Raw genomic sequence first — 144,179 nt, 5'->3', positions numbered from 1 at the left:
AAGTTTCATAAAGAGCCGGTACGATGCTGGCAATGGGTGACGTTCGTGAGGAGGACAGGGATTGGGATGCTAAGCCCAACAGCAGCTGCATCTGCAGCACCCACTTTACAGAAGACAGCTTTATTAATTTAATGATGTTCAAGATGGGTGCTGTTAAAAAAGTTACATTAAATAAGGATGCAGTACCATCCATTTATCCGGATGGTACCTGCAGGACAGCAGCATCGTCGTCTTCTAGTAAAAAAAGTAAAATCACCAGGACTCGAGCGGCTGCCAAGAAAAGAGAGGTGCAGAGGGTAAGGGCATGAGCCTATGATTTCATTATAATTATCTTTTACTGTTTGATGAAAATATGTATAAAAGTGACACGATTATACAGCCAACAACCTCCCATGTACATAAATAATCTGATAAAATGATCAGGTTATGTCCCGTTCTCGTATGCATTGCTGATTTCATCGGGACACTCCCGCGTAAGATCTTGCCATGGAGATCCGACACACTCTGTATCTATTGCTCGGCTTTTAAAAAGCCTACTGTGAAGAAACAAGTGACTCGCTATTTTGTACGGAGTTCCTGAGCTAGGAGTACGCACCTTTCTTTTTGTACTTTCTGTCTCGAAACAAAGACGGTAGAGTCTGTATTATTTTTTGTTTATTTGTTTATGTTTAAAGGGTGTCAGCCGACCGAGTGACTAAGAACCTTTGCAGCAAGGCCTAGCCTATCATAGACAGTGAAGATTATCGGTGTGTGTGTGTGTGTGTGACGCTGTGTAATTGACTGTACTATTATGTAAAGTCAGGTGTTACCTCAACTAAATCCTATCACTATTGAACATCTTATTATAAAAAAAAAATGTAACAATAACTAAAACTTTCAGAATACTTCAGGGTCTCTGTCTTGTTTTTACTGTGAACCTGAACAATAAACGCTCAATTCTTTTGCAATCTGCCTCCTTGTTGTATTGTATACTTCCTATCAGTCACTGGTGTTCTGCCCAGTTAAATACGTGTGCGGGAGATAATTAGAGGTCCCTCACCTTTATTGAGGGTGCCGTAGTCAAAACATACAATTGATCATTTAACCTCTTGTTTGATTAATAACTAAATTCCAGTAACGCGCTACAGCAAGGATGCATAGATGCAACAATCAAGTGATATTCTTCAAAATAAACTCACCGTCTGAATAAGGATGCTTGGCACAAGCTTTTCACTAACAGCAGGCGTGAAAATACTGCCAAGAAACAAATTCAAATTAAAAAACCTGAAACTCTGACACAAAAAAATCATGTGCTACTCTACCATCAAGACTACAACAAACCATGGAAGAGAGAGAAGTAAGTGCAAATGTAAACAAGCTTCTTTTTTGTTTTTATGGGTAGGAGATCTCAAAGGTTTCTGAAAACGGTCTAACCACAAATTTGCCTTTTTTTCCACTTTCTAATTAATGAATGTGAATGAAACTTTCAAGATATGTATAGAAAGTCTGGCTGCACTCAACAATGATTTTTATGTCCTTTACCATGACTACTTATAATGTCAACTGAATAAACTAAACCCTACTTTTTCTCTTAAGGAAAAGCTAGTCTTGTGTACTGTACTGTAGCTAAAGCCCCAATCAATTTCAGTGTAGCCATTCAAATGCAATGCACTCCTTTTCAATTCATGTGTTTTTTTATAGTCTGCAAAGCAGAATTCTAATACTTAGAATGCAGTTTCAAGAAAACAAATTCACAGACAAAAATGGCGTAAGTACAGAAAAAGGGAAACAGTAGCCTACAGTACAGTACATCCCTGGCCGATTTGCTTTCACATGTTCTTAGTTTGCAGCGCACATTCCTGCTCTTATTTTGCCTGTTTTTTTGTGAGTCAAGTTTTCAAGAGGACATCATCACCATCATCATCATCATCATCATCATCACCACATATTAAATAGGAATGAAATGACTTTGGTCAAGGTGGATTACAAAATGAAGGGCCGCTTGAGGAAGAGTGATTTAATGATCCATTTTAAAACAGACTCATGCTTGTTTGAATTATCAGTGTAAAAAGGTTCACAATAACTTACGAACAACTATTACACCTCAACTATTTTATTTCGGGTTAGTGCTGAAGCGTTAATGATCTCTATGACTAAACCTTTCTCGCAGCTAAGGACCTGCAGAGGTACAGTAGGTCAGCCCACAGCCACAGCCCACAGCTGCCATGCTGAGGGTGCTCAACAATCCCTGCCAGTTAAAAAGTGCTGGCAATGGACTGGCACTAGGTCATCAACTGCATTAGAAATGGTATTGTTTCGGTACTAAAGTATATCAAAATAATTAGGAACGTATTCAGAATAATGGATTAAATAAAACAGCAGTGTATTTCTTTAAATATTAACCTTTTTGTTTTTGATATTGATGAGTCTTGTTAATTAAATGTTAATATTTAGTCTTATGTAAGCCTCAGTCAACAGCAGCATGAACACACGCACACACTCTGCTGAGCAAAGAAATCGGCATCTACTAAGGTCAAAACTCACTATAGAGCTACCATTTGGCACACCTCCAGTACTGGATGTACTACAGTCAGCACTCTAAAATTAAAAATTAAGCACAGATAATGGAAAAGAAATATAGCAGCTTTAAAAAAAAAAAAAAAATAGACTGAATCACCTAACATTAAACATCCTATCCAACTTTTTGAGGGGAGAAAAAAAATTAATACTTCAAGATTTAAGAGTAATTCAGAATTCAGGCTGTATTACGGAGAATTACAGTAATTAAAAACAGTTTTACCCACTGACATTTATGCATACAGTAAACATGTGACCTCCAGGAAATATGTCCGATTATTCAAAAGAAATAATCATATTACTACTGAATGAAATCTGATGCAGTAATTGTGCATGTAAATAACACTTCCAAATTTCTTTTTTTCAAAGCTTTCTTTTTTTATAATGTAGGTATTGAAGAACCATTAACCTTTAAAAAATACAGCTTATGCAGTAGGAAAAGTGTAAACGGATAGACAGTATTTCAAAATAAGAAGTGTGCAAACATAGCAATGGCTGCACTCTAATCTCGGCTGCATTCCACCTATTCATAGCAGTGTTTAGGAGCACCTGTTAATATGGTAACAATAGAGAAGACAGGGCATTCAGTCGTATTGGTGGGTCATTTCACAAGCAGACAAACTCAGTTCTTTGTTTTTGAATGAAGCACCAATATGTACAGTACTGGCAGGGGATTATTCATTCGGTCTGCATGTTAAGTTACAGCAACGAACACATAGGAAAAGAAAAGCTATGACACCTTTGCAAAGTTAAGTGGTATTTTTTTTTTATAAAAACCAAAAAAAAAGTACTATTTTTTTAGTACAGTACATAGAAACATAAATCCCTACACAAGTGACCTCACTATCTTAAAACTCGAAGAGATGGCAACATCTTTACAACACCGTTTAAAATAAAAAATAATAAAAATGCAGAAAAGTTATGTTATAGTAGTACGTGGACATTTTTATAACTGCATTGGTGTGTGCTTCCTGTGTTTCTCTTTGATCATAGATAATACTGTGCGTGAGTGCGATATGTTATTTCTTTGGTTTGGTAATTAATAGGAAGGCGCTGCAAGAATGGAAAGTGTGGTCGGGCGATGTTAAAACCTATTTAAAATCTTGAACATTTATAGTGCCTTGTTCTTGCTGATATTTTCGAGTTTATTTGTTGCGTGTGTTGCATTTACTGACAATCACGTTTGCTGGTGATCATTGTTTAGTAACTAAACTTATTTAGTCACTTATTTAGTATTGAACTAAGCTGCCCATTGACAGAAAAGTAATGCTCAGAGAAGTCTGTAGTCTGCTCAGTACAAAAAAAAATTAGAGGGAACATTGCGAGTAACCCAGACAAACAGTTATTAAAATCAGCCTGCAAACATCACTTCTGAAAATTGGTATTGTGCACTATTTCTATAGAGGCCAGACAGGTTTGCTGTAGAAGGTGGTAAAGATAGACCTGGTTGAGTCTGGTTATAGCCACTTCCTATTTTCAAGAATAAGACCAAAGTGAATCACAACCTTGCAGCGAACCAAAAGAGATTATACAGCAGAAGTAACAAAGTCATAAACAACAGGAATTAGTTCTCAGGCGTCCCACAGAGCTAACAAGGCCTTAACACATAAAACACATAAACACCATTGTTCAGCACCAGGGACCCTGCAAGAAAGGACTTCTACAACACATCTGCAAAGAACTTTCAGAACACAGGAAGCGAGGGTGAGCTAACTTCCTGCTTCTGCCAAAAAAACTCCTACCCACATGAAAAAACCGTGAGCGAGGCCTGTTTCAACTGTGGCCGCGGTTTCCATGGCATGAGCCCAACTTTGTGTTCAACTTCCTGTCAACTCGAGAGTTCTTGTAGCTGACAGCAAACCTGTATTTCATAACTACAGACAGCTGCCCAAATGAAATAAATAGGCAAAAACTATTACACATAGCTAAGGTAATGAAATAACCTAACCCAATTCCATTTTCTCTCTACTGTTATGGTGTTTTCCCTTTAGGGGCTAATTTTGGCATCTCCAGTCTAACGAACTTTCACACATCATCCTGCTGCTCCTGCCTGTTTTTAAATGTTTTTGTTTTTTTTCTGCAGTCTAAGTGATGAATACAAATAGTAAGTTGCTATGGAAACGTGCAACAGTTTGTCATGATATGACTGAACCTAGTGTATAGATAGTTTTCTTAATGTCTTTGAAGGATTTTGTGTAACCTGATCCTTCTGAGCACCATACAACTTTATAGGCACTTCTTTCAAGTTAATTCACTGTATAAACAGACAAAACTTTTTATATTTTTATGTATAAGCTATTTTAGCATTGTTTTATAACAGTTTAATATCACATGCTCTTTTGATAATAATACTAACACTAATCATCACCATCAAAAGATACATGTAAAAATGTAAATATGACATGCAGACCGAGACACCTCCATATATCCCGAAAATATGATACTACCAATAACTTATTATTTTAATATCAAGTTTGATTACAATAAGTGGTTTTGCAGATATATGCAAAAATGTGTGACATACAGATAAACAAATAAACGGACAGACAGACTCCACCATGCACCACCAGAATCTTAGATTCTCAACAATTTATGCTAAATAATGTAAATGAAGTTTATCCAGATAGATTATATGGATATTGTAAATGCATTTCTCCAGATACAGTATATGGATATTGTATGTGCAAACGCTGCCAATACAGTATACTGTATCCCCATTGTCTGGGATTTCATCCCGTCCAGAGAACAGAGATCTTGCAACAATCGTCTACAGGTGTATTCACAGGTATTTGTTTGAGTGGAAGAATGTAGCGTCTATGATGGCTATATAATGCTTTATTCCACTGGAAACTTGCTGTGTACAGTATTACTTGCATAGCATTAAGACATTGTATTATGCTGCGAATCTGCCTTTTCTTTGATGATTTTTCTGTTACAAATTCTTAAAAAAGACAGCAATTGTCCTCTTCAGTGCTCTTACTCTGTATACCCATTTGCAACACAGGTGATTCTCCTTTTGTTCAAGTGAACTCAGTTCAGTTGGTTTGGAAACTAAGCACATGTGAAAAGGCCCTTCAACCGAGAGGAGCTGGGCTGTAGTATAGGAATTCTACATCCCAGCTTCCCAAACAGCGGTGAAGCTGTGCCGTGTGATGATAGCAAACCAATAGCAACTACAAGCTGCAAGCAACTTTATGGCTTCCAAAGAGTTATTTCATTTTAAGCAACTTTTAAGGTTTTGTTGGCAGAAAGAAAAAAAAAAAAAGAAAAAATAATAATAATAATAATAATAATAATAATAATAATAATAATAATAATAATAATAATAATCTTAACAACAACACTAGGCTTCCCAGTCATGGGCTTGGAAGCCTAATAAACAGAATTCCTGGCAGTGGGTAATCATTGTTGCGCACTCCTAGGGCGATCAGTGTCCCCTGCCATCTTCCCGCCACTTACTCTTTCATTATGCACCAATCATACATTATGTACTGGCTTTACACCTTTAAACTACAGTTATATTGTAGCGCTATTTCAAGGCTCATATTCCTGCTGGGGAAAGTATAATGTAGAGCAGGGGTATTCCATTATTTAGTGAAGGTCCAAAAGTCTTGGTTACAGCAAGGTCAAGGTCCGGAGCACACTCACTCCCATCCCCACACCGACAAACAAAGAGCTACACAAATATAGTTTTTACACATGGTGTTGGTTTGAGGGTTTGTCACTAGGTTTAAAGGTGTTTTTTTAGGGGGAATCTCATTTTTACTAGTCTGCCTTCTTTGCTGATTTGTTACTGCATGTGTTCTTTCCCTGCCATAATCACAGAATTGTAGAACTACTATATTGTTATGTGTCTGTGTTAGCAGAGCCAAACACTGTGTTTCACCATTGAAAAAACAAAGCAAACTGCAGCAAACAAAACTGAAGCACAAGAAGAAAAAATAAACTGAAATCACTGTGCTTTCTCTTTCAAGTGAATGAAAAACAAAAACACCTTACAAATAATACAAAATTCAGTCATTTTACATTCAGTACATTTATAATCGGCTAATACTCACAGTACGTGGGAGAAGTGGCAGGTCCTCAAGGGTCTTGAGTTACAGGTGAGCTCAGCTAGAGCAATACAGAGACGCAAAGATTTGCATCAGTCAGAACAGAACGCTGGTATTAATATTAATAATGTTTACCTTGGAGAACGAATACCCGCACACATAATGTGAACTGCAGATACTTAAGACAGGAAACATTTTAACTGCATGTGTTGTAAGCCTGACTTGGATCGCAGAATTTGACCATTTTAAATCACCAATACAATCAGCATACTCATTGCTAAGCTTTGCACACACAGCACATTTTGGTGGATCGTGGAATGATGTCATATCTGTCGTGGCCGGGGTCCAGTCCGTTGCGCTACTATTGCTTGTCAAGTGAAGTTTCGTACACACGAGTAGTACAGTACGATATATTGTGTACTTTCCCTGAGTCAGGAGTACCAACAGCAACACAAATTCACACCGACTCGTATGCGTTTTTAAAAAGAGAATTATATTGTATGTTTTACCGGTAATGTATATATTTTTTAAATAGACTTTGAAAAGCTACTTAACAAAAATGGGCTTTGTAGCACCGGTACTTGTCAATTTATTTCTTGGTCTTTGTGAAGTGCAATTTTCTGAATTCGTACCACACGGTATGAAAATTGTCTCTTTCTTGTGTACTTTCAAAAAAATTACCAATGACGGTCATCAGCCATACAGAAGGGATATGTTGACGCTTACAAAACAGGCCACAGCAGCCAAGGCACTTTCACTTCATTTGAGCTACTCATACAGTTGACTTGTTGTACATTTTGTTTCATTCATAGCTCGCACTGAATATCTGCTATGTACTATCACAGCAACACCTACTGTACCCTCGCGTACCACAGTCTGAAAAATTCACAGCATTTCCAAGGTGAATGCAAGTAAAAACATAGACTGGCATATGACTTGGCAGTCCGGTCAAAATGTACTTTTGGTCCGGATTCGGACTGGAGTCCACATATTGAGTAACCATGGTGTAGAGTCAACGGAACATGACCTATCAGTTCAGCGGGTCAACACACCGCTCAGCTGGTGGGGGGAGAGGAGGGGAGGTGGGAGTCTCTGAAGTGGAACACATTTAGTTTTCTGTAGGTTCCTGCTCTGGCCATCAATGTAAAATTGCAAGTGAAGCAGCTTTTTAACAAATGAAAGGTGACAGAAAGGGTGGGTGTGGGAATATAAAGTTGGCAAGGATGGGATTACATTTGTCCCTGCCAGCAATCACAGGTGTGGCCATTCCCCAATAAATTAGGTGTTTAGTGCTAACTGGGGAGTGGCCACATGTATAAAAGGAACCAGAAATCCTGGAGGAGTTTGGGGGTGGTGTTTGTGTTGCGATTTTTGTAGTGAAGGTTAATGCCCAGCCTGCATGCAGTTATTCTTTTCTTTAAACCTTTTATTTAAACTGCATCTTTCTGTCTCTGGGTCTCTTTCTTGCCTGTAACAGCTTGGGCAGTGACGCTGCCCTGTCACACACCTCTTTAGAAATCTGTCTGAATAAATCTGTTTTTCCCCAAACATTGCTATAATTAGCCCGAGAAGGCAATTTCTTGTCTATATTCCAGCAATCTCTATTAATCTTGCTGGGACAGCCTTTCTTGGCTCTGTATGAAATATGCGTCTCATCTTGGCTCACAGTCAAAATACCACATTCCATTACTGCCAAAAGTGAATGAATATAAATATGAATAAATAAACACAAAAACCTGTGCACAGCCTGTTCTGTGAAGCATACACACACACATTGCCAGAAGCTACAGTACCTTGCTCCCTCATGATATACAGCAGATATCCACATGTTACGTGTCTAGAATTTATACGTTTAAATGTTACTCAATTGTTAAATATTTAGAATTCTGTCTGAACTTTCTTATCAAGAATATGCTTGTGAAATATATTGGAAAAAACAGGCAGAAGCTATTTTTACATTTGAAGAACTCCAAGTATTGCTTATTATACTTGTACTCATAGTATGTTACTTAAAATTTACTAGCAAATGTGTTCCAAACTGCACTAAAAGGAACATTTCCTTAAAGTATGTTATAAATTTGTTTAGGTGAGGTGGGGTCACAGGGAACCTTTTGTGGATCTTGAAGAATTTAGTAAACCCATCAAGCTACAACGCTAGATCCGTCCCTGTTAATCACCAATTGATTGATTGTGTTCACTGTTAAATAAAACCACAATCCTACAAGTTATATTCTTCCTTTTTGTGTGTGGTTTCGTGCGACGGGGAGGTCTGTCTGCATTTTGTCCCTTGGACAAAAAGTTTTTTTTTAAAACATTGCACACCAACTCATTTTTGTTTTCAGGTTTGCTTCGGTTCGTTTCACACCAGAAAAAATGAAAGTGAATTGGAGTTTATTTTAAAGTGCATTCACGTGTGTTTGTTTGGTTCACTTGCAGCTTCATCCACGCTAGAGTTCTATTGGTTTCACACTGAACCTTTCCAAAACGCATTTTTGGTTTATTTGGTGCTCACAACAACAAATCATTGCCAAAAAAAAAAAAAAAGCAGCATGCCTAAAAGAGTATTTGTCGGAAAAACACTGTTCTTTTAGAGGAAATACCAGAGACAATCGTGATTACTGATGATATTATTATTATTATTATTATTATTATTATTATTATTATTATTATTATTATTATTATTATTATTATTATTAATAATAATAATAATAGCTTGTTGTAAATGTTGTATACGTGACAGGGTGGTGAGATACAGAAGCAACAGGAGCTGGTTTACTAAACTCAGGCGGAGCAGCTCAAATGCAACAGTGACTAATGTATGTACAGACAGTACCGCTTTGTCTTGGCACAATGAGTGTATATGGCAAAATTATAATAAAGCCAGACGCAATGCATGTGCTAAATCATTATTCAGTTGTCATTTCATATTTTTCATATGCCTTTTTTTGCCTTGTGACAGTTTTGCTGTTATGCTTAAAGAACGTGCATGGTGCAATAGTAAATCTCAAACATTGGTATATTGGCATAATGTCATTGAATAGTGCCGGTTGCGCCAGTTAATAAATCAGCCCCATAGTACTTTTTTTGTGATGTGCTGACATGTACATGTGTTTTTTTTTATTATTTTTTTTACTTTCCTTGGTGCTTGCTGAAGTAGTACGTCACTTCCTCGATTTGCTTCGCTATTTGGAGCAGTTTGTTCACACGTGAACTGGAATACGTTTGGTTTCCCATTGCAAAAAGTTGAAACAACCGAGAGGACCATTTCAAGTGATCTCGGTTCACTTGATTTGATGCGCATCCTGGTGTGAATACGTGGTTCTGAGGTTTCACATATCACTCCAAGCAAACCGAACCGCACTTAAATCCGCATCAAACGGTCAAACGAACTAGGTGTAAAAGTGCTCTCAGATCACCGGTGGTTTATTGCTGTATCTTCCATTCTTCTCAATGCACTTGCAGATGCAAGGGATGTTTGTGCGAAATGTGATTGGATAAAAATGTCACCAGACACACCCCCTTCCCCTGACTGCAAAACAAACATTCCACAGCATCAACACAGCACGCACACTGACAGAGCAGACTGAAAGAAGCCCCATAGAATAGAGGGCAAACCTTGGCATACACAGGTACGGCATGGTATTGCAAATGCTCTGTCTTTTGACATACCTGCATAAGTCCTTGAGCTGAAGTGATAAGCACATCTAAATTGCATTAAGAAAACTAGCAATAAAACAGTTTGAATGCCCCAGGATGCAGTATGTTAACATAAATATGAAAATGATTATATATAGACATATATACACACACACACACACACACACACACACTTTCTGTTTTAAATTCAGAAGTGTCTATTTGTCTGGAGTTGTGAAAATAGTCACATTGGAGAAAATTCCTTGAAAAGGGAACCCATTCTGTCAAGTTACATTTAAAAAAAAGGACATTCTCTTAGCAAATACTGTATGTTTATTTCCAGACAGTGGTAATACATTTTTGGTCTTCAGTTACTACAGAATTACATAATTCTTAAGAGTTTTATTAACACTACAGTACATGCGAATGACAAGTAACAATGTAGTTTTAAAGATGTTTTTGAAGTGTTTTAAAGGGTGTGAGACTAATGCAACACAAATAAGAAATCACAATACCCTGAAATTGCTTGACTGCAGGCTGTTGTGCCTCAACAAGGCCGAGCTAATGCTTCGGGTTTCACACACAATGGAACACTGGGAACCAAATCCTGCCAAGCTTTCCAAAACAAGTGGCAGTGGTTAAACTCAAACAACACATTTTTAAGGCCTGCAACCTTTGTTGTCTTTGGCAGTAAGTGAATGAATGTTCCTCACTCAATAGTTGTGATGCCCAACCTTTTTTGAGGCTTGAGCTTCAAGTTTCAGCATCAACTTGTAGCGATTCATGTATAATAAAAAAAGGAATACTCACTAAATGGATCTTTATTTACAATGAACAGTACTGTAATTGGTCAACTGCATACTATTTATCATATTAAATGTAGTGTCTCCCTTACAGCTACAGTATTACCTACAGTGCTGCCACAGAGACTTCCTGCTATTATTGCTGAAAAGTATAGGACTGGCCTCATTCAATCAAATTCCTTGACAGCAGAGTATGTCTAAAAGATAAAGCCACAAATGCCCTAGAGTGCTTTTTGGCTGCCCTTGGCAACCATGTCAATGGAATTCCTCCAGCCTTTTATCATAAATCTATTTACTTTGCTAACACTGAAAACAAGGCTTGTATGATTTATGTAATCTTCCCTCCTCGGTAGCATTATAGGGTTTCACTTGATTTAATACAGTTACAAAACCCTGGTCCTCAATTGTACTTAAGAGTATCACTTCAGACCTGGATACCATGCAGTGTTTGTTGTAATCCATGGATAGGTTAGGCTGACAATGTAATGGTTACCTACAACCACTCAGGACTGGTAGAAAGTTGGTATAACGGATTATGCATAAGAACAGTGAAAAAGGATCTGAAAAAGACATATTTGTAGAAACAGGCCTATTGCTTGAGTGCGTATGTCCGACAGTAGCTGATCCCATTAGAGAAGACTGTATACTGTATGCTGCAATAGGCCTGTTTTTGTTGGTCTGTCTGTAGTCATCAGTTATATTTTTGCAGTTAGCAACAACACTTTGATTATTATTTACTGCTCTTAGGGATGTGTACAGTCTGTCAAAAATAAAAACTGTTACAGTATACATGTCCTGGTCTGTTGTGCACACATTATCATACCGTAACACTTGCATTTATGGGATGTTTTTTTAAGCAACCTAAAAATGATAAATCATTTCCAATACAAACGGTGCTGTCAGCAGTATGAGTTTTTGAGTACAAAGTGTAAAATGCCTAAGTGGTGTAGCAATATAATAATAACATAATAATAATGTAGCAGTCTGTGTGATCACTGTATATAATACTGTGCAAGTCTTTTTTTTGTTGTTTTTTACTTTAGCGTTTGAGATTTGAAAGCACAACGGGGACTATGACATGGCATGGCAGTGCCACAGTGTTGGACTCTCTGTGGCTGCTGCCGGTTTACAGGAATACCCAATCCTTGCAGATTAAAAGCAGCTTTTAGAAAGAGGAAGAAGAAGCTGTCAGAAGGGTGCACCCTGGCCTTTGACATTCAAATGTTTTTGTGCTTAGTAAAATAACCACAGTATTTTCCTTCAGCAGTTACCTCACCGCTCAGTTCAGCACTGCTTCCTGTATGCTACAGTATGTAGGCCGCAGGCCATAGTATTTTTCTGAAGCAGGCACACAAATGTACTTTTATTTGGTGTCAAGCCTACTTATTCTTAAACTCAGTTGTATCTCATTGTCTTTTTTTCTGTTGAAAAGCTTTTTTGTTTGTGAATTAACGTTGAATTTTAACCCTTAAAGGTACAAAGGACATGTGTGTCCTACAAATAAAATTATGCTAACTCTCTCATTTTTGCAATGAGGTGCACGGAACAGATTTAAAATGTACTGACAGATTAGATCTGGTCATCCAAATTGTCAGTCCCTCTCAAATGTATTTTAATCCTTTCCTGCCTAAATAAAATGACCATATACAGGCATGAATATGACCCCTTTGTGTTTTAGCGCATGTAATTTGGCAACCTTAAATCAGAAGTGAAAACCTAATATATCCACAGAAAGGCATTACATAGCTGTTTCCAATGATATCATGTCTTTTGTTGTGGATTGTATTAATCTTTATATATATATATATATATATATATATATATATATATATATATATATATATATATTATAAGCCTTTGTCATGTAAGCATACTGGAATGGGAAATTGGTCTGATAGTTGTAATGTGAATAAAAGCTTTCAGTTTCTTCAGCTTCTAATAACCCATACCACATTTTTAAAAGTTACTCTGCCATTACAGTACTTAAAAGTCTTAAATGATTGTACACAACAAGTGTTCAAAGATTTAGTGGTGAAGAACTTTAATATTTAATGCTAATGCATGAATACATTTTTTTACATTTGGGTGAATCACACTCTTCCAAACTGTGCCACATTGCAAAGCAGATGCAGAGATTCCTATTAGGAAAGTGGTTCCCTGATTAGATTTGAACACATGAACGTACTGTGTTTATTTCACTCATGAGGGTGGCTGTGATGAACAGAACACCCCTCTTCAGAAGGTTACTGATGTGGTTATTCAGTCCTTCTCACTTGTAAAATAACCACAGCGCTCAATGAACGGGACTCTCTTCATTTCAGTTCAGTTCAGTTCGATATGAAAGAAAGAACTGACACATTTCCAAATCTTCAAATACTATAAAACACACACACCTGCCAGCCAGGGGACTGCATTCACTTGCCACCTTTAAATTATTATTATTATTATTTTTAAAATAATAAAAAGAAAGAAAGAAAGAAAGAAAGAAAGAAAGTTTAAAGGAGGAAGCCCTGCTGCATACATTTTATAATGATCTTTATTGAGAAGCTTAAAGTCAGGTATTAGTTCCGTACCATACAATATAATGCAGAAATCCAAAGTGCAATATTTTCAAAAAGGAAGCAGGCAATGCCATTGTACAATGAATGATACAGCAAATGACCGATCATGTGCAGAGTTGTGTGTGCACACTGCGTGAAACCTTAGTGTTTGGAGAAAAAGAAGAATGAAGTCGCTTTGCTGCCAACTAAAGAGCATGCAGAAAAGATGTGCACCTCGGATACAGTATAAATCATTAGCTGTGATGACGCATACCGTTCAGTATGAGCATACTGCAGCAGGCAGCCTGTTTTATTTATGATGAGTGCTGTGAATATGCCTGCTGCAAGTCTCATACCTGCCAGCCTGTCTGCCAGCCCTCTGCTGCGGGCCAGAATTGACAGCCCTATAGTAGATCCTGCTGCCCTGCATTATACAGTAGCCAGGTGAAAGTTGTGCTTGCTTCATAACCACTCTTCAACTGAACCTACAAGTTTCACCTTTCACATATTTACACTTTGCAGAAAAAAAAAAAAAAAGACTGGAATGTGCCAAGCTGAAGTGATAATTACACCCTAGTATTTTGTACTGTTTCAAATGACTGTACAGTACAGGCAATGTGTAACCTTTATACACAGAGGATACTCCACAAACGTTCATGGATTACTGGTAATTAAACAGATGAGGACGAGGACAAGGGTTGTTTACAGCCATCCTCATGAAATAAAACATGGCACTCTGCTGCGCGTACAGTATGTTCATGTGCTGTAGTATTCTGTGTTTCTGTATACAGTATGTAACCCTAAATGAAACAGCTGGTCTGGGAAATGACTATCAACTGTGTCATTTACTCAATCAGTCTGCTGTTGGATTTGAATACATGAAAAGGTTATAAAGAACCACTGCATTTTGTTTTTAGCAGGAAAAACAAAATTGGCTGAGAAAAGTGATTTTTAGTCTTAATGCAAAGCCATCACATTTAACTAATGACAACAGGACTGTATCTTGTATTATTATTCCTACTATTTAGACGATGCACCACTGCTACTGTGCCTCATCAATTACAAGAGGGAAAGCCAATTGTATTTAACTATTCACAAAGCAGAAACATTAATTAAAAAAGGCTGCCTCTGTCTGTTTACAACCAGCGCCTTCACAGATCATTACGCAATGACCAGGGCTCTTCTAAAGGTAGGTCCACACAGCTGCTACAACAGGGCTCCAATACATGTTTGCAGTCTAATTATCTTTATCTGGCAATTGAAAAGCCAGCATGCTCTGTACTGAGCCTCGAGCTTTGGTAAGTTAAACATTGCAGGCATTCCACGCTACTCTATAGAACTGAAAACCTACCATTTAGATTTGTATGTCAATAATCATACTGCAGCAGTATAACTTTAAGCCTGCTGAAAAAGAGACAACTGTTGCTGGTATTTAGAAATCAAGTCATCAAAAGAGGTACAATTCTGAATACAACGCTGAATACTAAGGCAATGGGAGACTTGGTTGATAAACTGAGCAGCACAATCAATGACACATTCAGGCCAGAACACCACAAGATGGCACAGCATCAATGCACGTCCTTTCAGCTGCTGCATGCTGGCAGGATAGCGTGCAGTTCACTGCGAGTTTGAATGTACATTTGTGGTCATGGCAAGGGCAGGACACTCAAAACAAAGCTGAAACCTAGGCTAAATGGAGTGTAAATGTCATTCTGTGTTGTCAGTGGAGCCAGTAATCCAGCTGCATCTTGTAGTCTAACTTTTGGGATGTATATATGTTTTACTTTAATACAGTGTTACATATAATAGCTTTTATTAAGTTTTGCAAATGACTGAATATTCAAATACTTGTCTGAATTTTGATACGGATATTCAAATATGAAAATGCCACGTCCGTCTCAACACAAAATCTAAACGTATCTTGGAGAGTCTAAGGTATGCATAAATAATTAAAGCATAAATTTTAAATGGAAGCAACAGTCTTACTGTAATAACCCAACAACTACTTAAGATGTGATTGAATTCAATTTATTTGGTTATTGTTCAGTAGTCAGTAATGCATATCTTAATGTTCATCAAGTTTCCACATTTGTGTCCTTTATTTTATGTGGCAAGTGTAGTGTGTATTTTACTGTGTGTAATACACAGCAGAAAGGTGCTACTGTACTGCAGACACAGTAATCAATGGCTTCAGTTGGAACACCATTCTACTCTGTTAATACCCATCTACTTTAAAATATTTAACATGTTGAGTAGCTAATTGGGACTACAGTACCTGCAGTAGCTCCAATACACTGGGGAGCTCATTAACAGCACTAGTGTAGCAACAGCTTTTAAGGCTGTAAACCTTAGCAGAAAAGCATGAGGATAAGCGGAGCTGTTTAAGGGCTGAAATGCGTGAGGACAGGAGGGTCCTAACACCTGCTCTAGGTGACAACCCCGCCGGTATATCAACTTGTGAACTACACCCCTGGTCATTCATATGTGAACTGTGGCCTGTGTGGTCCAGTGGTTAAAGAAAAGGGCTTGTAACCAGGAGGTCCCCGGTTCAAATCCCACCTCAGCCACTTATTCATTAGAACATAAGAACATAAGAAAGTTTACAAACGAGAGGAGGCCATTCAGCCCATCTTGCTCGTTTGGTTGTTAGTAGCTTATTGATCCCAGAATCTCATCAAGCAGCTTCTTGAAGGATCCCAGTGTGTCAGCTTCAACAACATTACTGGGGAGTTAGTGTGACCCTGAGCAAGTCACTTAACCTCCTTGTGCTCTGTCTTTCGGGTGAGACGTTGTTGTAAGTGACTCTGCAGCTGATGCATAGTTCACACACCCTAGTCTCTGTAAGTCGCCCTGGATAAAGGCATCTGCTAAATAAACAAATAATAACTGAGGGAGCCTACTATTGTAATGTCTAGTTCAATAACAAAAAAAAAATTACAATATCAACTCAGATGTGTAAATGCTATTGGGGGGGGGGGACTTTTCTGAAACAGAAGGGAAGCTACTGCATGTGACTGTGTCTTTTTGATCATGCTTTTCTTAACTTGGGGAAAATATAAATGAATCACAAACCAAAACAATTAGCTTTCATATAGCAAAGTCATAACATCTGAATTTGTCCACCGAGTTCCATATTACAAATACTGCCTCTACAGACCATGTGGATTGTAAGTGTAATAATAATAATAATAATAATAATAATAATAATAATAATAATAATAATAATAATAATAATAATAATAAGTGAGGCAGCTTTGAACTGTTGAGGACATTCTTTTATCCTTTTTTTTTTTTTTTTTGCAGAACGAAGGCTTTGACACAGTCATTTCGCAGAAGCAGGGCCTGTAGCTCTTCAGAGTTTCCACTCAGGATATAATTATACGATATAAACTTGGCTCTGGTCCGCTGGCCCACTGAAAGGTCACAAAAGAAAGAAGCAGAACTAAAACACTGCAAGAAAAACAACCTACAGCACGCAATGGTCTTTAACATTTTTTGTCTTCCTTTAGAAAAACTCTACAGATAGAAATCTTCTCAAACATTCTACATTTAAATGTGCCTGTTGTCGTATTGGCACTGAACGTGTCACTGGTTTAGTTTTGTTTTTTCCCTGTTGGACGATTTTTTTAGTTTTGTTTCCAACCTCCATCTGCTGCACTGCATCACAAAGATTAGAAAATATCAGGTTGCACACAAAGCTTTAGGTAAAATGTAAATGTATTTTGCATAATACTGTAAGCGCTAAACCAGCACACTTGACTTACTATATGGTTAGTGCCACCTTATTAGCGAACAGTGTAAAATATGACAGAAAGCTTTAAAAGAGCCACCCTTTTCATTCCAGCAGAACAGCAAAGCAATGATAAAGCTACTGAGTGTAATACAAAGAAGAACATCTGAAATTTAATCATAGTAAATATTATTGTAATTATTAAGCACTAATTAAGAAACACATGTTAACCCACATCTTTATCTTTAATGGATATTACAGTACATCAGCAAGGGGTGAATCTCTTGTGGTTTTAACAGTTCCTATCACACATTAAAGCAATAGAACAATACACACTTTCTAAAATAAAAAAAAATAATAATAAAAAAATGAATGTTGAGTAAAATCGAATAAAACAGAATCCTACTTGAATTTCAAAGCTTATTACTGTATATCCTTGGAAGTTTTCACAATATCAGTGTTTTTCTTTTCTTGTCTTAAGAAATGTTGTTCAGCCGCAAGCAGAATTACTCCCACTCACTCGTTAATCATGCATGGGGCACCCTGTACTTACATCTACTAAAGCACTGTATGCCCATGTTGTTAATGGAACCACAGTTTCACTCAACCGAGATCAGTGCAGATCCTACCAAAGTTGCTAAGCAATCATACTCCGATTGCTACAGTAGCCTCAGGACAAGAATGCAATACAACACTCTAAAAGGTGCATGAAACAATGCCTGGGGCAAGTACTAAAAACAGACAATGCTGAGTAATACTGTGCACCATCATCTCTCCGTAACAGGACTTCCAGTACAGCATGTCGGTTAACTGAAGCAACAAACAAGAGATAGATATAGTGTATGGTTTAAAAAAATAACAATACAAACAAAGAAATAAAGAGAAAATCTGAAAATACAAATAGTACAACATTAAAACATATTTCACAATGTATTTATTATTTTAATTCACAGTAAGTCTACTTAAACCAAAGCACAGCCCTCATGTCGACAGGGAATGCTGCATCCCAGACACTGACTTACTTGACCTTAGCTGGGTTATATGATGTCACTCTACCTTTTTTGTGTCTCAGTCAGTTAACTCGTCAGTGATCTGTAAATTCACTGATTATATTTGACACTGGAAACTGATCTTCAGTACGACTTTCCTAAACAATACATTTACTATGGTCAGTAGATCACGGGCAGAAAGTCCCACCAGGAAAGGAGATCAATTTAAATGTTTTGACAGCGACAAGTCAAACTCCTGTAATAATGCACTTTTTGTTTGGCTTTTCAGCTCCTAGCAACCTTGGAATGAATATAGATCCGGTCTCTAATTAAACAAGTTGGGTTGTCTCCATTCAGAAAAGTAGAAGCTGTATAAAAGCTTATGGGACAGGCTGTGTGGTCCAGTGGTTAAAGAAATGGGCTTGTAACCAGGAGGTCCCCGGTTCAAATCCCACCTCAGCCACTGACTCATTGTGTGACCCTGAGCAAGTCACTTAACCTCCTTGTGCTCCGTCTTTCGGGTGAGACGTAATTGTAAGTGACTCTGATGCATAGTTCACACACCCTAGTCTCTGTAAGTCGCCTTGGATAAAGGCTGACCGACCCTGTCACAGTGGAGATTACAAAGCACTGCACACTGCTTCTCTAATCCACCAGGAGCACTCCAGAGAACACATGTTTGGATGCCCAATGTCCCAACCAAGGTCATCCACTAACAACATTAACCATGACCTTCAAAATGTAAAGGGCAGGTCTAGATTTTTTTTTTTTCTTGAAGTAAAGCTTTCTTTTTATACACTGCCACTTCCTTTATCCCCGCAAGATATGGCTTTTACATTTTGTACAGAAATAACTTTGTCCTTGTACTGAAGATCGCTACTGTAGTACAGTGTAAGAAACACCACTCAAAACAGCAGACCTCTGAACTAATCTTGTATTTGCCATTATACACCACATATTTGTATTCCTTTTTTTGTGTAAGACACATAAACTATTTAATTAGTTATCTAATTAAATCTTTCACATAGTGGAGGCTCCTTAGAGGAGGCAAAGTGTTAACCACAGTACTATCAGTAGCAGATCATGTGATCTGAACAAAGGTTTTAATTGGAGGAGCCTAGAGAGTTTTTATCTTCAGAGACAACCCTGCGTTACAAACTCCTATCTGCTGTAAGTATAACCACGCACAGTACAGTACTAGCAATGGCAGATGTCGTAGTCTAATCCCTGGTTTTAATTGGAGGAGCAACTCAAACCCTCCCGCCCCCTGCTGAAGCACTGCTTTACTGATATGCTGAATGGGGATTTTGACCAGAAAAAAAAAAAAAAATCCATTATAACAAGGAAAATAAAATAAAATAAAAAAAAAAACCCATCTGTGACAGTAGACAAAAAATAAACTGCATCCCTGCTCGATAGCGTGGAAAATCCCTTCACTGTTTAGTCCCATTAAACCAAAGTTAATCAAGGCCAGCGTTGATGACATGCGTGGATTACGCTGATTGGAAACACCTTTCAGTATGTACCAGATAAACTACTATTCCCAGAAGACAGTGCGCACCCGTATGCCCACTGCATTGTGACACCGGTAGCATCTACATAAGTCATATTTACAGCAGCAGTGTGGAGTAGTGGTTAGGGTTCTGGACTCTTGACCGGAGGGTTGTGGGTTCAATCCCCAGTGGGGGACACTTGTTGTACCCTTGAGCAAAGTACTTTACCTAGATTGCTCCAGGCTTGAATGAAGGAGTGAAAATAGGAGGAAGAAAGCTTAACAACCTGCATTATACAGATGACATCACCTTATTGGCAGAGAAGAAAGAGGACCTACAGACCCTGCTGGAGTCTGTGAAGAAAGCAAGTGAGAAAGCTGGCCTTTTCCTCAATCTCAAGAAAACAAAGGTGATGTCCAATAAGAAGATGGATGATTTCAGAATTGTGAATGAATGGATAGAGGTGGTCCTTGGGTCCACGACTGATGAAAATGGAGACTGCAAAGATGCTGTAGCTTTCCAAGTCATGGACTGACAGAAGAACAGAAGAACAAACGCTTCGATAATGGAACAAATTGGAGCAACACTACCATATGCTAGGAATCAGTGAAGGCAGGAGAAGGAGAGGCAGACCGTGGACGAGATGGTTGGACGAGATCAAAAGCATAACAGAACTATCTCTCTGTGATCTCCGAGATGCAGTTATGGACAGAAATAGGTGGAGGGTGTTCGTCACGGAGGTCTTCAGAGGTCGTGTCCGACCCAACAGTACAAGGTTACAAGGCGAGAATTATTGGCACTTACTGTCAACTATACTGTATTTAAATATTAATCTTGCATTGTAACCCTGTACAGTACTGCCCTGTAACACCTGTAGGGCAGCAGTGTGGAGTAGTGGTTAGGGCTCTGGACTCTTGACTGGAGGGTCGTGGGTTCAATCCCTGGTGGGTAACACTGCTGCTGTACCCTTGAGCAAGGTACTTTACCTAGATTGCGCCAGTAAAAAACCCAACTGTATAAATGGGTAATTGTTTGTAAAAATAATGTGATATCTTGTAACAATTGTAAGTCGCCCTGGATAAGGGCGTCTGCTAAGAAATAAATAATAATAATAATAAGTCACCTTGGATAAAGGCATCTGCCAAATAAAAAATAATAATAATAATAATAATAATAATAATAATAATAATAATAATAATAATAATAATAATAATAATAATAATAATATGAAAAGTCAGTCACAATACAATAAGTCTACTGTTGCTGAGGGCATAATGAGACCCCCCCAAGCCTTCTGCCTTTTTTATCAGACAATGACCACTTAGACATTTCCTAATTCTAGGGGTTGCAGCAAGACATGCATGGTGCCCAAGGTGTAAATCATCAGCCAGATACAGCAATAGAAACATTAGATATTTTTCTAAAATATGCAGATAGTCTTTCTTTTCCCACTTACTGGCTGATAGGTTTGCCTTTTCTAGGGATGCTCTAATTTATGGCTGACATCACCTCGATAGGAACTGGCAAGTAGAAAGCAGCCCCTTGAATGACGTAGTGTTTTTTCAGTTCACAGATCACTTCTCCCTGTCGCCCCTCTTATTGAAACAGCAGCTGCTGATATTTCTTAACATTCACTGAGCATCCAGACAGCCCGGCAGGATATAGCCAAGTCATTGCTTACTGACTGTGTACCACACAACTACAGTAAATGCACCTGGGATAAGCATGCTACATGTACTGGGATTTCTTCTGAGCAGCCATTGTTGTGATTGAAAGCCACAGTAATAGATCATATTACATTTTAAATGGTTATACTTTTCCATCTTATTGATGCAAGCCTGCTACTATTTTTAAGTTTTAGAAGTTCAATGCAACCAACTGCTGTTTTTTTTTTCTACAAAATTGTTTTCAATCAATCAGGTTTGCAGATTCAAGACAAAGCTACTGTAGTCAAGGTAGACTTGAAAATTGTTTTAAGGAAAGAGAACCTATTTGTTAGGAAAACATACCCTAACCAAGCTTTTTCATGTATACTGAATGATGGGATCACAAGCCTTGATCAAGCCATCTCTCACACGTAGTGGTATCCCGAAATCTTATCCATTTTTAGGAATGTAGATCGACCAGTGATGGGGCTTTGATCACCCATTTTTTCATGAATAGATAATTGTCTTCTTTTTTTAATATATGCAAAGGATTTTAAATAAAAATCCGTCCCACAGGAGCAGTGTTCTAATGAACTGATTGATTGTCAATTAGACCTGACCACATGGTATGAAAGAGGAGCTGGGAAACAGCTCTAGGGGTAAGTTACAGTACATGCCAGCGCTACAAGCCGTGCTCTGGGTGTTACAACATTGTGACAACCTCAGCTTGGTTGACTTTTGATTTGTATTTCTGTTTGTGTATTTTGTTTCGAATTGTTTAATAAAAGAGGTATTCAAGGCATTTAATGCAGATAGTGGAGTGAAATAGCTTTCTACTGCAAGAGGTCATGTGATGGAACAGCAAGCACTGAAATGCGTGCACCATCGGAAAACCAGTCAGTGGTTCCTGAGGAGGCTTACACAGGGCTTCTGGTTCGGGTTTTGTTAAAGGAAAGAAGCAGCAGATTGAGAGACAGGAAGGAGAGTCATAGTATAACTTTGAAACACTTCTAATCTCAGAAGCCACAGCACTTCTCTCTCGGTAACCACTGGCTGCTTTTTCTTATGACTCACGTGTTTTCAATGCTTCTGTGTTCCGTCATGTGACCTCTTGAAGTAGAAAGGCTAAGATAAAACCTAAAAACAGCGGCCAGACAATTTTACTTCACTAACCTAAAAAAATACCATTACAAATCATTAAGAAGTACTGGAATTATTATTTTAGCTCCTATTTTTTCATATCCTTTAAGCAAGACATGATCTACATTGTACCAATATATCTGTTAGCAAACAGACAAACCTTGCAAGCAGTTTTATTTAAGCAATCAATATGATTGTTATCTACTCTCAAATGAGATAACCCTACCTTCTTTCTTATACAATGAAGACATTTATATTTTTGCAACGCTTTTTGGAAAATGTAGAGATATTTACTGCAGTTATGGTTTATTTGCATTCTGAAAGATGTTTTCTACTGATGCAACAATTCATCTAATCAAGCATGACAAAACAACATATATTACATATATATATATATATATATATACTGTATTTAATTATTTATGATCTAACGTTCATATTGGTGGTTTAGATGTATTTCAATTTACTTAATAACAACCTGCTGTGAATCTTCCCCACTCAGCATGCCACTAGGCGGACACAGGGACACTGACTGAATGATCTTGCCTCGGAGACAAGTCGATAGAAGAGAAACTTCATGTAAATCAGGTGCTGCTTCTTTCTGACGAAACAAAAACAAAGTCTAAACTGATATAGTTTGAGTTTAAAATAAAATTTAAAAAAATTAAGTGAAATCTGTGCTTACAGATGGACAGGTTCCTCCAACATATGCCCGTATTCTGATATTCAACACAAAAAGAAACTGTGTTTCTAGGAGTCATTTTACTGCAGTAAGACAGAAAAGATATGAATGAATTATAAAACAACATAGCAATGATTTTTTAGAAGCTGGTCCACTGAGCTGTCACAGGGGTCATTTCATAGTTAATAGAGTGAATGTCTGCCCCTTGCACCAAGGGGGGGTCCCATGGAGGCACCAGATGAGCAGGAGAGCTGGCCCTCCACTCTGGGTCAGTGCCCTGCACAGTTCTACAGCATCTTGGGAGGACTGAGCTGGAGACGCAGTTGGCGGTTGATGGCAGCTTCGTGCGCCTGGTACAGTACTAGGGGGGTGATGTCCAGGATCAGAACCTCATTCTTACTGGTCAGGTTTCTGAGGCGCACTTATCCCTGCCACTCCATCACGCTCCTACACAACACACACAATTTTGCTCCAGAAGGCATGCAGACATTAAAAACTGCACAGTTTCTTTGTGTTGAGTACATGTGCATGAAGACAGGCTGACAGTGTTCTTGTGTAACCCAACCTCATAACGATCTGTCTGTATTTTAACTAATAGCTATGCTGTCAGTGCTCAAGTGCTGATGGCAAGCAGTAGTTGCAGTAGTATCAGATACAGTAACTGACATCTATTGAAGAATAATGAGAAACTAGGAATACTGACTGAATTATTTCCTTTTCAACATCCCTAGTGAAATGCAAAGAGTAAGGCAACATTAGTCTACTAATCATATTCACTTTGAAGTGTCACCCCCACCCCCCCATAGTTTTACCAGGAGTGGGCAAGACTTAAATGTACAGCAGTCAATTACTTTAGACTACTGTGGCCTAAAGGGAATCTTTTTGAGAATGCTGAAAAAGCCAAATGATATTATAAAGAACATCCTCCTCGTTAGTTTCTTTTTTTTAAATGTATTTCTTTTTTTGTTGAACTAGCCAGTGCTTTTGCATGGTTTCAAATCCTTGAATATTGGCTTGTTTAGCAGGCATCTCATAATTTTGGTACCGTTGTTATTATTATTATTAGTTTATTTAGCAGACGCCTTTATCCAAGGCGACTTACAGAGACTAGGGTGTGTGAACTATGCATCAGCTGCACAGTCACTTACAATTACGTCTCACCCGAAAGACGGAGCACAAGGAGGTTAAGTGACTTGCTCAGGGTCACACAATGAGTCAGTGGCTGAGGTGGGATTGAAATAAAACAGGCTGCTGCATAACAGCATGGAAGTTTGAATTCAGACATGGCTCCTTACTAACATACAACCAATCTCTTTGATTTTATCTGGTGAAAATAGTGCTGGAACCATGAAACTGGCTCTTTCCTTCCCAGCTTCTTCCTTAACTTAGGGCAGCAGTGTGGAGTAGTGATTAGGGCTCTGGACTCTTGAGGGTCGTGGGTTCAATCCCAGGTGGGGGACACTGCTGCTGTACCCTTGAGCAAGGTACTTTACCTAGATTGCTCCAGTAAAAACCCAACTGTATAAATGAGTAATTGTATGTAAAAATAATGTGATATCTTGTAACAATTGTAAGTCGCCCTGGATAAGGGCGTCGGCTAAGAAATAAATAATAATAATAATAATTTTATTATTAAATGTTCACATCACAGATGTTTCACTGTAGTACTGAAGAGCATTTACGCCTAAGAGGAAGACAAAAATATTTGGCAACAGCAGCACTTTCATCTGCCATATGGACACTATGAGATGTAGAATAGCTTGCACTTGAATTTTATTGTTTCGTGCTTAATTTTTACTTGGCACACACTGAGCAGATTCACTCGATTCTGGGAAAGGCAGGCATGAGGTATCGATCAGCTAGATTTCAGGTTTGCTGGTGGAATCTGAAATAAGCCAGATAAAGACCTTCCCTTAACAGGATTTCCATGGAGAGTGTAGGTTCTGGTTTGAGTTATAAACTCACACATGTACTGTACGCAAGCTAGGCCCGTGCTGTGCCTTATTACATATCTGTGATGGAATCATTTGCATATAAAACTAGGGCTGTAAATGTTTCAAGAATGAACACAAATTAAAAATGTAAATAGAATGGTCTTGCATTCATTTTCTCATCTTTTTAAAGTCACTTGTATTTGTACTGTAGCAGTGGGACTTTTGAGCAGTGAACAGTTAATCTTTTAAAACATAGATTTAGTACCTATTTTATATGGCTCAAATTTTGCTTGTGCATGTAGACTTGACTCTGCATGATGCTTACTGTCAAAATGATCTGAGTAAAATCAACTTTCCAGCCTGACAAATGTCAAAGGCATATTTATTACGGCACAAATAATACAAAACACGCATTTTCAAATGCAATCAAATCATATTAATACTGTGTCGAAGTTCAAGGGTTCAAGACTCTGGGAACAGTTTCAGGTTTAATATTAATGGGGTCATTCATGGTAAATTTGTTCTTAAATGTGATGGCAAATTCAGTGTGAAAATATCTTCATATTTTCATTTCAATTCTGCTCCAAAGTTCTGACCCTGATGCTATTAAAAACTAGACCCAATTAGAGTAGTTCTGGATATGATAGGAAAAACTACTGTACAAACCACCCCAAAAACTAAAAATTCACAAGCATCAGCAAGTTTCTGACATTGAAACAATGCATAAAATATGATCCAGACAATCTGCCTTTGGAATTGTAGTTGGGACGGATTGATTCCATGCTTGCCTTTAATGGTTATCCAATGTTCTGGTGTTTTGCCACTAGGCTAAATGAGATGTAGCCTACTGTATAAGACTGAAAAGTGCTGAAACCACTGTGCATCATGGAGTAATATTGTGATACAGGGTTTATGTACTGTGATTCACAATGGCTCTTGAATAACAAATCCATGTCAGCTTTTCAAATGTCTGTTTTGATGAATTAGGCCTACCTCTTTCAACACTGTAGACCTCTTCAATAAGTCTAGGATTCTCCCTGCCATTTACTATTGTGATTCTAAATCCAGTTAGCCAGCGACACAACAGCATGGTACAGATTGGATAAATGTCATAAAGAGATTGACAGCACACTGTAACAGCAGCCTGTTGCTAACTTAGAGTAAATGACTGATTCTGTTGAAGTCAAACTCGGAGGGAATACAATGGAAGTGTCCTAGTTCCAATTAAAAAAAAAAAGCATCTCCTACATAGGACTTTATATCTCCTACGTAGGGCCTTTATATCTCCTGCGTAGGGACTTTTTTTTTTTTTTTTTTTTAATTAGCACTAGGACGCTTCCGTAGAGTACAGTACTTCACTTCAATAAAAAAAATAAAATAATATGCATTAAAATTGTAGACTGTTATAGTTTAATAATGCACAATTAAAACGCACTGGTCCTGAATGCAAACTGAATCATTGTTTTTGTGAAAGGGAAATGTAACTATTATTGTTACAAAACAACACCCGAGGTTCATCCAAGGCAATAAAAGTAAGACATGTTTGTTACCAGTTTAACAACATTAACACTGGGGTTTAATTTCCCCTAAAATGGTGCCACGTCTACTACAGCAGCAGAACAGCCCCAGCCTGCCTTATTCTTTTGCAAGACGGGCAATTGTGTTTGTTTTCACATTTGGCGTTTCAACACCTGCATGGCATTGTCCCGAGACAAATTTATGAATTGAATTTAAAACTAAAATGCTCATGGGCATTTCCATGCTAATGGAAACTTTACGCATATGTAAATGTTTGAGTAAATTGACAAGTTGCAGCTTGATTTCTTTGAGATTAAATATTAAAATTAGATAAAACACACACTGGAGATAGAGTGTAGATAACTTTGTCTGAAAAAACGAAGTTGAAGAAATTTTATCTGTACATGGAAGTGTATACTATCCCTCTCAAACGTGATCCAAACTTAACATGAAACACGTAAAACATGATGACTTACAGGGTGTTTATAAACAATGTTGTCACATTTATGTCTAATTCAATTAGACTATTATTGTGTGTTTTTACCACTGTAGCAAGCGATTCTATATTCTAGTTTTTTAAAAAAGCGCTACGTTCATATCAGTGTCTGTCCACACTGTTACAAACGTGGAAGTTATTATTTCAGCTTTTTAGAAGGAATAATACTCAAAGTTTTCTTTTTTGGGAGTCAACTTATACCTGTACTTTTTCCTTGATCTATCCTATTTATTTATGTTTTGCAGAGGTGTTGTTTATATTACACATTTTATATTATTGTTTGATAAGCACTGTAAGTCTGTGATGGAGAAACGCAATTCTCTCTCTGACTGTATTAAGAGACGCTGTTTTTCCATCACTCAGCCAGAAAGTGGTTCTCCGCCCACAGTAATGCTGGGGGAGGGACCTACCTGAGATAAGGTATAAAGAGGTCATTATGAGGAGCTCCGGGTGGGCTAGCGGTTAGTACCTGACCTCTGTGGTAGCCTATGTATAGAAGGATTGTGTTATCTGCCAATGTTTTTTGTTTGTTTTGTTTTGATCCAGGATCAGTGTAAATAGTTATTTGTTGAAAGAACAAGCTTACTTTTGTTCACAAATAAAGTATTTGTTTCTTTTAATTGAATTTTTGGTTGTGCGTCCTCCCTATTTAACATCAGCCACTCGGCACACCCTCACAAAGTCACCTTGGATAAAGGCTTCTGATAATTGTGTGCAAGCAACAAAACTTTTGATTAAAGCATCATAAGGAATACCATGGACCCCCATATTTGACTGTTTTTTATAATAAAATGTCAATAAATAACAAGTCATGCACAAAATTTTAACTCAATTGTAATTTTTGGGCTTATTTCATGCCTTGTGTCCGTCCTCATTCGCAGCGTTACCATGCAGGGTGTATGAACTTCAAGTGCCTGCAACATTTGTACAACATGAAAAGTTATCTTCCCTTTAATAATTCTATGTCACTAGGACTCCAGACTCTAGAGTAAAGCTGAGTAAAATGTTTTCTCCTCTCAGACTTGGCTCACATCCCTTCCATTCTTAAATATAAACCTCTTTTCTCATCTTGCATCTCTAAAGGAACAGTAACTGCCACCAGATAAATCTCTCCACTTCGTCCGCACATCCTTTCCAATGAAAAATTGCAGCATTTTCTCTTCTGGTTACTGCTGTAAAAAGCTTCCTTGTTTTGCCAACAGCAGGGATTGTGAAATATGTAGATGTGACAGCACATTAATTATACAAGTTGAAAACCCCCTGAATCTGCCTTGCAATCACATTGAAAGCAACAACAGAACTGCTCTGCATTCCCATACAAAGGAGCACATGGAAAACATGCCCCACGTCATTCCCATACAAAGGAGCACATGGAAAACATGCCCCACATGTCAACCTGTTCCCATCCAGCTTTAACCCTTTGCAGTCCATTTATTAAGTGTACATCAGGCGCGTCAGGTCCAATTTATTTTCACACGCACAGTTAATTTTAGACGCACTGTTTAAAAGTATTTTTTTTCCCCAGTCAAACGGGTTTAAAAGGCCCTGCACATCAACAAAGCACTCACTAGGTATCTCCAGCCCGGCCCCACCCTTTCGTTCGCTATAGCTTTCACATATGCTAAGAAATAAATAATAATAATAATAATAATAATAATAATAATAATAATAATAATAATAGTACATACCGATCAATCATCTCCTGATCACTCGTTTTATCACCAAACGCCTCGATAATGCAATCCAAGTCATTATTTTATTACTATAACATCTAAAAAAAGCTCTCCAAATGTCTGTGATATTCTCTGTGCGCTGATGCAGTACCATCCAGCTTGTTTCCTTATGACCGCCCCTATCTGATGCCAGGGGCAAGTATGACTATTCATGAGATATGGCCTTATTATTTATTTATTTATTTACTTTGGCTTATCTCGGCTCCTGTCGCTCCCACTCGGCCATTGAATGGTTTTCTCGGCTTTTTCCGTAGAAAAAACGACTAAAAACCAGTTTTTTGCGTCTTTTTGATGATGTCGGACAGGGTCCGACATTGGACCTGATAGGAATAATTGCAATGTCGGACCAGGTCCGACATAGGACCGCAAAGGGTTAAATAACTTTAGCATAACAGAGGCAGAAGTATTAAAGGGACTAGGGGCTCTTAAAATAAACAAATCCCCTGGGCCGGATGAGATCCTTCCAATAGTACTCAAAGAAATGAAAGAAGTTGTTTACAAACCGCTAACCAAGATCATGCAACAGTCTCTTGACACAGGGGTTGTATCAACAGACTGGAAAATTGCAAACGTAATACCGATCCACAAAAAGGGAGACAAAACCGAACCAGGTAACTACAGACCAATAAGCCTGACTTCTATTATATGTAAACTTATGGAAACTATAATAAGATCCAAAATGGAAAATTACCTATATGGTAACAATATACTGGGAGACAGTCAGCATGGCTTTAGGAAAGGGAGATCGTGTCTAACTAACCTGCTTGACTTTTTTGAGGATGCAACATCGACAATGGATAATTGCAAAGCATACGACATGGTTTATTTAGATTTCCAGAAAGCTTTTGACAAAGTCCTGCATAAAAGATTAATTCTCAAAACTGAACGCAGTAGGGATCCAAGGAAATGAATGCACATGGATTAGGGAGTGGTTAACATGTAGAAAACAGAAAGTACAGATTAGAGGAGAAGCCTCAAAATGGAGCGAGGTAACCAGTGGAGTACCACAGGGATCAGTATTAGGTCCTCTGCTATTCCTAATCTACATTATTGATTTAGATTCTGGTATAGGAGGTGTGGAAAACACTGTTGCAGCAGCAAAGGTCATTCAAAATGATCTAGACAGCATTCAGAACTGGGCAGACACATGGCAAATTACATTTAATAGAGAAAAGTGTAAGGTACTGCACGCAGGAAATAAAAATTTGCATTATAAATATCATATAGGAGATACTGAAATTGAAGAAGGAATCTATGAAAAAGACCTAGGAGTTTATGTTGACTCAGAAATGTCTTCATCTAGACAATGTGGGGAAGCTATAAAAAAGGCCAACAAGATGCTCGGATATATTGTGAGAAGTGTTGAATTTAAATCAAGGGAAGTAATGTTAAAACTTTACAATGCATTAGTAATACCTCACCTAGAATATTGTGTTCAGTTCTGGCCACCTCGTTACAAAAAGGATATTGCTTCTCTAGAAAGAGTGCAAAGAAGATCAACCAGAATTATCCTGGGTTTAAAAGGCATGTCATATGCAGACAGGCTAAAAGAACTGATTCTATTCAGTCTTGAACAAAGAAGACTATGCGGTGATCTGATTCAAGCATTCAGAATCCTAAAAGGTATAGACAATGTCGACCCAGGGGACTTTTTTGACCTGAAAAAAATAAACAAGGACCAGGGGTCACAAATGGAGATTAGATAAAGGGGCATTCAGAACAGAAAATAGGAGGCACTTTTTTACACAGAGAATTGTGAGGGCCTGGAACCAACTCCCCAGTAATGTTGTTGAAGCCGACACCCTGAGATCCTTCAAGAAGCTGCTTGATGAGATTCTGGGATCAACAAGCTACTAAATAATGTGATATCTTGTAACAATTGTAAGTCGCCCTGGATAAGGGCATCTGCCAAGAAATAAATAATAACAACCAAACAAGCAAGATGGGCTGAATGGCCTCCTCTTATTTGTAAACTTTCTTATGTTCTTATGTTCTTATTAAAACAAATGATGATACAGTACCAAGGCCTATCCTTGTAGACATATATGATCATTGATATACTCCCCAAGGACAAACACAACAGAAGGCAATTTATCCTTCAGACATGTGTGTGCTTGTTCCACCTTATTAAACAGTGGGGAGCAGCCTAACTGCAGGAAAACAGCCTGACCTCCTCTGCGGTGCTCATTTCTTACACACCTTTTTAGGCTCCATCTTTTCTGGTCAGCTTGGTTTTGTAGAATGTATTTGTGCAGAAGTGACTTTTCCAACAATGCTGTATCACTGCTACATGTACAGTAATACCCAGTTTCCACTGCCGGCTGCAGCCCTAAAAAGAGTTTCCACTGCTGGCCACGTCAGCCTTGGCCAGTTGCAGCCGCTTTTTCTGGCCTGGTTTGCTATATCCTACCCGATGTGACCAGGCCTGGCCACAAAGGAACTACGTCACCACATAGCCCCAGCCCGCAGTGGGAATGAGGCAGAAGTACTGACTGTAATTGTCTATGAACTGTATTCAACTGCTCATCCAATTTTGATAAGACATGGTAAAGACATGTTATTAGGTGTGTATCATGTTATTAGGCATGTATCATTTTTAGGATACTGACTTATGCAGCAGCTCTGTTTTTTACAGCTGCTTCAGGGGTATGTTAACAGCTTTTTTGTTTCATAGAGTGCCAGCAAATCAGCAACCCTCATCACTGCTAAATCCTCATGGGATGCTGCAGTACATACTGAAGTGAAAAATAAAGAGTATTAGGGAGCTACAGCAATGCTTTTGTCAATCAAACTGCCATTCTGTGGATAGACTGATGAATAGCTCATTAACCTGGACCTTCTACTTATAAGAACATAAGAAATCTTGCTTGCTTGGTTGTTAGTAGCTTATTGATCCCATAATCTCGTCAAACAGCTTCTTGAAGGATCCCAGGGTGTCAGCTTCAACAACATTACTGAGGAGTTACACAATTCTCTGTGTAAAAAAGTGCCTCCTATTTTCTGTTCTGAATGCCCCTTTATCTAATCTCCATTTGTGACCCCTGGGTCAACACTGTCAATACCTTTTAGAATTTTGAATCAGATCACCGCGTAGTGTTCTTTGTTCAAGACTGAATAGATTCAATTCTTTAGCCTGTCTGCATACCTGGGATGCAGACAGACCCGGGATAATTCTGGTCGCTCTTCTTTGCACTCTTTCTAGAGCAGCAATATCCTTTTTGTAACAAGGTGACCAGAACTGAACACAATATTCTAGGTGAGGTATTACTAATGCATTGTAAAGTTTTAACAGTACTTCCCTTGATTTAAATTCAACAGTTTTCACAATATATCCAAGCATCTTGTTGGCCTTTTTTATAGCTTCCCCACATTGTCTAGATGAAGACATTTCTGAGTCAACATAAACTCCTAGATCTTTTTTCATAGATTCCTTCTTCAATTTCAGTATCTCCCATATGATATTTATAATGCACATTTTTATTGCCTGCGTGCAGTACCTTACACTTTTCTCTATTAAATGTCATTTGCCATGTGTCTGCCCAGTTCTGAATGCTGTCTAGATCATTTTGAATGACCTTTGCTGCTTCAAAAGTGTTTGTCACTCCTCCTATTTTTGTGTCGTCTGCAAATTTAACAAGTTTGCTTACTATACCAGAATCTAAATCAATAATGTAGATTAGGAATAGCAGAGGACCTAATACTGATCCCTGTGGTACACCACTGGTTACCTCGCTCCATTTTGAGGCTTCTCCTCTAATCTGTACTTTCTGTTTTCTACATGTTAACCACTCCCTAATCCATATGCATGCATTTCCTTGAATCCCTACTGCGTTCAGTTTGAGAATTAATCTTTTATGCGGGACTTTGTCAAAAGCTTTCTGGAAATCTAAATAAATCATGTCACATGCTTTTGCAATTGTCGATGTTGCATCCTCAAAAAAAATCAAGCAGGTTAGTTAGACACGATCTTCCTTTCCTAAAACCATGCTGATTGTCGCCCAGGAAACAGTTAGCATATAGGTAATTTTCCATTTTGGATCTTATTATAGTTTCCATAAGTTTACACATAATAGAAGTCAGTCTTATTGGTCTGTAGTTACCTGGTTTGGTTTTGTCTCCCTTTTGGTGGATCGGCATAATGTTTGCAATTCTCCAGTCAGTCGTGCTCCTCACCGGGTTTTCCCATTCTATATGGGGGAAGTTGAAATCCCCATTAGTATGGATTCTCCTTTGCTACACGCATTTCTAATGTCATTGTATAACAGATTATTTTGCTCGCCGCCTGAATTTGGAAGTCTATAGCATGCTCCTATTATTATGCCCTTTGAATTTGTATCCATTATTCAGAATTTATTCAGATTTAACACCTGGGCTTCAAAACTATTTCTTAAGTATAGCGCTACCCCTCTGCCTCTTCTGTCCTGCCTGTCTTTTCTATACAGTGTATACCCATTAATATTATATTCGTCTCCATCACTCTCAGACAACGAAGTTTCTGTAACATCTATCACATCTTATGCAAGCCTAGTGTACGTTCTGTCAGTAATATCCACCGTGGTTAAAAAAAATACTGTAAGTCAGTATTATAAAAAGACAAGGAGCTATAACCTACTACTGCCTAATTTCAAAATAAGTTATCATGCATAATACTGATTACCGTATAAACATGTTGGATTAGATTCTCAAAGCTTTTAATCCAAATCGCCATTAATTAGCACGTTATTTTCAGAAAGGAAACAAACGCATCTAATGAAGTTACCAATCCAGATATAAATAACTCTATTAAGTTGGCTTCAGCTGTTTCAACTGGCAATTATCCAGTCCGTCCCGTCCAAAACTCCTCGTGATACAGCGGTGGTATTTTGATTTGCCGCTTACTTAAATATATTCCCAGGTATTTGGACCCACAGGAAAGTTCAGTTTGCACATCACCGGACCTCAGCATGTGATCAAGGCAAAATCGGAGCTGCTGCTCTTATCGAATGAGGTGGGACTCTTACTGGAGACGTCATTTCAATAGAGCGCACTGCAAGAGCAATCATTAGATTTTATTCACCTACAGAAAGAGCTTGGGATTTGTCTTTAACAGATGCAGCTCCCTGCATGACTGGCTCTGATTTGTGATTTGTCTTGAACGGTACTTGCTGGTGTTAGGCATCATTGTATTAAGCTTCAGTAGGTGCATACAGCATTGTTCACAGGAAAGCGCACAGCTGAATTGAACTGTATATGTACCGGTACACAAGGCTTTTGATGTACAGGCAAATATTTTGGGCTAATCTGTATTCAAGAGCAAATACCTTTTACTATTAAAATATAAATGGACTGGCACACTGTACTGTGCAGTAAGATTCATTAACAATGTCTCAGATCTGAGCGACAGATCTCTGCCCTACTACAGGCATGTGACATTCTTAGATCTTTAGAAGTAGCAGTGGCAGGTAATATGTCACTTGCTACAATAGATTTTATTCTCAGGCTTATTGTATTGTGTGTAGTTCCGTCACAGTACTTACATACAGCATAAAATCAATTCCCTATTGCCTAATTAGTTTCTAAACAAAGACCAATTACTCCAGTTTGTGTTTGCAATGTTAGGTTACCATTAACACACACTCCACCATAATGATATCCCTTTCATCTAGCAGCAATGACAAAGCAAAGCTTCATGTCAATTACACATGAAAGGGAAGATCAGGCTGAACTAGATATTTACCAAGACTGGCAAGCGGAACATCCCGAGACGCGTTGTGAATACTCTCAGTGCAAAATCCCTGCTGTGAGGTATCCTTCTTTCTGTTGTTGTGAGTCAGTATGGTGGGGAATGCATTCAGAATAAGTTCAAAGCACAGGAAAAGGTTTTCAAGGTTAACATTCATTTTAGGTTATATGATTGAAATTGTATGTTTGTTTTTTTTTATCTTTTAAAACGACCCTCGACCACTTACCACGTACATGTTTATATGTGACCAAAGTCTTTATATTTACGCCTATTAATATTATAAGCTGTTTTTTTAAAGAACATCTCTTCATTAAAAACAAAACTTTCACATGTTCATTCCAGCCAAGTCTCAACACTGTTTACTGTAAATCGGCAAACCTTGATATTGCTTATATTCAAGCAAGGGGATAATTTGAGCATTTTTTCCCCCAGAGATGTTACAGTAACAGTCGAATGCAACACTTGTAATAATTTAAAAAAAAAAAATGTTTTAAAGCAAAATTGTTTTGGAATGCTTACTATAGCAAAATTGACTTTGGCAAGGTTTTCTTAGAGGCGGTCGATTTGATAAGAATTTTAAACAGCTCATGTACTTTATGTTCTCCTTCCTCTGGACTTCTAGCGTATAATTCTTTAACCTATTAAATATAAAAAACACACACGTACGCACACACATACGCACGCACGCACACAGACAGACACGCATGCACGCACGCACACACACACACACACACACACACTCGCACACACAGAGGAGGAGGAGGACCACGTTTTATAGAAACCACTACATGTGGTCCATGAATGGGTTTAACGTCCCTTTTAGCTATCTTAGACACATTACAGTGTTAATCTACAAACGCTGTGTGCAAAGCCACTTTCAATCTGCTGGACACAATGGAAAGTCAGAGGGGAGCTCTAGCCCTCAAGCAACTGTGCAATAGCCATACTGATACCCAGGAACATCACAGTAACTACAGCTACTGAATGTCTCAGTAAATAAATGACATCTTCACCTGATATCATTTCAAGGCTTTACTATTCAGGCTTATAACAGGTAACTATCACCAGGTCTATTGCAGCCATTTCAATCACATCAGTGACACCAGAAGACTCGCTGTTATGTAGGAGTGGACTGTCTATATTTAGAGGCAAACCATCAATAATAACAGACTGTAATTCTAGAAACAGCAACAAAAAGGGAAAATGCCATTGAGGGAGCTGAACTAATGAATATTACGCACAAGCACTTTTAAATGGTAATGCTACACACATTTACACAGGTAGATTTCAAATTATTTTAATAAAACTTACATTGAAGCAAAACGTTAACTGCAGGAATGGAAATAAGACACACATTGTTTAATAAGACAAAACAGAGCTTCACCGCGGCTAATGAAGCATGTATTAAAACCTGGAACGGGTGAACTGCCATGCAATAGGAGTCTTTCCACCACTGAACTAGATTACTAATCAATGTTACCCCCCCTGAAAAATACTAACACTAAGTATCATGCAAGGTACAGTACTGAGAAAACCCCTCTCTCTCTCTCTCTCTCTCTCTCTCTTAGCTCAGAAGCTCTAGGGAGGAAACAGATTAACTTAAGCTGGCAGGAACCCTCATGTGAAGAAAGGGTATTGTATTTAAAAAAGGAAGTATCAAATGAGCCAAAGAATTTGCTTACTCTCCGAAGATACCTTCATAAATGATGGAAGATATTACTCAGTCTTCCTTCTCTGCCACCACATATCCTTCAAACCCTAATAAGGGATCTGTTCACAACACCTATTATGCAAGATTAAAATGATATTGCCCCTTCCGGTTTAACTTGTATTATTACCTGATGATCAACATTTTGGAAATATAGGCTGAAATGTGTACAGACTGATGCACAGTAGCAGCAAACGTGTTTCACGACCCCAAGCTCCCCCTGGGACATGTAAACAAACTGAGCTGATCACTGTGTCTAAACTATAGAGGAATGCAGTAAACCAACATCAGAGATACTAGTGCTGGGACAAACATTTTAATATTCAAACAAACACTTCTTGAAATGTGTCCAGAGGCAATACGGACCAGATTCCTGTGTGTGTGCTTGTAACAGAACATAAAGCACTGGCGCTACAATATACCGCACAAAGGAAACCATTGCACACATATCTAAGGAAGTGCTTATTTGTGTGTTCAGAAGGTCATTTGTTCAGGTACTGTACCAGGTTTATCACACTGCTGGGGGATTTCATACGGTAATACTGCATTACAGTAGTTAGGCTATATGAAGAAGGGCTACTGTGATAACAGTTTCTGCAGATTCACTAAATGAAACATGTATATGATGTGATACAGCCATCTGACAATAGTCTATATTGTATAGTGTATAAACACTATTTGGTATCTATCTATCTATACATAAACCTATTCCTATGCTTAGTTGAGTGACAGTGGCAAGAATGCATTAAGGGGGAGGCAGCAGAGACTACCTTTAGGGTATATAAACAAACTGGACAGCCAGCAAAGGCATACTGTATATTGGAATATGAAACTGGACACTGTGGGAAACGTCAGCTTAAAGAGGCCCTAAAACAAAATTGTGAAATCCATTTTCACCAGGGATGGAAACAAAGACTCCCACTCCACAGCAGTAAAATCAGTTCCAGGTTTCAGCTTTCTCAATGACTCCACCAACTACAAGTACTGTAACAAGCTAAACAAACAAAAGATGGACTGGCTAAACCTATGCAACTAAAACCATACGTGCCTGATGAAACACATCTCTAGAGCCTGTTCAGAATATTAAGCATCCAGCACACCTGTGTAATAAAACAAATCAAATCAAATAAACACCCAATTCTCTTCACATCCTGATGTCAGAAGACAGCCCTTCGCCAATTTCTAGCTGACATACTGATGCCTGATTGGCCGACTGTTTTTTTCTGTTCGATTCAAATGCCTTGTGATGCTGCAATAGGTCGTGCTGCATGTCCACGGTTAGAGTATGCCATCTCTTGCAGTACAGTAACCAAACCAGGGTTCCATCAGCAACCACACAGCCACATAAATGCAAATGCTGCATTCCTTACTCTGCCGATACGCCTTCAAAATCAAAGAAACGCAGTGAGCCTAACTGCAACTCCGAATGTATCACCCTTACCTTAACTATAAACCTCATAACGAATTCTGTATGAATAAGACAGTATATTATTAACAGAATCGCACAAAAAGCACTACAGTGTAAAATAAGAAACATCCACTGAGTGCTTCGTTCTATGCCAACCACACTAACGTTTCACACACTACTAACTTGTCCCAATAATAATGTATCGGAAAGGGAAAACCTATTGTGCTTTACAAACTGTACATGCATTTATCAATCAACAAGTCACTTAAATGACTGCAATATAAATGGTTCATATACTGTAATGTGATACGCATTAATTAATTAATTACGCGTGTTAGTCAAAACACACACACACGCATCGTGTATTGTTTTATAACTGTGACATCATGTTCTTGTTCATAAGACCGGTCGAGGTGTCTGGTAAGATAAACGCACTTCGCGTGTTTACTCACCGAATGGTTAACTCCCCACATTAGCACACTCAGCAGAGGGTCGCTGGCTCGGAACAGCTTCACTTTCTGTGCCACAAAATGTTTCTTCTTCGTCTTCGTTTTACTCGCAATCGATGAGGAAATGCTGCTGGTCGTAGCCATTTTTCTTACACGTTTGTGCAATATTATTAACAGTTCTCTTCCAAACGATACTGCTATGTGTATTGAATCTGAAGTGTCAGTCAGAACCCGCTGTAGCAAAGTTTTTTTTTTTTTTTTTCTTAAGCCCTGCTATGCTTGCTTGCACTGACAAATCACTAGCCCAGTCAGACAAGATTTTTTTTGCAGCAGCAGCAAAGGCAGCTGGCTATGTTCTATGCTTACAACTAACCTAACAGTATTGCACCAATTTGAACCACCTGGACTCACGCCCGCTAAATCATGCTATCGATATTCTACTGTCACATTAAATGACAATCTACTAACTGAAAATGCGTGTTTTAAAACAGCTGCGGTTTCTTCAACTACACAAGACAGCCCGATTGTCAGTACCGATGGGCTTCATGCCCCTGCACACCCCTCACTGCGTTCCTTCTCCAAGACGTTCGTGTTCGCTTTTCTTTTTGCACTTTGAGGAGTCCCTGACGGTTCACTTGGGTAGATGATATATAAATATATTATAATAATAATAAAACTAAAGATCCGTATTGCATTCGTTTAAAATGTTGAACCTTAAATGTTAGACCCGCAGCTTCCCAGCGCTTCCGGCCGGGTGCTGCTGAGGTGACTGACAGTATAGAGGGGCGGAGGCGAGGACTCCAACAAGCAAAAAGATTGGTATTAAGTTTCTCATATAATATTTTACAGAACAGCACCGGGTCGGTTAAAAAAATTACCACGCAACATGTTAAAAAAAAAACATACATATCCCACGCGAAAGTTAAACAAATACAAAATGTAAAATAGAATGAATATTAATATTTAAAAGTTTACTACACTTCAGTTTACTATTTTGTAAAATGCTGAAGCGCAGTTTAAGTACAATGATTTAGGAAAGGCATTCTGTGTTTTTTTATGTTTGTTTTTTTAAAGAATAACCAAATAAGTATTTGCATTTAAGTGCCACGCCTTTTATCAAATTGTAACAAACATATATACATTAGTGTGTAGTATTTTAAATTGAATAGTCATTTAAATGAAGTATTTATAAATAACTATGAATTTACCACAGGAAGGAATCAATATATCAGTTGCTCTCTTTAGATTTTTAAGGCAGACTATCTATCTATCTATCTATCTATCTATCTATCTATCTATCTATCTATCTATATATATATATATATATATATATATATATATAGTGCTTGTTATATTCAGAAAATGAACAAATAATATGCTACAGTAATATATTTATAGTATTTTTATATAGCAAAGAATACTTCCCTTAACTCTAATACTTCCGTTCCCTTAACGCTACCCTTAATTGTATTAGCAATGATAATTTGAAAAAGTAATAAAAAAAATGACATAAAAATTTTAAAAAATATATTAAGAATACATATTTAAACTCTTTAACACCTCTCCCTCCCCCGCACCCCCTCCTGCTCCAACCCCTACACCCACTACATCCCCTACTAACTCGCCCTCCCTCTCCACCTTCTTGCCCCTCTCAGACTCTGACCTCTCCTCCCTGCTCCAGGGTCACAAACCCACCACGTGTGCCTTGGACCCCCTCCCCACTCACCTCTTTCAAGCTGCTGCTCCTGCTCTACTCCCCTTCATCTCCTCCCTCCTCAACACCTCTCTACTTTCTGGCATCTTCCCCTCTGCCTTCAAAAAAGCCTCGATCACTCCCCTCCTCAAAAAACCTACCCTCGACCCCACCTCCCTCCAGAGCTACCGTCCTGTCTCCCTCCTACCCTTCCTCTCCAAAACCCTCGAGCGGACTGTACACCGCCAGCTCTCTGCTTTCCTGTCCAACCACTCTCTGCTTGACCCTCTCCAATCTGGCTTCCGCTCTGCTCACTCCACTGAAACCGCCCTTCTGTCTGTCACCAACTCACTTAAGTGTGCCCGAGCTGCCTCTCTCTCCTCTGTCCTAATTCTCCTCGACCTCTCTGCTGCCTTTGACACTGTTGATCACTCTATTCTACTATCATCTCTTGCTGACCTGGGGATCTCTGGCACTGCTCTGGCCTGGTTCTCCTCCTACCTCTCCAACCGCACTTACCAGGTAACCTGGCGTGGAGCAACCTCCACACCTCACCCTCTCTTGACTGGAGTCCCCCAAGGGTCAGTCTTGGGTCCTCTCCTGTTCTCTCTCTACACCCGCTCCCTGGGCCCCCTCATCGCATCCTATGGTTTCTCATACCATTTCTATGCTGATGATGCTCAGATTTTCCTCTCCTTCCCCACCTCTGACTCCACCATCTCCTCCCGTATCTCTACCTGTCTGTCTGCTATTTCCTCCTGGATGCACTCGCATCACCTCAAACTCAACCTCTCTAAATCTGACCTCCTTTTCTTTCCCTCCTCCTCCCCCTCCTCTGATCTCTCTATCTCTGTTCCTCTGGAATCTACCGCACTCTCTCCCTCTTCCTCAGCTAAGAACCTTGGAGTCACCCTGGACCCCAGCCTCTCTTATTCCCAGCACATCTCCACTCTGGCACGCACTTGCAGATTCTTCCTGAGCAACATCCGAAGAATCCGACCCTTCCTCACCAACTATGCTACCCAGCTCCTGGTCCAGGCCCTGGTACTCTCCCGCCTAGACTACTGCAACTCCCTCCTGGCTGGCCTCCCTGCGTCCGCCACCCGTCCGCTCCAGCTCATCCAGAACTCTGCTGCTCGCCTGGTGTTCTCTCTACCTCGCTTCGCCCACGCTACTCCACTACTCCGCTCGCTCCACTGGCTCCCGATCACCGCTCGCATCCAGTTCAAGACTCTTGTACTAGCCTACAGATGCCTTGATCAGACTGCACCCAGCTACCTCCAGACCCTCATCTCTCCCTACACCCCCACTCGACCTCTCCGCTCCGCCTGCACTAGAAGACTGGCTCTACCTCCGCTACGCTCCCCTGCCTCCCGAGCCCGCTCCTTCTCCACCCTTGCTCCGCAGTGGTGGAACGACCTTCCTACAGATGTCAGGACTGCCCAGTCCCTGACCACATTCCGGCGCCTCCTTAAGACTCACCTCTTCAAACAGCACCTGTAGAACTCCTCTGTTGTATCCTGGGACACTATCACCCTTCATTTAAATATGCTTTATTTTGCTCTTATCTGCCCCCTATTTTACTGCATTTAATCCTGTACCTCAGAATATTGTAATCTGCCAAGTGTTTAATCTGTAGTATTTTGTACTTAATCATATCCTGATGTAACTATCACTACTTAATCATATCCTGATGTAACTTTCACTATTATCTGCTGTATTATTGAATTGTGGTTTGTCACACTTGAGAATTATTGTATTTCTTGTTCTTATTGTATGACTTATATTGTAACACTTGAATGTATTTGTATTTGCTTGCGATTGTAAGTCGCCCTGGATAAGGGCGTCTGCTAAGAAATAAATAATAATAATAATTAAAAAATAAAACACAAAAACAACTTGGTCAGAGACTAGAAACAAGTTATATTATTTGTGTGTTCAAAAAATGACACCAAAACGTGTATATTTAAAGATGGGCAGGCCAATTTAACCAATCACAGGTTCGCTAATTATGAAATAAAGCAATAAATATGAGTCACTAAGCTGACAGAGGTTGGCATGGAGAGATGAAGTGCTGTACCTCAACGTGACTGTAAATCGTATGCGCAGCGCGCGTCTTTTTCAGCAGCTGAGCAATTGAAAAGGTCTGGGATCCTATGAGTCAAAAGCACCACCACTGCGTTCACGTAGCTACGGCATCATTTTGGCACTTTTTACGCCTCTCAGAAATTAGACCAGATTTACTCTAATGCTTAGACTAGATAGTCATTTTTTCAGCGTGCTGTTTTCTTAACATTAAAGCTGTAACAGGATAGGGCAAGGTTTTGATAATAAGGGTCCGAAACCATGTGTAATATTTTCCATTGCCATGACCTGTCAGATTTCTAACAGTCTGCAGAGGGAGTGAGACAGTTGCAAGTTTTTTCACACGCTGAAAAAGCTACCATTATAACGTTTGAAATGACTTTATTGCTAAATACATTGATGAGTGCTACATTGTTCTGTTTTTCATGAACTCTAGAAAAGTCCAGTAAATAAAACAATTGAATTTTAACAAGTCACAAAAAGTTAACTGAATGTTCAGTTTTCAAAATATTATGATATTAGTTTCTTCATATAACTCACTGGTATTAGTGGGGGGGTTCAAACCAGCAACCGGTGACCTGGAGTAACACTACAGAAGTGTAGCCACCTATAAGAAGGACACTACGCTAAAATGACCGTTTTCCCAGTGATGTAACAGTACTGTATTACAGTAGTATTTTTAAAACCCTAAAGCAATGTTGAACGTACATAGGAATTCTCAAATCTGAGACCAGTTTCCATTGCTGCTGCTGCTGCTATCTTTGTATCCACTATCCATCACAACTGGAAGTTCCTTGTGCTGTGATTGGATGCACCCACAAGCTGCACCCAATCAGAAGTCTGAATGGAATGCTCAAATTCCAATGCGCATGTGTCATTAGAGATTCATGTTGCCACAGCATGACAGTATTTGCATGTTTTACAGTTGTTGAAATACTGTACACTATTCCACACACATACACAAACACTTTAACCCAACTGCAGTTTAAAAATTGTGATAATAGCATTGCAATAGAGGCAATGCTATGCAAATGAGTTATATGCTATATGTAGTATGTAAGGCCTAAGGCAGTGCTCTGTTTGTTAGTTCACAGTATAATGAATATAGAAGCAACACGTTCTAGGTGTTGGAAAGCAGGGGATGTAATAAGTGTGTCTGCATTCCAGTCTGCAACCTCATAATAACTCAAACAGAATCCAGGCAGTGGAGTGATTAAACTAGCAACCACAGCTGTATGGATGATGTCTGTGTTCAGGTGCTTTCATCTGAGTCCAGGGGCTGCTCATCTGTCCCTGTTGCCTGCCATACGTCCTGATTTTCATTACATGAGAGTAGCTGTTATCTACTTCGTGCTAATATTGGGCTCGGCTTTTGCCAGCATGGTGGTAATATAGGAGCCATCATTGCTTTTCCTCTGCCAGGTTTTCCAATTGACCCAGTGATGATGGCTGAAGTGTAATGCTGGTTGCAGGGATCAGCCTACTTGTGGCCTCCCTGGCGCATCAGCACACACAACAGCGGCGATGCTGGCTTCGGAGATCAACCAAAGTGTTGCCTCCCTAGCGCCTCTGCATGGCAACCGTCTGGAATGGGCTGGGTGGGGCACTTCGCAGGGGTCATCAGGTGGGCATATACAGTACTGCATCTATTGAGAAGATATGAAGGATACTGTTTTATTTTTTATTGATGCCAAAGGACAGCAGTGCACTGGCTCTTACTAAAAAAAAAACAAACAAAAAAAAACACTTTGGTTAATCTAGCCAAGCCTTCATGTGTCTATGGCAGGCAACTAGAACAGAAGTGCAGCTTAAAACAATGTGTTCTGTGCACTGTACTATGAGTACAATGAAACAATGTGTTCTGTGCACTGTACTATGTGTACAATGAAACAATGTGTTCTGTGCACTGTACTATGTGTACAATGAAACAATGTGTTCTGTGCACTGTACTATGTGTACAATGAAACAATGTGTTCTGTGCACTGTACTATGTGTACAATGAAACAATGTGTTCTGTGCACTGTACTATGTGTACAATGAAACTATGTGTTCTGTGCACTGTACTATGTGTACAATGAAACAATGTGTTCTGTGCACTGTACTATGTGTACAATGAAACAATGTGTTCTGTGCACTGTACTATGTGTACAATGAAACAATGTGTTCTGTGCACTGTACTATGTGTACAATGAAACAATGTATTCTGTGCACTGTACTATGTGTACAAATACAAAAGGATATACAAAATGATTCAAAACAACAACAAGAATATATTAGTTCAGATTCCTGAGATACTTCAGACCTGTACCGAGCTGCTCTTCAAATTCCTTAAAATATTACGCTGGTAAACTTCCTTGACTGCTGGTTAGCCAGTATGGCTAATTGTAACTGTGTAAGGAGGACCTTGTCATCAGTGGGAATGTGTGTACATGCAGCCTCAGATTAATGCTGTTTTGCCTCTGGTTGTAACCACACAGACATAAACGAACCCCATTGTATTTGAAATGGCCTCTTTATCATTGATCATTAACGGTATCATTAAATTGCCTCGTTATCTCATAAAGCACATAAAGAAATCGACTCATTTGACTGCTTTATATATGAATCCTCTTGACAATGCTGAAACATTGAAGAGTCAATAAATACCATTTCTGTTATGATGTAAATAGTATTTGTTCTCAAATGAGCTTAATGTGCTTTGTATTTGTTTATGTTTTAAATTGTATTTATCATTCATTCATTTAAAATAACACTAGTGCTGCAATTTCCCAATTAGAAACTGTGCTTTTATAACCCTGTGTAATTGTAATTGTAAGTGTAAGATTGTTTACTGATAAATAGGCAATTCCTGACCTTGGACAGATAGCTTGCATGTCATGCCTTTCTGTGTTGAAGGTGCTGGTGCAGGGCTAGGTGGTGTCATTTAAGACAGTTACCATTATGGCTTGGAATTAAACCAATTAAAAATGTGCTCTGATCAATGTGAAAACCTCACTTGGAACAAGTCCAGGCATTCATAAACTATTCTCTAGTGTAGTTATGCCCACATCAGCTTTTGCCACACTCCAACATTAGCTGGACAGAAAGGTACACTGGCAAAGTCTTGAAAACAGACAAACTTCACAATTTACTATGATGTCCAGTTTATCCTCAGAATTGTTAACAATGCCTCAGCCAATGCAGGCAAAGTTCAGTGGATCTCAACTGTGCCTGTGACAATGTCAAGCACTAACTCATTCCAGGCACATTCTGTATGTGCTCAGAGCAAGTACATGAGCTGGCAAGCAAGTTATTATATCTGTCATTACTATTACCTTGATTAACACTGCAGAAATATCTTTCAACAAAAGAAAATAATGAATTAGGAAGAGCACAAGAACATACATACAAATACATAATGCTGCACTGTTAAAAAAATGGGAAGCCCTTGCTACAATCTTGACAATAAACTGGGGGCAAAGTCATAAAAGGCATTTGATTGCCTGTGCTTGTCAATAAAAGTAGGCTGTATGCCACCATACTGACCGTTTATAACTAAGCAGCCTATTTCATTGTTCAATGTAACTAATTAAACCTTCCACTCCATACCTGTGAATGTTTACTGCATCACTGTGTTAAATCTGAAATGAATAGACTACTGAAGCAACTGGCAACAGTGCCCTTGTGACAGGGTAGCGTCACGGCCCAGGCTTTTACCGGCTGCAATGAGACCCAGAGACAGAAAGCTGGAGTTTAAGCGCAGGTGCGCATGTTTATTAACAAAACAAACATAAATACAGGAACAAAATAAACTGGCACGAGGACCAAAATAAAATGTTCAAACAAAAAAATTAAATCACTTGTAGGCTGGGCATTAGCCTTCACTGCAAACACAAAACAATACAAAAACCACAAACACCTCCCCCTCACAAAGGATTTTGTTTCCTTTTGTACATGTGGCCACTCCCCAATTAGCATAAATTACTTAATTGGGGAATGGCCACACCTGTGATTGCTGGCAGGGACAGATTTAACCCCATCCCTGCCAACCTTACATTCCCCCCACACACTACTTACAGCAGCAGGGCTTCAGCCCTGAAACAGCCCTATTTACGACATTGTAATGTCTGGTAACACTTTACATCAAGTGTCTCTAACAACACTTTAGTTACTCTGTAATTGCATGTGTGATTACATCATAATTACATTGTTAATGCACACCCATGTGTGGAAATAGGGTGCAATTGGATAAGATGCTTGCATAAGAAGATGATAGATAACCCTGATGAATGTTAGATAATAGGAAAGAGTGCAGCACCTCAAGAATGTTGCTGCATATCACAGGTTTAAGAAGAGGATAGAGCACCCTGATGATCTGCAATCTCTTTTATCATAGTTTAGCTTTATTCCACACACACACACACACACACACACACACACACACACACAAACACACACACACACACACACACACACACACGTTTCAGTTTCTCTTCTGTAAATAACAGTGTATTCTGCACACTTCTTATCACATCAGAGCAGATGTGTTTATTGTCTTGTTCTGTCGCTCAGAGACTGACACAAACTATTAGAGAACAGCGGCTATGCAGTTTCTATAGTTAGATGAGGAATGACATCGCAAATACAAATACACACACATTGTTCAATCACACCATCATTTGTTCATTGCAGTGAATGATGACCGCCAGGTAGATTTAGAATAAGATAGAGCCTCCATTGGTCTATTCTTTCTACTGAGGATGTCCACCTTATACTGGTTATTCACTTTTGTCACATATTAGGGCCATAGAAACTACCCAATTGTCTGGTTATTCGGCAAAGTAAAGATTGTTGTATATCCCTTCAGGCCCGTACGCCAAAAGGCAGCAAAGGTGCTAAATAAGCCTCTGGTTCAAGTGCAAGACAAAAAGAAGTGTTGAAATAAGACTTCCATAATATGCCAATAAGTCATTATTTAGCCTACAGAAAGACAATCCAAAAATAACCACTGAAACAGTGTTGGGTTCTTGTACTAATACAGATTGGCTCACAGTAGCACTTACTGTATTAGTTTAGTGGTCTGCTGTTTTGTGTGGCATCATCTTTCCTATACTGCAAAAAAGGGTGTGCTGTTTCCTTTCCTACACTTCTATTGTATTGAAAGAGTTAAGGCACAATGGACTAGGTGCACAATCGGTACAATATCATCTTGGATAGTTTCCTATTGTGAATGCTAAAGGCATTATGCAAACACTCCTATGGAGTTATCAGATTTGCAAATGTTTACATACTCCAGGTCTCTATGCTAGAGGAAATGCAAAAACAACGGTGGATAATTTCCTTACTGTTACATGAAAATGAGAGCTAGGAAATAATTCATTTCATGCCGTTCTGCTTTCTGGAGGAAACACCTGCCAGCCAATCATTTTCCTCTTATTAAGGGTTACGGCCGCATGTCAGTGCATTTCAGTTTATAATATGTTTTGCATAACTTTCATATATAAAACATATGACAATGTACAGGTATAAATCACATAAAAGTATAGGGTCCTAGTGTAAAGGCAACATTTCTCAAAATGTCTTGCCTAAATAATACATTATTATTTGTTGAGTGGTTGGATGCATTAATTTAAGTCTGGTATTCATGACACTGTTATAGAATGATGCTGGCCGTTTCATGCACACAAACCTGTATTTATTCCTTCAACACACTACATAAACGTTCTGTAAATTAGTTAACGCTTTGTGCATTGTACCCTACTGTATGTTTCACAACTCAATTACATCCTGTTTAACCACAGTAAGAGGAACGATGTTGCCCCTTGCTGGTGAGGCAAGGTAATGGTTTAAACACTATGTAGGCTTGAAAAGCGCGTACTGTAATAATATTGTGGCCCCCTGCTGGTCAAACAAGGTAATGTGATCCTTTTTACAGTGGTTAATACATTGGCTTGGGATGATGCCTCTAATACATTGGCTTTACATTACACTCACTATACACTGACATTTCTCTCTGTATTCTGCAATCTATGTATGTTTACTACTATCTGACAGCTGCCAGTAACAGAAAACCAATACTGTAACTGCAAATGAATTCTTACACAGTACAAACCAAACAGTTTGACTGATGGATCATTTCATTTTGATGACCTGATGGGAAAATATAGTTATTACTCCATCAGATTTCCTTAATGTCTTAACATTATTATTAGTATATACTAACTAAAGTTAGAAAAAATATTGATTTGTGTATATAATCTGCCAGTGGGTTTAATCTAGTTCATGCAGCATATTTTAATGACTCAACATGGGCATGTGTGCACTCTGTATATTTTCTTTTTTATCTCTTTGTTTGATCTCTGTGCATATTTATTCAATTGTAACAGTTTTTCAGCGAATTCTCTTCTTTCATTTCTTGGCTGGTTGGTTGGATTGTGGTTTAGTGGTTGTCTGTGCTTTACAGTCTACCAACCTGATAGCCATTTAGAAAGATTCTCAAGAATCGTTTGTTTTTTAGGGCAATACACCATCATGAAGTTCTATCAATAGTATTTTTCAGAGCTTCAAGTTAAAAGAACAATAAGCCAATACTCTCCTCCGAATCAATAGTTCGCATTAAATCAGTATTTAATCTTTTCGAGCATGCCTCAGCAAGACGTACATAAATACATTGTCAGCATGATTAATCTGAATGCAGCCATTAATTCTCAATCTAAAAACAGTGCCATGGAAATATGTGTCTGGGCTCTGCAAAGCCACTGAGTGCCATGATCAGCAGTGACTAACACTCCAGAGATTGACACTGATTACACTGAGATGAACTGCATCCGCTGGCTGCAAACAAGACTACACAGCAAAGCCAGACAGCAGGGATCTAGAAAGGTGCACCCATTGAGAATCACTGCAGGAACTACGCAGCGAAGCCAGACAGCAGGGATCTAGAAAGATGCACCCATTGAGAATCACTGCAGGAACTACGCAGCGAAGCCAGACAGCAGGGATCTAGAAAGATGCACCCATTGAGAATCACTGCAGAAACTATGCAGTGAAGCCAGATAGCAGGGATCTAGAAAGATGCACCCATTGAGAATCACTGCAGGAACTACGCAGTGAAGCCAGACAGCAGGGATCTAGAAAGATGCACCTGTTGAGAATCACTGCAGAAACTACGCAGCGAAGCCAGACAGCAGGGATCTAGAAAGATGCACCCATTGAGAATCACTGCAGGAACTACGCAGCGAAGCCAGACAGCAGGGATCTAGAAAGATGCACCCATTGAGAATCACTGCAGAAACTACGCAGCGAAGCCAGACAGCAGGGATCTAGAAAGATGCACCCATTGAGAATCACTGCAGAAACAGTTTACAAGAGAAGCATTGTGATTTTCATTCGTTACAATTGTAGTTTTTACAAAGTTTCATTACATGAAAGGAACTTATGTTGCACACCCTCTCATTTCTACAGTATTTACCTGAGTAACGTTAACACTAGAACACTAGAAAGGGTACATCAAGGTTCTTAGTCCATAGCCCAGACTAGTTCTAGTTCTGAATCCATTGTCGGACAGTCTGCAAGTATAGAGCAGTTGGCTGATCTATTGAGAAGAGTGGCAAAAGATACCTCAGACTTCATACATAAGCAGTTAAAAATTATGTTTTGTCATTTAAAGTAAATTCTGTATTTAATGAACTAGTGACAATCCAATCAGATAGCTTAAAGCTACAGTCCAATAAACAGGGTATACAACATTGCATACAGCTCTCAACTACATGGCATGGTTTCTAATTCTGTTTTGTATTACATCCTTGAACTTGTTTTTATAAAGTTTGATCTCAGCATGGTTATTAGCAATATTTTCTCTTCTCAAGATAATATTCTTCAGATTAGTACCCCACAGGGGCAATAATAATAATAATAAGCAGTAATAATAATAAAAACAACATGAGACTCATTACATGTTGACGTTTGCAGTAGCAATCAACAAGTGGTGCCCTTTATACATTTCTTTCCTCTGTATATCGCACAGAACTTTCATTCACCAATAAGGAAGCTAATTTGTGAGCACTACCTCATGGAGGTTGACCACTGGAACATTACAAAATACATCCAATGGTTAAAGAAAAGGGCTTGTAACCAGAAGGTCCCCGGTTTAAATCCCACCTCAGCCACTGACTCATTGTGTGACCTTGAACGAGTTACTTAACCTCCTTGTGCTCCGTCTTTCGGGTGAGACGTAATAGTCTCTGTAAGTCGCCTTGGGTAAAGGCGTCTGCTAAATAAACTAATAATAACAATAATGTGCCTTTGGTAAATATTATAATGTCACCTCTGGAATCCTTCAATTCAAATCGGATTTAAGATATTTCTCCAGCAGGGAGAGCCTGTATCTCATGCTAAGCATTGTAATACGCTAGACTTTACAGTGGCAAATGTTCTCTGTCACTTTGCAGTTGCTCATGATTCCCCTCATGTATGCATTATGCTGCGCTTACAGTGCTTTGTGTTGCTTTTACTATTTACATTGTATTTTCTTTGTTGTTCCTCCATGACCATCTTGTATGATTAACAAGCTGTTATCTGAGTATATAACGTCATAAGATTTCCATACATGGGTATGTGTGGTCATTTTGTCCCTAGAGATACGATTTTTTAAAAATATTTCGCTATTTTAATATTTAAGTAAATCATTTTCATGCAGCAGCAATATTATACTATTCCAAAGGATACCGTTTTGAACAATCAGGTGCATGGGTGATTAAACGTGATTGTTATTAAGAGGAGCCTAATAACCAAAGTGATATTATCAGAAGATAAGAACATAAGAACATAAGAAAGTTTACAAACGAGAGGAGGCCATTCAGCCCATCTTGCTTGTTTGGTTGTTAGTAGCTTATTGATCCCAGAATCTCATCAAGCAGCTTCTTGAAGGATCCCAGGGTGTCAGCTTCAACAACATTACTATGGAGTTGGTTCCAGACCCTCACAATTCTCTGTGTAAAAAAGTGCCTCCTATTTTTTGTTCTGAATGCCCCTTTATCTAATCTCCATTTGTGACCCCTGGTCCTTATTTCTTTTTTCAGGTCAAAGAAGTCCCCTGGGTCGACATTGTCTATACCTTTTAGGATTTTGAATGTTTGGATCAGATCGCCGCGTAGTCTTCTTTGTTCAAGACTGAATAGATTCAATTCTTTTAGCCTGTCTGCATACGACATGCCTTTTAAACCCGGGATAATTCTGGTTGCTCTTCTTTGCACTCTTTCTAGAGCAGCAATATCCTTTTTGTAACGAGGTCACAAGAACTGAACACAATATTCTAGGTGAGGTCTTACTAATGCATTATAAAGTTTTAACATTACTTCCCTTGATTTAAATTCAACACTTTTCACAATATATCCGAGCATTTGTTGGCCTTTTTATAGCTTCGCCACATTGTCTAGATGAAGACATTTCTGAGTCAACATAAACTCCTAGGTCTTTTTCATAGTTCCCGTCTTCAATTTCAGTATCTCCCATATGATATTTATAATGCACATTTTTATTGCCTGCATGCAATACTTTACACTTTTCTCTATTAAATTTCATTTGCCATGTGTCTGCCCAGTTCTGAATGCTGTCTAGATCATTTTGAATGACCTTTGCTGCTGCAACAGTGTTTGCCACTCCTCCTATTTTTGTGTCGTCTGCAAATTTAACGAGTTTGCTTACTATACCAGAATCTAAATCATTAATGTAGATTAGGAATAGCAGAGGACCTAATACTGATCTCTGTGGTATACCACTGGTTACCTCGCTCCATTTTGAGGTTTCTTCTCTAATCAGTACTTTCTGTTTTCTAGATGTTAATCACTCCCTAATCCATGTGCATGCATTTCCTTGAATCCCTACTGCGTTCAGTTTGAGAATTAATCTTTTATGCGGGACTTTGTCCAAAGCTTTCTGGAAATCTAAATAAACCATGTTGTATGCTTTGCAATTATCCATTTTCAATGTTACATCCTCAAAAAAGTCAAGTAGGTTAGTTAGACACGATCTCCCTTTCCTAAAACCATGCTGACTGTCTCCCAAGATATTGTTACCATATAGGTAATTTTCCATTTTGGATCTTATTATAGTTTCCATAAGTTTACATATAATAGAAGTCAGGCTTATTGGTCTGTAGTTACCTGGTTTGGTTTTGGCTCCCTGTTTGTGGATTGGCATTATGTTTGCAATTCTCCAGTCTGTCGTGCTCCCCACCGGGTTTTTCAATTCTATATGGGGGAAGTTGAAATCCCCATTAGTATTGCTTCTCCTTTACTACACGCATTTCTAATGTCATTGTATAACAGATTATTTTGCTCGGCGTCTGAATTTGGCAGTCTATAGCATGTAACACTTGAAATGTATTTGCTTACGATTGTAAGTCGACCCTGGATAAGGGCGTCTGCTAAGAAATAAATAATAATAATAATACTGCAGTTCCTATTATTATGCCCTTTGAATTTTTATCCATTATTCTGAATTTATTCAGATTTAACACCTGGGCTTCAAGACTGTTTCTTATGTATAGAGCTACCCCTCCGTCTCTTCTGTCCTGCCTGTCTTTCCTATACAGTGTATACCCACTAATATTATATTTGTCTCCATCACTCTCAGACAACCACGTTTCTGTAACACCATTGGTCTGTAGTTACCTGGTTCGGTTTTGTCTCCCTTTTTGTGGATCGGTATTACGTTTGCTATTTTCCAGTCTGTCGGTACAACCCCTGTGTCAAGAGTGTTGCATTCTCTTGGTTAGCGGTTTGTAAATAACTTCTTTCATTTCTTTGAGTACTATTGGGAGGATCTCATCCGGCCCAGGGGTTTGTTTATTTTAAGAGCTCCTAGTCCCTTTAACACTTCTGCCTCTGTTATGCTAAAGTTATTTAAAACTGGATAGGAACAGGTCGACATGTGGGGCATGTTGTCCGTGTCCTCCTTTGTAAAAAACCTGTGAAAAGTAATCATTTAATATATTTGCTATTTTTTTTTCTTCATCTATGATTTTGCCATTTGTGTCTCTTAGACATTTAACCACCTTTCATTGACTCCGCATTATATATATTCTGTGAATATGCGCAGCGAGACATTAACAGGTAGGTCTAAGGACCAACTTAGAATATGGCGAGCATAAGCGTAAGAATTGTTGAATTCAAAGTCGCATTTAAAGATGACTTTTTAAATGCATTGACAACGATTTTTGATGAAAAACCCACGAGAGTACGTTTGTGTAGTTTGCTGATTTTCAAATGGTGATGCTGGTTGAAGAAAAATTAGGTCCATTATTTATTTATTTATTTTAATTAAAAAAAAAAAAACCTTAATTGTAATGTTATAAAATCCACTATGTTGTAGTACACACAAAATACGAGCTCAATGGGTTGGCCTGAATATAAAAGGGGTAGGACTTTAGTTACGGGCCAGGCGTTTCATTGACAGGCCAGCTGAGAGAATTTGAATACTGAGTTTAAGACTTAAATCAATTATTAACCCTAAAAGCAACAGATCAAAGTGAACGTTTCATGTGTTTGAAAGAACGTAGAACACAGCCCGTCTTTCTGCACCAGGTAAAGAGCTTGGCCGGTCTTTCTGAGGGATGGGGTAAAAGCCGGAACGAGCCGGAACGGTACTTTAATGAATTCAGTTGCTTTAAAAAACACCATAGAAAGTTACACACACGTGAGGAGAATATTTTAACAATCAGAACCGATTAGTAACGCGCTGTCATTAACCCGTTCCGGGCCAGAACCCTCTTTTTATCACTAAAAACCTCCCGGAACACTGGGTTCCGAAGCTTCAAAGACGACGAAAATTATACACACAATACAACTAAGTGAGGACATCATAACACTATTGAGAAACCCCACCGAACCGACCTTTAACTGCCCGTTCCATGCATAAACAGCTGTATAGACAAAACCGCCCGGAACACCGGGTTCCGAAGCTGCACAGAGTATGAAAATGATACACATAATACAACTAAGTGGGAACAACATAACACTGCTGAAAAAACCCACCGAACCGACCTTTAACTGCCCGTTCCATGCATAAACAGCTGTATAGACAAAACCGCCCGGAACACCGGGTTCCGAAGCTGCACAGAGTATGAAAATGATACACACAATACAACTAAGTGAGGACATCATAACACTATTGAGAAAACCCACCGAACCGACCTTTAACTGCCCATTCCGGGTAATAAAACGGTGTATTTATTTTGTTTGTATATGATCTCTCTCTCTCTCTCTCTCTCTCTCTCTCTCTCTCTCTCTCTCTCTCTCTCTCTCTCTCTCTCTCTCTCTCTCTCTCTCTCTCATTGTTTAGAATTGCTGGTAGCCCCTAACTGTAACAGTTATATGTGATTAAAAAATAAAAATAACACGTATATATAGCTGCAACAGTAAAACAACATTTATTTTTTGCACAATTTTTTTGTTCTTCTTACTTACAATGATAAAAAAAAAAATAGTATTTAAATGTATTTAACATATTTGATACAAAATGGATACAATGCAATTCAGTGCAAAGGCAAGCAAACACACTATCTTACAATTAGGTAGTTTACAACATGTAAGGAAAAACGAGCAAACAAAGCAAAACAGTTTAGATTTTAATATTATGCAGGGTGACTTCAAATACAGAAACCTTGACGCATTCTCCACTTTCTTCTTCAAAAAAATTAATTCGTTTTTACATTGTGTGTCATATGCATAAATAAATAAATAAATAAAATAAACAGAATAAACAAACTAACATGTTTGTGTTTAATTTGGGAACCTCCTGTCTGAATACGAGAGAGAAATGAAACAATGTATTCTTGCTCTAAATGAGTTGCTGCTATGAACAGTGTAATGCCTGAGAAAGCACGACTGAACCCTTGAAACAATGTATCGAATTGAAGTATGTGGCTGAAACGCTGTAACTAACATATAGCATTAGTTTGTGCAATATGAGAATTGAAACGAATGTTGCTTTGGCCTTGTGCTTGGGATCATTGTCCTGCTGAAAGGTGAATTTCCTCCCAAGCTTCAGTTTTTTATCGGACTGAAGCAGGTTCTCTTGCAGTATTTCCCTGTATTTTGCTGCAGCCATTCTTCCTTCAATTTTAACAAGATGCCCAGTCCCTGCTGATGAGAAGCATCCCCACAGCATGATGCTGCCACCACCATACTTCACTGTAGGGATGGTGTGTCTTGAGGCATGGGCAGTGTTAGGTTTGCGCCACACATAGCGCTTTGAGTTTTGGCCAAAAAGCTCTATCTTGGTCTCATCTGAACACAAAACCTTTTCCCACATTGCAGCTGGGTCACTCTCATGCTTTCTGGCAAACTCCAGACGTGCTTTCAGATGGTACTTTTTGAGGAAAGGCTTCTTTCTTGCCACCCTCCCATACAGGCCAGTGTTATGCAGAGCTCTTGATATGGTTGACTGGTGCACCATTACTCCACTCCCAGCCACTGAACTCTGTAGCTCCTTCAAAGTGATTGTTGGCCTCTCTGTTGCTTCTCTCACAAGTCTCCTCCTTGTTTGAGCGCTGAGTTTTGAGGGACGGCCTTTTCTTGGCAGTGCCTGGGTGGTGTGATGCAGCTTCCACTTCCTGATTATTGATCCAACTGTGCTTGCTGGGATATCCAAACACTTGGATATTATTTTGTACCCTTTCCCTAATCTATGCATTTGTATTACTTTATCTCTAACTTCTGTAGAATGCTCTTTGGTCTTCATTTTCCTTCAGATTCACAGCCTGACCAATGATCCTTTAACAGTGGGGTTTTTATCCAGAAAATGTGAGAGCAACTTTAATGGTTCACAGGTGGAGGCCAATGGTAAGGTAATTGTGTTCTCGTTAGGTCAATTTCTTTCATCGGTGTAAACTGGGAGCTTCTACAGCACAGGGGTTGAATACTTATGCAAGCACGATATTTCAGTTTTTTATTTAATTTTCTTAAAAATATTTCCCAACATAAAACCAATGTCACCTTACAATAATTGATTTTGAGTTTCAGTGTTTTAAAATAAAATATCAAACAGAACGAAATTTCAATGTACCATTTGTAATTCAGTAATATGAGAGAATTGGTCAGGGGTCTGAATACTTTTGCAAGGCACTGTATATATATATATATATATATATATATATATATATATATATATATATAATATGTGTGTCTGCATAATTTGTCTGGTTAAATAACATGCATGCACACACTAGGAATGACTGGTTTGCAATATCAATAAAAACAAAGAAATACTTTTTATAGAAACCCTTTATTACAGGTAGACCAATAAAATAAATAAATACAGTATAGGAGTTATACTTCTGATTATAATGCATAAATAAATGCATACAAATAAATATGTTGTATATGTCTGTATATGTTTCGTCACTCTTAGAATGACAAATACACAAGTAAGTGAAAGGTTGACAATCTTTCTTAACAGGTAGATATATAAATATATTAATTATAACTAATCATAATATATTATCCATAATGTAATTAATGATTTCCATTACACGAGAGTAGATGTTAAAACTTCATGCTGATTTGAACTCGGCTCTCGCCAAGATAAGCACCAACTAAGACGTAGCTTTACAGTAAACTAATGTGATCCATATGCGTCTCCATCCATTTACGTTTCCTTCCATATGATGATGTAGATATCCTTCTGTCTGGTGTTAATGGCTGAAGTGTAATGCTGGCTCCAGGGATCAGCTTATTTTGCCTCCCTGGCGCATCAGCACACACAACGGCTGCGATGCTGGCTCCGGGGATCAACCAAAGTGCGGCCTCCCCAGCGCATCAGCATGACAACCGTCTGGATTGAGCTAAGTAGGGTACATCTCTGGGGTTTTCAAGTGGGCACCTTCCATCCTCAGTGTTTCGTCGACTAGCCCACGACACCTCAAGAGGGCTCGACGGTGATTCTGGCGTCCCAGCATCACCCCCCTCCGTCCCCCACTAAACTCAGCCCAGCTTACTTACCTGTCCCCAGCCAGAATCTTTCCGTCTCAACCACAGCCAGTTGCTGCTCCTCTCTGCTGCTTCAGATAAGTTCTTCACTGTGCGACGCAACTCTTGGCCACTGAATCCAACGTCTCTGAGAAACCGGGTTGTAGAGTGTGCCACAAATCCTCGACAACCCACTTCCACTGGGTAAACCCGAACTCTCCATCCTCGCTGTTCCGCTTCAGTGGCTAGTTGAGCATACCGCAGTTTCTTCCTCTCATACGCCTCATCTACAGCGTCCTCCCATGGCACTGTTAACTCTACCAGGTGAACAAGGCGTGCTGATCCAGACCACAAGACAATATCTGGTCGAAGGTTAGTGGTGGCAATCTCAGGTGGAAAAATAAGCCGTTGACCAACATCTGCCAGCATATTCCAGTCTCTAGCAGCTTCCAGTTGTCCTGGGCGAGGATTGGTTTTAACACCTTTTCTTGGTGGTTGCTCTCCTGGGCGGAGGAATGTTGTCTTTTGTGTGTAATGTTTTGATGGAACAGGTGGCAACTTATTGGTCATGTTACGCTTGTCTTCCAATGCTAAGGCCAAACCTCGCAGCACCTGGTCATGGCGCCAAGTAAACCGTCCTTGGCTAAGAGCCACCTTACATCCTGTCAAAATGTGCCTTAATGTTGCAGGTGATGAACACAAAGGACATGAGGGATCCTCTCCTACCCAGAGGTTTAGGTTCAGTGGTGATGGGAGAACATCATATGTTGACCTGATGAGGAAACTGATCCTGCTCTGTTCCATTGACCATAGGTCTTGCCAGCCAATCTTGCGTTGTTCCACACTCTCCCATCTCATCCATTCTCCCTGTTTGGCCTGGGAAATGGCCTTTATACACCTCATCCTCTCCTCCTGCTTTTGCACCTCATTGACTACCAGCTTCCTTCTTTGAGCTGGGGCCGCCTTGTGCCATGTAGGAGGAGTTGAACTGAAACCAAGACCCCCTCTTCCATGCTGAACTTGCCCCATGATATCACCAATTTGAAGGGCAGCCTTTGCATCTTCCACAGCTTTCTTTGCCGCCCACTTTCTTCCAGTTTTCAACACAGGTGCTGCCTCCCTTACGCATTTATCGCGTGACTCTACTAATGTCATTTCCAGTCTGACCTTGGCGCACTTAAACTCCTCGGTTAGAGCAGAGACTGGTAGCTGCAGTATTCCTTTACCATAAAGTCCCACTCTGCTGAGGCAGCGTGGAACTCCCAACCATTTCCTGATGTATGAACTGATTAAAGCTTCCAGCTTCTCTACTGTTGTCAAAGAAACCTCGTACACAGTCAGTGGCCACAGCAACCTCGGCAGTAGACCAAACTGAAAGCACCAGAGTTTTAGTTTACCTGGTAGAGCGCAGCTGTCTATGCTCTTCAACCCTTCCACTGCTTGTTGTCTAACTTCTCCCACACGAACTGTGTCCTTTAGATCCCCGTCGTACCATCTCCCAAGACTCTTCACTGGCTTCTCAGACACTGTTGGTATTGCCTCACCATTAATGAAGAATGTTTTATCTACTACTTTGCCTTTAATTATAGAGATGCTCCTTGATTTAGTGGGCTTGAATTGCATTCGTGCCCATTCAATGTTATTGGTTAATTTGCCCAATAATCGATTAGTGCAGGCTACTGTTGTAGTCATGGTTGTCATGTCATCCATGTATGCTCGAATTGGTGGTAGTCGCATTCCAGAAGCCAAGCGCTCTCCTCCTACTACCCATTTTGATGCCCTAATGATTACTTCCATTGCCATGGTAAAAGCCAGTGGAGAAATGGTGCATCCTGCCATTATTCCAACCTCTAGGCATTGCCATGTAGTGCTGAATTCTGAAGTTGAAAAACTGAATTGCAAATCTCCAAAATAGGCTTTCACTAAATTTGTTATTGTCATCGGTACACTGAAAAAATCAAATGCTGCCCAAAGTAGTTCATGTGGCACTGAACCATATGCATTAGCCAAATCCAGGAATGTCACATGGAGCTCCTTCCTCTCCTTTTTAGCTGATTGAATTTGTTGCCAGATCACATTGATGTGTTCTAAGCAACCTGGGAAACCTGGAATGCCCGCTTTTTGTATTGAAGTGTCAATGAAGCAGTTCTTTAATAGGTAAGCTGACAATCTCTGAGCAATAATGCTGAAGAAAATCTTGCCTTCTACGTTTAATAGGGAAATGGGACGAAACTGACTGATGCTTGTAGAATCTTTTTCTTTAGGTATAAAGACTCCACCTGCTCGGCGCCATGCTCTTGGTACAACCTGTTTTTCCCATGCCACTTTCATCAATTTCCACAGAATTCGTAGAACTCCTGAAGCACTCTTGTACACTCTGTACGGAACTCCATTAGGCCCTGGAGATGATGAAGCCCTTGCTTTTTTCACAGCTTGCTCTATTTCTTTCCACTTAGGTGCACAGTCCTCCATTTGGTATTCTGGTGGATTGATAGGTGGGATGTCTGACGGAATTGACATAGGCTCCTGCCTTTTTGAATCTGTATGTGTTTCCTCCAAATATCTCTCCAGCTCAACCTTAGATGCTTTTAGTGTGCCATTCTTCTCACTGGTGAATAACTTCTTTACAAATTTGAATGGGTCTTTATAAAAGTTAGCTCTCGCACGCTCCTTCTTTTTGTAGCGTTTCCGTAGGCGCTCAGCTCTGCGCAATGTTGCAAGCTTATCTTTTATGACCCTTTGTAAGAGATTGAGTCCCTCCTTCTGACTTTGTTCTGCTCTTCTCCATTGGTTCCTCAGCTGTCTCCTTTCTCTAACTAAGCGTTCAATCTCCTGCTGCCGTCTAGACTTTCCAGGAATAGTTTGTACTTTTTCCTTCCTTTTTTCAACTCCAAACCTCTCACTTCCATATGCGTAGATGATGTCCCCAAATTTACCCAGCTTCTTTTCAACTGTTCCACTTAATCTTTCCAATGCAACGCAGAGATCTGTGTTTACTGTGTCCCATGCAGTTTTCTCACAAGCTCTTGGCCATTTAACTCCAGGCTTGTGCCCGTTGAGGTTCTTTTCTCTCTTATGCTGGTTTGTCTGACCGGGTTCACAAGGATCATTAGGTTCATCACTAACTGTGTCCATGCAAGTCCTCCTCACATCTATGACAGGGGTGCTGATATCCTGCGAACTGTGGTTTGCTTCCTGTCGCTGGATTTCATTCGACTGACTTGACTGACTTCGTAAGAAGTACTGATCAATGCGAGGCCCTTGTCCCTTCTCCCTCAAGCATTTCATTCTCCCTTGATGAATCTTCAAACCCCTGACCGTTGTCGCCTTGCTCCAGCCGCAGACACAAACCTGGAGTTCCATGTCTTTGTTAACTGCAGATCTTGAACTAGTCTTTTGTGAAGTACTCTCCATACTCATATCCGTTTCCGTTCCTAAGTCGTTAACCGTGTTGTCCAACGTTGAGTCATCTTCCGCCCCCGCTCTCGCAGACTCTAGGGGTATTTTTCTCTTTAATTTCTTAGAAGCCTTGGGCGGGTGTCTCCAGCATCCTGTAAACACAGAGCTGGATACTGCCGACAAGGGTAGCTAACCCTTACCAGCCCCAATGGGGTCTCTTTCCTCCTGTCAGCTGTCTCTCCAGGCTGTCACAAGGTCTTTCCCTTGTTGCCAGCTGCACTATTCACAGCAGTCACTGGACGTATCCAGATCTTCATGATTTCCATTACACGAGAGTAGATGTTAAAACTTCATGCTGATTTGAACTCGGCTCTCGCCAAGATAAGCACCAACTAAGACGTAGCTTTACAGTAAACTAATGTGATCCATATGCGTCTCCATCCATTTACGTTTCCTTCCATATGATGATGTAGATATCCTTCTGTCTGGTGTTAATGGCTGAAGTGTAATGCTGGCTCCAGGGATCAGCTTATTTTGCCTCCCTGGCGCATCAGCACACACAACGGCTGCGATGCTGGCTCCGGGGATCAACCAAAGTGCGGCCTCCCCAGCGCATCAGCATGACAACCGTCTGGATTGAGCTAAGTAGGGTACATCTCTGGGGTTTTCAAGTGGGCACCTTCCATCCTCAGTGTTTCGTCGACTAGCCCACGACACCTCAAGAGGGCTCGACGGTGATTCTGGCGTCCCAGCATCACCCCCCTCCGTCCCCCACTAAACTCAGCCCAGCTTACTTACCTGTCCCCAGCCAGAATCTTTCCGTCTCAACCACAGCCAGTTGCTGCTCCTCTCTGCTGCTTCAGATAAGTTCTTCACTGTGCGACGCAACTCTTGGCCACTGAATCCAACGTCTCTGAGAAACCGGGTTGTAGAGTGTGCCACAAATCCTCGACAACCCACTTCCACTGGGTAAACCCGAACTCTCCATCCTCGCTGTTCCGCTTCAGTGGCTAGTTGAGCATACCGCAGTTTCTTCCTCTCATACGCCTCATCTACAGCGTCCTCCCATGGCACTGTTAACTCTACCAGGTGAACAAGGCGTGCTGATCCAGACCACAAGACAATATCTGGTCGAAGGTTAGTGGTGGCAATCTCAGGTGGAAAAATAAGCCGTTGACCAACATCTGCCAGCATATTCCAGTCTCTAGCAGCTTCCAGTTGTCCTGGGCGAGGATTGGTTTTAACACCTTTTCTTGGTGGTTGCTCTCCTGGGCGGAGGAATGTTGTCTTTTGTGTGTAATGTTTTGATGGAACAGGTGGCAACTTATTGGTCATGTTACGCTTGTCTTCCAATGCTAAGGCCAAACCTCGCAGCACCTGGTCATGGCGCCAAGTAAACCGTCCTTGGCTAAGAGCCACCTTACATCCTGTCAAAATGTGCCTTAATGTTGCAGGTGATGAACACAAAGGACATGAGGGATCCTCTCCTACCCAGAGGTTTAGGTTCAGTGGTGATGGGAGAACATCATATGTTGACCTGATGAGGAAACTGATCCTGCTCTGTTCCATTGACCATAGGTCTTGCCAGCCAATCTTGCGTTGTTCCACACTCTCCCATCTCATCCATTCTCCCTGTTTGGCCTGGGAAATGGCCTTTATACACCTCATCCTCTCCTCCTGCTTTTGCACCTCATTGACTACCAGCTTCCTTCTTTGAGCTGGGGCCGCCTTGTGCCATGTAGGAGGAGTTGAACTGAAACCAAGACCCCCTCTTCCATGCTGAACTTGCCCCATGATATCACCAATTTGAAGGGCAGCCTTTGCATCTTCCACAGCTTTCTTTGCCGCCCACTTTCTTCCAGTTTTCAACACAGGTGCTGCCTCCCTTACGCATTTATCGCGTGACTCTACTAATGTCATTTCCAGTCTGACCTTGGCGCACTTAAACTCCTCGGTTAGAGCAGAGACTGGTAGCTGCAGTATTCCTTTACCATAAAGTCCCACTCTGCTGAGGCAGCGTGGAACTCCCAACCATTTCCTGATGTATGAACTGATTAAAGCTTCCAGCTTCTCTACTGTTGTCAAAGAAACCTCGTACACAGTCAGTGGCCACAGCAACCTCGGCAGTAGACCAAACTGAAAGCACCAGAGTTTTAGTTTACCTGGTAGAGCGCAGCTGTCTATGCTCTTCAACCCTTCCACTGCTTGTTGTCTAACTTCTCCCACACGAACTGTGTCCTTTAGATCCCCGTCGTACCATCTCCCAAGACTCTTCACTGGCTTCTCAGACACTGTTGGTATTGCCTCACCATTAATGAAGAATGTTTTATCTACTACTTTGCCTTTAATTATAGAGATGCTCCTTGATTTAGTGGGCTTGAATTGCATTCGTGCCCATTCAATGTTATTGGTTAATTTGCCCAATAATCGATTAGTGCAGGCTACTGTTGTAGTCATGGTTGTCATGTCATCCATGTATGCTCGAATTGGTGGTAGTCGCATTCCAGAAGCCAAGCGCTCTCCTCCTACTACCCATTTTGATGCCCTAATGATTACTTCCATTGCCATGGTAAAAGCCAGTGGAGAAATGGTGCATCCTGCCATTATTCCAACCTCTAGGCATTGCCATGTAGTGCTGAATTCTGAAGTTGAAAAACTGAATTGCAAATCTCCAAAATAGGCTTTCACTAAATTTGTTATTGTCATCGGTACACTGAAAAAATCAAATGCTGCCCAAAGTAGTTCATGTGGCACTGAACCATATGCATTAGCCAAATCCAGGAATGTCACATGGAGCTCCTTCCTCTCCTTTTTAGCTGATTGAATTTGTTGCCAGATCACATTGATGTGTTCTAAGCAACCTGGGAAACCTGGAATGCCCGCTTTTTGTATTGAAGTGTCAATGAAGCAGTTCTTTAATAGGTAAGCTGACAATCTCTGAGCAATAATGCTGAAGAAAATCTTGCCTTCTACGTTTAATAGGGAAATGGGACGAAACTGACTGATGCTTGTAGAATCTTTTTCTTTAGGTATAAAGACTCCACCTGCTCGGCGCCATGCTCTTGGTACAACCTGTTTTTCCCATGCCACTTTCATCAATTTCCACAGAATTCGTAGAACTCCTGAAGCACTCTTGTACACTCTGTACGGAACTCCATTAGGCCCTGGAGATGATGAAGCCCTTGCTTTTTTCACAGCTTGCTCTATTTCTTTCCACTTAGGTGCACAGTCCTCCATTTGGTATTCTGGTGGATTGATAGGTGGGATGTCTGACGGAATTGACATAGGCTCCTGCCTTTTTGAATCTGTATGTGTTTCCTCCAAATATCTCTCCAGCTCAACCTTAGATGCTTTTAGTGTGCCATTCTTCTCACTGGTGAATAACTTCTTTACAAATTTGAATGGGTCTTTATAAAAGTTAGCTCTCGCACGCTCCTTCTTTTTGTAGCGTTTCCGTAGGCGCTCAGCTCTGCGCAATGTTGCAAGCTTATCTTTTATGACCCTTTGTAAGAGATTGAGTCCCTCCTTCTGACTTTGTTCTGCTCTTCTCCATTGGTTCCTCAGCTGTCTCCTTTCTCTAACTAAGCGTTCAATCTCCTGCTGCCGTCTAGACTTTCCAGGAATAGTTTGTACTTTTTCCTTCCTTTTTTCAACTCCAAACCTCTCACTTCCATATGCGTAGATGATGTCCCCAAATTTACCCAGCTTCTTTTCAACTGTTCCACTTAATCTTTCCAATGCAACGCAGAGATCTGTGTTTACTGTGTCCCATGCAGTTTTCTCACAAGCTCTTGGCCATTTAACTCCAGGCTTGTGCCCGTTGAGGTTCTTTTCTCTCTTATGCTGGTTTGTCTGACCGGGTTCACAAGGATCATTAGGTTCATCACTAACTGTGTCCATGCAAGTCCTCCTCACATCTATGACAGGGGTGCTGATATCCTGCGAACTGTGGTTTGCTTCCTGTCGCTGGATTTCATTCGACTGACTTGACTGACTTCGTAAGAAGTACTGATCAATGCGAGGCCCTTGTCCCTTCTCCCTCAAGCATTTCATTCTCCCTTGATGAATCTTCAAACCCCTGACCGTTGTCGCCTTGCTCCAGCCGCAGACACAAACCTGGAGTTCCATGTCTTTGTTAACTGCAGATCTTGAACTAGTCTTTTGTGAAGTACTCTCCATACTCATATCCGTTTCCGTTCCTAAGTCGTTAACCGTGTTGTCCAACGTTGAGTCATCTTCCGCCCCCGCTCTCGCAGACTCTAGGGGTATTTTTCTCTTTAATTTCTTAGAAGCCTTGGGCGGGTGTCTCCAGCATCCTGTAAACACAGAGCTGGATACTGCCGACAAGGGTAGCTAACCCTTACCAGCCCCAATGGGGTCTCTTTCCTCCTGTCAGCTGTCTCTCCAGGCTGTCACATTTAATTACAAACAAAACAAACACAAACCTAACTTTAGTCACAAGTATTTTATAAAACAAGTATTATAAAAAATATTAACACATTTATTTTTATTTATTTATTTATTTATTTATTGCATTTATATAGTGCTTTTTATACAAAAGTATCGCAAAGCACTGTACAGTACATAGCAGAAAAAAAGAACAAACCACAATACATGTATAGCAGGTCACACATATAACTGCTACACTCAGCCCATTTAAATACAGCTTTCAACAGTATACACAATACAAAAGCACCAATTTTAAAGTTACATTAAAACCCACTAAGATAAGAGAGCCATTTTATAAAAGTGTGTTTTTAGTCTTGACTTGAAAACTGTAATGGACCCAGCTTTCCTGATAAACGAAGGCTGAGCATTCCATAATTTAGGAGCTCTACAAGAAAAAGCCCTTCCTCCCGTGTTGTTTTGTTGACCCTATAACCAGCAGCCCCGCATCCTGTGATTTTAGAGTGCGGTTTGGAAGATATGGTGTCAGTAACTCCTGCAAATAATGAGGTTCTAATCCATTCAGGGCCTTGTAAGTTAACAGCAAAATCACCATTTAAAAAAGTGCATTACAATAATAAATTCTAGATGAAACAAAGGCATGTATTATTCTCTCGGTGTCAGATACGGAAATAATTAGAACATAAGAAAGTTTACAAACGAGAGGAGGCCATTCAACCCATCTTGCTTGTTTGTTTGTTAGTAGCTTATTGATCCCAGAATCTCATCATGCAGCTTCTTAAAGGATCCCAGGGTGTCAGCTTCAACAACATTACAGGGGGATTGGTCTAAGTTTGGCTATATTTCTCATATGGTAAAAATATACTTTAGTAACTTCCCTAGTATGAGTCTAAAATGATAGATCAGGCTCAAAGATGACCCTCAAACTCTTAATTTCTAGTTTCAATTTTGATGAGAGACTGCAAGGGTCGAGCTCATTTAATCCCACATTTCCTTTTAGTTGGTTCTGTGAGCTCACTAGCATAACCTCTGTTTTATCTGAATTAAACATTAGGAGATTCTGTGACATCCAATGCTTGATGTCTGTAAGGCAAGTAGCAAATAACACCCAGGCAGAAGAATTTCCTTGCTTTAGGGACAGATATAGCTGGTTATTATCAGCATAGTTGTATACAACTGTAAGTTGCCCTGGGTAAAGGCGTCTGCTAATAAATAAATAAATAAATAAATAAATAAATAAATAATAATAATAATAATAATAATAATAATAATAATAATAATAATAATAATAATAATAATAATAATGGCAAATCCCTGGGTCTGTGATAATTATAGCACAACCAACACCCATATTGCTTTCCTGACCTGGTGCCTGACAAAATAAAGTTTACTATTCCCACTATACTAGGTGGAGTTTTCTGATCTTTTTGAGTACCCAAAATACATTTCTCAATTTAATATTAGGCTGTTTTTTCTCTGTGGGTATTTGATATTGTACACAAAATACAAGGAAAAAAGAAGCCCATATCTCTGGGTGAGGGCCTCAGGTTATTATTATTATTATTATTATTATTATTATTATTATTATTATTATTATTTGTTTATTTAGCAGACACCTTTATCCAAGGCTTACAGAGACTAGGGTGTGTGAACTATGCATCAGCTGCAGAGTCACTTACAATTACGTCTCACCCGAAAGACAGAGCACAAGGAGATTACATGATTTGCTCTGGGTCACACACGGTGTGAGTTGGGATTTGAACGGGGAACCAACAGGTATGGAGCCTTTGTCTTTAACCACTGGGCCACCTTACCCAAGCGTCATCGAATACCTAGCTAATTCACCTTTTTAACTCTCGACTCTCGCTCTAATGTCATTAGACGAGTGCATGACAATTCGTCCAATAATTACACTGTAGCCTATAATATTCTGTGCACAGAGGGAGCGCATTTACTAATGAAACAGGAGGAGGGGGGAGGAGGTGTTTTGGGCAGGGGTGTGTTGGAGTCTATTGTTGGATGTTCGGAACGCATGGGAACCCAGGAGCAAGCTGATGTTCTCTAAGCCCTATATTCTCATCATTCAGTCTACAACAACATCCAGTGTACCACAAACTTACCAACACAAGCTTGAATGGTTGTCAACGCTAAGCACATTCAGCAGTTTACAGAAGTCATGACATTTTGGAGAAATGAGTACAGAGTTCTCAGCGTACTGCATGGACTATTAAACTGATTATTATAAAGTACAAATACAGAATCTTACACGTGGTTTCAAACAGCACCAGATAAACGGTTCCACATCTAAGACATAGAACCGTTTTTGCTAAATTTTGTTTTCCTGAGAGTATAACACATAGCTGAAATTTGATTCTAGTGCTTAATCACTAAAAACAATATCTGGTCAATAACATGATATTCTCTGTCGTCACTGAATTTGTAGGCAAATGTAGTGTTCCTATCCAGTACAGTATTAAAGTACTAATCAGTGGCCCTTTGCAGGTGTTGGCTGAAAAGTGTAGTTTGTATAGACAGTAAAAATCAGCGAACATCTCTTCGGCTGAATACCCATTCTTGAATTTGCAGTAGATCTACTCATATTAACCCATTTCATGCAGGGAATGGGCAATTAAGGTCGGACAATTTTTGTAAATATGTTATTCACTGTATTATGTGTCTTTTTTCATCTCCTGTGCAGCTTTTCCGGGTAGCTTTATTAATCAAGCTGTTTGTTGCACACAATGGGAAATGAAAGGTCGGTTCGATGGGTATTTTCAGCAGTTTTATGTTGTTCCCACTTAGTTGTATTGTGTGTATCATTTTCATACTCTGTGCAGCTTCGGAACCCGGTGTTCCGGGCGGTTTTGTCTATACAGCTGTTTATGCACGGAATGGGAAAATAAAGGTCGGTTCGGTGGGTTTTCTCAATAGTGTTATGAGGTCCTCACTTAGTTGTATTGTGTGTATCATTTTCATACTCTGTGCAGCTTCGGAACCTCGTGTTCCGGGCGGTTTTGTCTATACAGCTGTTTATTGCACGGAACGGGCAGTTAAAGGTCGGTTCGGTGTTTTTTTTTTTTTTTAGCAGTTTTATGTTGTTCCCACTTAGTTGTATTATGTATATAATTTTCGTCGTCTTTGCACCTTCGGAACACAGTGTTCCGGGAGCTTTTTGGTGATAAAAAGAGGGTTCTGGCCCAGAACGGGTTAATGACAGCGCGTTATTAATCGGTTCTGATTGCTAAAATATTCTCCTCACGTGTGTGCAACTTTCTATGGTGTTTTTTAAAGCAATTGAATTCATTAAAGTACCGTTCCGGACCGTTCCGGCTTTTAGTACCCGATCCCTCTTTCTGAACCTACGCCCCTAAGCTTAATCATGTTGAGAAGAAAATACTGTAAGTCATAGTAATAACCAGTTCGGTTCTGCAGTATTAACCGCTTAATACTCAAACATTCATGTTGACTAATTCATCTATACATCGACATTTTTTGATGTAAACCCAAACAAACATTTGACATTCTGACTTCTCGCGTTAGTTTTTTGCTTTGTTCTGAAACGCGAGCTCCGCGTTTCTTAGCAACCACTGTCAACAGAAACGAGGAGTCTCGGTCACTGCACAGTTGAGCTGCAGAGCACGGTGTTGTATAGTACAACACAACACCTATTAAGGTAAGCAAAATATAAATGATGTATGTGTGACATCTTCAGTTCAGGTTTCACGTCCACTTCTTAGTTAAACAACATTGCCTTTACGTCTTAGTTTAATCTTGTGAATAAATATCATGCTATATGTAATGTAGCTAATGTTTACGAAACGAAGCAGTGTTCAACCAAGCCACTGTACTAATATAGCAATTCAGATACCGATGGGGGAGAGGGGAATCAATAAATATTTTAAAGACTTGCTAACTAAAGTCTTACCTCTTTTAGATTTACTACACTTTCCCCCACGTTTTCCTAAACTTGCTTGATATCTGTCCTGCCGCTGTGTTGGCATAATGTAGTTGATAGCTGTCCTTTTCAATGGCAATATTTAACTGAATACACCAGATTGTTGCTTTAACCCACTGTGTTGAAACCCATACCATTCCGTAAAAAATTGACTTATGTAAAAAACAACATCGGAAAAGCTGCCTCATTGATTTATATTATATCTATATATTTTTTGTTTCTATATACATTTTTTAAATACAATTTTCCAGTACAATATTCATTTGCTCCACTAATCCAGAGTATGATTAATGAAATGATATCTGTATGTTGCTTAGGATGGGTAAGAAGGTGAAAAAAGAAGCAGAGCCTCCTCCAAAGGATGTGGTAAGAGTTACTCAGAAGACAAAATATCCCTTATTCAAATCTGTCTAGAATCTCTGCAGGGGTAGAAACCGCAGTGAGTGCTTCTAGAATCTATGCAGGGGTAGAAACAGCAGTGAGTGCTTCTAGAATCTATGCAGGGGTAGAAACAGCAGTGAGTGATTCTAGAATCTATGCAGGGGTAGAAACAGCAGTGAGTGATTCTAGAATCTCTGCAGGGGTATAAATAGTGAGTGCTTCTAGAATCTCTGCAGGGGTATAAACAGTGAGTGCTTCTAGAATCTCTACAGGGGTAGAAACAGCAGTGAGTGCTTCACTCACAGCATGCCAGAGCTTTTAATAGCTTTAATAGCTTTATCCGTATAGTTTGTAATGAGCAGAGCCATCTCAGCAAAATATAAATGTCACGCACATAATTCAAATGATACTGATTTACAGCAATAAAAAATATAAAAGATGCATGTATAGTTATATGTTTATAAGGGACCACCCCCCATGGTTGAGTCTAGGATACAACTCATATTCATAGTTTTGACAACATCAAGTGAAACTAACAAACTGAAAAACTGAGTTTTCAACTATGACCAAAAAGGAGTTGTTGGTATTACTGAAGCTTAAAAAGCCTTATTAAAATGCTGTATAGTTTCATTGTTAACATTTAATATATTATTATATATGTATATATACATACACTTTGTCACATGGTAGAGAGAGCAATATCCATATGTACAGTAGTAATATATACTGTGAAATAATGTATTTTTGTAAAATGTATACAGTGATAGAGCTTCAGATTTTGGTAAATACGTGTGAAAATAGGTTAATGTTTTAGGGGTTTTCAATCTACTGCTTCCTTGTTTGTACTCTTAACATTACTGATCAATGTAAATTGTGCCCTGAATACAAAGCCATGATGTATATTTTCCTTTAATAAGTTGACAGTGAAAGTCAAGATAATTTATTGTGAATTCAGGGCAATTTCTTGTGAATTGTTATGTTATGATATTGGACTGAAGTCCACTTAATTAATTTAATATCTATACTAAAATGAAATATTTGAGTTTCATTTTGGCTCTTACTTCTATAAAGATGCTTTGTTGCCAATATTAAATTCAATGCACGCTATATAAACTAAAGAAACGATTCATATTTGACATCCTCTTTTTTTCTTCATAGTTTGATCCTGTACCTATTGGAAGCAAAAACCCAGCCACAGTGGTGCTTATGCTACATTCTCCAGAACAAGAAGTTTTAGTCAAAGCATGTGAAGCCATGTACAAATTTGCTGAAAAGGGTTGGTATTAATATATAAATGTGCTATTTTGTTTATCACATAATCTTATAGAATGCCTGCTGTACTTAATCATCCCAGCATCGTTAACTTTGTCTGCAACAGAAAACCTATTTCACACATCACCGTCGAGAACACGGTGAGCTGTACATCTGATCTTTTTGCACGATACGTATTACAGTATGTGGTTGAATCCACATGAAAATGATTAAAAAAATTCCAACGTTGTATATTAAGGCTGTCAAAATGTTAATGTCATAAATAAGACGCTATAAAAAACACAATGCTGTGGGATAATCTGGGTGTAATCTTTCTTTTTGCTTTTCTAAAGGAGACGAAAACAAAGCAACCCTTGTTGAACTTGGAGCTGTGGAGCCGTTGTCCAAGCTGATATCGAATGAAGACAAAGCGGTGCGCATAAATGCAGTCATGGCATTGGGAGTCATGGCTTCCCACAGTAAGCATAAACTACGTACATTGCGAAAGAAAAATAATTCAGGACAGCTTAGTACAAAGGTATAAAGTATGTGAATGAAAGGAGATAAGTTATGCATGTAAGCTGTACTGTATTTTTAATGACAAGTACAGTAAAGAAAATGGAAATACAGAAATGGTTAATATCTCTTATTCAATAAAGCATATTTATTAGTGTCTTGTAGGCATACTGTTCAAATTCAGCACTGAGGTTTTTTTTGTTGTTGTTTTTGTTTTTATAATTTAGCTTGATATTGCTTTTCATACACAAAATAAAAATATATCAATTGTATCCAAAGGTATATATGTGATGATGGACCCTATTCATATTGATAACTATTTTTAATCACTGTTTTTTATTCATAAAATGCAATTTGACATTCATGAAATTATTCTAGACTTAATACTACAGAGCAGTGTGGAGTAGTGGTTAGGGCTCTGGACTCTTGACCGGAGGGTCGTGGGTTCAATCACAGGTAGGGACACTGCTGCTGTACCTTTGAGCAAGGTACTTTACCTAGATTGCTCCAGTAAAAACCCAACTGTATAAATGGGTAATTGTTTGTAAAAATAATGTGATATCTTGTAACAATTGTAAGTCGCCCTGGATAAGGGCGTCTGCTAAGAAATAAATAAATAATAATAAACACTACTAGCAACTTGCTACAGTATTCGTTTATATGTATAAACACTGTAGATAATAGAAATACAGTTATTGTATTCATGCTTTTATGTATACAATTTATTTATGGTAAATAACAAATGTTATTCTTTTTGTAGATGATGTTAAGAAGCTGTTGAAAAAGCTGGATGTTATACCATCCATTTTAGCAAGACTTGCACCAGCCGGTATGTTTCCTTTGTGCCTTGTTTTAATGTGGCTCCCCAGGGACAGCTTGCATATACAGTAGCTGAAATGCCAGGGAAGTGGTCAAAGAAACTCATATACCTGACGGTACTGGAACAAAAAAAAGTGCAATAATACTAATGTGTTTGTTTTCACAAAATAAATACATGAATACACCCTGCTTATAATTGCATCAACAGCAACACAGTAGTTGTTAAAATGTATTATACAATTTATTGTATGTTTGTTTCCTCTCACAGAAGACACACTTATCCATGAATTTGCAAGTCTGTGTCTGGCCTACCTGTCTGTTGAATACACAAGCAAAGTTCAAATATTTGAACTCGATGGGTTAGATACTCTTATCCGCCTTCTTTCAAGCCCTGATCCTGATGTCAAGAAGAACTCCCTTGAGTGCATTTACCAACTTGTTCAGGTTGTAGTTCATTTTATGTATTCAAATTTGATGTAGACAAATATTATACATTTAATTGAAAATATGCAATTTATATAAATGCATATGCCGCTATTTTTCTAAATTGTTTACAGTTTCACTGACCTTTTGTATAAATACAGCAGCCTAGGGTCAGAAAGGCAAGTGGATGAGCCCAAATAGAAAGCTCTAGTCCTATTGTGCAGCCACTCAGTGAAGTATAAGGAGAGGAACAATCTTATTTGAAGTAGCATTCAGTTCTAAAAACTAAACTAAAAATCTTAGGTTTTTAAATATCTTGCTTTCTCCTCAGTCCTGGAGCGGCTGTTCAGTTCTAATTCCCTAGAGAAAGTAACATAGCGCTAAATCATCCAAAGTGTCTTTATAAAAGTAATAGGCAGCACCATTTGTTTTGCTGGCAATACACTGCTGTGCACTAGATGGCGCTGGCGCTGACACTTTGGCTGAACTGGCCTATATTACATATGCCTGTCACAGGAAGTTGTTGTAGAACTGGAGAGCAACTCCTGAACTCATAAAAAGGGTAAGGGGACAGTAAAAAAACAAAAAAAAATAAAAACTAAGAACACAGTTCATGCCTACAGAACTTTGACTGAATTCAGCCACAGAATAGGGTAATAAAGAAGGTGTGGGTGAGTGACCTGTACTTTGTTTTTGTCCTTTATGATAACTGTGTTTGTACATTACAGGATTTCCCAAGCCGTGCTGCCATTCGGGAGCTGAATGGAATTCCACCCTTGCTTGAACTGCTCAAGTCTGAATATCCTGTTATCCAGCAGCTAGCGCTGAAAACTTTAGCAACAATTACCCACGATGCAGAAACCAGAGTGGCACTCAGAGAGAATCAGGGATTTGAACAGCTCATTGAAATCCTGGGAAATAATGTAAACAATACAGAGATTTATTATGGATAAGATCAGTTATAAAACTACTATATAAAGTAAATATATATATATATATATATATATATATATATATATATATATATATATATATATATATATACATACATATATATGGTGTTGTTACCTTAAAACCTTGAGTTTTGCTTTCATAGCTATAACCAAACGCAAATGCATTCCTTGTTACAAGTGGTAGCTGAACAACAACTATTTGGCTCACAGAGGAGGGTAGCTTGGGTCCGTACAGCTAAAAATACCCTGGGAATTTAAACAAACTCATCTTTCTGATTTAGTAAAGAGCACAGAAGGCTACTATATATGGACGAATTGTGTGAACATAGATTTTTATGTAAAATAGAGCCTTCTGAGATACTGCAGGTGTCTGTCAGCTTCCCAGGACTCCTAAATGGTTCACATGCAATTTTGAAATACATTTTATAATAATTGTACAATTAAAGCACCCACCTTAACTAAGATGATATTAGATAGAAATATGTCAGCATTTTCCCTGTGACTGCATTAGCAATTTATTTGGCATTAATTAGCTCACTTGTTTTGCTTCCCACCAGGAATTGAATGACCTGCATGTAGAAACACTTGTGGTGGTATCAAATTGCATGGAAGACATGGACACAGTGCAGCTGATTCAGCAGACTGGGGGTTTAGACAAACTTCTCCAATTAGCCGAAACATCCACCCTTCCAGAGGTCCAAATGAATGCAGCTAAAGCCATAACTAATACAGCACAGAGCAGTATGTCAAAATTGGAATTAAATAGTTATGGTAGCACCAGTGGTCTGTGTTTCAGAGTATTGCATTCAAAGTGATATGTTGCCTCTGTCGAGAGTAGTAAAATTCTGCCACCTAGAATGATTTATAAGTGAAATCAGCTGTGTTCATTTTCATCAGCAGCAGAATGAAATCAAAGCAACTTCAACTGTGACTCTGTTTGCTCCAGTTAAGATTATGGCTTGACCTTTTTGACATGTGGTTATAAAACATTGTAGACGACAGCTAGAACTGGTGGCATCTCTTATTTTGATATTGGAACACTGTGAGATTGAGTTTTACAGCTGAGTTTTTTATACTGCGGATGGAAATGTAGCATTAGTCAGCAGAAAAAAGCAGACATTAATATTTAATTTGAGTCACAAGTTAGTTATAGTAGATGTTCCAAGTGGACAATATAGTTCCTCTCCAGTAAGCCTCTTGTATATGTATGAAGCATACTGAGCTTGAATCCCCAATCCCCAATAAATACCCAATAAGTCAGTAGAGCAAAAAAAAAAAAAAACCTGTCCCTGTTCCTGTTTATTTAAAGTTTTGCTACATCACCAGTTTGTTTTTCCCTTTCAAAAAATTCAAATAAATGTTTTGTGAATTTAGCACATTGTGGGGAAGTTAAGACAGTTTGAAGCTCTTCCATCAATACCCAGCTGATGCCACAAAGCACCGGGTGTGCCTTTGAATGAACTTTTATGAATGTGAAATGTCTTCATTTGTGCACCAAAAGCTGTTTTTACATCTCTTTGAAAGATGAAAACAGGAAAATTCTGCATGAACAAGAAGTTGAGAAAACCCTGGTAACCCTTTTGAGAGTGGCCCACGACGGACTCAGAACAGCAGCCTGCCATGCTATAGCCATTATGTGTGAGAACCTGGCAAGCAAGGATGAATTCAGGAAGCTTGGTGAGTGAGATAAAAACACAACAAAGAACTATAAGGACTGGCTTCCCTGTTTCTTTAACAGTAAAGTATAGAGCTGAAAGAATATGTAAATACAAGTCATTTAGTTTAGAGTTGTGTAAAATAATAATATTTTATCTGTGGTTTACAAATGATTTGCCTTTGATTGTTTCTCACTTTTAATGATTTCAGTAACAAAAAAAAATCTTATTACTATTGTAATTAACTGGACAGACACATAAGGGAGCTACAGGACTACTGTTTTTATAACGGTTTTGATATATGTACTGCTTTTTCATTTAAGAGCATGCTTTTTTATTATAAAGCTGTGGTTTCTTTGTCACTTTCTTTCTGCTTTGTCTTCAGCACAGACAGTATAGGGGTCACTTTTTCTGTGAAGGTAATATGTTATGAATGTTGGTTTACAGCAGGAATTCAGCCCATTGTTCAGTTGCTAAACAGTGAAAATGCAGAGGTGAAGAAGGCTGCAGCCTTGGCATTATCAAATCTGACAAATGCAAATCACCTTAACGCTAAGTAAGTTTCAGTATGTAAAACTTTAAGCAGAAGTTAAATAATGTGTCTTAAGGTTCAGTATTATTTGAAATATGATTTGCTGATTCTTCTTTAAGGATTCAGATAACAGTGGAAACAATGTATGGGGCATTTTATGGACAGAAGCAGAAATTATGTAACTTTCCTTTTGAGCAAGCAGTTTAACTGAGAGTTAAATCTTTACAGAGTGTGTAGTAGCAGCATTTTAGAGATTGATTTAAATGGTGAAATGATCTTAAGCAGATTCTTTGGCATGACAGTATATTAAAAGCATGTTCGGTTTAACAACTTGTGAACCCAGTAATGTAATATATTGTATTTGCAATGAAACCTACTTAATAAAAGAGTACTTAAAGATACTATCAGCTTGTCTGTAAAAAATAGTCAGAAGTTGCCCTCTGCTGGACAGATAAAGGTGTAATATTTCCTATTAAAATAGAAACTATGTCATTCTTATGGAGTGTTTGTACAGCACACACTTTGCCCTGATTGAGGTAGCATATTTGAATAAGGTTGTAATCCAAGGTTTGAATGAAACTGTACGTACATTGATTAATGACCATGTATAATTAATGCTTAATTACTGCTAACAGTTAGTCAGTATGATGAAAATGTTGCTTTGTATTGCTAGGAAACTGGTCAAACAATACATATTATAAATGCTTAGCTATCACTCATATGGCTGTATTTATAAAAGTTAGTGTGGGTTTCTGCAATATGATAAACAGTGTTTTTTTTTCTAATATGGACAAGGAGTTAAAAAGAAGAACAATTAGCAGAAAATCTGATTCAAATACAATCTACTACTTTTGTACGGAAGGAATTCCAAGAGTATGAAACATTCTGTGTGTATATATATATATATATATATATATATATATATATATAATTTGTACATTTTAACAGTGCTGTTATTGAAGCTGAAGGCACTGAAGCTTTAGTACAACTGCTGACTGATCAAATGGTTGGAGCTGTGGCTTATGCTGCTGATGTGCTCACAAACATGTGCACCCAAGAAGCTTTGCGCTCCAGTATCCTGGCTCAGGGGGCCATGCAGGCTCTGACAGAAGCACTGTGCTCCACCGACAGTCTTGTATTAAGCAAAGTGGTGCTGGCAGTGGCAGCATTAGCTTGTGATTCAGATGCAAGAACAGAGGTAAGACATTTATTGTTATTAATAATAATAATAATAATAATAATAATAATAATAATAATAATATTTTGTTTTTAATAGGTTGCTTGATTTTAATAAAGCAATACATTAAATAAACAGTGAATAGTAACCTATTTACCAGAAATGTACTGTATGTTCTGAGAATACTATTATATTATACAAGAAATCTAACTACAGAGCACATTTTAACTAATTATACAGAATAATGTTTATTTCAGAACTATGACTGTTTTAATATTACTAGACGAATAAAACAGTGAGCAGATGATTGATTGGATCTGTCCCTTCTTATTCATTTACAGCTAAGAAATGTGGGGGGGTTGGTGCCCCTTGTGAAACTGTTGAATTCCAAGAATGATGAAGTCAGGCGTAATGCATGCTGGGCAGTCCTTGTCTGTGCCAGTGATGAGCCCACAGCCATAGAAATGTGCAGATTAGGGTAAATATGTATTTTAAAATGCATGATTTCAGTTTTGTATAAGTATTGAGTTAATGGGCATGTTTGTTGTCTCAATACTTACTATGTTACAAAATTAGCCTGAAAATTAAGTTTACTATATATCTAGTTCATGGATAGTTAATATACATGCAGTATGCATGCTATAGTATTGCCAGATATAAGGGGCCTTAGTTCTCAAGGTCTTAACACCAAAATCATTTTTAATGGTAATGTTACAAAATTCCAAATAGACCCGAGTGATAGCTGAACCTTCTGAGTTGACTGTGACTAGCTTTGTAATATTAACAGTTTGATTTTCCTTTCACAACAAATTGTACAAATTGCAATTGGATAAATACATCTATAAATCAGACCCAAAGTAACTATTCAGCCCAATTCTTTTTAATCTTTTTAATTCTTTATTTACGTTAACTTTGCTAGAAAGCTAGAATGAAATGTTACCAAGCTAAGAAAACTGAAACATCAGTTAAAAACACTGGCTTAGTAGTACAGTATCCTGTATACAGCCCATTTAGGAGCATTATCTTTCTGTTCTAGCGTTCAGTTCCCAGTTGATCTCAAGCTATTTAGCTAAGCTCCTGCTTATTTAAAGAGTGCTTTGTAATTACATTGCAATATTTTACTCTTAACTACAATATACTCATATATGTCGGTTTTAGCATATTGCTATTAAGATTGATATTTTAAGAGTTTTCCATCGTACTACTGCTGGCTAAATTATTCATTGGTAGCCTTGCTTTTCAAGATGCTACTCTTGCCATACATATATATACAGAGTCTACTATTTATTACATAAGGTAATTTGAATCAGTGGCCAGCCACTCTGACCACTCATGGGTGGATCAGCACTCTATATGATATTTTACATACTCTATATACTAAGTCAGGCGGATTTGCCCATTGGATGGTGTGGTTACTGGAAACCAGAGGGACTAACATACAGTATGGTACCCAAATATTCATCCATGATTAAATGAGTCAACAAATGAGTCTAAAATGACATGAAATTATAACCCACATGATAGAAAAACACTGTTTTGTGTGACGATTCAGCTTCCTCTGATTGTGTTGTTTAAAAATTATTTTTTACAGGGCTCTGAACATTCTTCAAGAAATACATTTATCAACAAGTCGCAAAAATAACTTCAGTGAGGCTGCTCTACAGAGACTGTTTGACAGCAACCTATCCATTAAATACAGTTTTACTGGTTGCTTGTCATCCAGCAACAAAATCACCGATGGGTTTTACGACTATGGAAAGGTATGTAATAAGTGATTTTAAAAAACAGTCCATCACTAATACCAAAAAAAGGTTCAATTCATTTGATAATTGATGATCTTGTTTTTCTTGTAGGTAAAACCAGACCATAAAATGATTACATTAGAAGAACTGTATAAACAAAAAGTAAACCAGCATCGTCCAGTTGTATTCCTTAATGCCAAACCACCTGAACCGTAAGCTGGTTTGTTTTTTTAATGTAGTTTGTATTGAGTTTGCCATTTTTCATACGTAGAGATGATATGATTTCATATTTCTATATAGAGCCTTAACGGAACTGCCTCCTGTGGAGAACAAATCGCCAGACAGTCCCGGTGGCCGCTCTCCAACTCCTAGCAAAAATAGCAATAAAGACAAAACTCCAAGGTGTGTTTGGAAAGAGCTTCTATTGAGAAAACAATTCCATCTAGCTGATCTTGCTAGCCAACGCTTTTATTTATTATCTGCTACAGTACATGCAGTGTCACTAATCCCATCCCTGGAAATCTGAATTGACCTGTACTCTGAACCATGCTATCCTAGAGCAGGCTGATAGCAGCTAGAGAAAAGTGTGTTAAACATTTACAGTTATCATTTCTATTCACATGGTTGTTAATGATTTTTGGATTACTGCAAATAGAAGTATCAAAAACATAAAACAAAGACTAGACAAGGAACTTTTAGTATAGTACATTATGATGAGTATTCTGATCAGTTTTTTTTTAATAAGGCACTGTACTGATTCTGATAATATGGGAAACTTCGGGGTCAAAGCCAAGTTTAGAGATTTATGAGTATATTTTGAATAAATATTGATCAAATGTTTAAAACCTTGGGTTACAGCAAAGGAAAAAGTAAAGGCAAAAAAGAAGAAGAAAAAACTAAAGAGGAAGAGGAAATAAAAATACCACAAGAAGTGATAGTTGAAAAGAAGCAATGGCTTCTTCCATATGATCCCATATTTCACAGCCTTATCACTAATGTTACCAAGTCAGTGTTGCCTTTACCCAATACAAAGGAACAGGTGGTGGCCCTGGCAGTGTAAGTATTCAGCTTTAACAGCCATGTATTCACTGCTTTGTATTTGAGTCTGGTAATGTTTTAAGCTTCCATCAGCCAGGCAAGTTTTTATTTATGGTTTTTTTTAAGTTGTTAACAATAGTGGAAAGAAAAAAAAACACTTACAATGTTGATTGAAATCACAGGTTTGTTGCGGAGAAAATGGGTGGACCGGTAGAAAGAGATAGACTTCATGAATTTTTCTGGGAACTTCATGTCAGTGAGCTCAAATTTCAATTGCAATCCAATGTCATCCCAATTGGACAAATTAAGAAAGGAACCTTCTACCATAGAGCTTTACTATTTAAGGTAATTTCTGTGTTATTAGGTTTAAATATGCCACACATCATATTGACAGTAATCTTGGTTGTATAAATATAAGTAATGTAATATTTAACTTTATTACTGTACTTAGAGTAAGTAGTGGGGTTCTGAAAAATATGACATTACACGTCCCCAGGTGTTGCTACAACTGTTTAAATAACGTACATGTGTTTTTTTTTTCTTTTCATTGTTAACATTCTGACAACTTTTTACACTTATAACTATAAAGTCTGTTTCAAAGCTCTTTTCAAAATGACCGCTGTAGTGCACTGATAGAATAAGGATTATTGCCCACATTGTTAAACAGGTAACACAACAATAACGATCCACGATGTGGTACGGAACAGAAAAGCCAGAGCACTTGTTATGGTTTTTTATTTATTTATTTTTCTTCCTGCAGTGATTTAGAGGACAGATCTCAAACCCCAATGCACTAGAGTGGCCATTTTGAAAAGAGCTTTGAAACAGACTTTAAAGTTGTAAGTGTAAAAAGTTGTCAGGATGTTAACAATATAATGCTGTATTTTTCAGAACCCCACTACTTACTCCTTAAGTAACAGGAATAACCAAGAAATAGGCTATTGCCGTGTTAATGACTCCTGTTAGCAATTACCTAATCAAGTTATATAAATATATTGTAATTGCATTTGTTTACATGTTTCACATTGGACAATGTATTACACATATTTTCTTCTGTGTCCTGTAGGCTCTAGCAGACAGAATTGGCATCAACTGCAGTCTGGTTCGAGGAGAGTATAACAGGGCATGGAATGAGGTCTTGTTAGCTGATGAAGTTCCTAAGGCTCCAGGAAAACTCTTTCCCCCCAAGGCATATGCAGTAGATCTCATGCACAGCCCTGGACACTTGATGAAAAAAAATAGCCCTGAGGCCATTCAGTATCAATGCATATAATGGATTTCCTAAAGCAATAAATGTATACCTTAAGTAATTCTTCTAACCAATTTGCCAAAAGTGTATAACCATAACAGAATTGCATATGCATAAAAGATGTGGCCAACATAACTGATACAGTACCTACAAAAGAGTATTTGTGGATTTCTGATACCTTCATGTATAATTAATATAGTGTAATTAAGTATTGGCTATTAAAAGTATTACCTTTTTAAGTAATTTTGGCAGTGTTGTGCTTTGTTTCAGTATCCAACAAGAAAAGGAGAGATAATCCATTTTATTGGACTAACTAAACAATAATGAATCAATAATTAATATCCAACAAGAAACAAAACAACTTATTTAATTCTGATGACACTTTCTAAGGACCTTTAGAAATTCAGTGTTTTTAAGTGTGTCATAATATGACGGTGTATGTCTGTCTCACCACCACACTTACATTTTTACATTTATCCAGAGACATTCTTATACACAAGTTATTAAGCGTATCAGAGTCTGGGGATATGGAGACGCCCTGTCTGTCTGATTGTCTGTCCCTACCTCACACTTACATTTTTAAATATATCTAGAGAAACACTTTTTCAATTGTGATGGAACGTAATAATAATAAAAAAGTTTTAGCGATATAAGAATTTATCATCCACATTTTAAATAGGCTTTGTACAATATCTCTTAGTGTACATATAATTGTCCCAGAATAGAATCCTGTAGAATATAAAATATCCAGCAGAAGATAGGCAAGGAGATGCCTAAATAAGAGTTAAAGTACATCAGGTTTTCAATGAGAACAGTACCTCAATTTGTTTTTAATGAAATGTTTACATGTTGTTTTTAGTTACACGCGGTGGCGAGCTAGTGGAAGAGAAGGGAACACAAACTAACACATTGCTTTGACTGACATATGGAGATTGTTTACACACCTTGAAAATCTATAAATTCTGCAAATCAGTTGCATTTGTGGAAGGTTAATGTACTCAGGCTGGTTTTTTTTATCAGCAGTTTTTTTTTCCCTGCTTTTTTTTTTTGCCAGTAAATCAGGTGCATGAACTAGTTATACAAAACTAGATCAGTAAATATGTTTCAATCTTGACTTCCAAATCACAATTTACATGTGCTATAGGTCTATTTGGTCACTCACTTTTGAAGTTCTCTCTTTTAACTGATTAATTTGATAAAAATGTAATTTATAAAATCCTTGTTAAAATTCAGTTCCAGACACAATTAGTGCAATTATAGTGGTGCCATAATTAAAATTGAATCCTTAGGGATAATCAGTTTTCAGTGTTTTACTTAAAAATGTAATCTTTTAATTATGCAGTATTAACATTGCTTCCAAATTTTTATTTTATATTTAGCATAATCTGTAAGTACAGCATGCTTTCAAACCAAAGCATGCTTTGGTGCATGCTTATTATCTCCCTTATGGGAATCGTCCCCTTGCAATGGTAATGTGTATATGTAGAAAACATTGATAAAGAAATCCTTTAGCACAAGTTCTTAAGTATCTGATTCTGGAGGCATATGGAGGTATCATGTTTGTCCATCAATCTGTGTGTATATCACAGTTGTATATAAACATACAGTATATGTAGAAAAATGTTTGCCTGATTGTATTTAACCTTGTTAGGGGCATTCTGTAACATATTGAGAAAGTTAATCAGAATCTGAGGGCATAGGGAGGCAATGCCATTTTACACCTACAATTTTTTATAACATAGGTGCATATGGTGGAAATATGTGATCTAGTATTTCATGATACTGATTAGATAGCTCGAATTCTGTATTTAAATATGATGTGCTAGTTCTTTTGAGTTTACAGCCATTGCGAGGGATGTCGTGGGGCATGGAAAAGGGGGTCTTGGTCTCAGTTCAGCTCCTCCTACATGGCACAAGGCAGCCCCAGCTCAACGGAGGAAGCTAGTAGTCAACGAGGTGCAAAAGCAGGCGGAGAGGATGAGGTGCGTAAAGGCCGTTTCCCAGGCCAAGCAGGGAGAATAAATGAGATGGGAGTGTGGAACAACGCAAGATCGGCTGGTAAGACCTATGGACAATGGAACAGAGCAGGATCAGTTTCTTCATAAGGTCAACATATGATGTTCTCCCATCACCACAGAACCTAAACCTCTGGGTAGGAGAGGATCCCTCATGTCCTTTGTGTTCATCACCTGCAACATTAAGGCACATTTTGACAGGATGTAAGGTGGGTCTTAGCCAAGGACGGTTTACTTGGTGCCATGACCAGGTGCTGCGATGTTTGGCCTTAGCATTGGAAGACAAGTATAACATGACCAATAAATTGCCACCAGTTCCATCAAAACATTACACACAAAAGACAACATTTCTCCGCCCAGGAGAGCAACCGCCAAGAAAAGGTTTTAAAACAAAGCCTCGCCCAGGACAGCTGGAAGCTGCTAGAGACTGGAAAATGCTGGCAGATGTTGGTCAATGGCTTATTTTTCCACCACTAACCTTCGACCAGATATTGTCTTGTGGTCTGGTATCAGCACGTCTTGTTCACCTGGTAGAGTTAACAGTGCCGTGGGAGGATGCTGTAGATGAGGTGTATGAGAGGAAGAAACTGTGGTATGCTCAACTAGCCGCTGAAGTGGAATAGCGAGAATGGAGAGTCCGGGTTTACCCAGTGGAGATGGGTTGTCGAGGATTTGTGGCACACTCTACAACCCGGTTTCTCAGAGACGTCGGTTTCAGTGGCCAAGAGTTGCGTCGCACAGTGAAGAACTTATCTGAAGCAGCAGAGAGGAGCAGCAACTGGCTGTGGTTGAGACGGAAAGATTCTGGTTGGGGATCTCAAGCACAATAGAAAGAAAGAAACACTGATGTACGGGTAAGTAAGCTGGGCTGAGTTGAGTGGGGGATGGAGTGGGGTGATGCCGGGACACCAGAATCACCGTCGAGCCCTCTTGAGGTGTTGTGGGCTAGTCGACGAAACACAGAGGATGGAAGGTGCGCACTTGAAGACCCCAGAAATGTACCCTACTTAGCTCAATCCAGACAGTTGTCATGCTGATACGCTGGGGACACCGCACTGTGGTTGATCCCCGGAGCCAGCATCACAGTCGTTGTGTGTGCTGATGCGCTAGGGAGGCAATAAGCTGATCCCTGGAGCCGGCATTACACTTCAGCCATCAACACCAGGCAGAAGGATATCTACATCATCATATGGAAGGAAACGCAAATGGATGGAGACACAGATGGATCACATTAGTTTACTGTAAAGCTACGTCTTAGTTGGTGTTTATCTTGGTGAGAGCCGAGTTCAAATCAGCATCATGTAATGGAAGTCACAGCCATTGCGAGGGATGTGTATCTCATAGACTCTTGTCATAATGTTTGAATTATAATTCTTATTAGTGAAACAATGTGCAAGTTGTTTTCTTGCTTGCTGGCATGGTCATTTGCAGGTTGTTTTTTTTCTGTCCTTTAGAAAAGACGGAAAAAAATGGACTGCATTGGAGCCTAAGCTTAGTAAATCAAGCAGTAAGTTTCACCCCTTCCATCCAGCAGGACTTTGAAGTAAGACTTTGAACATAGCATTGCAGGGCTGGTTACAAACAGAAGACAGACTGCAAACAGTGTCGACACAGCCAGGTTAAACAAATCAGGAAATGACGGGTATGTTTTCAGCTAAATGGATTGGAACCAAACATGTATTCTGGTGGACATATAACTGAATCTAAGGTCCAAACGTCTGTATAAATGAAGATAAAAGAAAGGGAGAGGATTCTTGGAAATCAATAAAAAGGGAAAATGCTGTTTTTTTTTTCTTATCAGTTTTAGGTTACACTTCAACTGAAGTACCAACAGACCCTAACATTATTTATTATAAGGCTTTTCTCTAAATAAAATAAAATGCTGTATTCATTGTAGTCCTATACATTTATTGCCATGGTGTGTTAAAAGTGCATGAATATGGGACTGACTTTTAAACATTTTAGAGTAATGCCTATAGTATGCCTGCTGTAGATCTAGAACATAAGAAAGTTTACAAACGAGAGGAGGCCATTCGGCCCATCTTGCTCGTTTGGTTGTTAGTAGCTTATTGATCCCAAAATCTCATCAAGCAGCTTCTTGAAGGATCCCAGGGTGTCAGCTTCAACAGTATTACCAGGGAGTTGGTTCCAGACCCTCACAATTCTCTGTGTAAAAAAGTGCCTCCTATTTTCTGTTCTGAATGCCCCTTTATCTAATCTCCATTTGTGACCCCTGGTCCTTGTTTCTTTTTTCAGGTCGAAAAAGTACACTGGGTCGACATTGTCAATACCTTTTAGAATTTTGAATGCTTGAATCAGATCACCGCATAGTCTTCTTTGTTCAAGACTGAACAGATTCAATTCTTTGAACCTGTCTGCATACGACATGCCTTTTAAACCCGGGATAATTCTGGTTGCTCTTCTTTGCACTCTTTCTAGAGCAGCAATATCTTTTTTGCAACGAGGTGACCAGAACTGAACACAATATTCTAGGTGAGGTCTTACTAATGCATTGTAAAGTTTTAACATTACTTCCCTTGATTTAAATTCAACACTTTTCACAATATATCCAAGCATCTTGTTGGCCTTTTTTATAGCTTCCCCACATTGTCCAGATGAAGACATTCCCATATGATATTTATAATGCACATTTTTATTGCTTGCGTGCAGTACCTTACACTTTTCTCTATTAAATGTCATTTGCCATGTGTCTGCCCAGTTCTGAATGCTGTCTAGATCATTTTGAATGACCTTTGCTGCTGCAAGTGTTTGCCACTCCTCCTATTTTTGTGACGTCTGCAAATTTAACAAGTTTGCTTACTATACCAGAATCTAAATCATTAATGTAGATTAGGAATAGCAGAGGACCTAATACTGATCCCTGTGGTACACCACTGGTTACCTTGCTCCATTTTGAGGATTCCCCCTAGTGGAACCTGCGATCAGGGTCTTGTATTTTTAAAATAAAAACGTAGCAATACACTTATGCATAAAATATACAAATAGAAACAAAATTAATGTGGTTCATTATTAAACATTAACACTGCCTCTATACATTGTTCAAACATTAAATGTTGAAGTTGCTGCTGTACAATAGCAAGCAATTATTTCTGTAAGATCCCTGTAGTTTCCCCTTTTAAGTGAATCTGGCGTTTCACCGTGACCACATTTTGCAAGTTCCTGAAGAGCTAGATATGCTGTGACGGTTTATAGATTTGTACCCAGATGTTTAAAAATAGGTAAATAAGCCATACTTTGTCCATGTGAGCAAACTACTACAGTTACTGAAAAGTAAACACAGGTCCAGCAAGACAATTATGAGCTACAACCCTGGTCAGCCAATCCACTCTGGCACACCAACCACTCCGAAATGACCTGTACTTGTTAGAATTTTTGTTAGTGGCCTCCCTTCAGATTTTATACAAAGTTTTTCTGTGTAATCTAGCATGGCAAACTGAGTCTTCATCAGCCAATCAACAATATTGTCCTCCACTCTACCTTAAAAATGCCTGCACAAGACAAGCCCCAAGGGCTAACAAGATGATAAAACAGCTGGGTTTAAATATATTGGGTGTTTTTTTTTCCTACCTTTATGATGGATTTCTTTTTTTCTGGTCACTTCTAAATCTTCATAAAATTGGATGCAGTTTCCATTATTCAACGCTTCACTCATAATCGTGCATTCTCAGTACAGTGCTCCAGCAAGGGGCAAGGGTAGGTGGATCCTCCAATTAAAATAAGGGATCAGAATATGTTATCTGCCATTGCTAGTACTGTGGTTAAAAGCAGGTGATGTTTATAACAGAGGCTTGCCTCCTCTGAAGGAAAAATAAATCTCTGGGCTCTAGAATTGCTGTTAATATAGGAATGGTGACTCTAGGATTTAGGTTAAAATGTCATTATTTTCTTAAATTTTAGACAATAATTGTATTTTTTTTTGCAATTTTGAGGAGGCACTGCCTCCCTTGCCTCCACTAAGGAGCCTCCATTGGTTTAATACTAATACTTTATTAAACTTCAAAATCAGCATGCAATACCTAAAAAGTGTTTTGACAACAGGGTGTGCCATCTTCATTTCTTTCTCTGCTCTAACAAATGACTTGTAAATAAACCTTTTTTATACCTAACCTATGGTTACATCATTCTTCCTCTGAAATATCGTTGCTACTGTAAACAATGCCGCTACTTCTGAAAAGATTCTGTGTATTTTACTGCAAAGCCAATCATTTGCAATCCGTTAATCATGGATGATCAGATATAGACATTGTTTTAATATACTTCACCATTTCTTTTGCCATGATACAGAACTTTACCTTTAGTTCTTTTTTTAGTGCTTTTTCATCGATTATAATGCATCTTTAATGAATTCTAATACATTCCAGCTGTTTCCTTTTTGTAAATAATGGCCTCATTTCATGGTTCACAGACAACCTTCATTTGACCCGACTTGTCATCCATTGAAGAATATGCTTGAAGCGATCACCAGGAGATGGTTTCAATCAACCTTTTCACTGACAAAACAAGGGAATGAAACAACCACATAGGCCCACTGCTCAGACTGATGAGATAATGATGGAAGGATGTTGCATGTTTCTAATCAGAAAGGTAACACAGTGTAACAATTTTATTTATTTATTTTGGTTCCTGGGTAGTAAGTGTTATTTCCTAATTGCTTATGCCTCAAAAGTATAGAAAATGGCTATTATTCCCCACAAACTTTGCTTTTGTGACCAGGACAGTGATATTTTGAAATTTACCTATTTTCCAGAACATTCCAGATAGATTCAGTGCTGAGTAAACTTGGAGTAACTTCTAGAACTTTCTAGAACTTTCCAGTAATATAAATAGTAGTATAAATACAGGGGCCTTAAGCCCACCAGTTCAGTTTAGTTCCAGCTGCCTAAGTGGATACATATCTGCATTTTTCTGAGATGGCATCAAGGTCATAGGAGACTTCAAAATGGTGGCATTCCTGATGGGTCTCCAAGGCGGTTTTACCAAGTTTCCCTGCTATCTTTGCCTATGGGACAACGGGGACACCAAGGCGCACTACCACAGGCGGGACTGGCCACAGCGGACCGAGTTCTCTGTGGGGAGGAACAACGTCAAGTGGGAGCCACTGATGGACCCCCGGAAGGTGCTGATGCCACCACTGCACATCAAATTGGGCCTTATGAAACAATTTGTCAGAGCTCTAGATAAGGAGTCGGCAGCCTTCAAGTACCTTCAAGACTTCTTCCCTAAGCTGTCTGAGGCAAAGGTCAAAGCTGGTGTCTTCGTCGGACCACAGATAAAGAAGATCCTGGAGTGCAATGAGTTTCCCAAAAAGCTCACTAGGAAGGAGAAAGCGGCTTGGAACAGCTTTGTCGCAGTGGTTCGGGGCTTCCTGGGCAATCACAAGGCCAAAAACTATGTGGAGCTGGTTGAGACTCTGGTGAAGAACTACGGCACAATGGGCTGTAGGATGTCCCTCAAAGTCCATATCCTTGATGCTCATCTTGATAAATTCAAGGAGAACATGGGAGCGTACTCAGAGGAGCAAGGCGAGCGCTTCCACCAGGATATACTGGACTTTGAACGCCGCTACCAAGGACAGTATAACGAGAACATGATAGGAGACTACATTTGGGGGCTGATTCGTGAAAGTGATTTACAGTATATTCGTAAATCTTGAAAAACTACTCACTTCTAAATCTTTTGTAGTCATTTTTGGATTACTTTAGTATAAATACATGTTAATTTGGATTCATATGTTGTTTTTCTCTGACTTTATGTGAACGAAAAGACACAAATTCGCCCGTTTTCTCATTGGAAATAGGTAAATTTCAAAATATCACTGTCCTGGTCACAAAAGCAAAGTTTGTGGGGAATAATAGCCATTTTCTATACTTTTGAGGCATAAGCAATTAGGAAATAACACTTACTACCCAGGAACAAAAATTGTGTTACACGATGCTGTATCCATTTAGGTCAGAATGTGAGACTGTGGCAGTCCCTTGTGACACACACACACACACACACACACACACACACACACACACACACACACACACTACACTGTAGCATGTGCATGACAAAGTGAGGTTTTTGTCAGTAAAATATGTACAATAACTGAAACATCAGCTTTACAGTGGTTATATCCACTTGTGAGGGAGACTGGCTCCACTGAAGTAGTACTTAGAGTATCTGTCTATTAAATGTCTCTCTGATAAACAGGCGGCAGAATACCATGCTTGATACAAGACTGTCCTGGATCACAGGCAAGGCCACACACTACTCAGGGATATGTTCCACTGTGACTGACCTGAATGATCCACCTCCTCCTACCTGGGTCTACACAAGGCTTGTATATCATTTCCTTTCCCATTTGTTATCCTTGGGGATCGACATGCTAATTCTCAAGTGCTTTGCTGTTCCACTCCTAACCATAACCCTTGCCCTACAGAGCCACACCTCTTTACTGTGGCATACTAAATCACTGTGAAATCGTGCTAAAGCACTGGTAAGTGTGGTACATTTCTAATAGGTATTATAAAGCTTGGTAAACACAAAAATAAACCTTGTGAAAGTGTCCACAGTGTAGCACTGCTCATGCCCTCAATCTCCACTGCGCTAATGAATACAGACGCCTTTCTGTATTCAGAGGCAATGTCAAACGCCTACGGAAGCGTCCTAGTGCCAATTAAAAATAATACTAATAATAAAGTATCGCCGATGTAAAATATAAAGTATCTGCTACGTAGTGCTTTATATCTCCTACTTAGGACTGTATATCTCCAATATACATAGGAGGACTTAATTTTTTTTTTTTTTTTTTTTTTTCTCAACACAACCAAAATTACTCTGGTGTTAACTTGCCGAGCACACTGTTATTTATTTATTTATTTATCTATTTATTTAAAATAGATAAATACCTAAAAAAAAAATGTGAATACAATAGCAAAACGAGACGATTTAACAATTTTAGTGTTTCTGACCGGGGCAAAAACATCAAGGCTGAAATCGGGGACATGTACAGTACTTGCTGCATGTACTGACAGTTTACGTCAGGGGCGGAGGCAGCGCTCGAATTTGAAGAGCTGCTTCAGTGGTATGCTCATCGAACCAAAACAGTTGCCTGCTCCCGTCCACAGAGTTCAATCTCAGCGGGGGTGAGACACTGTGCGTCTATACCACCAGTGACACAATAATTAGCAGACCTTTGCTGCTCCAAAACACGAATATTTTGCAGGTAGGCTAAAGGAACCGTCTTATCAAAGAAGACATGGCTCGTTTTCTTTCTCGATTTTCTTCGCTTCTCATCAAAGCAACTGCACCTAGAAGAACATTACCTGCTGTAAAGAACAGTTTAAAACGGGTTAGACCATTTTACACGAACTCCGGTATGTATCATTGTAAATCTGTTCTGTTATGTTAGACAATTGGGTGACTTTATAGAGTGTAAGAACTAACTGTACGCCTGTGTAACCGTTCCATGCACATAAATGATTTAAATGCGAGTGTAGGTTTAATTCAGTTATGGTCGAGTTCAAACAAATCAACAGCCTTGCTGATACAGTACAGAGCTGTATTTCGTATGTGCTGTAACAGAATGGTGTTAGCCAGTGAAGCGTTTGCCTAGCGCTCAGTGGAAATTTCCACTTACAACAAGTGCACATCTGTGTTTTCCGGGTGGGTTGAAGAAGCTAGAAAAAGTCTTACGTAATTTACAGTTGGTTCATAATTAGCCCATGGGTAGTGAAGTGTTCTTTATCCTGTTAACGACAACATCATTTTAACGACTGAAAGCGTGTCAATAGCTATTGCATATATTTGATGTAGTGTACTAGTGTACACTATACAGTAACTGCAGTACCAATGCTCTGGGAATCCGTACTGTAATGTGTTAACTGCGATGTGAAACAAGAGGCATTTCTTAAAACCATAATCCCTCACAGAAACATCTTGCTGTACTCCTGGGCTGTGAGATTTCCCAACAAAGAACTTTAAACTTTGTATTCATGAGCATACAGGGTTAATTTGATTCCCCACACCTAAAATGGTTGAATGCCTTGAAAACCACAGCACGATATATTATACTTCTGAATTGTTTTGAAAGGAATTGTTGAGAACAGGTAACACTGTGATAAATTGCACCAAAAACATTGTTGTTCCTGGACTGTGCAAATTAGGTATGTGGATAAATAAAATATTATAGACCCGCATTTGGAAATTACGGTAATAAACTGCTGTAAAATGCAGTAAACGTCAGTGTACTGCAGCATGTTTTAGTTCTTTGCTAGAACAACTAAATGGATGGAAGGATGGAAGGTGCCCACTTGAAGACCCCAGAGATGTACCCTTCTTAGCTCAATCCAGACGGTTGTCATGCTGATGCGCTGGGGAGGCCGCACTGTGGTTCATCCCCGGAGCCAGCATCGCAGCCGCTGTGTGTGCTGATGCGCCAGGGAGGCAAAATAAGCTGATCCCTGGAGCCAGCATTACACTTCAGCCATTAACACCAGACAGAAGGATATCTACATCATCATATGGAAGGAAACGTAAATGGATGGAGACACACATGGATCACATTAATTTACTGTAAAGCTACGTCTTAGTTGGTGCTTATCTTGGCGAGAGCCGAGTTCAAATCAGCATGAAGTTTTAACATCTACTCTTGTGTAATGGAAATCATTAGTATTTTTCAGTATTTCATTGGGTTACTGCAGTATTTCAAAAAGGTATACTGTAGTAAAAATACGATACTGTATGTGTTACACAAACATGTACTACATTATTTCATTTTTTACTACAGCATAAGACAGTTGACTGCTGTACATTGTTAAATACTGTAATAAATTACAGTAACCATAGTAAATAATGCAGTATTATTCACAACACAGAGCTGTAGTGAATTTGACAGTATTTACTGTAGTAAGTAGCAATTAAGTATAGTGTCATAATAAATATGTTTATCAATTGATAACATTACAAACGTTTTCAGAATCTTCATAACATTTTTATCAACACTTTACTTTTTCTAAAAACAAGCATTATCAGAATCAGAATGTTAGCAGTGATTTAGAAAATAAGTTTTGAGACAAATAGCTATTCACTTCCCATGACTGTAATACTCCAGTTGATATGGCCTGCCAAGTTAAACAGTTTTGAGTGAGTGAGGTAAAAGTACTATAAATGCAACTGTTAAAATAACTGTAAATACTAGGATAAGATCATTCTTTGTAATAAATAACTGATTTAATGGTGGGATATATTCTGACTGGGTGTTTCTGTCTTAACTAACAGCTCTGTTTAAACAGAATGTAAGGCAATAAAACACTGAGACAACACACAGCCACCCCCTGTGCATGATCCTTCTAGGGGTATGGGTTATTATCAGACCTTACACATTAGCCAGGGCTGCAGCAGCATTCTCAGTAGATAAGTGACTGTCATATCCTGTAAACCACAATCTCGTGAAAACATACTATACACAAATGGACTGGAGTTGACACATATAGTGGAAAGCTATTGTCCCAGAGGGACTGGCAACACTTTTCATATCTTCTTAAAGTTTTACCCCAATTCAGCTTTTAAACACATTTTCTCCACTAGCCAGCAGAGAAAAGAAAACAGGAGCTCATCATAGTTTATTCAAATAAATGTAACTGTTACACACTGTCAGCATATGTTTAAAACTGCACTGTATACAACACTAATATAGCATTTAGATTTGAAGACCACCTTACTTTAACATACTTAAAATATTTTCTAAACAAAATTGTTAAGACAGGAGAAAGGCAGACATAAATCAAGCACATCCTGTTGACTTAATGTAATAAAAACGAAGCAATTCGGCCAATCTTTAATTCCATACAAGGTACATTACAATTGTAAGAAAGAAACAGTACTCTTATTATAATAATACAAACCAAGTATTACAGTTTAAATGAATCAATCTATAGGCATTCGCTACATTCTTCTAAACCGCGCTTCGTTCCTTTTGCTGTGGTCAGTATTAGCATACAAGGTCATCAAAAAGGTGCCTGTAATATAATCAAACTGTATCATAACTTATGAATGCATGTCTTTATTTATCTGTATGGCTTTATATTGAAGTTTTAACATGTTCACTGAGTTTAAGAATTGCATGTTAAAATATAAGTAACGTAATTAATTTCCAGAGTCTTGTAGAAAACACGTGTGGTTGTACAGTAGTTCAAAGTAACATTGCAGTCGAAGGCTCTTTTTTAATGCCTAATCCATCACCATTAAAGATTGTATAGTATTTATCAAGATTAATCATGACTTCAAGGTAATGTTGCATTTTACCCCCGGAAAATCTCAGTGTTAAAATTAGAGGGTAAGTTACTCCCAGACCCACAACCTTATCTGGAGCGCTGTATGTAGCTTTCTTAGGAAATTGGAGGCTATAGTGCAAACTATAAACTTTCACGTGATGGTGTTTCAACGAATCACAATATGGATTTTAAAAGCAAGGTTTAATAATACTTTATAGGCAATATATAACAGTTAGTAAAACACTTTCCAGTGTGCATTTTGTTTTAGTTGAGCTATTTCAAGGACTTAAGGGATAACCACATCTAGGATTCATTATTACTGTACATAAATCGAGCTTCACCTGTGTACAATCATTTAAACTCTAACTAGCTTTTGTAAATATAATTGCAAGCAGGATCCAGGACCTCACAGTGCAATGGGACACTTGACAGACACATGCTGTATATTTAACCACACAGCTGTTGCTCTGTAGTGGTTCATCAGGCTTGGTTTCAAGGAACCGCGCAAGCCTTGTGAGTTTTTTGTGATAAAAGCACCCTCCTGTTTTCCTTGACAAAAACAGAAGCAGTCTACAGTTCAGTTTGATTTGTCTGTTTGTGTTAAATCTATTGAGATTTGACTAGCTTAATCACATAGTGTCATTAGCTTTGGTAACTTAAGCAGTTTAGAAATTCAATAGCTATACATGGCTAGCATACCTCTAAGGTTGTTTGACTAGAGGATTTACAACCAGTTGCTACACTGTACTAGATTACCCAGTCTCTGGCCTGGAAATTCCCTTTCAAATTTTAAATGTATTTATTTACCCAGGATAGAGCCCTTGAGATATACATCTCATCTTCAAGGGGGTCCTGGGTCCAAACCCCCCCTTTACCACTGGGTTTGGTACTGTGATACTGTTTCACTGTCACTGTAGAACGTAGAACTGAGAAGTAGCATAACTTCACTGAAATAAAGGATTTGGGTAATTTGTCATTTTATTCAGTGTAGCATATTTTCTATAAATAGTCCTGCCATTTTGTTCACTACATGTTGAGTTACCTAATGTTGGAAAAGTTCAGAGCTACAGTTTTAATATCACATAAGAGAAAGACTGGAGTTTCAAACATAAAATCCTTTAACCATATTGAGTGCTGGAATCACTAACCCTTTACACAAGTAACATTCAATGACTAGCACTCGTTTTTTATGTTTAGTAATTAACCCTTGAATCCCACTTCATCTTTGCATACATTTAAAACAGAAAGTTTAAAAAAAGTGCTTTTCTAAAACTGTTAACATTTGAAAGGAAACTTACTGTCAAGATGATTAATTAAAGAATAACCAAGCCCTCCTTCCTATTAATGAGCATTATAATCATCACACGTCGTTGATCTGCAGATCTTTTGGTTCACACTTGCTTTTTCAAATGCAGCGCTATTGGTTCCTGTGCTGTAGGTAATCTGACCTACAATTAGGTACCAGAAAGCAACACCGACATTGTATCTATTGAGGAGTGCATTGACGCTAAATAGACAAGCACAGAACCAAGAGAAAACAGGGGTAGTGATAACCTTGCTGTTTGATCTGAGATTCGAAAGACAGGAAGTCAGCACAGTAATATTATGAATATCTTTATGTATGATTGCAAGGCGATCATTGTTAGCAGTTAGAAGTCATGCATGCCTCAGGTGAAGGGGATTGGTTCACTCTGTACTAAATGCACATTGAATACCACCTGTTTTTATAAAGAATGATATTACAATTTTTACACTAGGGGACTGAATAGCACTTTTGCAATCAGCTAGTGACTTTAAGGTTAGGATTAAGTTAAAGGTGTTTCGAGTACAATTTAGATTTAAGGTTAGGATTATGTACAGATGTTCCTGGACCCTTTGGCTCCAGACCAATTTACCAGGTTTATCAGGTTTACCTCCATGAAGCTCATTTAAGTTTGGTGTGGTACTTGTTTAAAGTAAAAGAAAATAAAAATCAGTTTTGTGTCAGTTTCTGTTGTTGAATGCAGGTGAATAGGTCACTACAGTAGTGAGTTCACAGGTATTTAATTCCAGGTCTGGGATCACTTACACGGTACGATGAGACAGCTGTCGAGATTGATTGGAAAAAAAAACTAACGCCAGAGCAGTACTATGTGACCAGAGAAAAGGGAACTGAGCTGGTGAGTAGCCCTGGTGTTTTAGCATTATTCATCTGACAGTATTGGATTTGACAGGGATGTTATAGGCAGGATGGGTGAATGGTTGCAGTTAATAGACTGAAACATTAAGCCCTGCAGCCATGCTGAGTGAACAAACTGATCTATGTTTCATGTTAACCTTTTGCAGCCTTTCAGTGGAATCTACCTGAACAACACTGAAGCAGGACATTACCATTGTGTATGCTGTGAGGCACCTCTCTTCAGGTACAGTTCATACGCATGTACTGCATACAGGCTCATGTGAAAGAAACTATATGGATACCAAGGGTTATATACAGGAAATAACTACATAACGAAACATTTGAAACTTGTTCACCAGCAGAGTCTGCTACCAGTTAGAAACCATGCAAGTGATGTGCAGGTGAAAAAAGATATATGATACATGAACCAGTTTCATGAGATATGTGTGGGAAAAAAAAAGTATGTAACAAAATAAAATCGACTTAATTATGGAAAAAAACGTTTTACGTAAAAATTCTGTATTTTTTTATTTCTTTCCTGTTTTAATGTAATTAACAGCTGACTTCAAAGAGTTTTAAACACTATGAGTAAGTCACAGATTTCACGATTTCCATGAAATTTAGCAATTGCAGTGTACTATGTAATAACTGTAAGTAATAACTGTAAGTCGCTCTGCATAAGGATGTGTGGCAAGGTGGTTGGCAGTGCGCAGGTGTAGGGGCGATGCAGTGCTCATTGGCTCAAGACAATGACAGACAACAAAGTACTGGTGAAATGGAGGTTTATTTTTTATAATCCAAAGTCTGATGACAAAACAGTAAACAATAATGAGAACAGACAATACACAATGGTTTGCGTATTGCTCTGTTGTAATCCACGGGTTGGCCCCAAAATAATAGTTCCGATATTTAAACACCCACACGTAAGACGTTCACAAGTCCACAGTGAGTGCGATAGTGCTTGTGGAGTAAATACAGTTTGTTCGTGAGCAAGGTGCAGTGTTGTCCGGGTTTAGTGCTGGCCTTTAGCGACAGCTCCGGATCGTGTTAGCCGTCTAATAACAACAAACAAACAGTTTTTAGACACGACAAAACAAACAAAACACTCACGATTACAATACGGGTTCTCCTTCCGGTTTCGCGTTAACCATAAAAAAGGAACAGATCACCTTATATTTTTTCCCCTTATATACCATCAATCATGACCCCTTGGTTAGCGTACAACCACTCCTCCAATCCGCGGCTGCCACATCGTTTCCCTTCCGGGTCGATGATTTAGTGTACCGTAGCTCCGTCCCCTTTCTAGATGGCCGACTTCCGCCGAACCCTGGGAATGAATAGTCTGGCGATCCAGTCCAGGGCACTCTGTTCCCTTTACACAGCACCCTCACAGGTCAGGAGGGAGTTATCACCAAGAATCATTCTGTCTCTTTTATTTATAGCCCTATAAATAAAATGAATAATAATTGCAATGATTAATTATGTGTTTGCATGATAAGAGCACTACTTAAAATGCAGAGCAATTCATTTTATTCCACTGCCTTCATTCTGCACGTTAAGGTTATTCGCTGGAGTAGAAAGAAGTCTTAGTTAATCGGCTCGTTTCAGTCAGTGTTGCTGTAGTCTGCAATGACAGTTAAGATTTTGAAGAGCCCAGAGGCTATAGATATCAGCGGGACTTGGGCATTAATGTGTATGCACACAACAAGGGATGAAATGCATTTTTATTTGTGGCAAAGCAACGTGTATAAGGGCCTAAATAAATCATTATTGAGTTTAACCGGGGCCCATGCCTCAGGTCCCTCATAGCTGGCTACGGCCTTGCTAGTCCAAAGCAGTGAAGCGGAGCAGATAGATGGCACTCTTTTCCTTTGTCCAGTGAAACCATCCTATTTGTGAAACAGTGGGGGAGTCAGTAATTAGATCTGCTTTTCCAATAGCAAGCAGTGAAAGAGAAAACAGGGTGAAATTAAGATTTTCTTTAATTATTTCAAATGGGTTTGTTTTTAAGAGCTGCAGAACGAGTTTTATTTGTGGCAGGCTGGCCTTTCTGAAAGGGAAATGTTGTTCACACTCATTAGTTAAAACGACAGTGTGCATTTAGCTCCTGTCAAAGCACAAGGCATCTTGTGCTGGTCTGAGCTCTTTCAGCCCTTACAGGATTTAGATGCTGTCACTCCTAGGGTCGGGGTGAGTGATTGTGGCTGCTGTCTCTCAGCCCCAAGGGATCTGGTTTGGGTCATGTGCTCTTCAGTGACTCTGTGCTGCCTCCTGGTGTTAGCGTTTAGTAAGGACAAACTGGGCCTTTACTGTTCTGTCTGTGCATTAGTCTTGGTTGTGAAGCTCTGAAGCTCAGTTCAGGACAATTTGAAGTAGCATTCGTTAACTCTAATCATCACATGACAATTGCAAGCAAAACCATTGTCTTCCTGTGTTTACTCTTTGTGATCTTTTATCAGGCCTGGGGAACATTTCTGGACTCATCTCATAATTTGAAACACCCACTTTAAATAATCTCCTGTCAAAGAAAAAATGAAGAGATTGACTAGCCTATTATTTATTTATGTATTTTGCTGTCATGCAATGTGGATGGCATTATTTACTAGTATAATAATACAAAAAATTCAGTTAAGCTATATGTATACAAAAATGAGCTATATTTTCTATATTTTCAACATTAGCATGAAACTGCTGCTACTTGAAAGCATTACATGATGTTTATAGTGCAAAAGACACCCTTTATTTTACAGTTCAGAAACAAAGTATAACCCTGGTACAGGGTGGCCTTCATTTTATGAAGCCCAGGGCACGTGTGACAGAGATGAAAGCAATACCAACATCCTACGCCGGCCTGACAACTCCCTGGGCTCTGCTGGAACCGAGGTCCTTTGCCGACAGGTAAGCATTCTACCATGCTGTTGTATGCTCCTTCAGCACTTCAGCAGTGTGTTTAAATACTGCTGCCTTTTCACTGTATATAATACTTCTGATGTTGTCTCCCAGGTGTGATTTACAGAACATCTTATTAACATCACTAAAAACAATAAAATATACAGTGGAAAGAGGTATGCTAACTAGGCGTCAGGTTTCATGCTCCATCCGTTTAGATCGTTACAACAAACCCCATTTGGTACACACCTGTTTTCTATGATTCTTTTAGTCAAGCTCCATTGCTGTTTTTGTCCAGTAAAAATTTGCCCCCGGATGTGGCCTACAGACATTAAAAAAACAAAGCAAACTGTTGGGTGAAACAGTACATTTTAGGCACGTTTTAGGGCCTACATTATCTGTATGTCAAACTTACATTTTGACATCTGCACATGAATTTCGTGTTACCGATGGCTCTAATTCTTTTATCTGCAGCCGTGGCGGGGGATGTACTATATGTTGTGTAACATACTTGTTAAAAGCAGGTTTGTTTGCACTTCATTAGACATTGAGAATTGCAGAGTAATTAGCTGCGGCTGATCATTTTCTTCCTGACTTCCTGTCCCCTTTACAGTGTGATGCCCACCTTGGCCATGTCTTTGATGATGGACCACAGCCTACAGGACAGAGATTCTGCATCAACAGTGTTGCGTTAACCTTCAAACCCACTTCAAAATAATTATAAACTGAAAAATGTGTTGGGGAAAAAAAAAAGTCAGTATTATGATGCTAAAAGCTGTAGTTAGCATGCTGTATTTCTCATTTAATATACATGTGTAGATTTACCAGTATCCACATTTACAGCCTGTTGTTTTTATGACAGTAAATGTACTACCTTTCAGGCATTTCATCTCTGGAAGCCTGGGTTTGAGTGCAGTAGACAGAGTTTGGTTGGCCACAATTAACAACTTCTCTAGAGGAAACGACAGTATCGACTGACTCACAAAATAAATTGAGGTTTCACATTGACATCCTAAACAGTTTAACGCTACATAATATTATCCAAGCTTCTGATAAAATACACATATGCATGTAAAATTGCCTACTTACACTAAATAGTTGGAGTTACCCCTGCTAGGCATGGTGTTAATTCATGATACCTTCAAACCTTACACAGCATTGCATTTAGATCATGATTCAAAAAGTTTTGTAAATCCTTTGAGACATATATGTATGCATGTTTTTCAATGACAAATGAGTGGGCTGGGCTTTCTCCAAAAACAGCAGGGTTTGCTGTGATGCACTCTCAAATAACCGTCTGCTCAAAGATCATACAGTCAGGGGACTGGGTGGCTCAGTGGCTAAAAGCAGTGCCCTTTCACCCCCTGAACCACAGAGTGGGTCAGTCCTGAAGCCCTAAGCGAATGAGTTTGCAGACATGGAGACTCAGTTACCTTTCACCTCTGGGTCAAGGTTCAGACTGGGACAGTGGGAGGAATTGGGTCTTGCAGCTGTTTGCATCTTATTTAATCTGTGGGTAAACTGAGGGCTCCAGTTTCCCATGCTGCTAGTCTCTAACATTTAAAAACAAAAGCCCCCACCCCCCCCCGAAAAAAAATTAATTGAAGTGCTAGTCAGCATATGGTTGTGAATGTCTTCTGGCATTGTGTTCTTGACTGATAAAGAAAGGAGATACAGTTAAGTATTCACAGTTTCAACTTACAATATGTATAATAAAAAAGGAATGTTACATGATTTCACAGCCGATATTTGTCCAATTATGACTTCCCACATAATGATAAAATATTTTTTAATATACAGAAAAAAAGAGTTGTTTAAAACAAGTCTTATCAAGTACCTAGGATCCAGCCTCTGATAATAGTCTGAACAGTGGTATGAGAGTCAGTGGCTGGCTTGCTTCATGTCTTGTAAATACACTGTAGTACTTTTATTGTCTTTACCGTCTACATTCTCTGCCTCCCTGTGGCTGAAGGTAATCTTCCTTTGCTCGTCTCAGCAAATGTTGTTCGAATACCTACCTTCCAATGCCCCTGGATGTTGTGGAATGCGGATCACCAGTAACACCTGTTTCCATCGTTTTGGCGTTATCATGTTGTCAGAATTGAATGCATATTATCTGGTTACTTAATAATAATAATCATTTAGTAGGCAATGGTTTGCACAAATGAAGATTTCATTTTGGATGCTCTGTAGAAGACATCTTAATTCTCTACCATGTTATTTCAAATTCAGAGACTTGGTAGGAAAACTAGATATTTCATCATCAATACTGAGACCTTAATACATGTAAAAAAAAAAGGTTATTTTATCATGCAAATTGAATCAATTTCTGTACATGTTCTAAAATTAAATGTTTTATTCATCACAGCATTTCCTACCTCTTGAGGAAGAGGTTTCATGGTCTTCAGTGTGGCGGGCAACATGGGTTTTCAGAATTTGCTATTTAGATTTCAAGTGGCAAAGAATACATTTGCTCATGCTACTAATAAACCAAGGAGGTATTTACAATCCTCGTTAATGGAAATTGTGCTGCAGTCCAACATCTATTAAATGAATGTAAAAAGATCCTGTGTTTCGTTTAAAAAACTGCACACTATATATATATATATATATATATATATATATATATATATATATATATATATATATATATATATATATATATATATATATGCATACATGTATAAATGGGTAATTGTATGTAATAATAATGTGATATCTTGTAACAATTGTAAGTCACTCTGGATAAGGCCTCTGCTAATAAATAAAAATACAAGTTGCAACAAAACTCTGTGTACTTGTTTCCAGAGAAATAAGTCCAGACAACCCAAAGAAGAAATAAAGCCGTCCACTACTCTATACTAAAGCATTGTGTGCATAATAACAACAGCCCATTGAACCAAAATCACAAAGGCAAATACAAGGCATTGAGTTATGTCTAATGTGTTGTGTACAAGTTCTCTCAGATTACAAAGTTCAGGCATGAAGACCACAATTCTGTTTATTTTCTGTAGGACCTTTTCCCTTCCAGGTTTCTTTGTTGTATACCTGAATGATATTAATGTTTTATTTCTGACCTTAAATTTAAAATATCAGCTGGTCTATTGTGTATCAGTGCAGTAGTTTTGGTAAACAGATCTATCAATATAATGATCAATGTTGGCCAAACCGACATGCGACTCGAGCAGTTCAAGTGCAGGTCCTGGTGAAAATCTGGGTGAGGCACACTTTGCAGCTCTAATATCTACACAATGCTGTACAGTACCTATAATTCCAATATGCATTTTATTAAAGGGAAGTATGAAACAGACACGAAGAATAATCAGCCTGATTTTCAGAAGGCACATTTTTAGAGAGAAAATAGAGGTCATAATGCATTTGCACTGTGATTATTTATTTATTTCTTTATTTTTCTGCCACTAACACTATATAACACAATTTTTGTTCCTGGGTAGTAAGTGTTATTTCCTAATTGCTTTTGCCTCAAAAGTATAGAAAAAGGCTATTATTCCCCACAAACTTTGCTTTTGTGTCCAGGACAATGATATTTTGAAATGTACCTATTTCCAATGAGAAAAACGGGCGAATTTGTGTCTTTTCGTTCACATAAAGTCAGAAAAAAACAACATATGAATCCAAATTAACATGTATTTATACTAAAGTAATACAAAAATGATTACAAAAGATTTAGAAGTGAGTAGTTTTTCGAGATTTACGATTATACTGTAAATCACTTTCACGAATCAGCCCCCAAATGTAGTCTCCCATCATGTTCTCGTTATACTGTCCTTGGTAGCGGTGTTCAAAGTCCAGTATATCCTGGTGGAAGCTCTCGCCTTGCTCCTCCGAGTACGCTCCCATGTTCTCCTTGAATTTATCAAGATGAGCATCAAGGATATGGACTTTGAGGGACATCCTACAGCCCATTGTGCCGTAGTTCTTCACCAGAGTCTCAACCAGCTCCACATAGTGTTCAGCCTTGTGATTGCCCAGGAAGCCCCGAACCACTGCGACAAAGCTGTTCCAAGCCGCTTTCTCCTTCCTAGTGAGCTTCTTGGGGAATTCATTGCACTCCAGGATCTTCTTTATCTGTGGTCCGACGAAGACACCGGCTTTGACCTTTGCCTCAGACAACTTAGGAAGAATGCTTGAAGGTACTTGAAGGCTGCCGACTCCTTATCTAGAGCTCTGACAAATGGTTTCATAAGGCCCAATTTGATGTGCAGTGGTGGCATCAGCCCCTCCCGGGGGTCCACCAGTGGCTCCCACTTGACGTTGTTCCTCCCCACAGAGAACTCGGTCCGCTGTGGCCAGTCCCGCCTGTGGTAGTGCGCCTTGGTGTCCCTGCTGTCCCAAAGGCAAAGATAGCAGGGAAACTTGGTAAAACCGCCTTGGAGACCCATCAGGAATGCCACCATTTTTAAGTCTCCTATGACCTCCCAGTCGTACTCATCATACTTCAAGGCGTCCAGCAAGGTCTTGATGCTGTTGTAATCCTCTTTGAGGTGCACCGAGTGAGCCAGGGGAAGAGACGGGTACTTGTTACCATTATGGAGCAGCACGGCTTTAAGGCTCCTGGATGAGCTGTCAATGAAGAGGCGCCACTCATTCTGGTTACAGGCGATTCCGATTGCCTCGAACAGACTGGTCACATTGTGGCAGAAGCAGAGCCCATCTTGACAGGTGAAGAAGCTGGAAAAAGGTTGGTGGCGCTTCCTCTGATCTGCGACTTGCACACTTTCATCCAACAAGTTCCACTGCTTGAGCCTAGACGTCAAAAGCTCGGCATTGGACTTGGTGAGACCAAGATCTCTAATCAAGTCGTTGAGGTCTTTTTGGTTGGGGTAGTATGGGTTTCTCTCCTCAGCTCCACCTCTGAAATTGTCATCTGGATCTACAACGTCTTCCTCGCTCTCTGACTTGCTGCTCTCTTCTAAAGATGGCTGCTCTCTCTCCGGAGGAGTGGGTACGGGGAGCTCATGGCAGTGTGGCACCGGGGCGATGGATGAAGGAAGGTCCGGATACATGATAGCAGGTGCATTCTTGCCAGTCTGACGTTTGGAAGGGTCCACCATGCAGAAGTAGCAGTTGCTTGAGTGGTCAGTGGGTTCCCGACAAATTCTTGGGATAGCGAACTGGCTCTCTTTTCCCCTCTGTACCATCCTACAAAAATACATTTATTTCACCCATGACTAATGTGTAAGAGATTCTCGCAACATTTTTCATATATGATATATTTTTTCAATAACATTGAAAATTGTAAAACATTTTAAAATGAAAAACTTTTACAATTTAAAAAAAACAAATTTTATAACATAAAATTCCGAGCAAAAATTGTCCATCTTATCTTCCAGAGTTTTTTTGCAGTGCTCGCAGGTGAAATGAGGTGCCCAGGGTTTGTCTTGATCCCCAACAGGCATGCCGAAATATGCCTTGTAGGCCTCACACATCTTAGCAGATGCTTCCACGGAGTACTTTTTCGCTCGTCTTGATAAATTGGCCGCAGACATAGCAAAATGCGTCTGCTGGATGCTTGCAGCCTCTTGATGCCATCTCAGAAAAATACAGATATGTATCCACTTAGGCAGCTGGAACTAAACTGAACTGGTGGGCTTAAGGCCCCTGTATTTATACTACTATTTATATTACTGGAAAGTTCTAGAAAGTTCTAGAAGTTACTCCAAGTTTACTCAGCACTGAATCTATCTGGAATGTTCTGGAAAATAGGTAAATTTCAAAATATCACTGTCCTGATCACAAAAGCAAAGTTTGTGGGGAATAATAGCCATTTTCTATACTTTTGAGGCATAAGCAATTAGGAAATAACACTTACTACCCAGGAACCAAAAAAAAAAAAAATTGTTACACGGTGATACGTCTCGATTTTCAAGTGTAATGAATGACCCCTACTGGCCAAATAGGCACATTGTATGTGTGCGTGAAAGACATGACTACAAACCCCGCTAGGGGGGGTTCCCCATTAGTGAAATTGTAGTGTGTCTGCCTGTAGTGTCTAGGGTCAGCAGTTCAAATCCAGACCGCGGTAAGTGTAAAGTTAAAATTAAATAATAAACAAAAACCGTTACAAGAAGCAGGTTAATTTCTCCTACTCACAACACCCTTGCAACTCCTGCTTATACTGGTTTAATTGAAACGACAATTGATTTTCAGGTTAATTAACAAGCCAATTAGACACATTTCAATAGTCTGGACTTCCATTTAACTGGAAAACAACAAGGCAGCACATCTTGTCCACCTCTGTGCTGATGCCCTGACCCCCAACCCAGTGTTCAAGGAAGGTGACCTCCTTCCTCATGAACTGACACTTGTCTGGGTTCAGCTTCAGACCTGCTGTGTTGTAGCACTTGTTGGAGGGATGCAAGGGCCTCTTCGAAGCTGGGGCCATGCACCAGCAGGTTGTCCAGGTAAAGGCAGCGCTGCCAGGGGATGCCAGTTAGTGCCCACTCAAAAGTAGAATGAGCATTGCAGAGTCCAAATGGCATCACCTGGAACTGCCATAGTCCCTTCCCGGTGGAAAAGGCGGTCTTTTGTCATGCTTCAGGGGTGAGGGCTACCTGCCAGTAGCCACTCCTTGGGTCAAAGGACGTGAACCACGAGTAACCAGCCACCAGGTCCAGGGATTTGTCTATGTGGGGAAGTGGATAGAAGTCTTTCCTAGTGACCTTGTTCAACTGGCAGTAGTCCATGCAGAATCTCCATTCTCCATTCTTTTTAGGGACCATCACCACCGGGGCCATCCAGGGACTTTCAGAAAGCTTCAGCAGACCCGCATCCAGCATTCCTCGCAAGATTTTCTCCGTCTCCGGCTGACGAGCCAGCGGAACACGGCGGGGTCTCAGTTTAATCGGCGCGGCATCCTCTGTGTCGATTTTGTGCTGGACCAAGTGTGTCCGGCTCGCTTCCTCGGCATTAGCAGCTGTGACGGAATCTCAACAACAGCTCCCGAAGCTGGCCTTGTTGCTCTGGGCAAAGCCCCTCGCAATTAAGCTGCCAGACTGTGATTGTTGTGTCGTGAGCGGTTTCCTCTACACTTCATGGCCGAGGAGAGACCCTTGGCCGCTGGATCGGGGACATGGAGAAGGTGGTGGTGGTGGCTGGCTGAGAGCACTGTTCAGGCAGCTCCTCTGGTCGAGGCAGATGGATACGGCCCCCCCCCCGTTTCTAATGAGACCGACCTGACGGCCGAGTCCTCTTCTTCCGCCCAGACGGAACAGGAGTGATGTCCAGCTGCAGTGACTCGCTGGGAGACCCGAGGAAGGGTGTTTCTGTACTTGCTGTCTCCCTGGAGCCGGCACCAGTGCCCTGGGTCCTGCCAGGGCAAGAGCCGGTTCACCAGGAATACGGAGTAGCCCCCCCCAGAGTTTGAGCTGGCCGCCGATACGTCTTAGGAAATCCAGCCCAAGAATGCACGGGTCTTGGACTGGGGCAATCCACACTGGGTGTTTCAACACCTGCATCCCGATGTAGATGGTCAATGTCCCCTTTCCCCCCCATCGGTGTCAGCTCCCCCATCATCGTCCGCGACTGGCTCCCGGGTCATGGGCAGCTACTGCTGTGAGAAGAGCGACGATCTCTGGGAGCCATGCCGTTGGCGCCTCACTGGGGGCAGACGTCCCCGTCTCAAGCTGTGTCGTCCAGACAGCTGGTTGCCTTTGTCCCGCCGATCCCTGTCACTCCGTAGCCCAGACCACCTCCCTCTCTTGCGTCTGCTCCACTGCCTTGAGGCTCTGGGGCCGGAATAGACGCACCTGCGCCCATGGTTCTCTGGTCCCAATAACCTCCACAAACTGGTCTCTGGCCAGCTCCTCCTGCACGGAGAAGGCATGTTGACAAATGCGTGTAGAGTTAGAATCTCAATGGCGGTTGCCAGCTCACAGAGGGATTCCCCTGCCCTCCTAGTCTGCCCTCGGAGTTCACTGTGCAGCAGCCCTGGCTGTTGGCTGCTGCCAAACCGACTCTGAAGGGCCTTGCTCAACGCAGCGTAGTCAGACTGCTGCTCTGGGGCAAGGGTCAGTAGGCAAGGCACCAGATACCTGGCAAGTTGGGAGGGCCTTTTCCTCCCCGATCCATTCTTCAAGTCAGGCCACCAGGTTAAACTGGGCGTGGAAAGCATTCTAGTCGACCTTTACATTGAAGCCGGGGGTCTTGACTCATCTCCTCCTCTGGTTCCTTCTTGAGCACCCACACCATCCCACTCTGACACCAATGTGGTGGTGTGAAAAAGAAGGACACAAGGCAAGGAGTTCAAGGCTAAACTTTTATTTTGTTTTAGTTTCAATAATCACTTAACAAAGCTGAAGTCAGCTCTCTCTTCTCCTTAGCTTTCCTTGTCGTTAGCTGTTGTTCACCCGTTCTGCTCTCAGCCCCTTTTATAAGAGAGCTGGAGGGAGGCAGTGCTTGTTCCAGCCAATCCAGAATGGACACCTCATCCGGCTGGAATTTCCCCAAATGGCAGCTGGATAGAAATCGCCCAGCCCCGGGGCCTCAGTCTGAGGATCTGAACATTCTGGAAGGAAGGGGGCGGGGCCCCAGCCTGACCTCAGGTAACCTCGCTGGATGGAAAAGTACAGGCTGGGTTCTCCCGTTCACTCCAGCGTGCTGACCACACTCCCGATCCGCAGGGCGTGCCCTTCCGGGTTGGTGCTGAACAGTCACCGCGCCGGCCCCGCCCCTCTCGCCAGCGCGCCTCGGGACCCGCCATTACAGTATCATTCATGCCCAAGTCCATGGCAGTGTCTTGTTGGATTTATCATAAAGTATTTTTTGTTTGGCGACACACATAATTTGTTTTTCCATTTTGTTCAGGGAACTGCAGGAATCCACGTGTCTTCACAGTCGTTTTTCATTAGTCAATGTAGTTTTTAACATGTCAAATTGGATCAAATCGAACTTTGTTTTGATTCCAAAATTGACGCATCACCGTCGTACGACAATTACGCACTCAGTGTGCAAGTGCAATAGGGAATATACATGATCGTTTTTTCTGTTCAGACGCATGTTAAATTCGGATGCGTTATCGGATCCAGTGTGCAATGGCCTTTAGCTACCCAAGTTGAGCTTTTGCTCTTTTATATTTTACATAAAACTGTTATTTTCTGCAAAAGGTCCGGAGCCACTGCTAAATTTAAAATATGGAAGGATATAACCGAAAAAATAACCGCAACCTTTTCCATAAAAAGGTCAAATAAAGAAGTCCAAAAAAGATTCTGGGACCTAAAGTTGTGATGCACCCCCTAGTCTCTAAGTCGCTTTGTATAAAAGGATATGCTAAATGACTAAATAATAATAATACTAATATTAATAATAATACAGCGTGCCTATAGAAAAAACAAATCCTTAATTTATTTCAATATCACAAAGTACTCTCTGATGCAGTATTAATATTCATATTCTTTATATGCAATAGGCTAGCTGAATGTTTAAGTGTAGGGTCGATTTTTCCTCATCCCTTCCCTCTCGTGCTGCACTTGAATTGGAAGCGCTTCGATACTCTCCATTGCAGACCTACAGCTCAGTAGCCCTGACACCGCTCACTGTTAATGAGCGAGTGTATTTTGCACCTTTTGAAAATAAGGCGTTATTTGCAAAACAGAACCAATTATTAATTTCAATTGCTTAACAAGCTGTAATGCGAGTGTATTTTCAAAAAAGCACAAAACCTAAAATTCCATTGCGCCACTGACTTATGTCACGGGTAGGATGACAGCGGTAACCAAACAGTTAATTATAACAAAATACTTGCAATTGTAGTGCTGGCTACGCCACCTTGTGTTTAAAAGGGCAAGGACCTTTGTGGCCAAACAGAACTATTAATAGCCCTGCACAGGTAATCCTTGATCCCCAGGGGTCTGTAAACATACACAATGGACGGTTTAAAATTAATAAAACAAACTCTATTAACCCTTTGCGGTCCATTGTCGGACTGGGTCCGACATTGCAATTATTCCTCACAGGTCCTTTGTCGGACTGGGTCCGACATCATTATAGCAACGCAATAAACGGGTGTTTAGTCGTTTTTTCTCCGGAAAAAGCCGAGAAAACCATTCAATTGCCGAGTGGTAGCGACAGGAGCCGAGACAAGTCGGGGAAAAAAAAATAAAAAAAAAAAAAAAAAAAGGCGTATTTCATGAATAGTCATACATGGTATCAGGTATCAGATAATGGGCGTCCATAGTAAACAAGCTGGCTAAGTGCGTCAGCGCACTGAGACTATCATGGACATTTGCAGAGCTTTTTTCAGATGTTATAGTAATAAAATAATGACTTGGATCGCATTATTGAGGAGTTTGGTGATAAAACGAGTGATCTGGATATGATCGATCGGTATGTACGACTATTATTATTATTATTATTTATTTCTTACACAGCTGAACGCTATAGCAAACAAAAGGCTGGGGCGGGGCTGGAGATGCCTAGTGTGTGCTTTGTTGATATGCAGGGCCATTTAAACCCGTTTGACTGTGAAAAAAAATACTTTTAAACAGCGCGTATAAAATTAACTGCGCGTGTGAAAATTAATTAGACCTGGCGTGCCTGACGCGCGATTAATAAATGGACCGCAAAGGGTTAATACTCCACGGGGTAAAATTTTTTTTTTGTTTTTTAAAAGCACACATGACCAGTAGCGGAGGGTTTTGAGAGCGACGCAATGCGGAGTTCCCCTGGATCTGGGCTCCCTTGGACCGCTACACAGCGAGGCAGAGGCTAGCCAGAGCAGCCCCAACAGCAACCTCAGAACCCGGCTGTCGTTTGGAGAGAGCTGGGTGCCGCCGAAAAGATCCACCAGGGGGCTGAGTTGAGACGGCACTGAGTTAATTTGCAAAGACATTGTTTAAACCGCAGGGGTGCCCAATCCTGGTCCTGGAGGGCCGATGCCCTCCTGGTTTTTGTTCAAACTGTACACTAAATTGATTAATTGGACCAATTAAGCTTCTAATAAGGGCTTGATTGGTCCAATTAAGTGTAACACTTGTCTCACTTATTATTATTATTATTATTATTATTTATTTCTTAGCAGACGCCCTTATCCAGGGCGACTTACAATCGTAAGCAAAAACATTTCAAGCGTTACAATACAAGTAATACAATAAGAGCAAGCAATACAATAACTTTTGTTCAAGTAAAGTACAAGTTTGACAAACCACAATTCAATAATACAGCAGGTAATAGTGATAGTTACATCACTTACCCCTGCACAAATAGGTCTTGTACCTAACAGTAAGGGCCCTGGATTCTTATCTATTATCCCAGAACCAATGGTCCTTTTCTTTTTGCACACTGTTACCAGACGTAAACTATCACACTTACTTTTCTTCTTTAGCAATGCCTCCACCTGATGGTCACGTGGTTTCCCTATTATTGGCACGCGCCCACAGGAACTTATATTCAACCATATAACAAATGCAAATAGCAAGAGCAATATACAACTAATAAAATCACACTCACACACAGTACTGAATTTTATATAAAAATAATCTTTATAAATGGAGATTCAAGTTAAACTAATATAATGAACTGCAGGTAAGTAAATTGTACATACAATATAAACAATTCCAATAACAAAATACTTTCCCCAAAATGTAACTTCTTTTAAATCACTAAACAGTAACTAAAAGCTCTATGCTTCAGTGGTATTTAACTCAAATGTACTCTTCTAATTGCTCTCGATTGCTTGCGGTCTCTGGATCACGGCAAACCTCTCTGTCGCTGCAGTCTACCTCGCTCTCTCTATCTGGAAACGTGGTCCTTCTGAAACACTGTCCAGCTGCCTCTCAATTGCTTCGTTTATTTTACCATCTAGTCACTGTCTCTTTACTTTCATTTCAAGCACGTATTAACGGTGCATAAACTTAAACTTTGCAATACAATATGTTGTTTTAACAAGACTGTATATAACAATGCCTAAAGAAATAACTCATAATGAGTGACTACGTAACCTGACAGACCTACCGGCTGCTTAAAATAAAACACGAGCTTGTACGTGAACTCAAAAGAAATAAAAGCAGAAGTAACAGAATACTCTTCTGAAACTTGTTTAAACTGAAGTACTGTCAACTAAAGTTTATAGGAATTTCCTGACTTAAGAAATCCCCTCTTTTACTCTGCTGAATCACTCACTCTGTACTGCTCTATTCTAGCTCCCGGTTTTATTTTTTTCAGACTCCCCTCTATTCTCATTTTTCTCCCCAAAACGTTTCCCTGAGACTCCCGCCCACTCTTGCAGGGACGATTTCTATTGGCTCTCGGGAGATCAGTTGAACACACGACGCCTCATTGGCCACGAGAACACCTCTCCAGACTACTCTGCTGAAAAACAGGTCCTAAAGCCATCCTAAATATAGTCTATACAGAATTTCTTTATATACATAGTATATACACTAGTATTTTACCACTGGGCTACATAATAAGTAATTTAGGGCACAGTTGCAACAAAAGCCAGGAGGGACATCGGCCCTCCAGGACCAGGATTGGGCACCCCTGGTTTAAAGTGACAACGTTGGGGTGGGTGTGTATATTGACAGATTCCCCAGTTTTATTTTCATTTAGACAGCAGTTTATTCCAGCTCCGAGACTAATTGTAGCTTGAAATTGTATATATTTTTCTCCATGGGCATTTCTTACATTTCTATAGAAATCCCTTAGTATTTTATAAAGATTCGGCATGGCTACTTACTACTTTTGCTATTTTTTGGTCACTCCGTTTTCTAGTTACTGTACATCTGTAACTGTAAACAAGATGGCTACTGGTTCTTTAAATTCTGTGAGGCAGCACAGTGATTTTGAAAACGTGACAAGGCTCCAACTGTCCCTATCAATCCAATATACGGACAGCGAACCTTGCTCCACCAATCACATTGCTTGTTTCACATTGCATTGCCAGACCAGGATTATACTGCTCATCTCGACGTCTGTTAAATGTAATGGTTAGATAGTTAGGTTTTTTTATTTTTTCGTTTGGGTTATTTTTAGTATAGAGTACGTGAGTATGCATGCCTTTAATGTGATTATGTTTTGTTGCTTAAAAAAAATGCTATATGGGAAATGGCAGCAAGGTGGCACTAGAGAATAGCAAATCCAGTGTAGCACGGTCCGTAGTAATACAGTGTAGTAATAATCACATTTTAAGATACACAACTGCCTCAAGTAAGCAATGGAAATAAATCTAAAATGTATGCCGATCTATACTGCACATGCAACTCTCGCGTGCTTTCTGCTTTGTGAGTCACTGGAAGACAGTCAGGAAATCCCAAATTGAATCTGAGATCGCTCATCCACAACTAGCATTAAACACTCGATAATGTTACATTTAAAAATACTGAAATAAATGTAATACATTGAATTTATTGTGTTTATTTCAGTACTTCTGAGACTCCTAATAAGCATTAGGACAGGGCTTCCCAACCTCGGTCCTGGGGACCCCCTGTGTCTTCTGGTTTTCTTTCAAATTGAGCTCTCAATTATTTAACTAGACCCTTAATTGAACTAATAATTTGATTAATTAGACCTTTTTAATTGTTTCCCTTTGTAATATAAATATTGTAACGCATTGCTTCAAGTGTTACCACACAGTTTCGCATGTTCTATTAATGCACTGGGCGCATATATTGCTCATTCACCCTGCACATTTTCTTCACTACGTTTATTGATACCTCCTGAAAAGATGATTGTCCATCATCAAAAACAGATTTTTAAAAGAACAATCTGAATATAATAATATTGTAGCGTGCACGGGGGAAGCAGGGCTGCTAGTTGACATAATCACACACAGAGACATAACCCATACGCTCCTTGCAAAAGAGCCGGCTCGCTCTTACAGCGGTTTCGGCGTTATGTTTCAGAGCGAGAGATCCCGCGTTTGCGCCCGCCCTCCGCCTGTGTGTGGATTGCCTCGCCCTACAATATAAATGTATTCCCAATGCAGCACGAAGGGGTGAGGCGGCTGTTCATTATTTCACCCCCCAAAACAGGGTTGTTTACTGGTGATTTTAAGACTAGGATGAATGTGGTACTAGTCCTGTAAAATTGTGCATTAATAGATAATGAATTATGATAGGCTAATGCAGACGTGTTATGGGTGAAGAGAAATAATCAACTTAATAGATACAGGTGTTACTTTCTTGCTTCACATTGATGGATCCCTAATTGAACAAAGAGGGTAGGGCATTCTGACAGCCATCAAAAAACAATCTCAAATGCAATGTGAAAATGGTAGCAGCAGGACAAACACTTTATATTCTTAAAATATTGCTTTAAAGGAAGAATTGCGTGTGTGGATATTTTTTATTTATTTATTTATTTATGCATTCTGCAAAAGGTTCCGTTTGCTGAATGTGTCTATATTCTCACCGTTACTAATTAGGTCTGTGTGAGCAAATCAATAGACCGACTTACAGACAAATAGGCTAGACAGAAAGATTGGTTGATTGGACTTTGATCGATCAATAGATTGGTTTTGGTGACAGATATTTCTTTAATAGAACTTTGTCTTTAGTTTAATGTATCATAAAATCTTTGAAATGTATTTGTTTACGATTGTAAGTCGCCCTGGATAACGGCGTCTGCTAAGAAATAAATAATAATAATAATAATAATAATAATAATAATAATAATAATAATAATAATAATAATAGTTTCCAAATCTTTGTTTGTTCATTAAATTATAATATAGGAATGGTTTGTGTAAAACATCTTGAATAAAACATGGCGTTCCCTTGATTTACAAAAGTTGAAGCTTTACTTATTCATTGCCCAATAAGGCGGTACACATTGTACGCGCATATATATATATATATATATATATATATATATATATATATATATATATATATATATATATATATGATTTAATGTCATGATTATAAGCCTTACTGCATACAAGTCACATTTGAACAGAAAACCTTCCTTCCACAACTCCAAATGGATTTATTTTATCATCCATTGAATGAAATACTTCGAAACACGCCAAAACGTGTGACCATATAATTTAATTTGACTGGCAATCTGCAAAGCGGGTGCATCCTATTTACATCCTCAGTGGGCTGTTTTGCTGACTGCGAGCACAAGTGTTTTAATTCCCAGGGATTCTCTGTTCCTTTGCTTGCTCGAGCACCCAGGGCTGACACACTCTGACCTCCTTAATCGCGGCATGAATAACAGCGAACGGCTTGTCTATGGTACGTCACCAGCACAAACTTTAGGTACGAGGTCAGTGCGCCTCAAGACACAACATGCCATCCGGCACAGAGTATTGTGCTTGAGTAGGTAACCCTGAAAAGTAACTATGGATATGTGAAATATTATTTTTAAAGTAAGTGTTTTCGGATAGGCTGAGTGTTCGAACGTGTTTGTAGGCTGTGGGGGTATTTAGGCAGGCTATAGCCGGCTCGTGCTGTTCTAAAATAATGTTACATTGCACCCATTTCGGTATCGCTTCAGTTTGGTTTAGGAGCCCCGTTTAAACGCCTTTTTGTTTTGTTTTTTAATCACATTACAGATGTGACATGTATAGCATTTGAATCCCTTACCAACATACCATATAGGATTCCACTTAGAATATTATACTCTAATGATTTCGTTTTCTGTTTTTGTATTGTACTGTCATATTGTAGGCTGTATGCAGCAACTACATGTAGTCTATACATGTGACTAACTATAGACCTGCTGATGCCCTTTCCTTATGGTTAAGGAATCAGCATGCATAGGCTTGTCAAAGTAATTCACAGCACGTTTTACTTGATTGTATTATAAAAAATAACACTACTAAATTAAGGTATACAGCAAAATGACGTGTTTAACTTACAATACGTAGGTAGGCTATACTTAGACTAAACGGTTCTAAACTCAAAATAGTCTACAATAAATAAGCTATATATATATATATATATATATATATATATATATATATATATATATATAATTGCTTGTGTATTATTTGTACTCTGAAGGATCATATACTTAGATACTCGTTACATATATGTATTGGTTCTACTCGTTGCTCAGCACTGGCCTGAAAAAGAACTATCCTATCCATCCTATCTATAAGGCAGGGGTAAATATCCAAAGCACCAAACTGTGTAGAGCTGACCTTAAAAGAGAAGTTGTCCATTCTTTTGCTGAGTAACTTGTGCGCCGGTGTAAATATGTGTTTGTCCTGGTCAGCACCGTATACGGTAGCCAGGCACCTCCATCCCACCCGAGGAGATGCCTAGTCTTCTCACAGGCGTAATCAGGAATCCAAAATATTCCCTATTGAATCATTTCCTATTGAATACGTTCATCATTCTTACCCGTTCTCCTTGTCTTATTCGTGTTTAAAAGTGAAATGTGATTAAACGCTTTATTTAACATAAACTATAGTTACTAGCAGCTAAAACAAACGACCGTTAGAAATGAAGCCTTAATGATATGTTAATTGGAAAATTATTATTATTATTATTATTATTATTATTATTATTATTATTATTATTATTATTATTATTATTATTATTATTATCATCAATGCGTTTATGATTAGTTTGTTTTCTACATATTAAATGTTATCCTGAATGACTCGTAATCACATTCATTCAAAGGGTAGCCTATACGGTGTCTGTACACATACACCATGGAAACCTTCCCCACCGGTTTATTCCATAACATGTAATTTACCATGACTATGTGCAAGGCAAGAACATCTCATTTATAACGTTCGCCATTGTACTGTCTGTTCAAGGCGCGCAAGTGTTGGTATTCCCATGGATGTCCGTCGCTTTGCAGCAGCACTGGCACTGAAATCTGTGACACTTGTAAATTCATTGTGAAAAGGTGACGGTCACGGTCTTGCATTGAAAGACTTTAAAAGGCGCTGTTTTTGCTAAACGACCAGTGCAGAATTCAGGTACCAGTTTGGTATGTGTTGCGCGGTGTGACAGCCAATCACGCAGGTGTTTCCTTTGCAGATGAGAGCCATTGTAAACGGCAATAGTTTTAAAAAAAAAGTCCCGATACATTCGCTTTCCAAATCTGTTCTTGGGTAGTTACAAGAATGCGGCTGTGTAGCGGGCGCTTAGAAAGTAGGGTACCACATCAACACAGCATAACTCCAATCACCCTGTTTACCCTCTATGGAAAATGACCGACAGAGCTGGTTCCACATTTGTAGTTAATATATCAGGTAGATTTACGCATCACAGCACCACATATTAAAAATGACCTTAACTTAGGTCAGTTAGTGTTATTTATTAGTTTATTTAGCAGACGCTTTTATCCACGCCTTTGTTTTCAAACACCAGTTTGTCGAAGAAACGTTATACGCCTCTTCAGGGATATTTGTTGTGTATTATTATTATTATTATTATTATTATTATTATTATTATTATTATTATTATTATTATTATTATTATTAATATTATTATTATTATTATTATTATTATTATTATTATTACAGTGTTATATATTTTATGGAGATTATTTTATCGCACTTTCCAAAGTTTTCAACAGTTTTATTTTCTTTTTCTGAAAGGCAAAACGGACTTCGTGAAACTTCTAATATGTAACCCAAGACGTTAATGTAAATTGCTGTAAATTGAGCTAATACTTAGAATTCTGGCCTGTTGTGTGCAATTCAGACACAACTCCACGAGATGGAGCTAAATGTCACTAGCGATTTTCGCTGTTTTTAATACTGTACTGTAATTAGTTATCACCATTGAAAGCTGAAAGTGTACCTCTGAAAGACAGCATTCAACCAAAATATGTTAATAGTAATGTTAGGGACATTATAACAACTTTAGAACAAACGTTATTGTAAGAACATATTTTTGAACACAATATTAAAACCTTTTATACCGTTAGATTAGGATATAACACTGCCAGCTCAAAATCATACCGGCATCTTGTTTACAAGAGTGCCCCGCTTCAGGGCCTTCCAGAGCAGGGCTTCATTCCAACGGCTTAATTACCTCAACAGAGCTTGGAACAGGACTCTGAACTGCACGGCTCAATAATGAAGGACATTGTCCATAAACCACAAATCTAAAAGCACCCCTTGTATCATATACAGTATGCTACACATCTATACAAAGAACTACAACATTAGATAGACATATTAGATGAAGGGACATTTCTGTCAGTAAGGCTGTTTACTATATTTTTGTCCTGTAAATTTACAGACATACTGTAAAAATAGGTTATATGTACACTATTGCATTTTACTGAATTTTGAAGAAATACATGTTTAAGAGTTGGCATTGTTTATTTTGGTAACACGTGTGGTTTTGGAGCGTCTAAATAGTCTATAATAATAATAATAATAATAATAATAATAATAATAATAATAATAATAATAATAATAATAATAATAATGTTTACTATCTGTTCCAACATAAAACTATAACGACACTGTTGATGCAGTTGAGATATATTGATGTGCTGTTTAAATAGTTTTATGTAACTATATTCGGTCAATTTCCCACCATATTTCTCTTTCATTTAGTGATAATAAAGGAGTCAATAAGTCACCCCTGCAGAGAAATGCCTGCGCTGTGTCACAAAAACAAAACAAGAAAGAAACACATCACTGTGTTGTGGCGCTTTAATCATATCGTATTAGTAAACCGTATCGTATTAGCAATAATCCTCCCTCTGCCAAGGTTCTAGCGACAATAATCCGACAAGACACATTCATTTGATATTTAATGCGATTAAACGCAATCAGATCAGACCATTGTACACTTGTCTGTTTTTACCCATGTGCAGTGAAAGGGTATATACCCTGCTGTAAAAACGCAGGCAAGCCTCACTTGTTAGCACCACTATCAATCAGTCATGCTTTGTTTTGTTTTTTTGGAATTTGGGAATTAGGAGTTCTTGGTTTCCCAGAATTAACTGTGCTTACTATACCCATATCTATCTATCTATCTATCTATCTATCTATCTATCTATCTATCTATCTATCTATCTATCTATCTATCTATCTATTACCAGTTTGGCATCACTGTGGCATCAATAGACCTATCAGGGATAAATATAATAAAAATATGAAGTGATTAAAAAAAAAAAAAAAACAGTTTACATTTGTGATGGAAGTCGTCAGGATCTACAACAGAGATTTTATATTTTGATTAGGTCCTGAGAGAAGACCAGAAAGTGGTCAATATAGCCTATAGCATTAAAATAGTCAACTGTAAATATCTATCAACTGTACCTTTAAAATAATGTGCTATTTTCTCAGTAAATGGTTGATTAGGTATACAAAATAGGAAACTACAGTATATAGGCTACAGACACGTTGACCATCGCTTGTGAGATAATTGTTCATCTAACCTTCATGCAGGAGCTTCATGCAGGAGCACCGGGCAGCAGTGTGGAGTAGTGGTTAGGGCTCTGGACTCTTGACCGGAGGGTTGTGGGTTCAATCCCTAGTGGGGGACACTGCTGCTGTACCCTTGAGCAAGGTACTTTAGCTAGATTGCTCCAGTAAAAACCCAACTGTATAAATGGGTAATTGTATGTAAAAATAATGTGATATCTTGTAAGTCGCCCTGGATAAGGGCGTCTGCTAAGAAATAAATAATAATCATAAAAGTTAAAGAACCTGCAACGGGATTTGCCTTTTAGGGTCGTAAATGCTTTAAGTTCAAAACGTTTGTGTTTGTACACGCTTAGTTTTCATAAACATCCTTAACGTCTCTCCAAGACGGCACTTGCCATTTTCGTCTCACAAGCTGCAAAGCGAGCACTACCCATTTATAATGTTCTCGCTGAGTATTTCACTGACTGCAAGGAGCGCAAGTGTTTGGATTCCCACGGATTGTCCGCCGCCGTCCAGCTTGCAGCGGCACCCACAGCCGAGACACTTACAGGAAATTTGAACAAAGTGACCCCCACCGTTTTGACATGAATGCATGTTAAAAAGAGTTTTTATAGTTCACAACCAGTAAAGAGCTCAGGTACCAGAATAATTTGTATTGAGGTGTCTGACAGACGTCCTCTTTGGCGACCATACTGTGAGGGCAAACGCTCTTTTATTCTGAGACCAGCACCTTCATAATAAAACCATACACACTGCAGTAAATAACCACTAGCCTTTTAGCTGGTGTTTTCTTTTTACTGGATCCCAAAGTCGTTAAGAAATGTAATCAAAAGGATAATAAAGGGGGCTTAAATCTTCAATTTTGAGCATGATATCTCAGAATGAACCCTTCTAGTTCTCCCTATAACAATAGAAAACTACCTGCAAATGGTTAGATTTGTAGTTTTAAGCGATGAATGCAAATACCAACTATTCCTAATTTAATTTAATATATTTTACATCCATTATATTTGAGATATGCTTTGAGATGGACCATATATATATGGTTATGTATTATACCCTACTGAACACAAAGGATTCGATGTAGTTTCTGAACTGAATCGTTTGATCGAGCAAAGCCATACTTAGCGGTTCCAATTTTGATGCTTCATATTTTGAACCCTTTATCTGAACCCTTTGTTTATCATCTCAGCTCACCAGTTAACAATTAAAGGGCGATTTTAATGTTTCCTCATAAATTCTGCAAAGGCGGTATGAGCTCAAGGTTCAGCGCATATATTATAATTATTGTTATTAGAGTATTATTGGGCTATTTCCTAATTCGCTTTGTTCTTTCTATTACATACAGGTTAAATAACAGTTTTTCAAACCCCATGGTGCAGAATAGGCTACATGGTCCCATAAATACCAGGTGTCATTAAAATCTACCTGACATATGATGACATCATAAGTGCAACTGTTTGTGCCGTTCCAAAATACACGACCTGTTTCTCACAAACTGCGCAGTTTAGATTATACTTAGGCACCTAGTAAAAACGCCAAGAAGACTGTAAGTTTTGTTGACGTCACTGGCTGTGATGGTCCTGACATGAGGGATTTTGGTACGGGCACATAAGATACACGTGCTTTGTTTAAATTTGCGTAAAAATATCAAATATGTAAAAGAAAACTTTTTTTCTCAGTGCTGTGTTGAAATGTTTAGAATATTGAAACAATACATAAATAATACTTGAAATTAGTATAAGAACATAAGTTTACAAACGAGAGGAGCCCATTCGGTTGTTAGTAGCTTATTGATCCCAGAATCTCATCAAGCAGCTTCTTGAAGGATCCCAGGGTGTCAGCTTCAACAACATTACTGGGGAGTTGGTTCCAGACCCTCACAATTCTCTGTGTAAAAAAGTGCCTAAAAAGAGTATAAGAACATAAGAAAAAGGGAAGGTCGATTACTTAAATAGGAATTCCATTGTAGCTGCAGTTTATTCTGAAGTCAATTGAATAATTGCGTTAAATGTTAGAATTTCTCTGACAGTGAAACACAACCGATCAAAATACAGACTACTGGTTATCAGCAAATAATTACGTTTATCATTCAATCAATTCTGCTTTTCACAAAATTCTATTCAATCAAGTAGCCGATTTCTTATTTTTAACTGCAACGTTAATGAGGCCATTCTGGCTTAATAGAAGAACGTGTGAAGAACCTACTATTTGGAGACCCTCGTTCAAGTGAACTCTCTGGTGGACCTTTGGTGTTGTGTCCAGTCTCAGCAGGTTTTATAGTGCTTCCATAATGTGTTCTTTTCAAGGTTTTAAAAGATAGACACACCTTATTGTTAAAAATTAGCTGTTTGCGGTGATAGAAAGTGGTTTCTATTGAAAGGCCAAGCACGCCCCTGCATTGTAGTAAAGAGGCTTCCCATTCTGTGTTGAATGCTGCGTGAACGGGCATGTGTCCACTGCAGAAGAGGACAATCGCACAGACCAGCGCCGTACTACCTCTGTGATTGATGAGTAGCACTCTTATTTTAACCTCTTTCAGTATATTTGTACGACAACGTGTGCAGTGTTTCTAAGAGCTTTCATACAACAGGTGACGAGCAAGTTTCCTGTTTGCTGAATGGTTTACATCCACTACTAGAGCATTGAAATTGGTCAGCCTATTTGAAGGACCATTGCATTGTATCGGGTTGCAAGTGACAAACACTCGTTTCCAATATGCCTCAATCGCCTGACCACGCCCCCAAGAAACAAAAGAAAGAAAGAAAGAAAGAAAGAAAGATAGAAAGAAAGAAAGAAAGAAAGAAAGCAATTGCAATTATCTAAAACGAATACAGCAAACACTTATTTTGCTGAGCTTCTTTTTCACAATCCCAATGTATTTATATAAAGTAAACGCTGTGGTAATATGCAGGGCTTGGTGGCGCGCATACTTGGATTCAGTGGCTGGGACGCAATACTTTTATCTGATTATTTCTGACTGTCCGAACCATAAGAACATAAGAAAGTTTACAAACGAGAGGAGGCCATTCAGCCCATCTTGCTCGTTTGGTTGTTTGTAGCTTATTGATCCCAGAATCTCATCAAGCAGCTTCTTGAAGGATCCCAGGGTGACAGCTTCAACAACATTACTGGGGAGTTGGTTCCAGACCCTCACAATTCTCTGTGTAAAAAAGTCCCTCCTATTTTACAATATATCACTCTCTTAAGACTAAAACATAATTTCTATACCTTATAGCAATGCATCCAATATAAAAGAGATATAAATTAATTGCGTTAAATGTTAGAATTTATTTGATTGGTAGAATAAGGCTTCATACAGCGAAACACAAATCTCATTTCTTAAGGGGTCCCAGAAAGGAATAACAACAAACGTGAACACTTGTTACAAATAAGAAACTAAGAGTAGCCTAATTTAGGTTAACCTATTGTGGGCCACAGTGTAGTCATACTTTATGCTATTCTTTTTGTGTTTTGGTTCACGCGTTTTGAACTGGTGCATTTAAAATCCGCTTCGTGAGATTGCTCATATAAATAACACTTTTAGAAATGAACTGCGTTAACCGTGTATTGGCTATGCGGTTCCTGCCCCTTTTCATTTATCTCGCTGGATGGAATGCGTGTTATCTCTAGGTGTATAATCCCTTTGCTCTCGCGCAGGAGGAACTCTGCGTTGTGATTGGCTGGCGCTTCTAGTTAATGGCACGCGACTGTGGATGTAGTTATAAGAGTCCTCGCGTGCCAGCCTTCAGCTGAAGCAACTCTTAAGCACCCAGAGACAGTGCAAGGAGCAGGCAACTGCTGTTACTGGGCAACAGGACATCAAGTTTTTTTTTTTTTTTTAAAATGGACACAGTGTTAGATGAGTTGACGGGGTTGGACTCCTTCTCCTCCCCTTATTTCGACGAGGAGGATTTCTTCACCGATCAGTCCTCCAGAGATCACTTGGACACAGACGAGTTTCTGGACGAGGACGTTGACTTTCTTACCACTCAGATTCAAGAATACTACAAGGACAGCAGAATAGTGCACGATGGGGAGTACTGCGATGCTGGCAACTTTTCTTTCTCGTCCTCCTCGTCCACCTTCTCCTACGGCTGCGCTGACAGCACTTCAGAAGTGTCCCCCAAGCTCAAAGGAGAGGGCCCGCTGATGAAAAGGCGAAGGCGGATGAGATCAGAAGCCGACATGCAACATTTGAGGCATGCTGCCAATGTCAGAGAGCGTCGGAGAATGCAGTCTATAAACGATGCATTTGAAGGACTCCGGTCTCATATCCCTACACTGCCTTACGAGAAGAGACTCTCTAAAGTTGACACTCTGCGTCTCGCCATAGGCTACATTAACTTTCTCGCAGAACTGGTGCAGTCCGACATGCCTATAAGAAACCCTAACAGCGACACTTCTAATCAAATTAAGAAAGTTATTATCTGCAACAGAGGAACAAGTAAGCTGATTTAATTATATATAAGAGAAAGGTTACGGTTGTAAAATTAACTGTGGTTGTATTACATTATTGGCCATTTTGCGTACATTTGATAATCAAACTTTTATTCTGCGAACCATATAAACGTATGTGATTATTAACCTTTTTATTATTGTTTTTTCCTTTTCAGGATCACCATCTCCAAGTGATCCCGACTATGGGCTTCCTCCTCTTGCAGGACACTCTCTCTCCTGGACTGATGAGAAACAGTTGAAAGAACAAAACATCATTAGAACAGCGAAAGTGTGGACCCCTGAAGACCCCCGAAAGTTAAATACCAAGACATCTTTAAACAACATCGAGAATGAGCCCCCTTTTGATTTCATATCATAAGAACTCTCATACTCACTTGGACTTTTCTAAATGACGTTGTACATACTGAATGTGAAATGTAAAATATATACATATATTGTAAATTCAGCTATCCAATCTATGTTATTAATGGCAATCAACTTATTTATTGTATTTATGAAATAGAATTAATGAACTAGAATCACCAGGTCTGACAGTCTTTGTATTTAATTTTTGTATTATTTATTTGAACTTAATATATGATGACCTAATTTAATCTAAAAAGAGAATTTAAACACGTTAAATATAAATATATATATATTAGAAAGTATTCTAAATACTGTGAATTAATTTATTATAATATATGAATTTCGTGTATTTTTGAAAATAAAACACGAGAACGCTATTTAATGTCTCTTTGATTGAGTTGGCGGTTATGTTATAAATAATTATTTTTTTATAAAATCAAATGACAGATTTGAAGCCACTGAAATGATGTCCCTTTTATTCCTTTTACTTACACTACATGACTCTTGTTTATTCGTTTTTATGTAACTAGCTGGTGCTACATCCCTAGTTAATATCTCATATCACATTTAAGATACATTGTTACACCCTCCTGATAAAATAAAAGGTTAACTCGGACAAAATGTCTATAAATTAGATTGCTAGTAACTTGTAATGTGGAAGAAATGGTTTCCAGCCCTTTAAACACTCCTTATTAATTATGTTAAAGAACAGCTTTGTATGTATTTCTTCAGATTTACAAAGTCTATTTGCATATCAAAAGCGACAAACTGCCCCTGGTATCGAACACTTATCTCAGAAGTGCATTGGAAATAAAATGCATATGAAATTAGCTTCCTGCATTCACAGCCTTACTTTTATACAACTAATTCCATTGTTTTTTATGGACAGCTTTAATAATAGAAGGGCCAAACAAGGATACGGTCCCATTAACGCAAATGTTTGCAAACGGTTTGTTATTTTAAGATTTTTAGAGTACATTTTTATATATAGCCCATAGTTTCTAAAGTTGATCATTTTAAAGACTGCATACAGAAATATACACTTGTGTCCACAACACGTTCCTTAAGCACAATGGTTCCTTTATTTATTGTTGCTGTGTGTGCATACATTGGTTTTTTTTTTTTTTTAATAAAATAAAAGTAAAAAGCATACCAATGACATTTTAAAGGATGGACTAGTTGAACACAAGCAAGGTGCGTCTTTCTTTTTTCTTTTGGACAAAGCCTGATTACTTTGTGCATCATTCAACCACCAACCACCAGACCAGCCATTTTTGTTTAAAATTATAAGAGGCCACTAAATTGCTAAAAGAAGCATGACAAAACCTAGTTTCTAGTTGCTGCTAGAATGGCTGGTCTGTATATTCTGCAGGTGCTGCAAGAAGAAATTTTCCCGTGGTAGCAGCTTTAGTCTTGCCGCTCCCCTTGCTGCTTCCTACGTCAGCCTGCTTAGCCCCAGGCTCGGTATATGCCCATGCCTAGACATGCACACATGCACTTCACAAGTACCCCATATAGCAGATATGGGAAAGCAAACGCGCATGGGAATTAGAACTCCAAACAGAAGGTACAATAATGAGTTTTGTTTTACTTACTTAATGGGGTGCTTTGGACAACAGTTGGTTATATGGGCTGAACAATATTATTATGTAGTTTTGTTTTTACTATATTACAGTAATGATTGATATATATTTTTTATATATATTTATTTAATTTTAATAATTAAATATCACAGTTATAATTACGGTGTGCATACATGATATATATGTATGTTTAAGTTATATATAATTTATGCTGAACAAACCAAACAAAAAACAAATCAGATTTTTGCAACTTTTCTGGGCACAAATTTACAACTATTCATGGTAGCTTTTATGCATGGCGCTGTCAACAATCCCTGTTAGTAACTTGAACAGAAATGTTAAATGGTCTTAATGTATTAAAATAATTTGATTTTGCAATGCATTAGAGCCTCATTAACAACACAGAAATTCGCGTTTGTGAAGTGATACAATAAAGCATGTAATCTCATTACACTCATTATAAAGTCAAATGTTAGAAAGTCAGACTTTAACTTAATAATGAGACTGAAAGTCTTGTACCGACTTCTGCTTTGTGGGGGCTACATTTCAATTGGATTTGGTAAAGTGGCACAGCACAATAAAACAACACTGCAATCATTGTTTATTGGCACCTATTGCTATTGAGAAGCGATGTTTTTGTTAGCACAATACTCCAAGACATCCTTAGTATGGTGTCGATCAAGCGGAAGAGTTAGGCTTCCAAAGTGACAGGCCAGGGTCTCTATCTTGTCACTCTCCTGCGTTAGTTTGGCAAGTTCTTTTAGGCGAATACTTCAAAGTTTGAAAGGATGTATTTGTTTGCTTACTCTATTAAACATGCAAAGCCAATTGTGGCCAAGATTCAACAAACTTTTTTGGAGAATCTTAAACTAACCAGAACATGCGTGAATGCACCTTGCTAGTGCTTAGTTTGAAAATAAAGAAAGCGGCGCTGGGATACCTGTTGCATATTGAATTGGAAGCTTTGGCATGCAAACCGAGCTTGTGTTGGTCAGTACTTATGTGTTGCTTGGCATTGTAAGGACCAGCGTGTGGGCAGCTATGAATGACAACTATTCAGCACGTTAAAATCAGCGTGCCGTCTTCCATGAGAAACATTCAGTTCTTACTGGGGCAAAAATTGAAAAAAAAGTCGTCTAAAACATTTCTTTAACAGCACAGTGTCAAACCATGTTGTTCAATTATTGTACTTTATATACAGCATTTTACATGTTATTTGTCAAAATAATACAAGCCAGCCACCATTTCAGTTCAATATGAAAACAGTTGCAATTGTTGAGCACAAATCATGCACACTGGTAATCATATAAGCAAATTACACCTATGAAGCATATTTATTTTAAATTAAAACATTGCATTTTTTATTTACACGTATACCTATCCACACCACAGCATGTATCTTTGTAAAATATTATGTTTCTATTTTTTATTTTTTATTTCGTAAATATAATTTACAACAGGCTGCTCCTATAAGTCACAATTGTTCATGTTTTATTTTCAAAATAATTAATTAAATACATGCAAACAGATTAAACTTAAAAATGTGTATTAATTACTGACGGGTATCCCACGTACAATGTGACGAATAGTAATACATAGCAATAATCATGGCAAGTAATTCCAAAAAGAATACCATAACCAATACCAATACAATAAAAAGACATATACTGTGTGAACAAAAAACATCAAAATAAAAACCGAAAGCACTGGAAAACATGTATTTGCATTGCAAAAGGCAGTGCGCATTAAGACCTTTACTATTGGCACTAGGACGCTTTCCCGTCTTGATTCCCAAAGCTTTAAATCTGCCAATATTGGGATTATCACACTATAATATCGGCTGTGAAACCTCCTAAATCCACGAACTCATCACATTTTTCATTAATGTAGCTTTTCTGTGGCATCGAGTGCCAGCTGCGAAGTTGAACAAACACCAGTTGACTCTCCCCTGGTAAACCTCGTGGGTAAATCCGCTCTAACCAAGCATTCTACAGCTTGTGGAAATGGCCTGAACAATAATTCCACAACACATTTTACATATCTGGAATCATTCTCAGGAAACGATTCCCACGACGGGATGTGAGGTCTGGCCAACAGGTGTTCGGATTTGGCTGAGGGAGATTTCTGGCTTACGGGGAAACCCAGGGAGGGAAAGCTTCTGCTAGTAAACAGGCTGCTCTGGCGCCTCTTATTTTACATGGTGTGGAAGCTGCTAACAATCAAAATGATATCTTTATTTCTAGGTTCATGTCCTAGGCTGTAACATATCAATCCCTGTCTTGGTTCTCTAGGATGCACCTGGTATTTCAAACGTGTTCTTTTTGTGCTTCTGGGTCCTGGACTGCAGCTGTCTAAAACAAGCAAAGAGAGAGGCCCATACAATGTCTCCAAGACGTGTTGGCATGGTTTGCTTGTCTTTAATGTGCCATTAACCATTGTCTTTATACAATATGGGAACTGTAAAGCATGACATTTGTTATAATAAAACACATTCTCAATGATACACTTGGGCTACAAACTCTAGTGCGAGCCAGCAAACAGTCCAAAATCTTGTTTTGTCTCCCTGGCTAAATCTACTGGCAATTAGACTCAAGCCCACTGCTTTACCCTGATCAGCCAATTAAATTTATGCCGTCTAATTTTTCACATAGAAAAAGAAGTCTCGGTGCTGGCCCCTAAAGCCATTGATTTTCTTGCTATCACCTGGCGTTCAGACCTTAGTTCCATTTATCAAGAAGAGAAACGTCAGGCGTTACATGAAGTGACTCTGTTACCATAAGGCTCTCACCATCCTGCTCCATTGTTTTCCCTTGTTAATAACTCATTACCAGGATTTAACAAATCAACCATTACATATGTTTTGTGTCTCCATATTTTGATCCGTACGATTAAGCAGATGCTACGATTGAAAATGGAAAAGTCCAAGGCTACTCTCGTCTGAAAGAAAGAGTGCAGACTCAACTACGAGCAAACAAAGAGCTTCAGGAGATCTTCAGAAAAACATTTACGACCAATAAACAGACTTCAACCTGCTCTATTTCAACCATTGTGTGGATTTGAATAATTAAGGTTAATAGGAAAAGGTTTTTATACGTTGAATGCCAAGACCACAGGTGCAGGGTGGCACGATGAATGATTTGCCTGATTTTTGCCAAGCTCAAGGGCTCTTCTCTTGGACCTTAAAGCTGATAGAAAATATTGTCATTTCTTTAATTCACAGCATTACTTTTATTCAGAACAAAGCCGAGCGATGAAAAGCTTATGCTTTATTGAAACACGCTATGTGGTGGCCGCTATGCTTCCTAAAGAAAGGGAGAGTCAATGCCAAAGCGCGCTTGGGTTTGTGCGCAAGCACTCCATCTGAATCAAATAAAGGACCCTTTCCAACCTTTAAAAGCCCACATTTTACCTTTTTTATAGCTTTAAAGGCTTTATTCATGAACCATACGGTGCTAAGCCACCAGCCGGGTGCATCGGAGATGGCTCTGATGCCGCAGAGCATTTAGATCAAAAGTTATTAAACTTTTCAAAACTTTCCATCCCAGTAACAAGTGCACAAAGGCGCGCATGCGTGTAAGATTTTCTTTTAGCTACCATTACTCAATGGAGCATAACAAATGCAACGGAATAAGCTCAGCATAACAGGCATGTTCTTTTTAACCGTATAGGGTACAGTTAATTCGTTATAGATGTTGGGTTAACGTTATCAAAACAAGCGAAACAGATATCTCCAAGTATGTGCCTGTGGCGCATGGAACTGCCCGCGGATGACTAGAAAAGCATATAGGAGAGGCTAAACTGGTGCGCCTGAGTCGATAAAGAGGACTATGGCTAGCTGCGCTAATGCAAGATCTATCCACAAAAATACCCACAAAAACAAGTTGTTCATTTGGGACCTATCCAACCGTTATCAGTCCTAAAATAGCCACAAACAAGATGTTTATCTTTGTTTCTACTTTTTAAATATTTACAAAGCCGAGATGCAGTTGGTGCTTTCCCACGAGGGCCCCTTCCCTGGGTAACTTGGCAAAGCTCGGGAAAGTAGAATTTAACCTTTCTTTTATTGTGAAGTCAGCAGGCTACTATTGCAGTATCGCCTGAGACTGCAACAGTAAATAAGCAGGCAATATATCCATTATAACCCATTCATTCCAGCTTTACCCCGCGAGTGCGCAACATATTTACAAATATAGCCTAACTGGGAGAACCATGTTTAGTTCACAAAGTTTAACCGTCGTGTTTCTTTTACTGTTAAATGCAGCTGATACTCTTTACCGACAAACTTTTTTTTTCTTTTCTTTTTATAAAAGCAAACAAGACTGACGTTGTTTTGTTCTCGATAAGGGGCAATCTGCGATTACCAGGTAAGTTTTAAACCTCAATTATAATAATGACTAATAAATCACTTCTGGCGTATGTATAGCCTACTCATTATGATTACAAATATCACTGTAATGCAATTCTAATATTTTAGTAATTTAATTTAGTAAGATACATTCATATATTAAATAGGGTACCTGTTTTTCAGAGTATCGCTTTATTTATTTTGATCATGTTAAACATAATACACTTGGCCACAAAACTGCATTATGCATTTTATATTCTTATTTTTAAAATATATTTAACGTTTTCATTAACATATGACAAGTGAAAATATTTATTGCACATGTATATTAGTGTTGTGTTTTCTGTAAATGTCCTTCGTTTTTCATGAATAATAGTCTAAATATACTATTGGTACAACAATAAACGGAATCCTTTTAAAATAACATTATCCTACCTGGAGCTGTCTTTGGTTTTATTTTTATATACATTGTTGGTGACAGTGGATATAAAGGAAGTCCAGCTTTCCATAGCATTTTGGTACTAAGAAATGCTTTTGATGCTCTTTTTTTCTATAACTGTTTGACATTTTGTGCTGTTCAAAAAATCGTAATACAGTAAGAGGGTACTTAATAGATTAAGCTGTGTGCTACTACCGTTTGTCTCGCCGCGCGCATAATTCAAATTTATGGCAAAAACAAGAGAACAAGAGGTGCTTCAGCTAACAACAAAAAGGTATTACACTTAATGCAATTATTTAGCAGTTTTTTCCCCTCCCCAAAGTTCTTAACGTACTTGAAACCCCTAGGAAGTGAGCCTCTTGACAATAGATTGTGAAGCTGGTGTATGCCCAACTTCCTCCGTTTCAGAGCTTTTAGCCAGTGTTGTTACTGTGTTGCCAGAGAGTTCTAAAAAAAAAGTTTAAAAGTGACGGAAATCAGTATATTTTGCAGGTGTAGAATGACCCTAACAACCATGAACAGTATGTACCCCCCTCCCAATAGCAAGAGTATGACAGAGACAGCTGGCTCAGTCTTCGCTGTGAAAACACCCCCTTGGCGGACCAAACACAACGACACTGCCGTTTCTGCAGGGGAACCAGAGACGCGCCTTTCACTGAATTAGCCATAAAGACATCTTGCTAAGACTTTTGTTCAGCATCAAAGCAAAAGAATATCGCGTTTAATACGAGACGCATTGTTTCCAGCTTTTCCATGCCCCTATGAAATATTACAGTGTTGATTTACAGGCTCAGTTCTTAATCCACACATACAGCCCTGTGGTTTTGTTTGTCTTCTGCAGACGTATTCATTGGATTCACAGCTTTACATATCACTCTTTGAAATGCATCACTGTCATCACTGCTGATTTGATACATTACGTGGAGACCAGGTACACCTTCAAGGTCAAGTTAAATTTCCCATTTAAAAATAAAACACAAAGTACCATGCAAGTCTTATAACTTTATTTTGATGTACCTTACATTTATCTCTATCCGTTGTACGGACTTAGCTATTAAATCCACTTGCGTTCGCAGGTTTTGCAAATAAGATTGGCAACTCAGTAAGAGCTGTTGAGACCAAACATACCAAAGTGAGTTCCCCATCACGCGAGTCTTTATTCGCAGTCTTCTAATGATTTTCTCGATGATAAAAAGCGGTTTCGACGTGAACCTTCTTTGTATGTAGCCTACCGTACTTCAAAAGTACGGCAACTAATGAAAATTAAAATTTGTTCCACATCCTTTTCTAACTTTCAGAAAGTTTTGATAAACGTATTTCTTTTTTTCCCCTAAGGAGAAAACTTTGGGGGGATTGTATAGCTTTCTCTATTTTGATGATTGATTTGTTTTTATTCAGTCGACTTTTATTTACCTTCCAAAAAATGTTTAACAAAAAATGTGATAAATTACAAATATGCAAATTTCTTTCAATGGTCTTGTAAGTGTGTCTAGCTAGAGCTGAATAAGTCCTTGCAGTCAGTCTGTGCTCACTCAGGACCCCAGGGAGCTGATCAAAGCACCCATTCTCTTTCATCCCTGGTATTCTCCTCCAAACTATTTCGATACAATATGTTTCCATGATGCCTGTAATGTGCTGGGGACACAGAACTCGTTACAACCTAGCTAGATCTGTCCACCCCTTTTGTTCAGCACCATGGAGTTAAAAAGGGCTTTGCCAGTTGCCAGCTTTCTGAAGTGTAAAAGCATGCGTCATTTTTCACCAGGTCTCGTTTTAATATCCTCAATAGACAAACTAAGAAACCGGCCGCTAGCTCTTTCTGGCATTAATTACACTGCTGTCCAGCTGATCTGTTTTCCTATTATATGCATTTCTTAGCAGGGATTTTTTTTTTTTTTTTTTTTTTTTGCAAGACAAATGCAGCTGCGAGTTGAACTATGAATGCATTTTCATCACAGCAGAGAAATACGTATACAAGAATTTCAAGTTTCTCCTTTTCTGTAGTTTACTATTTCCATTTCTAAAGATTTTTGGTTTTTATCTTTATGTTTGGTGTTCATTTAGTTTGTTGCTCCCTTCTTTTGTAGATGGAATTTGTATGAGATACCTCACAAGTGCTTTGTGAACACACACACACACACACACACACACACACACACACACACACACACACATATAAGAATTCACATACCTAAGCCTGTTATTTTCCTCATCACATATCTAAACAAGTAAGACCTCGTACCAGTAACTTGGTGACTGCTGCATAGTTATCCACTTTCAGGCTGTTGTTCAAAGGGTTTGCATTTGGATATTTAAAAGTCAGTATAGCAAAGCCATCCTCTTTACTTTGACATATTTGGCACAGACAAGTGTTAAGAGAAGGCATGAAGAATGAAAGCCATGCATACTATTTAGTGGCTGTGTAAGTTTGGGTGATGGGTAGAAATGGCTGTCAGCCAGGTCTGGGAAGGTTTCCAGCCCTGACTCTGATGAACCCTCTCTGGTGAAACTCTGCTGGAATCCAACTTACCAGCAATTGCCATTTATCTAACAAATAATGAATCCAATTAGATTCTAGAGCTGAAAAAAAACCCTTTCTTATGTTTTTTTTCCAAACATTTAAAAAAGTAAAAGAACTGCCAAACTGCTTTACAGTAAACCAGCCGCAGAGTGTGAAGGTAATGATATATATCTGACACCTGAAGGAACAAGTTTCTATGACAACGGTCTTTTGCAAACTGCAGAATTCTGCATGAATGTGGCTCATTCAGAACTGGACTTGAATGCAAAACAAATGGTATACCTCAATAATTATCAGCAGCCAAAGTGGTTTGCGCAAGGATCCCTTTGAAGTTCTAAAGCAGCAATCTTCAATGTGATCACAAAATAGAAATAACTGACACAGCTGGGGAAAAAATAACATTCTAATATTTGATCTAATCGTGGTAATTGAGTATGAGATTATTGTACAAGATCGTGGGCTTAAAGTAGTGGACCGCCACAGCTTATTGACTTTTCCTATCGTTTTGATTGAGATCGCAACTCACCTAGGGATGGGGATGGTTAGTCAATACAAATTGTTGCTTATCATGAGACCTCCTCTCCTTGGTGATAAAGTGAGCCTCCCCAGTGAGGACAGACATAGGCAATCAATGTGAGTAAAGAACAGGAAAGTATTGCACATGCATGAAAAAAAAGATCTTGTTAACTTTTACGAATACAAACAGAAAATAACTAGCATAGAATTGTTTTATACACATTATACTGCAATATGCATAGTTTAAAATATAATATCTGCCGTATTAAAACCGCAACTATAATTGTGTACATTGCACAGTGGTCTTGTATTTCAGGGTTGAAAATCCAGAGACTCGATGAGTTAAAGAGCTCCAGTCATTGTGAGTGTCCCCACACAGCTATTGAAAGTATCTGGAAAGCACCCATTCCTCTCTTTTGTGCTGAACATAGCATTTCATTTGGAGAACTAAACACCCTTATCCAGTGTAGACTGTGCTGAAAAAACTTTACTTGAAGTTGTCACAGATATTACTCTGCAACTATTTCTTTTCAAGCATTTAAATATGTGAAAAGGTCAAGTTGCAGGAAAAAGTAAGATTTCTGTTACAAGCTGTAGCAGTTGCCTTTTTACACCAATTACTGAACCATTACCTATAGACACTGCTACTGCTCGATAATAATGACACCTTTGTTTCTACAAAGTTCTAAAATGCAATGGTCCTCCCAAGTGGAATAGAATATATGAATCCACCTAACTCATACAATTAATACTTTACAGGTATGTTTACTTTGAGCATATAATTATGTAAAATATGCCAAGTTCAATTTGTGACAAAATATTGACTAATGTATATATATTTTTATTTTCATTATTTGTTTTTTTATTTAAAGGATTTTCAAGACAAACCCAGTGACAGTCGGTGTAGCAATCCTTAACATGACTTTCAAGACAACAGAGTTATTCCCAGACATTAATATGAACTGCCATTTAATGAAGGGCTCATATTTGCCACTAGTTTTAGTGTATTAGACCAACATCTGAGTTATACCAACATTACAATTGTTTTAGAAAAATATACTTATAATCCACATAATGATACCGTATATCCATTAATGATTACTTTTGAGGCATTGTAACCAACTTGCAATAAAGTCAGAATCAGCAGCTAACAATTACTACCAATTGTAACAAAGTAGTCATTTATCTTTTACACTTGTCTTTAATATACGGTTTTTGGTTTATAAAGGTTAATTGGATCAGTGAGTTTGTATAACTGGATCTTAATTAGTTAACAAGATGTCATGAGGCTTACATTGCTCCAAACACATTCATTTGAATGGTCTGCTAAAAATGAAAAGAAAAAAATGTCATGGTTGCTGAAATATTCTGTTTTGAATTATTTCTCCAATCATTCAAGAGATTTTACAATCATTTTCTACTTTTGTCCATTAATGTTTAAACTTTTTTTGTGTGCATTTTACTGGATATTGGGGACGGAAAAGAAAGAACTCCTCTCATCTCCTCCTCATCTTCAGATATTATCTGCGATTCTGGAAACAAAAAGAAGTTCTTAATGCCACTTCAAATGGTTCAACTGTCTTTTAAAAACATATTATTTTTCTCCTTTAATAAAAAGGAATGGTATACAATTTATTTTAGCTACATCCCTGGTTAGTGTGATTTATTTCCTATACATTATAGATAGTAAAATAAAACACACACACACACACACACACACACACACACACACACACACACACACACATACTCTTCTATAAAACTAGCATTCCTTGGTTAACAATATAATTTTACAAAGTAAACATTTTGGAAAATTAATTATTTACTTCTCCAAAATCTACAAAACATAGCAAGAGAGGGCGTTGTCCTTAAAAGACTAATAACATTTCACAGGTAATGCAATTTAGAAAGAAACATTTCCATGTTTTCTCTTCCAACAATGTGCATTTTTGTAAAGTGCTATAAATTGCAATTCAAAACCACTGATCTAACCATCCCCAATCATTTTTTATACCAATCAAATGAATAAGGATACTCCCATTGGGAGGGGCGACATGACATTTCCCTTAGCAATTCTAAACAGGTCACAGACCTTTCACAGACCCCAAGGCAGTGGGAGGGTGCACTTAACTAAACCGTGTAACCGAATCAAACCAATGGTTACCCCTTTTCAATACCATTGGAATGGTGTGCACAATACTATTCACATAGCAGCACAGAAGGATTGGTCATCTGAGAAGCAATTCTGTGTTTATTGTTGGAAAGATCCACAGCGCCAGAGGTACCGCCTTACAATTTAGAGTGACTCTGGCTTCATTTTGTAATAAATAAATAAATACAAAAATGAATAAATAAAATAAATAAGGTTTGTTTTAAAGCAGACACAAAGAAACAACAGTGCTGCCCCGGAGATGACCTATAGCTTTCAGGTTGCTTGAACACATCACAATTTCCATTGTTAAGGTTGATTAATTGAGACTGATAAGTTACCATGAATAAAGATTGTTTTTCTGTTTAATGTAGTGGGCCTGATTTAGTAAATGCTTCATTCACATGTCTTTGTAATGCAGCATATGGGCAAGACGTATTCAATATCACAAAATTACACAATTTATTATGCTTATACGCTTTCACAGTTGTTGTTCTTTTCACTTTGTTGGTACCGATCAATTGTACTTTCAGTCGTACACAATCAGCAGTCTATTTTTTCTGCCATGACTCATTTTGAAATGGCTTAAGAAATAAACCTTTAAAGCAAATGAATACTGGCTATTCAAAAAAACTATATAGACACAAATTCAAAGCTGTTTATTCGCCACAGTGTGTCACATAAAAACAAGGAAGAACTTTGTAGAAAATATGTATTAAAGTTTTTTTTAATACTATCCTGGTTAAAAATTGGATATGTAGGGAACAATAAGAGAAATTTGATGTCACTGACCCAAATTGTATGAACAACAATCAAAAAAGACCACAGTGATCCTATCATACTTTTTTCTATTTCTACAAATCCATGTCACTTCCTCAATACACTTGTTCCAGTGCAGTTTGCACCAGTTTTTTTTTTAAACGAAAAACAAAACAGTACTTTAAACAAAAAAAAGATAAATAAATAACGACATTAATAACATGGTATGTTAATATATATTACCATTTGTATCTGCCTTTAACAGAAAAATGTCTATGCTTATGCAAAATATAGCTATATTTGTAAAAAAAAAATATTATACACAACAAGACTTCTTCATTTAACTACTCAATTTGCCAGGACCACCTTAGAGCACTGTCCTGCAGAATGAGGATAACTGCACAGTTTGACTGCAATGTTTGCATACTCTTTCCAAGTGACTCACACTGGCTGGTGCCTTATCTGTAATGTTTCAATTAAATAGTGTCAATTGTGATCCCTGCTCCAAATTCCCATGGTTTGGTCCTGGAGCTTGTGGAAGCCTGCTAAGGTCAGTACCACAGCCCATCTACTGCTGTTTAAAAACAGTGGCTGGGGCTTCATAAATCTGTCACCCTCCAGCACACTGCTTGTCACAAACACAGACAGACTCTATTACAGTTTATCAGGGGCCCTGACAGGCCTTTTTTTTTACAAGGCGTGCAGACTGAAATCATTGTGCAATGTGCTTTCTGTTTGGTGTAGTGGTGTGAGGAGAAGACTTGTAAATGATATCCTAAAGCCTAAAGGTTACAAGTTGCATTAAGGATGAACAGCCTACTGCTTATACAGCATCTGGCTGCTATCTGCATATGATTTTTAAAAAATATATTTAAAGCTTGATTGTTAAGAAAAAAATTATTTTTTTTAAGAAAAATGGTTTTTTTTGTTTTTTTTGTGTTGATGGTGTATCATGTTTGTTGATTGGTTAAAACTTAAAATCAGAAACACTAACTATACCACACTGTCATTTATAATGTGGATTTAGAGAGTAATATACCTAGTTTATTATATCTCAATGCAGTAAGCACCAAGAAGTAAGTTAATGTGCCTCCAATCATAAGACTTCGTCAATTACAAATCATTTACAAGACAAAATAAGTTGATCCATACATGGTTTACTGAGCCTAAAAATATGTCTCTTTTAAATATAGAGGTGACTCATTTAAGTTGGCTAATGGGTTTGAAAATAATATCTACCATTTAGTCAGAATTTCACTTTAGTTAAACTAACCCTGTTAAACATTGTATTCAATCTGTGTTTGGGATTTTGTGGGTCTTCTAAGCTCATCGGCATGGTTCTTTCAGCCACAGGTTTGGACAGTTCTGTGATACATTATTAAGATTATTTCATTTTTAATTCATGGTTTCTAATCACATATAAATAAAATAGATTTATAAAGTGCACATGAAAAACAAAACAAAAAGTCAGGAAGAACAGAAAAGTAAAAGCTGAGGGCAAAACACAGATTCTTTGTCTCTGAATATTGGATAGTTTTAATGTGTTAACAAAAATAACAGTGTAATCTAACAGATTCATTTGTGTCAGCTTCTGTGCATCTGATATTGTTTGAGCGCTTCCATATTGACAAAGAGCATTAAGACTCACTGTTGCTTTGAGCGTTATCTTTGAGAGTGATGTCTGTTAATCTCATTAGCCAAGTTCCTAATGATCAAAAAGTCAATAGCTCCCAAATAGAAGAGAAAGATTAGAAACAGAAGTCTGTGAGAAAGATCCAGCATGTGGGATTGTCAGGGTTAAAATGTCTTAAGCCTTATTCCTAGCGACAGTTACGTTATAGTTAGTAAGAGTTAATTATGGCAAGTCACAATCAATTATTTTTTTCAAAATCGTTATAATAAAATGCTTTTGTGGTTTTATGCCGATGCTTAAAAAATGTAAAATTATAATTTTTTGTCAATGCAAATGTACTGTATAAATACCCTCATGTTACAAATGTAAAACATTTTTAGAAAATGGTCCCAGTTGAAATTCACAGAGCTACCTGCCATCACTTCAGCCCTCCCCTCTGCTGTGATATATCTGCAGGAAGAGTCGCAAGACCACTGGAATTGGAATTTACACATAGAGCAGAGCTGAATTAAACTGGATGGAAGATAGTGACACTATCACAATATTAAAAACAAATGCTATTAAAATAACCAAAAACAACAACATTGAAAGCAAAAAGAGGTCTGTGTGTTGAGCTGATTTACGGGTTTAGGTGTGGCGGTGTTTAGATCAGCCACCGTTTTGATAATTAAATGGACCCCTATGTAACCTCTCAGATGGAATGCAGGTGAGACAACTCATTTATCTTTCTAACTAGCTATTCCCGTCATCCCTGACAAGAATGTCGTCAACAGGTTTATGTGTCTCACAAGGTGATTGATTGAACTCAGGCGTCTTGGGGTGAAAGTGAATTATCTTGCTGAACTACCACAATGTTTTACATCCATTGACATTTCAGTGATCGAAAGATTCTCACCACAAACCTAACAGTTACATTTGAAAGTAACAAAGCTACTATCACAACATGTTTTCGTTCCTCTAGATCAATGTCTGCTGCTATCTATAAGAAGTTGTTCTCATCAGGAAATAATAGCAGCTACTGTGTGAAGCCCCCGACACTCTGGTCAATAGAATGTGACACAGTGGCTGTTTAACACTGCATAATCACAGAAAGTCCTAACACCAGATACACATTAATTATACAACTCATTTGTATATCAGATTAAAAACATAAAGGGTTTATTTTAAAAAATGTGGTTAAAAAAAGGCAGCGTCATAAACATGGAGCATGAACACACATAGACAGTGCTTTGGATCCAAAAGTGAATACAAAAAATAATAATGTATCTAATACAGTATAATGAGCCTTAGGCATATAGTAGATAGATTTGTTAATAAACCTGAGCACAAATTATAATCTGTGCGTGTGTGACTCAGTTGACTGCCTTTGATGTTTAAATCTAATGCTAGCAATTTTATTACATTTGTTTTTTTTTTTCTCTTGTTCTTAATTTTTTTCTAAAAAGGTATTCTTTCAATGTTTGGGTGTTTCTCTTCAGGAAATAAAAGAGATGGGGTGCAGGTCTTTAAAGTAATTGACAGACTGGACTGCCTCCCTTCCTTCTGACAACTTCCACTAATTAGCATCCCTATCCAAGAGAGAAATCTGCATTATAATTAGCATCTGGCTCCCTCCGTGTACTGATTAGGAGCTGGGAGAGAGGGGGGATGGGGGTCTGTCAATTGAATGTTGTTCATATTTATTCATATACAATTTATTTTTTTTATTTTTTTATGGAGCAGTCAGACAAAATTGCAGCTGTCTAGTTATTATTTTCTTTTGTACAGTTTTCCTACAGGTATTTAAGGGAATATTTTCAAAACTTGCATTTTTGTGTTAAGTTTAGTTTGTGTTTAATGTTTAAAAAGATATGTCTGCTGACTGAAACAATCTTCAATGCTGAGTAAACCCTGCAGTTGGAATACAGTTTTTTAAACAGGAGATAAGGACTGTGTAACTATAGCATTTATATGACAGTGCTGAAAGAGTTAAAAACACTACAGTGTAGTGACAATGGGCTCCATTCAATTGATCTAATCACAAGCAGATCTAAATACCACCATTGGAATAATTGACATTTGTTATGAAAATCAAACATCTAACAGTGCCTGTAACTGTCTTTATTGCATTACTGTCTGTAAAAATAGGCCCAATGTTAGGAATGGTCCTATTTTGTGCTTTTAGATCAACTGAGTAGGCCCCAATGTATCTCTATTGTTCTTTTCTTTGCATTTTACTGATAATAGTATAATTCAGGCTAACCTTCAGCAGTCGCTTTTCCACTTGGAATCCTGATTTCAGGTCTGGTTATTCTGGCCTTTTGGGACGCAGGTCTAGATCCGATGTTAGGCTGACAATAAAGATCAACAATACATGTATTTCATGTTCCATTAAAAAAATAAATAAATAAAATGCAATCCTGTTTTACTGACTTTCGTCTGAGTATATTTAACCAACCAGTGGTTCTCCTGGAGCACTGTAGCGGAACGCCATTTTGGAACCATCGCCTGCTGGCTCCATAGCATGCCTAACACCAGAATATCAGCCTGAAATTAAAACACTGGTACATCAGTACATACACTTCCCCTGCCAAGAGGTATCAGACAATGAAGAATTTGGTGGAATACAATCTCAAAAAGGAAGACAAATCTTCTTTTTTAATACAAAAAAAGGAATACATAGTGGCACACATTTAATTTCCATTTACAAACCTGTGTCTGTCACATACTGTTTTTTTAACATGAAGGAATACAGCGCGACAGTGATCTATCGCTAGGAACCACTTCACATTTTTAATGATTCTGAAGAATACATTTGTTAACACTTCTCGTAAAAAAAAAAAAAAAAGATAGAGGTCTAAAAGCCAGGTGAAATAATGAGAATTATAAGTCTATCAGAAAATACTTAACCTCAATAAAAGGTAACAGCTGGGGCACAGCTACCTGAACTATTATTTGCTTTAGTATTAACAAGATTCTATTTAAAGACACTGGAGCCACTTAAATTAAAGCATTTGTTAGCATATGCCTGTCACAGATAGGCTTGTGAGTGACGTCAGACCAGGAAGGAGAAACACAGGACTGGGTTATGGAAGTGCTGATGTGCACGTTTATTAATTAAATACAACAAGTGAACAAACAAAACAAAACACTTATACAAAACAAAATGGCACGGTGGCCAAAGCAAACAAACAGATTCAAAAACAAGTAAAGTGCTGATTTATAGCCAGCACGAGTAACAATTGTTTTTATTGTTACTTTCTTTATCTCACAACTCACGTCTCTCGCTCTCCACTCTGAACACCAAGCTGGTTCAGCCAAAGCTGTCTCCAGATTATCAATAAATGAATCAATCTGGAGACGGTCACATTCTACACGAGTTTAGCATGGATGGGGAATTTTAACCCCATCCATGCTGTAAAATAAAACAATGTGTTTTAAAACATCAAACCCGGGGGCTCCCGAGTGGCGCATCCAGTAAAGGCGCTCCATGTGGTGTGCAGGATGTGCCCTATAGCCTGGAGATCGCAGGTTCGAATCCAGGCTATGTCATTGCCGACCTTGACCAGGGGTTCCTAGGGGTTGGCGCACAATTAGCCGAGCATCGCCTGGGTAGGGAGGGCTTAGTTTTGGCACGCACCAGCGACCCCTGTGGCTGATAGGGCGCCTGCGGGTCTGCAGTGGAGCCATTCACATCTGTGTTATCCTCCGGCACTATGGGTCTGGTGGCTTCGCTGTGGATCCGCAGTGCGAAAAATGACGGATTGGCAGGAACACGTTTCGGAGGATGCGTGTTTCAGCCTCCATTTCCTGAGTCATCGGGGGGTTGCAGCGGTGAACCGGGATAAAAAATAATAATTGGGCATTCCAAATTGGGGAGAAAACTGGGGTAAAAAACCATTGACGATGACGATGAATTAAAAACAAAACAAAAAAAACATACATTTAAATAATAATACAACAAATAGAAATACAAAATAATATTGTGATGGGTGTACCCCATCACAATGCTATATACCCTCAAAATATATTCTCCTATATATTTCCTAGTCTGGGTTGATGTTGAGGACATACAGTGGCAGTGTAGAAACTACAAATGTCACCTTGTCACCTTGAGTTATAAATTTACAGTTTCACCCCAATCTCTTTTGTGCACATGTATAGTGTGTCCCAATGTACCAATGACATTCCATCTAAACATATTTATCAAAATAAAACATAGCTGTAATCTTGTGTGTGCAAAAAATTGAGTTAAATAGAGATTTTAACGAAGGATGTAAAGCCTGTTGGTTTAAAATACATATGCGGCTGGTGACAGAAAATGCCAGCACTCTGCTTCAAAAGTAATTTATGACAGTAAGTATAACTCTTATAAATGTATAAAATGCATTTAAAAAAACACCTCTCTTATGATTTCCATTACACGAGAGTAGATGTTAAAACTTCATGCTGATTTGAACTAGGCTCTCGCCAAGATAAGCACCAACTAAGACGTAGCTTTACAGTAAACTAATGTGATTCATCTGTGTCTCCATCCATTTGCGCTTCCTTCCCTGTAATGATGTAGATATCCTTCTGTCTGGAGTTGATGGCTGAAGTGTAATGCTGGCTCCAGGGATCAGCTTATTGCCTCCCTAGCGCATCAGCACACACAACGGCTGCGATGCTGGCTCTGGGGATCAACCACAGTGCGGTCTCCCCAGCGCATCAGCTTGGTGTTTCGTCGACTAGCCCACGACACCTCAAGAGTGCTCGATGGTGATTCTGGCGTCCTAGCATCACCCCACTCCATCCCCCACTCAACTCAGCCCAGCTTACTTACCCGTACATCAGTGTTTCTTTCTTTCTATTGTGCTTGAGATCCCCAACCAGAATCTTTCCGTCTCAACCACAGCCAGTTGCTGCTCCTCTCTGCTGCTTCAGATAAGTTCTCACTGTGTGACGCAACTCTTGGCCACCGAATCCGACGTCTCTGAGAAACCGGTTTGTAGAGTGTGCCACAAATCCTCGACAACCCACCTCCACTGGGTAAACCCGGTCTCTCCATCCTCGCTGTTCCACTTCAGTGGCTAATTGAGCATACCGCAATTTCTTCCTCTCATACGCCTCATCTACAGCATCCTCCCATGGCACTGTTAACTCTACCAGGTGAACAAGGCGTGCTGATCCAGACCACAAGAAAATATCTGGTCGAAGGTTAGTGGTGGCAATCTCAGGTGGAAAAATAAGCCATTGACCAACATCTGCCAGCATTTTCCAGGCTCTAGCAGCTTCCAGTTGTCCTGGGCGAGGATTGGTTTTAACACCTTTTCTTGGTGGTTGCTCTCCTGGGTGGAGGAATGTTGTCTTTTGTGTGTAATGTTTTGATGGAACAGGTGGCAACTTATTGGTCATGTTACTTGTCTACAGGTGGCAACTAATTGGTCATGTTGTCTTCCAATGCTAAGGCCAAACATCGCAGCACCTGGTCATGGCGCCAAGTAAACCGTCCTTGGCTAAGAGCCACCTTACATCCTGTCAAAATGTGCCTTAATGTTGCAGGTGATGAACACAAAGTACATGAGGGATCCTCTCCTACCCAGAGGTTTAGGTTCTGTAGTGATGGGAGAACATCATATGTTCACCTGATGAGGAAACTGATCCTGCTCTGTTCCATTGACCATAGGTCTTGCCAGCCAATCTTGTGTTGTTCCACACTCTCCCATCTCATCCATTCTCCCTGCTTGGCCTGGGAAATGGCCTTTATGCACCTCATCCTCTCCTTCTGCTTTTGCACCTCGTTGACTACCAGCTTCCTCCGTTGAGCTGGGGCTGCCTTTTGCCATGTAGGAGGAGCTGAACTGAGACCAAGACCCCCTCTTCCATGCTGAACTTGCCCCATGATATCACCAGTTCGAAGGGCAGCCTTTGCATCCTCCACAGCTTTCTTTGTCGCCTTGAATTGGTACTTATTTGAAAGAGATCCAGATTTGACCGCTAGTGTTTCTGATTCTGAACTGGAGACAGGCATACAAAACCTCTCCAGCAGCTACTGTTAAACAGTATGAAATCTATAGCCAGACGAAAAGATGATATTAATGTATTCAAACTGTTTATACAGAACCAGTTGTTAAAACGACATAAGCAGTCTATCTGTCGTATGGAAACAAATATGTTTTCAATTCAATTGAACCAATCATTGTTGTTTTAGCCAATGAGTTAGGATCTGCAGGGAGCAAGTTCACAAGACAAGTAAAATGCATTTGAATCTGAAACCTTCTTCTTTGCCAACAGCAGCAGGATTATATTTTAATCAAAGCAGTCCTTTAAATTATTACCAAAAAACAATACATACCACATAACTAATGGAGGCAGAATAAAGTGTGGCTGCCTGTCGCTCCAATGTCTGCCTTAGGTACATCTCATTCTTTACTGCATGAAAACTAGAAACGCACAGGTTTCATTAGGAACAGTAACTGGAATTAATCATATCCAGTGTACAATTAATACTACAAACTCACCCTACTTCTCCACCTTCTCTCCCCTCTCAGACTCTGACCTCTCCTCCCTGCTCCAGGGTCACAAACCCACCACGTGTGCCCTGGACCTCCTCCCCACTCACCTCTTTAAAGCTGCTGCTCCTGCTCTACTTCCCTTCATCTACTTCCTTCTCAACACCTCACTCCTTTCTGGTCTCTTTCCCTCTGCCTTCAAACAAGCCTCTATCATTCCCCTCCTCAAAAAAACCAACCCTCGACCCCACCTCCCTCCAGAGCTACCATCCTGTCTCCCTCCTACCCTTCCTCTCCAAAACCCTTGAGCGGGCTGTGCACCGCCAGCTCTCTGCTTTCCTGTCCAACCACTCTCTGCTCAACCCTCTCCAATCTGGCTTCTGCTCTGCTCACTCCACTGAAACCGCCCTCCTGTCTGTCACCAACTCACTAAACTCTGCCAGAGCTGCGTCTCTCTCCACTGTCCTAATTCTCCTTGACCTCTCTTCTGCCTTTGACACTGTCGATCACTCTATTCTACTATCCTCTCTCGCTGACCTGGGAATCTCTGGCACTGCTCTGGCCTGGTTCTTCGCCTATCTCTCCAACCGCACTTACCAGGTAACCTGGCGTGGAGCAACCTCCACACCTCGCCCTCTCTCAACAGGAGTCCCCCGAGGGTCAGTCTTAGGTCCTCTCCTGTTTTCTCTCTACACCCACTCCCTGGGCCCCCTCATCGCATCCTATGGTTTCTCATACCATTTCTATGCTGATGATGCTCAGATTATCCTCTCCTTCCCCACCTCTGACTCCACCATCCCCTCCCGTATCTCTATCTGTCTGTCTGCTATCTCCTCCTGGATGCACTCGAATCACCTCAAACTCAACCTCTCTAAATCTGACCTCCTCTTCTTTCCTTCCTCCTCCCCCTCCTCTGATCTCTCTATCTCCGTTCCTCTGGAATCTACCACACTCACTCCCTCCTCCTCAGCTAAGAACCTCGGAGTCACCCTAGACCCCTGCCTCTCTTATTCCCAGCACATCTCCACTCTGGCACGCACTTGCCGATTCTTCCTGAGCAACATACGAAGAATCCGACCCTTCCTCACCAACTACGCCACACAGCTCCTGGTCCAGGCCCTGGTACTCTCCCGCCTAGACTACTGCAACTCCCTCCTGGCTGGCCTCCTTGTGTCCGCCACCCGTCCGCTCCAGCTCATCCAGAACTCCGCTGCTCGCCTGGTGTTCTCTCTGCCTCACTTCTACCACGCAACTCCACTGCTCCGCTCACTCCACTGGCTCCCGATCACCACTCGCATCCAGTTCAAGACTCTTATACTAGCCTACAGATGCTTTGACCAGACTGCACCCAGCTACCTCCAGACCCTCATCTCTCCCTACACCCCCACTCGACCTCTCCGCTCCTCCTGCACTAGAAGACTGGCTCTACCTCCTCTATGCTCCCCTGCCTCCAGAGCCCGCTCCTTCTCCACCCTCGCCCCGCAGTGGTGGAATGACCTTCCTACAGATGTCAGGACTGCCCAGTCCCTGACCACCTTCTGGCGCCTCCTCAAGACTCACCTCTTCAGACAGCACCTGTAGAACTCCTCTTTTTTTTTCCCTCTGGACACATCACTCTTCCTTAAATGTGCTTTACTTGCTCTTATCTGCACCCTATTTTACTGCATTTAATCCTGTACTTTAGAGTACTGTAATCTGTCACAAGTGTTATTTAATCTGTAGTATTTTGTATTTAATTATATCCTGATGTAACTATCACTGACACTGTTATCTGCTCTGTTACTGAATGGTATTTTGTTATTCTTGTACTTGCTAGAACCAAAGTCATTGTATTTTTATCTTGCTC

At 39.0% G+C, this 144,179-nt stretch overlaps 4 protein-coding genes across 9 annotated transcripts in view; 3 read left to right on the top strand and 1 right to left on the bottom strand.

Moving 5' to 3' along the window:
* Positions 1-39,018, bottom strand: part of LOC117394975 (phosphatidylinositol 5-phosphate 4-kinase type-2 alpha) — an 89,059-nt gene extending 50,041 nt beyond the window's left edge. For both annotated transcript variants that reach the window (XR_009323580.1, XM_059019844.1), the window contains exon 1: positions 38,239-39,018. Coding sequence is in view for 1 of the 2 variants with exons in the window: in XM_059019844.1 (XP_058875827.1) it covers positions 38,239-38,379 (141 nt within the window). In the remaining variant the exon portion in view is untranslated. The remainder of the gene's footprint in view (positions 1-38,238) is intronic.
* Positions 39,019-68,138: 29,120 nt separating this feature from the next.
* On the top strand, positions 68,139-80,701 carry armc3 (armadillo repeat containing 3). 5 transcript variants are annotated; one of them, XM_034058559.3, is made up of 18 exons: positions 68,158-68,440; positions 69,040-69,088; positions 70,262-70,379; positions 70,708-70,833; positions 71,631-71,699; positions 71,958-72,133; positions 72,841-73,035; positions 73,623-73,806; positions 74,590-74,742; positions 75,171-75,276; positions 76,201-76,450; positions 76,771-76,907; positions 78,021-78,189; positions 78,283-78,383; positions 78,472-78,573; positions 79,030-79,227; positions 79,392-79,554; positions 80,276-80,701. In XM_034058559.3, the coding sequence occupies exons 2-18, from the start codon at positions 69,041-69,043 to the stop codon at positions 80,480-80,482; spliced, it is 2,502 nt and encodes an 833-aa protein (XP_033914450.3). In that variant the 5' UTR covers positions 68,158-68,440; position 69,040; the 3' UTR covers positions 80,483-80,701. The 5 variants fall into 5 exon arrangements, with proteins under 5 accessions (XP_058875807.1, XP_033914451.3, XP_058875809.1 ...); XM_034058558.3 differs by having other exon boundaries at positions 68,160-68,440; positions 75,168-75,276; XM_059019824.1 differs by lacking the exon at positions 79,392-79,554 and having other exon boundaries at positions 68,139-68,440; positions 75,168-75,276; positions 80,276-80,394.
* Positions 80,702-89,543: 8,842 nt separating this feature from the next.
* LOC117394901 (methionine-R-sulfoxide reductase B2, mitochondrial-like) lies at positions 89,544-100,170 on the top strand. Its single transcript, XM_033993604.3, has 5 exons — positions 89,544-89,855; positions 94,806-94,912; positions 95,079-95,155; positions 97,662-97,809; positions 98,414-100,170. The coding sequence occupies exons 1-5, from the start codon at positions 89,738-89,740 to the stop codon at positions 98,516-98,518; spliced, it is 555 nt and encodes a 184-aa protein (XP_033849495.1). The 5' UTR covers positions 89,544-89,737; the 3' UTR covers positions 98,519-100,170.
* A 20,669-nt stretch (positions 100,171-120,839) lies between these two features.
* LOC117435673 (pancreas transcription factor 1 subunit alpha) lies at positions 120,840-122,277 on the top strand. Its single transcript, XM_034059020.2, has 2 exons — positions 120,840-121,559; positions 121,729-122,277. Exons 1-2 carry the CDS (start codon positions 120,959-120,961, stop codon positions 121,929-121,931), a joined length of 804 nt encoding a protein of 267 aa, XP_033914911.1. The 5' UTR covers positions 120,840-120,958; the 3' UTR covers positions 121,932-122,277.
* The last annotated feature ends 21,902 nt before the right edge of the window (positions 122,278-144,179 follow it).

The sequence above is a fragment of the Acipenser ruthenus genome, chromosome 3, assembly GCF_902713425.1.
Source record: "Acipenser ruthenus chromosome 3, fAciRut3.2 maternal haplotype, whole genome shotgun sequence".
Taxonomy (NCBI): Eukaryota; Metazoa; Chordata; class Actinopteri; order Acipenseriformes; family Acipenseridae; genus Acipenser; species Acipenser ruthenus.
The sequence above is the reverse complement of the archived record's forward strand: the minus strand, read 5'-3'. Positions and strand labels throughout refer to the sequence as shown.

Coding starts and splice junctions, on each gene's coding strand:
- LOC117435673 (XM_034059020.2), top strand. CDS start 120,959: ATGGACACAGTGTTAGATGAGTTGACGGGGTTGGACTCCTTCTCCTCC. Junction 121,560..121,728: donor TATCTGCAACAGAGGAACAA/GTAAGCTGATTT, acceptor TTTCCTTTTCAG/GATCACCATCTCCAAGTGAT.
- armc3 (XM_034058558.3), top strand. CDS start 69,041: ATGGGTAAGAAGGTGAAAAAAGAAGCAGAGCCTCCTCCAAAGGATGTG. Junction 72,134..72,840: donor GCATTTACCAACTTGTTCAG/GTTGTAGTTCAT, acceptor TGTACATTACAG/GATTTCCCAAGCCGTGCTGC. Junction 73,807..74,589: donor AACTAATACAGCACAGAGCA/GTATGTCAAAAT, acceptor TCTCTTTGAAAG/ATGAAAACAGGAAAATTCTG.
- LOC117394901 (XM_033993604.3), top strand. CDS start 89,738: ATGGCTCGTTTTCTTTCTCGATTTTCTTCGCTTCTCATCAAAGCAACT. Junction 89,856..94,805: donor ACCATTTTACACGAACTCCG/GTATGTATCATT, acceptor ATTTAATTCCAG/GTCTGGGATCACTTACACGG. Junction 97,810..98,413: donor CCGAGGTCCTTTGCCGACAG/GTAAGCATTCTA, acceptor TCCCCTTTACAG/TGTGATGCCCACCTTGGCCA.